Source organism: Panthera pardus, unplaced genomic scaffold (genome assembly GCF_024362965.1).
Source record: "Panthera pardus isolate Hobbes unplaced genomic scaffold, ASM2436296v1 HiC_scaffold_27, whole genome shotgun sequence".
NCBI lineage: Eukaryota > Metazoa > Chordata > Mammalia > Carnivora > Felidae > Panthera > Panthera pardus.
Genome location: NW_026526843.1, coordinates 119840278 through 119984456, shown reverse-complemented (window position 1 = coordinate 119984456; position 144179 = coordinate 119840278). Strand labels below are relative to the sequence as shown.

Below are 144179 nucleotides of genomic sequence, written 5' to 3'. Positions count from 1 at the left end.
GAAATTGATATTTCTTTAAATCGGCACCACGGACAAAATGAGCCACCTGTGAATGGCCTCTCACTGGATACCTGTGCACGAGAAGATGTCATTTGTGACATTATTTCATCCAAGTTAACCATAGTCATCGAATCCATTGATGCTATTAACCCTTTCCACAATGGTGCATACAATTTGGACTCCTGAGCAGTGTCTGGCTGGCTCCGTCAGTAGAGCGTGTGCCTCTTGATCTGGGGGTCGTGCGTTCGAGCCCCGTGCTGAGCACAGAGATCACTTTAAAAAATAATTCAAAAAATAAATCAATAATTGTTTTGACTTCTGAGCACTTGCTCAACGAGGAGATTGCCCTGAGACACACAAGCGAAAACGAGTGAAGGCACAAACAAATGAAAATCAAACATCCATGTGAAAGAAAAGGTCTAACCATCTTTGCTGGGTGTCTCCCGCGTGCCCTCATCATCCATGGGGACTCAGTTTGTCTGTCTCCACTCTGCTCCAACCTCCCGGACAGTTCCTTGGATCAAAGTGTTCCCTTAGCTCTCGTTTCCAGTCGGTCAGAAGGCTGGGAGACACCAGCAGAAGGCAGGAGCGAGAAAGAAGGGGGAAATTAGTCCCATCCCTCCCGGTAGAGTGTCCTTTCCCACCCACCCCACCCAAGCCTCAAGATTGTGGTCGGTCTTCTTCCCCCCTGCTCCTTTGTGACTCACTTTCCTGCACTCTTGCCTCGGGTTTCCCTACATCCTTCCCACACCCTTGCAACCGGTTCCTTTCATTTATTTTTATTTTTTATTTTTTAACGTTTATTTATTTTTGAGACAGAGAGAGACAGAGCATGAACGGGGGAAGGGCAGAGAGAGAGGGAGACACAGAACCCGAAGCAGTCTCCAGGCTCTGAGCCATCAGCCCAGAGCCCAACGCGAGGCTCAAACTCACGGACCGCGAGATGGTGACCTGAGCTGAAGTCGGATGCTTAACCGACTGAGCCACCCAGGCGCCCCGCAACCGGTTCCTTTTAAAACCCATCCTCAATCACAAAACTGGAGCATGTCATGTGTTCCTGACCAGGACCCAGTCTTAACTCTATGGCTCTTTTGGAAGGAAATGTGGAAGTCGATTCAACTTTGCAGACCCAGGCTCCTACTGTTACTTTGGTTCTTAAGACCAACAGGTCAAAGGTAGGGATGTGAAACTTGACCAGGTGCAAGAACACTTAGGAAGACCATCGTTGTGAGTAGGAAGAGACATATAGCACTGGACAAATTTGAACAAAGTTAAGGAACACAAGCGCTTAAATGTTCTATTGTCAGAGAAGGAGAGCTCCTACTTAAAGAAGCTTATTTAAGAAAATAAGCTTACGCAATGATGAAATAAATAGTTTCTCATTCCCTCATGCAACGAACACTAGCAGGACCCAGCCTTTAGTTGATGTCACAGCTGCCATCACTCCTCGCGTTGGCCCGTGGCATTATGAAGGCATCTCATTGCAGGCGTAAAGACATGGGTAGAAGGTATTGAAAAAAAAAAAGGTGCATTTGAGGACAAAATTCCTCCTACAATATGAACGTAGCATAAGCAAAGTGTGACGTGTTGGTGTGATACGACCAATTTCATGTTATATAGAAAATATATCGTTGAGTATTGTCAACATGGCTTGGGAATTTCCCAAATGGCCCAGATGTCGACTTAAAATACACATGAAATAATTGTCCTTCGGGTCCAGGATCACAATTTGAATTGAGGTAGGAAAAAAGAAATGAAAAAGCCTGCTCTACGACATGTTTCTGAAACTCAGCCTTACGCTTTTCCTGACACACAGCCGAACATTCTTATCTGGGGTCCTCACTTCTCCTCCAACATCCCAACATCAGCTGATTCAGGGCTGCTAACCTAAAGTCACCAACGGGAAAGGGAGACATAGCAGGGTTCGGAGACAACATTCTTCTGATTCTAAATGAAGCTAAAACTTACAGAAACCATCATGTTATTGGTTATTTTCAGACTCAGATTCGTTGCCTAACCAGGTTACTCAATCACTTCGTGAACCATCGAGATGTAATAAATCCCACTAAGAATTAGTGAAGGACTTTATTACAGTGGATGGACACATACGATCCTCTCCCTCCAGGTCCTCAGCTCTTGGCTTTCAAATTTCTCTTCGACCCCTTGGCGACTAAACCAGAGGGAATGTGGATGACTCGGCACCTGCTGGTGTGGGAGTTCAGGAGCCTCGGGGCATCTCTGCTGCCCACTGAGCTCTGGGAAACCAAGAGTGGGCAAGAGGGTACTAGAAATAAGGTGAGTAAAACAACTCCAGGCAAGCGACGCGAAACGCAGTGGGATGTACATGAATGCCGAATTTCATACAGATGGCGGTAGGAATCCCAGGTCAAAATGCAAATGGCAGAAAGAGCAAAGTGAACGTGGAAATGGGCAGATGGTAGAGAAAAAAAGTAGGCAAGAGTCAGCATCGGAAGCCAGACACCTGCTGGCAAGGAGGTGAGGAGGCCAGAAGTGTAGGACACACAGACAGACCATGGCCGGGGATCTTTCCAGAAAAATGGAATCTACTGGCTAATCAAAAATGAATTATCATTTTCAAAATATGTGAAGATGACACATAAAATTCTAGGCAAAGTGTTCAGCCAGGCTTTCTTAGAAAAAACACCAATTTAGGTGGAGTAAACCTGATATCAGCCAGAGAAAACAAAACACGTGGGCTCCCCAACATTTAAGTGACCTCTTGTTTTGTTTGTCTTTGTCACTTCAAAAACAATAATGATATATTCCAAGGAAAAATGAACAGTAGAAAGAAAACAAGTTTCAAGCTTTCCACATTAAAAGTGAAATTTTCCCAAGTGATGATTTTAAAGCTCTGAAGCCACGGGCACATGAGGAGTCTGTCAAAAAGGCAGCCAAGTTCACCAGATAGAGACAGTTTTGGCAAATGTCTTTTGAAGGGTCCAAAGAGTTCAATGCTTTGGACTCCATGAGCCACAGGATCTCGTTTGAAAATACTGACCTCTAGAAAAGAACAGGAAAGACTGAATTCTGTCATTGTAGCAAGAAAACACCATGGACAGTACCAACATGCAAATGAAGGCATACGGCTGTGTACCAATAAAAGTTTATTTATAAAAGCAGACCGTGGGCGAGATGTAGCCCTCAGTCCGTGAATGACTGACACCCGAAACAGAGCAATGCAGCCATTTCTAGAAGTCTATGTGGCAGTGCAATCTCATTTGAATCATCCCTTCCCCAAATTCTCGAAGCAGGTGTCTCTGCGTGCATGCCACACCTTCACCATAAAGCTACTTAAATTTTTAATGAGGAAGGTTCTGGAGACCCTCCCAGATGAGCTTTGGTGGCCTCCTTTGTTTCTGCATTAGTGACCACAGTTTTTACAATAGTCTTCTGGGACAACGCCCTGCTCATTACCAGAGATTCAAATTTCAGCTCTAAGTGTTTCGTATTGAGCAATTAAAGTAAGCCCCATCAAGGAAACCCCAGGCCTCTGCTTGTGCCCTGCTCATTCTCTGTCTCTGTCTCTCTCAAGTAAATAAATAAATAAACATTGGGGCACCTGGGTGGCTCAGTTGGTTGAGCGTCTGACTTCGACTCAGGTCATGATCTCATAGTCCGTGAGTTCGAGCCCCGCCTTGGGCTCTGTGCTGACAGCTCGGAGCCTGGAGCCTGCTTCAGATTCTGTGTCTCCCTCTCTCTCTGCCCCTCCCCTGCTCGCATTCTCTCTCTCTCTCTCTCTCTCTCTCTGTCTCTCAAAAAATAAATAAACATTAAAAAAAATTAAGAAAAAAAATTTTTGGATTCCCGACAAGACTTCAATGTCGCCAGAGGACAACCCGTTTTAACCCTGTTAAAGGGACCATCTGTGACAGAAGTCTCCCCAGCTTGTGCTGAAGCCAAGTCTGCCAGGCCAGCCCCCGTTTCCAGCCCTGGCAGCTGGTTCCCACCCTTGGGATGGAAGGACACCACCACGGATGGATGCGTGCTCCTCTCTGTGAGCCTCGCCCATCGGCAAATGGATGGCTCCCATCAGCATGGGTCTCGGGCTCTCATTACATTTCCTCCTTTCTAGAACCTTGGATCTTAAGTACCCAGGTTATCAGTGCGAAAGACACCACTTGACTGGTTCCCTTTGTATGACTATCGCCCCACATCGATGATCTTCCTCAAAGACTGTGTGGCATCCCACAACCACACCACATTCACAGCAACAATAGGGCAGACCAGAGTCGGCAGAAAACCGTTGATAACAGGACCCATGGATAGCAGTCTATACCACCCCCCACTGCCAAATCCCCTTTAAAGAAATAGTAGACACCCTGCATGTGTTAATTTTCTCATGCCAACAGAAATTATTGGAGTTGGGGCTGAGTGTCTAGGACTGCACCTGATGCGAAGAAATGTTAACAGAAACAGCTCAGTACTCCAGGAACAAAGTTCAGATAAAGAACCGACTTTTGTCCACTGCTTTTGTCTCTATCTGTGGCGTTTATCATCTTTTTCATAAACAAGAAACTGGACACTGTTTTCATATGAGCTCGAAGGACCAGCTATGCACAAACACATACAAGCACACACACATTGAGATATACATGAGATGTGTGTATATGTAACTTTTATTCTTTTTTTTTTTTGAAGGCTTTGCAGACCATTCTTTTTTTTTTTAACGTTTATTTATTTTTTCAAAGACACAGAGCGTGAGTGGAGAAGGGGCAGAAAGAGAGGCAGACACAGAAGCCAAAGCAGGCTTCAGGCTCTGAGCTGTCAGCACAGAGCCTGACGCGGGGCTGGAACCCACGAACCGCGAGATCATGACCTGAGCTGAAGTTGAATGCTCAACTGACTAAGCCACCCGGGCACAACAATATGTTCTTGTGCACACATTCTTTTATCTGTATATGTGTGTGATATATATGTGTAACTTGCATCCATGTGAAATACATATATACGGACAAAAGAGAGAGTGTTTGGGGACACCTGTCTGGCTCAGTCACTAGAGCATGTGGCTCTTGATCTCATGGTTGTGAGTTCAAGTTGAGTGTAGAGCTTATGAAAAAAAAAACATTGATTCAGATATAGATATAGATATATAGATATATATACACATTCATAATATATATATGTAGTACATATAAACATATAAAAGAATAGGTTTCTGTACATGTACATATGCACACATTCTTTTATATATTTATGAATATTATAATACACATAAAGTATTTATAAATGAATATATTAAATAAAAATCACATACATAAAAAGAAAGATGGTAGATAGATAGATAGATAGGTATGATGGATGGATCGATGGATGGATAGACAGACATGACGTATGGGTAGATGGATGGATGGAAGGATGGATGGAAGGATGGATGGATGGATGGATGGAAAGATGATAGATAGATAGATAGACAGACAGACATGACATATGGGTGGATGGATGGATGGATGGATGGATGGATGGATGGAAAGATAGATAGATAGATATGCATGGATAGATAGATAGATAGATAGATAGATAGGATGGATGGAAAGATGATAGATAGATAGATAGATAGATAGATAGATAGATAGATAGATATGATGGATGGATGGGTAGATGGATGGATAGATAGATAGATAGATAGATAGATAGATAGATAGACATGACATATGGGTGGATGGATGGATGGATGGATGAATGGATGGATGGAAAGATAGATAGATAGATAGATAGATAGATAGATAGATAGATATGATGGATGGATAGACAGACATAACGTATGGGTAGATGGATGGATGGAAGGATGATAGATAGATATATAGATAGATATGATAGATGTATAGACAGATATGATGGATGGATGGAGAGATAGATAGATAGATAGATAGATAGATAGATAGATAGATAGACATGACATATGGATAGATGGATGGATGGATGGATGGAAAGATAGATAACTAGATAGATAGATAGATAGATAGATAGATAGATAGATAGATAGATAGATATGATGGATGGATGGATGGATGGATGGATAGACAGACATGACATATGGGTAGATGGATGGATGGAAGGATGATAGATAGATAGATAGATAGATAGATAGATAGATAGATAGATAGACAGACATGACATATGGATGGATGGATGGATGGATGGATGGATGGATGGAAAGATAGATAGATAGATAGATAGATAGATAGATAGATAGATAGTCAGCTAAATAGAACCCCTCGTTGTAGGTGAGGCATTCTCAGCCTGAGCTGGGAGCTGGACGACAATGCCACGTGGGGCTTGCTGACCACTGTGGCATGTTTTGCAGCATCCCATGGTATCTCCCCACCCCATGCTGGTAACACACATCTAGATTTTGCTCTCAAACCAAGGAGTCTCTGGAACCCGCCCTGGTGTGTTCATGTTCTTCAGTGCCCAGCGTCCACCCTGCCATCAGCCATCAGTGCATTAACAACCACTGTCATCTCTGTGACAGTGACACCAGTACCCCGCTTTGCAGAGACAAGGAGACTGCGTCAGAAGGGGGCTGGGGTGCCTTCCAGGGGAACCTAAACTAGCCAGGATTGCTGTACAAATTCATTTGGTCTCTCTGCTTTGCTATTTTTTTTCCTCCAGGGTGAGATGTCATTCGCTCAGAGCTGCTCAGGCTCCTGTCAAGGCTGGCTCTGCAAAAGGGGAACAAGTGTCCCAAGTGGTGAGCGCCCTTGAAAGTGGCTATCGTTCCTCGGCTCCTGAGCAGAAACGCTGAGCTCTGAGCTCACTCCCAGCTCCCATCTGCCCTTGAACCATCAGGCTTCCTCGGCAGACAGAACACAGCTGTCCTGCTCCCGTCCCAGCCTCACTTTGGTCCTTCATGGTGCAGGGGGGCGGGGGAGGGGGCAAGCTGCAGGAAGAAGGTTGGGCCGGATGAGCCCAGAGCCAGCTCACGAGAGTGGACAGACCGCGCCAGGGCAGGGGACAAGATACCACAGCGACTCACCAGCAGGGCCATCTGTCCTCGGCCAGACCAGATCGTTCGCCAGCCGCTGACATCAGCCACGAGAGCCAGCGGCTGCCTGCAAGTCCTGGAACACCGACAGGCAGAGCTGAGGTGGCCGCAGACAGCACCCAGGAAGCTGCCCTCCGTGCCCCATTCTAGAAGCACCAAAGTCCCCTAGCAAAGCCCAGATGTCACTCGGGGATGGTGGGTTCCGTGACGGGATCGTGTCAACGCATACACTGGACTAAAGTAACCTCATTAGTGAAATTCTAATTCCCTTGTGCATTTAGGATGGGTCACCCAGTGGCACACATGTGTGCATGCATATACATGCACACCACACACTGCACACATGTGCGTGCACACACCTGCACACCATACAATGTGTGATGATGTGTGGATAAACAGATACACGTATAGATGATAGATAGATAGATACGATGGATAGATGGGTAGATGGATAGATAGAGGTAGATAGAGACAGAGACAGAGACAGAGACAGAGACAGAGACAGAGATAGATGGATGCATGGATGGATAGATGGATAATAGATGGATAGATAGATGCATACATAGATACATAGATACGTAGATAGACATGATGGATGGATGGGTAGATAGATATGATGGATGGATGGATGGATGGATGCAGGGATGGAAAGATGGATGGATGTATGGATGGATGGATGGATAGATGATACATAGATACATAGATAGATAGATAGATACATACATACATACATGCATGCATACATAGATACGTAGATAGACATGATGGATGGATGGGTAGATAGATATGATGGATGGATGGATGGATGCAGGGATGGAAAGATGGATGGATGTATGGATGGATGGATAGATGATAGATAGATACATACATACATACATACATAGACACAATGCGTGGATGGATAGATATGATGGATGGATGGGTAGATAGATATGATGGATGATGGATGGATGGATGCAGGGATGGAAAGATGGATGGATGCATGGATAGATGGATGGATGGATGGATGGATGGATGGATAGATGATAGACAGATACATACATACATACATACATACATACATACATAAATGCATGCACACACACACGCACACACGATCATGACACACCACTTGCACACACACCCACACAGGCACATGAGTGCATGAAAACACATGTGCCACACACATGTACAGAAATGCACACACATACACTGGCTCACCGCTTGTCCCTGGAAGGATCACATGATCTCATCTTGGCTACACATCTGAACACTCCTGAGCAAACACAATGACGGGGGATCTGTGAGTAACGCAGCCTGAGTCTTCCTTCCTCATGACACAGAAGGACGCTCTTCTGAGACGCTTCCCTCCTTGTGAAAATCGATGACCACGCTGCTATGCCTGCAGTTGTGAAGACATGACTATACCAACTAATGTCAAGCAGTCCTCAGTCTCATGTTAGCTTTTCTTTCTTCTATGTAATCCAAACGGAAGATTTCATGGAACGAAGCACATTACCCATCAAAAATCATCTTTGTGACTGTGCTCAATCCTAGAACCCTCGAAAGTACATCCTAACCTCGAAAGCACAGCCTAGAACCCTGAAAAGCACATCCTAGAACCCTTGAAAGCACAGCCTAGAACCTCAAAAATCGCATCCTAGAACCCTCGAAAGCACCTCGAAAGCACATCCTAGAACCCTCGAAAGCACATCCTAGAACCTCAAAATCCTAGAACCTCAAAAGCACAGCCTAGAACCTCGAAAGCACATCCTAGAACCCTTGAAAGCACATCTTAGAACCCTTGAAAGCACATCCTAGAACCTCGAAAGCACAGCCTAGAACCCTCAAATGCACATCCTAGAACCCTCAAACGCACATCCTAGAACCCTCGAAAGCACATCCAAGAACCTCGAAAGCACAGCCTAGAGCCTCGAAAGCACATCCTAGAACCCTCAAACGCACATCCTAGAATCCTCGAAAGCACATCCAAGAACCTCGAAAGCACAGCCTAGAACCTCGAAAGCACATCCTAGAACCTCGAAAGCACAGCCTAGAGCCTCGAAAGCACATCCTAGAACCTAGAACCTCGAAAGCACATCCTAGAACCTCGAAAGCACAGCCTAGAACCCTCAAAAGCATATCCAAGAACCTCAAAAGCACATCCTAAAACCCTTGAAAGCACAGCCTACCACCTTGAAAGCACATCCTAGAACCTAGAACCTCGAAAGCACATCCTAGAACCTCAAAAGCACATCCTAGGGGCGCCTGGGTGGCTCAGTTGGTTAAGCGTCCGACTTCAGCTCAGGTCACAATTTGAGCCCCATGATTTGAGCCCACGTTTGAGCCCCACGTCGGGCTCTGGGCTGATGGCTCAGAGCCTGGAGCCTGCTTCCGATTCTGTGTCTCCCTCTCTCTCTGCCCCTCCCCCGTTCATGCTCTGTCTCTCTCTGTCCCAAAAAAAATAAATAAACGTTAAAAAAAATTTTTTTTTAAAAGCACATCCTAGAACCCTCGAAAGCACATCCTAGAACCCTTGAAAGCACATCCTAGAACCTAGAACCTCTAAAGCACATCCTAGAACCCTCAAAAGCACATCCTCGAACCTCAAAGGCACAGCCTAGAACCTCGAAAGCACATCCTAGAACCTTGAAAGCACATCCTAGAACCCTCGAAAGCACGCATTCAATACACACCCAAGAACCATCGTTCACTAATACGTTACCTGTCCTCAAGGCTGTTTCTCCTGCTTGGCAAATAAAACACCTCTAAATGCAAGTTCTATATTTTTCCATACCCACATAACTCCTCTTGTGTTGTGGGTGCAACGTACAAATACATACAAAACCGTGAGTTACTTATTGTAAGGATGTCACCTGAATTAAAGCACACACACACACGCACACAACACACACACAGCATTTGAAAGTGCTGTCTCGTCCGGAGCTACAATGACAGCAAGCAGCCAGACACACAAAGCCACGCACGTTTTGCTTGGGCGTATTTATCCTGCCCGCGTTGGGGACTCAGGCCTGATCTCCATCTGCCACGAGCACCCGGCAGACCCAACAACAGACCCTCGCCCAGCAGGGCTGGTGCAAAGCCTTGCATTTCCATCTGCCGCGTGGGCACCAGTGTCAACAATGGGCAGAGAGCCCAAGGCCCGCCTCAGTGACAAGGCAGCGTCCCATCCCAACCAAGGCAGCGAAAGGCAGGGACACAGGCTGTGGCAGAGTCTGTGTGTGTTGTGTTCTCCCTCATCGGGCGTTGGGACGACACCCAATTACCGTGATGGGTCCAGATCACTCCATTCAACATCCGATAACACACTTCAACCTCATGGGCAATTTTGTATAGATTTAATCTGTTTAAAACCAAAGACAGTAAAAGATCTGTGCTTGCCAGGGATCCTGGGGACCGAAGGAAGAATTAAAAAAAAAATACAGAGCAGGTGATACCTGGTTGGCTCAGTCCGCGAAGCGTCCGACTCCTGCTTTCCGCTCGGGTCATGATCTCACGGTTCATGAGTTTGAGCCCCACGTCAGGCTCTGCACTAAAGAGCCTGCATGGGGTTCTCTCTCAGTGTCACTTTCCCCCATCATGCGCTCTCTCTCTGTCAAAAATAAACATTAAAAAATAATTTTAATAAATGGAGCACAGGAGAATTTCAGCACATTGGAACTATTCTGTACATACAATCATGGCGGACAGATATCAGCATCCATTGTTTGGTACCCATAGGGTATAGAAGACACAAGCGAGGGACCCTAGTTAATAATAGTGTAGTAATTGTACCACATGCACCGATGCAGATGTTAGAAACAGATAAAATTGGGCGTGTTTAGGAAGAAGCAGGACATATGTAAACTCTCCATACTTTCTGCTAATTGTTTCTATAAATCCGAGCTCTGTCAATAAATAATACCTATTATTTTAAAAGTCGAATAAAGCTTTAAAGTAAAAATAAGGGAGTCATCCTCTCAATCTCTTTATTTGCCCTCACAAAGCTTTGATGTTGAAAGGAACATATTGGATCAACACAAGAGAGAAGAAATTGGAACTCTGGGTGATGATGGACGTTCTCCGAAATTGGAACTCTGGGTGATGATGGACGTTCTCCGAAATTGGAACTCTGGGTGATGATGGACATTCTCCAGATTAACTGTGGTGATCCTTTCTCAAAATATACAAATATTGAGGGGCGCCTGGGTGGCTCAGTCGGTTGAGCATCCGACTTCAGCTGAGGTCCTGATCTCACAGTTCGCGGGTTCAAGCTCCACGTCGGGCTCTGCGCTGACGGCTCAGAGCCTGGAACCTGCTTCGGATTCTGTGTCTCCCTCTGTCTCTGCCCCTCCCCTGCTCACACTCTGTCTCGCTCTGTCTCTCAAAATTGAACAAACGTTAAAAATTTTTTTTAATTACATAAATATTGAATCATCATGTTATACAAATGTAACTCATATAATGTTATAGGTCGATTACAGCTTGATAAAGGGGCATCTCTTAGTTAGCAAATACATGAATTTTCTGCAAAAGCTGCTATTTCTAAATACTACCCAATTATTTTTTACATTCAAGTCTCCACGAACTTTAAAAGAAAATGTGCTCAGCACACAACATCCTTAAATTTCCTAAATGGTGTTCCTCGTACTTAAAAAAAAAAAAAAAAAAAAGATCTATTTTTTAAATTATCTTTTTCTATCCAGGAATGACAAAATGCTTAAAAAAGGAAAAACCTAAAGGATAATGATCTAAAATGATTACGCCCGCCTCCCCCAACCAGTCTCCTTTATTTCCACACATAAGTAGAATGTGGGTTTCAGGGACATTGAAGGGGCTCAGATATTGGGAAAAGAAAGTACAGCTTAATGAGGAATAGTGTTTGTAGTTCTGTAACGCAAAGTAATTTACCTACGCAGGTATTAATGTTTCTTAAGAAACAGGAAGGTTCCAAGCAGCTCCCAGTTGATCTGATCATATTTGGTATAATTAAAAAAAAATTTTTTTTAATGTTTATTTATTTTTGAGAGAGACGGAGTGCAAGCAGGGGAGGGGCAGAGAGAGAAAGGGAGACACAGAATCCAGGGCAGGCTCCAGGCTCCCAGTTGTCAGCACACAGCCCGACGCGGGGCTCGAACTCACGAACCGGGAGATCATGACCTGAGCCGATGTCGGATGCTTCACCAACTGAGCCCCCCAGGAGCCGCGGATCCTCACTTCTACATAACAAACAAACAAACAAACAAAAACAGACCACATTGCAGGAAGTTAGCAAGGCAAGGGTAGAAAGAGAGGCAGAGTCATGCCTGCCTAAATGACTGGCCCCAGGGAACTCAGGGTCAGGGTTGCACAGGCTTGTTCCAAAGTTGCTATCGGACGCGGATCTGTCTCTTAGGGCCACACGCCCCACACAGGCTCAGCTACAACCTTCATTGCATTGAAGAAAGCAATGTTTGTGTCCAACAGTGGCACAGGTCACGTCTTCAGGAGAAAGAACCCAGAGGAAACACTGAGGGGGGTCCCCGTGGGCTGGACTCCCATGTTACACGTGACTTATCATGCCGCAAATCCCTTCTGAGCTCACAGGTACATCAGGACTCATCTACCCCAACTCACAAGTACATGAGGTTTTTTAAACACAGCCTCCCGGGACCCTCCCACCTCCTGCTCTATCTGGCTTTGTGCTTTTTAAGATGCCCCACAGCTGTCTTCTTGGAACTTGCAAGTTCTAAGTGCCTGGGTCTGGGTCCCGGATGCCCCTTGGAAGACCTTGAACACACGACAGTCTCTCCGTGACTCGTTTCCTCTGGCTGGAAAATGGGCATCTACTAATACGTTATGGAATGACATTATTTGGCATTGTGTTGTGTGATCTATTATATTCCACGGGTCCCTGCCTTGCATGTGATCCCCTACTTTCCGAGCACCGGGACTCAGTTTTGCCGTCCTGAGAACCCCTCCCCCCCCCACCCGAGAAGCTTCTCACTGCTCTCGCCCGGCGGCCATCCTGCTCCCTGCATCCCTTGTCTCCCTCATGCTCCCTCTCTCTGTCTTCTCAGACTGCATCTTCCAGTATATTCCAAGCAATGGCGCAGGTGCAGGGGAGGTTCCACCCTGAGGCAGGCATCCTGCACCCGAGAGACCAGCCGCCTGTCTCCTGGGGAGCCCCTCCTGTGGCACCACCGGGCTGAGTGTGCCGTCCCGGTGTTTGCCCTGCAAAACGGTGACAGCATTGACTGTGGACTTTGGCTTTCCAGCGCCTCTGTCCCACAGTGCAATCCCCTGCTTCTTTCTGGACTCTTTGCACGAGTCTTTGTCTCTCACTGCCTATCATTCCAGGTTTCCTTCGGGCCCTGAAATGCCCTTCGCGTCTCCTGGCGATGCAGACCCCCGGGCGTTCTCCTCCATTGCAATACTTTCCAGACATTCTCCTGGGAATCATCTGCTTCCACTTCCATCACAGGTACAGGCAACCTCGTTGTACTTTGTCTAATCTTCTGGGCCGCAGGGCCAAGGGTAGGAGCCACAGTTGGACCTCTGCATGCTAATTAGGTCTGACGTTGACGGATGGCACCCATCCATCTAGGGAACACGTTCTGATGGCTGAGGTTGTGAGGCTCCGGGGGGGCAGGGCGTGGGGAACCTTGCAGGTGCCCTTGTCCCCCTCTTCGTCTGTGAGAAATTATGGGAAACGCAGGTTTATAACCAGAAAAATGGGGAGCTGCTGTATTAAATGCGGCTGCTTAATATTTATTCCCTCTCTCTCCGTCTTGCAAAACGTACATACGTTGGCATTAAAGAGGAAACTGAGGACAGACGGAAAGAATGTGTGAGGAGGTAGCAGATAATAGATGATCCCGGGAAAGCTATGGCACGAATTGGACCCAGGGCGGTTGTCAAGGTGCCGACCGAGGCTGGGCTGAGAACAAGGGAACTTGCTTGAACCTCCCCCCACCCACGCTCCTTGCAGCCAGGCGAACACGTCTTTCCAACTTTGGCAAACTACACACAACGTGTTCTTTGGAATCGAGGACAAATAGGCAAGGATATGGACAAGGAAAGAAAGCCCGCCCCTCCTAGGTAGATGCGTCCACAGCACCGAAAACAGGGTCTCTAGCAAGCACGCACATACACGCATATTCGGAGCAGTGGTACTCGTGAGACGCACAAGGTTGAACCAAGCCAAGTGTCCATCCATGGATGAATGGAAAAACTCAATGTGGTCCATCCGAGCTGTGGAATATGACTCAGCCATGAAAAAAGGAGAAAAGCCCTCACACCTGCTACCACACGCACGGACGGACCTTGTGGACGTGGTGCTCCGTGAGAGACACGGGACACACAAGGCAGCACGGTGCGTGACTCCATTTATATGAAACATCCAGAAAATTCGTACAGTGAGAAAGATTAATGGGTGGGCAGTGTCTGGGAAACAGGGCACAATTACCGAACAGATTCCTGGTTTGGGGTAGCGATACTCATTTTCTGGAACCAGATCAGTATGGTAGGTGCCCAACACTGTGATTGTACGAAATTGCTCACACAATTGCTCACTTTGTAATGCTTACTTGTACGTTATGAATTTCACCTCATGAAAGGAGGACAGAAAGAAAGGCTGCAGATTGCACGTTGAAATACCCTGTCCCCTCGTCCTCCTGGGCATTCAGAAAGCATTTCTGCTATGAGTTCCTGCTCGAGGAAGCGACTGACCCGTAGTGTTCACTACCAATTGGACAGCAGTAAAAGAAAAAAAAAATGGAGTATAAGAAAGAGGTCTTGGAACTTATAACGCATGGCAAAAACAAGTATTCGTACCATGTCTGCATGATAACAAACAAGCAAATCATCTAGAATAAAAGGAAAGAAATAACACACAGAGACACAGAAAGTGGGAAAGAAGAGAAATCGAGTTGGCCTCACATCTGAAAGATGGGAGTTTCAGGGAAAAAAATAACAAAAAGAAAGAAAGAAACAAACATAACAACAGAGGATTGGAATGATGAATTCGACAGTCCAATAAGATATTCCAGAATGGAAGGATTTGAGTGTGGACTCAAGGGGCCCATCGTGACAGAGAGGAAGTTAGGTGCGACCCAGAGCAGGTGGTAAAGAGAGGTCCAGGCGGCCCCCACCCAAGCCAGAGAGCCCGCATCACCTGCTCCACTGGGACAGAATCCCATTCGAATGCTTAGAAATTTGGTGCAGAAACAGCGTTCACTCTTTCCTGCTTCAAACGAAGGCAATTCAAGGTGGGAGACAGACAGTGAATATATCCCCTTTGGTGAGATCTTTGTTTTACCCAATTCAAGATATTTCAAATAAAAACAACCAAAAAAAAAACAAAAAAACAAAAAGGATGAGTTACTTGATTGCATAGGCGTCTCCATATTTTCAAAGATTAATGCAAATAGAGTCTATCCGTGCAGTGTGTGAAGAAGGTCGCTCACATACAGGCCTCCGTTCCCAGCAACATGGAGGCACCGACGTGTCTGTCATCGTTCTCGGAAATGTCACAGAATCCCTTGGAGACAAGTCTCTGCTGAAAGTTGCTTTGGTGTCTCTCGTTCGTCAGTAAGGTGTTTGTGTGATTTCATCAGTAATAATAATTGTGTTATCATGCAGCCATTGCACGGGCAGCGACCTTTGTAAATGAAGTGAGGGGACAGCTGCTCTATAGAACGTGGATCCCAACACAGATGCAACCCTCCAAAATACAAGTCCCTGCCCACACGTCAAGGTCTGCATGGGTTTCAGACTCAAAGACTCCATGGGGTGCCCAATCTGCCATGGGTGACTCAGCACCACGCACCCAGTGTGACCCAGCAGCGTTTGGGTCTTTGGAAAAGTACCAACCAGCCAACCAACCAACAGACCAAGTCTGTAACGACCGCCATGTCAGTTTCCAGCGTATGACTCACAAGTCTGACTGAAATGCAGACGTGTCTCCAGCTCAGGACAGAGCCTGTGACCAGGTTGAGCAACCTGTCCTCACGGAACCAGATGCTTTTGTGGGTTGTCACATGACCATATCCCCAAGATCTAAGAACAATAATGGTGTGAGCTATGGTCAGGGCGTGTTCCAGCCCAAGGAAAACACCAGGGGATGGCTGTGGTGAGCACAGGGGCATAAGCCCAATGTCGTCCTGCTTGGAAGATTGAGGGCAGAGATAAGGACAGAAAGGTTCAAATTTGAAAGATCTGATAAACACAAAGTCAACAGGATGTGGTAGTAACTGTGTTCTGAAAACTAGAAGACAGAGATCACTTCTGAGTTAGGACCCAAGAGGTTTAAACAGAAATGTGTGTTTTTTATTTGTTGTTCTGCTTTTTAACAATTGAGAAAGGGAACCAGATTGGTCAGGGGAAGATGGGAAGAAATGAATTCACTTTTTATTATTTTCTTACTCTATAAAATCAATTTTAGACCCTGAGCACGTGGAAAGAAATAAGAAGTAAGAAAATCTTGGAAGCACAGTCTTCTTGCTGTAATGTTCAAGAGTCAGGTTCCACCACGACCACATAATACGCTCCGTTTTGGGTATTAGCTGAATTTTAGGTTACCTTATTAACAGGTGGAAATGATGCAAATGTGCACTTATCAAATGAACAGTGAATTGTTTTTACTTTGGCAAAGCCAAAATACTTCTAGAAGAGCTCATGACATGAGGTCGGCTTGACTTCTTGCCTAGAGAAAGATCAAAGTCAACACACTTGACAGATGTCCAGTCGCATGTGGGATATGTTGAAAGATTTAGTCAGATTCCATTAATTTCATTTTTTAAATTTGTTCTTTAAGTTTCTTTCTCTCTCTTTTTTTTTTTTTTTTTTTTTGAGAGAGAAAGAGAGAGAGAGAGAGAGAGTGCCAGGAAGGGGCAGAGAGAGAGACAAAAAGAAATAATCCCAAGCAGGCTCCACGTTCTCAGCATAGAACCCAATGTGGGACTTGATCTCAGGAACCATGAGATCATAACCTGAGCCTAAATCAGACCCTTAACCGACTTTGCCAGCCAGGCGCCTCTTAATTTCTTCTTAATTTCACGAATTGTCTTTACTCTCTATTACTCCGTTGTGTGGGTATTACTCAATGACCATTTGGATGGTCTTTGATCTTTCGCTACTACGAACGTCGAGGCCGTGAGCGTATTCCTATATGCTTCTTGGCACACCTTTTAAGAGTTGTTAGGGATAAGTCATCAGCAGAATGGCTCGTCCTCACTAACGAATGCCACATGGTTTCCCCAAAGCGCCGTACCAACTGGCACATCTATAGGCAGATTCTGTGAGTTCCCTGCCTCCACGTGTGTGCCCTGCTTTGCTCCTCTCCAAACTGGCACTTGGGTTTCACTTTTCTATCCCCTGCCTACCACCACTCAGTGAGGCACGTCCATCTACTGGTGATTTCCACTTCCTCTTCTTTGAAATGCCAATTGGAGGCTCTCATCCTTCTGCAACTGGGCGGTCTTTTCACATCGACCTGGAGGAGTTCTTTATGTACGAGGAATACTAGCCTTCTACTAATCCTTTACAGCAAATATGTGCTCGCCGTCCAGGCCGTGGTTTCACTCTTTTCCTGGAGTCTTGAGGCAAACAAATTCTTAACTGTCACATAGTCAACCATATCACTCTTTCCAGTGGCTTCTCCTTGTTGGCCCTTGGTTGAAGAAAGCCTGCCTTAATGCAAGGTCAGAAATGTATTTGCCTGCTCTCCTCTACAAGGGTTTGACTTTAGCCTCTCCTACCTAACTGCTCAACCTGGATAGCTGAGAACTTTAAAGCTTGGTCCTGGTCCCTCTGGATAACCCATTGTCCAAACGCCATGCTGAACAGCCCATCATCTTCCCACCAAAACACCAAAATGCCTTCCAGTAATGGTCTTTAATCTCAGCCACCCATGCTACATCGCAGTCAAACGAAGACTTCTTGAATGGAAACGATACCGGCTGTGATAGTCTCCACCTGATTTTTTACGTATTTTAGCAGTGTTGGCTATTTAATTTAATTTAATTTAATTTAATTTTATTTTATTTTATTTTATTTTATTATTTTACTTTATTTTACTTTACTTTATTTTATTGTATTGTATTGTATTATTTTATTTTACTTTATGTTATTTTATTTTATTTTACTTTATTTTATTTTATTATTTTATTTTACTTTATTTTATTTTACTTTATTTTATTATTTTTTAAGAACTTTAAGTACTCTCTACACTCAACATAGGGCTTGTACTCATTACCCAGAGACAAACAGTCACACTCTCCACCCAGGGTGGAGCCAGCCAGGCTCCCCTGCATATAAATTTCAAGGTCAGATTCTCAAGCTTTGCAAAACAATACTGATGTAACTAGGATTAAAATGACACAAAGAGACAGACAGAGGGTGTCCCCATCTTTATGTGTCTTCATGCTACTCAATTTGTCAAACTTTGAATATGATATGTTTCAGCACATTAAGCAAAGAGGTTTGTAGTTTTCTTCATTTGTTCTTACATTTCTTTAGGTAGAATAATCCCATTATAGTTATTATACATTGCTTATTTTCTATTATAAAATATAATTATTATCATTTATATTATATACTATCATATATCGTATATAAAATAACATATAATTATATGTACTATATAGTAACATAATTATAATTATGTATAGTATATATCATATATTGTATATAATTCTAATTATGTTATATGTTATTGTATATTATATATTGCAATATATAATATAATATAGCATTATAATATAATATAATATATAATATATATAATAATATAATATAATATAATACTGTGGAGATATTATATAATATTATACTACATGTTGTAGTATATGATTATATATTATATAATATAATACATGTAGTATAGTATATGATGTATTTTAATTATATTGTATAATATAGAATATATTATAGTATAATTATATATAATCTAATATTATATTATACTAAGTATTCTTGTGTGGCTATATTAAACAGAAATTCACTTTATTTAATGATTTTATTTGATTTAATGATTTAATGACAGTTTGCTAAACTCTGATTAATTCTATGTTTTATCTAGAAGTTGATTTGGGGGGGTAATGGTTTCTACACATATAGAAAATACCTCGTGTAAACAGTGTCACCCTTCTTTCCAATGCTTGTATTTATTGTTTCTTGTTCGGTCTGACTGTACCGTCTACAGCCCCCAGGACAGCGTCAGGTTGATATGATGATAAGAGCTATCCTTGAACTGTTCCTTACTTTTAAGGAGATCACTTCCAAAATTTCACTATTTAATATATGTTGCACAATAAGTTCACTGGTAGAAAACGTTTCCCCAAGTTTTTTGGATTTTTGTGCGTGTGTGTGTGTGTGTGTGTGTGTTTACTGGGCTTTGGTGTAAAAGTATTTCCAGCCTCATAGAATACCGTGGAGATGTTATTTCTTTTTCTCTCGCCTGGAGGGGTTCAGATAATACTGGAATTTTCAGCAACCTGATGAAATCACCCAGGGCTAGCATTTTCTTGATGGGTAGCCTTTTAACCACTGATTCAATTTATGAAAATGCCATGATACTATTCTGGTCTTACATTTCTCCTTGAGTCAGTTTTGGTTGGGTCAAGTTTTTACATGTACCGGGACACTTACCCGTAACATTATCTCATTATCCTTGTAAACACGGCTGCCTCTCAAGTTATGTCTCCTTTTTATTCCTGGTATTATTCATCGGCACATTCTATTTTCTTTTTATTTTCAATATTGCCAGAATGTGGTTGCTTCCACTATGTCTAATTTATTTACTATATTTTAATTTTTATGACAAATTAAAATTTTATGTGAAAATAAAACCAATCTGTTAAAAGTAAAATGTAAAAAAAAAAAGAAATTTAAAAAAAACTTTTAAAAACGTTTTTATTATTTATTTTTGAGAGAGAGAGAGAGAGAGGGAGAGAGAGCATGCGAGCAGGGGAGGGTCAGAGAGAGAGGGAGACACAGAATTGGAAGCAGGCTCCAGGCTCTGAGCTGTCAGCACAGAGCCCCACGCGGGGCTCGAACCCACGAACCGTGAGATCATGACCTGAGCCGATGTCGGATGCTTCACCGACTGAGCCCCCCAGGCGCCCCCATGTTATTAAAATTTTGTTTAATTATCTTAAGTATCTTCTTGGGAAACCAAGCTTGTGTGCGTAAATACGGGGCACATGGGGTCTAAATGATAAACATTCGCCGGGTGCCACGGCCACTCCGTTCCACCTTCTTCGCGGTGCCTTTGGAAAGAAGGGACGCTTTCTCAGGCTTTCAGGAAAACATGCGGGCACAGTGGCTGGAGGCAGGGATAGGATGCCCTGAGTCCCTTAACTCACGGGCACTCCTGTCACTCAGCGAGAAACCAGCAGACAGATGGATCTCGGCGCCTTTGGCTTTGTGCTAAAAGTATCTGTCACCGTGTGGCTGAGGGACCCAAAATAGCACCAGCAAGACCCAAGTGGGAGAACGCTCCAGAAGAGAATTAGCCTTCGTTCCTGTGGGTTCCAGCGCTTGGAGGAGATGCTCCGTGCCCCCAGCTTCCTCCGGGTGGAGGACAGGGGTCCCTGCTGGCTTGCAAGGGGGACGGTGCGGGCAGAGTGCTGCAGGAAGGGGCCTGGGCACAGACCACTGCAGGGAAGCTGGGCTCAGTGTCCCCGGGAAGGTCCTGTCCATCTTCGGACTGCTGCAGCACCCCCCACCTGTGCTTCCCCAGCAGCACGAAGGCACAGAAGGAACCAGCCTGGCCCAGCATCCCGTGTGGGTACCGATCCTGACTTTGGATCCCCACGCTGGCTGGGGGCTCCTTCTGCATGGACTCATTGCTTTGCTGGCATCCATTCTGATTCTCTGTAAAAAACATCGCATTAAATACAACCTGCAGGGGGGCGCAAATCCTGGGGGGACGGGCAGGTGCACCTTCGGTGGGGAAAGACATCGCACCCGCGATGCTCATGCCCCTTGAGCCCAGCTTTGTGACGACACTCGACACGCGGTCCAAACAGAGGAATAAAGGACACCGAAACCAACCAAGAAAACGAAAACCAAACAGGCAAAGAAAAACAAAAAAACAAAAGCAAACCCCTCTCTTCCCCCCCGCCCCCCACCCCAGAAACCATTCTCACAACACTGATTGCTTTGTGAATGCCGGGGACACAGCTCGACTTCCTTTCCTCGCAGAGAACGTGCTCCCTTTATCTGGAAAACTTCTGATTATATACTCATTAGATTCGTAATGGCTCTTGCATTATGCGCTAGATTAGATGGTTCGGGTAATTATAGCAACCGCTGAAATCTGTATTAAAACCATGTAATTGCTTGGGAAGGGCCACGCGGAACCACAGCCGATTGTCTGGAAAACGTAGATACTGAAGTAAACCCTCCCCCACCCTCCAGGACGCCCGTCCCTGACACGATCCTTTCGACAACAGAGGAGGGGTCTCAGCAGTGACACAGTGCCCAGAGGAGCCTTTCCCAGTAACACATGAAGCAGGAAGAAAAAAATAAAAAATTGGCGGACAGCAGAGTTCTGTGTGAGCGTTTCGAGCGTTTGGCTGGTCGCAGAGAGTCAAGCAGGAGGCTGGGCTCTGAGTCTGTTTGAAGAAACCATCCGTGTATTTTACGCGTTAGTGGAAATGCACGCGGCAGAAACACGCCTCTGCTTCCTTGTTAGCAGCCACACCGAAGGCAGAGGGTGTGGCCAGTGGAACCGTTAGAGGCCCCATGTGGAGGGTTGAATGCGTGGCCCCCCAAATGTATGTCCACCCGGAACCTGGGAACGGAACCTTATTTGGAAACAGGGTCTTTGCAGATGGGAGTAAGTGAAGGATATGGGATGAGCCCATCCTGGATCAGGGGGGCCCTAAATCCAATGGCAGGTGCCGTAACGGACAGAAGGGGAGAGACAGAGACAAAGAAGCCATGTGAAGAGGGAGGCAGAGACTGGAGGGAGGCAGCCACAAGCCCAGGGACGCCTGGAGCCCCAGAAGAGGGAGAGGCAGGAAGGACCCTCCCCTGGAGCCTCAGGAGGGAGCACAGCCCTGACTGGACCTCAGTGGTCCTGTCCCTCCTGGATCTCAGTGGCCCTGCCCTGCCTGGATCTCAGTGGCCCTGCCCCTCCTGGATCTCAGAGGCCTTGCCCCTACTGGATCTCAGTGGCCCTGCCCTGCCTGGATCTCAGGGACCCTGACCTGCCTGGATCTCAGTGGCCCTGCCCTGCCTGGATCTCAGTGGCCCTGTCCTGCCTCCATCTCAGGGGTCCTGTTCTGCCTGGATGTCAGCGGCCCTGTCCCTCCTGGATCTCAGTGGCCCTGCCCTGCCTGGATCTAAGCGATCCTGCCCTGCCTGGATCTCAGTGGCCCTGCCCTGCCTGGATCTCAGCGGCCGTGTCCCTCCTAGACCTAAGACGTCTGGTCTCCAGAGCTGGGAGACGACCCATATGTGACTTACCCTCTTCCTTCTTTTCTCCTTCCCGTATACTTGTGTCTGCCTCCCAACAACGTTGTGCCAGAAGCATCACACAGCGGAAGGCACGCCAGCTGCCCTCTGTATCTTCCGCACCTTGGAGTCTCCCAAGTGGCCTTGTGTGGAGAATGCTATTCCCCCCAGTTCTAAACCCCAACCAAAACACAAATAATCTCTTTTGCTCTGTTGGGGATAAAACCCCCACAGACTGGGTGGTTTCAACACAGAAATTGACCGCCTCCGGGTAGAAATCCCAAATCAAGATGTAGCTTGCACGGCTCGTTCCTGCTGGAGGTTTTAGGACACAATCTGTCCCAAGCCTGTCCCCAGCTTCTGCTGGTTTGCAGACAAAGCCTGGCGATTTTCAGCTTGGACGTGCCTCCCCCCACAGACCACCCCCCCCGTCTCCTCCTGTGTCTTCACACGGGCTTCGCCCTCACCCTGTGTGTGTGCGCGTCCCTGTATCCAGGGCCCCCTGTTTAGAAGGACACCAGTCCCGTTGCTTTAAGGGATGCCCTGATGAACTCACTTGAACTTATTATACCTGCAACAGCCCTATTTCCAAATCACGTCACCATCTCATTAACTACAGGTAGGGGCTTCAACATACAAACATGTGGGGAAGCTGGGGGGCAGGGGTGAGATGCAATTAAGCTTATAACATACCCTTTGATAAAGAAACCCTGACGTTGACATAAACAGGCTGTCAGCGACCCAGGAGCGAACCCTCTTCCGGAAGCTCCTGCCATAGGGAAATATCCCCAAACCGAAACCCAGAGCAAGGCAGCAGATGGCCTCCTTTGGCCGTTTCTTCCAGCTTGTACATTCCAATCGCCCCGGGGGGCTTGTTAAGCACAGCAGCCTGGGCCTCACCCCTACTTCTTTGGAATTGGAAGGCCCTGGGGTGTGGCTATTTTAAACAAGCCCCCGGTGTTTGCCTGTGGCAGGGACTTCGGAAGGCCTGAGCCACCCCAGCCCTGTGCTGTGAGCTCCCAGGTCTGAGCAGCACCCCCTCTCCCACCCCCGGGTGGAGCGCCATTAGTTGGGTGAATGATCCAGGCCTGGAGACACCCGGGTCATTGCAGGAGGCGGGACACATGACGAGACGTACAGACCAGACGTGCCTCTTACCTGGGGCCTCTGGGTTGAATTAGCAGCTGCTTGATAGACAAGAAACAAACACCGTTGCCACATAAACCCAAATTTTCAATCGGCAAGGATTAAAAAGGCCTCATTTGCAGGATGCGGTGTTAGAACCTGTTTCTGTTCATTTCCTAGCGTTTGGAAGTCGGAAAGAGGTGACCCAGGCCGTCCACTGGGTCTGAGGTGGACGGGTGCTCTCGGCGTCCGATTCCCTGCTCGTCGATCACGTGAGAACCACAGTCCCTGGTTCAAGGGCTGGTGAGCCCACGGAAGAACAAAATGCCTGTAATGTGCTCGGGGCCGAGTCAACAGGGGTTTCCTCCTCAATCGTCGGCTTTTTCCTCAGTGGACCCTGCATCCCTTCTCCGTCTAAGAGAATCCCAGACAGAAAGAAGGCCACATCTGTTCCAACGGCAGCCTTTTTGTCCAGACAATCTGTTCTAGGCCATAATCACAAGGAAACGCAGAGTTGCCCTATGATGGATACCCACGTGCAGAAATGGAAACTCAGGGATATTGAAAGTTTGCCCAAATGGACAGCTTGTTGATTTCTCAGCAAATGCGTTGGCAAATGCCTTTGCCCGACGTCACTGCACCCACCCCTAGAAACCACACCTGGACCCACGCCTAGAACCACATCTAGAACTCACACTTGGACCCACACCTGGAACCAGATCTGGAACCCACACCTGGAACCAGGTTCTCCAGCACATCTCCCTCAGAAAGTCTCATGCCCAACCCCCCACCTTAGGCCTAAGAGCAGGTAAGAACACACTCCTTCCTGACTTAGAGTCAAGCTCTGTTGAGGGGCTGGTGCCCCGACCTATTCCTTTCACACGGTTCTTTGTACTTTGTCCTCATAGATGGCGCAGGTTTGCCCATGGCCCTGGTCCAGCTCTGCGTGCCTAATCTTCTAGACCCCGAGTGCCCTTCCTGCACTGCCTGTCTTATACCTTCTTTCCAGATCTCAGTGTCCACAAACTCAACACCTGCTTTTTTGTTCGTCCTCCCCCGATACACTGCCCGACACAAAAATGAAAGGGACCAGACATTTGATTAAAATGCCCCCAAGAACACCACCTCTCCCAGACGGGCGGCATTGGTTCTGTCCCTACAAAAGCTGTGGCTCAAAGCCGACAATCCCCAGTTGCCACAGAGATATATTTTACCCACATCACTTCTTGACATATACCTCTTCCAATTCCGCAAGCAACAAAGGGTCATAGAAACCCTCTGAAAACATCGTAGACAAGATTCCCAATCTACCAAAACCCGTGTGTTCTACCAAATCTATGCAACAGAAATGGAAACACGGGTTCATGCACAAATTCATCCATGCATGTCCATAGCAGTACAATGCCTAATAGCCAAAGTGTGGAAACCACCCCAGGGTCCATCAATAGACGCGTGGATAAGCAACACGTGCCCCATCCATACCCCGGAATATCATTCAGCCATAAGAAGGAATAAAGTTCTGTCACCTGCTACAATACGGATGAACCTGGAAACCACGATGGTCAGCGAAAAAAAAGCAAGTTCCAAAAATACCCCGTGATAGGTGTCTACTAATACGAAAGCCTGGAATACGAGAATATGGAGAAGCAGAACACAGAGTAACGGTGGCTTTGGGCTTGTGGGGATGGGAAGGTCGTAGCTGAAGTGCAGCATCGTTCCCGCACAATAAAAATGTCCCATATTGACGTTTATTTATTTTTGAGACAGAGAGAGACAGAGCATGAACAGGGGAGGGTCAGAGAGAGAGGGAGACAGAAGCAGAAGCAGGGTCCAGGCTCTGAGCCATCAGTACAGAGCCTGATGCAGGGCTCGAACTCACGGACTGCGAGATCATGACCCGAGCCGAAGTCGGCTGCCCAACCGACTGAGCCACCCAGGTGCCCCAAAAATGTCCCATTTTGGACTGTAGCAATGATTGCTCATATCTGTAAAAGTACTAAACACCAACCAGTTGTGCACTCTGAGCAGGTGTATTGTGCAGAATGTGAAATATAGCTCCTTAAAGCTGTGTTTTAAAGAAACCTTTAGGGGTGCCTAAAGTTGGCTCAGTCAGTTGAGCCTCCGACTTTGGCTCAGGTCACGATCTCACACTTCGTAGGTTCGAGGCCCGCGTCGGGCTCTATGCTGACGGCTCGGAGCCTGGAGCCTGTTTCCACTTCTTTGTCTCCCTCTCTCTCTCTGCCCCTCCCCCACTCACAGTTTCTGTCTCTCTCTCTCTCTCTCTCAAAAAGTGAATAAACACTGAAGAAAGAAAGAAAGAAAGAAAGAAAGAAAGAAAGAAAGAAAGAAAGAAAGAAAGAAAGAAGGCTTTAAAAAAGCTTAAAAGAAATATATACATTTTGGTCTTCATTTCTCCCCCCACCCTCCTCTGGCACAGAGCTCCTAAAACGCTTGGAATTTCTAAGTGATAAGATCGGAAGGTGTCTTTTGTTATGTGAATAAGGTGACTTTTGGAAAGGCCCCAGGGATGGGGGCTGGTTGCCAGGGGAACCAATTCTGGGATTAAAGGGATAGAACTTTCTGTCCCGCCTGGTGGGAGGGAGGGGCTGGAGGTCGAATCAATTACCTGAGGCCCATGAGTTAATCAATTCTACCTACACTGGATGAAGCCTCCAGAAAAATCCCAGAAGGACGGGGTTCGGAATCTTTCAGGTTGGGGAGCCAGAATGCTTCCACTCGTCTCTGTGACAGACCCCAAGCTCCATGAGGACAGAAGCTGCTTTGTTCTGGACCTCAGCCTGCGGGTCTCTGCATGGGGCAGCTGACTGTTACCCTAATAGCCTCTGTCCCTTTGTATTAAACCAGTAGATGACCTACTGGGTAAATGAGCTTCCCTGAGTCACTACAGAATTAATGCAACCCACAGAGGGGGTCTTGGGAAAGTCCCATCTAGAGCTCCAGGTAGACTGGGTCAGATCTGAGGTGCATCGAAGATCCCCAGCCGGTGTCTGAGAGCCCGTCATCTGGGGAAGCCGTCACCCCACACGTAGCAAGGATTCCTGTGGCAGGTGTAGTTGATGATGGGGTTTTGGGGTGATGGTTGGGGGATTCAGAGCCAAAGGCCAAGAAGGAATTCTTGAAGATGTCTTTGGTGCAAAATGTGATTTCATTAAAGCACGGGGACAGGACCTTGGTGCAAAATGTGATTTTATTGAAGCACGGGGACAGGACCTCGGTGCAAAATGTGATTTTATTGAAGCACGGGGACAGGACCTTGGTGCACAATGTGATTTTATTAAAGCACGGGGACAGGACCTTGGTGCACAATGTGATTTTATTGAAGCACGGGGACAGGACCTCGGTGCAAAATGTGATTTTATTGAAGCACGGGGACAGGACCTTGGTGCACAATGTGATTTTATTAAAGCACGGGGACAGGACCTTGGTGCACAATGTGATTTTATTGAAGCACGGGGACAGGACCTTGGTGCACAATGTGATTTTATTAAAGCGCGGGGACAGGACCTTGGTGCACAATGTGATTTTATTGAGGTTCTTGTAGGAACGAGGGTAGGGCGAGGGCGTCATTAGCAAATGGAAAGAAAGGCTTGTTCCGGACAAGGTCAACTTCTCCTAGGGGACGGGCAGGGGTTTTATTACCTGGATCACCTCACCTCTCTTTGGAGGGGAGCAGGACGGAGAGGGCCCAGGGGACAGACGCCCCCCTTGCTGTTTGATCAGAGAACGCATTCCCAAGGGACGAGTTAAGACTTCATTTCCAAGGGAGGTTGAAACTGGCATCCGGACAGGTATTGAGCCCCAGTTTGGTGACTTGGCTGAAATGGCTCCATGTGGGGCTTTAACAGAAGCGTGCCCCAAATATCAGCTACCCCGCAGCCACGGCCCCAGCAAGAAGACACAGGCGAGAGACAGGAACCCAACCAGAGAACCGGAAACCCGCCCCCTGCAACCCAGGTAGCTCACCTAGGATCAGAGGTGATGATTTTCAGATACTCTGAACATAGTGCTCACCTCTCCAGAGCAATTATTCACAACCGAGGCTCATTTTGCTCCCAGGGACACTGGCAAGGTCTGCAGGTATTTTCGTTGTCACAACTATGGGGGAAGGGCGTGTTCCTGGCTTATGGTGGGTGGAGACCAGAGACGCTGCTCAGCACCCTGGGATACACAGGATGTCCTACAGCAGAGAGCAACCCCCCCCCCCCCCCATAATCTTCACAACGCTGAGGTTAGCACTGACTCACACGCTGTGCTCACCTCCTTCTGCCAAGTGCAGTGTTTTAGACCTTCCTGTCCAGAGATAAAATGTCTGTGCAACTTTCTCTACCGCTCGCTACAGAACAAAGACAACACTGGGGTCAGAAGGCGCCTTCCACAAGGACCATACAAAAATACTTGAGGGGCGCCTGGGTGGCTCGGTCGGTCGAGCGTCCGACTTCGGCTCAGGTCACGATCTCACGGTCTGTGAGTTCGAGCCCCGCATCAGGCTCTGTGCTGCCAGCTCAGAGCCTGGAGCCTGCTTCTGATTCTGTGTCTCCCTCTCTCTCTGACCCTCCCCCGCTCATGCTCTGTCTCTCTCTGCCTCAGAAATAAATAAACATTAAAAAAAAAAATTAAAAAAAAAAAAACTTGAAATGTGTGACGCTTAAGCATGCACAATTTAGACTTTTTTTTTTTTTTTTGGTCCGTGCTCGATTTGTTGGAAACATTTGATTCCACTCGAACATCCAAACTGTGTTTTCGGAAATGCATTTGGGTTTGCAAATGAATTTTCGTAATAAGGAGAAGCGTGTCTGAGTAGAGCTCACGGATGTATTTGTCTATGCAAAAATAGACAGGCAAGCCACTTGGTGAGATCACACAATTTTTCCCTCACTAGTCTCGCGGCTATTAAATAATTTGGATGAGCTTTTGAAATTCCCAGAAATAAACCATTCGCTCCAGACAGTTTCGTAAACAACACCAAACACACTCTCGAGAAAAACAGACCGTTTCAATAGGTGCAGAATATTTTCACAAAAGCCAAAATTATTCTATGAGTATCATTCTTAGCATTTTACCCATCCATCCATCCCCACCCATCCATCCATCCGAGGGGGAAGGACCCTCTTCATCCAGTAATCTAGCGTTCTTTTTTTTAAAGCACTCATTTTCCTTAATGGGAGGGCCATTATTCAAATCGCTTCTAGGTAATCAATACCTAACTGGGGGGCCTGGCCGGAAGCCCATCCCTGTGCTATCTGGTGGCGTCCCCGTTACTTCAAGCACAGTCTCCACGGCGCAGTTGAGGTTTCTTCAAGTTAACGAAAAAAGAGAGAGTGTTTTAAGAACATTTGAATGAATACTGGAGTCCCAACAGTCTCAGACCCTTTGAGAGGATAAAGCCTCAAATCTGGGTTACAATGCCAGTATGCCTCAATTCTATCTTCGTCACTCAACAAATGAGTATTAATTGTAGCAGCGAATTCCATACTTACCACACCGTGTGCCTCAGTTGCCCCCATCGGAACTAAAGTCCACTTAAATAGCAGAGTCCAATCACACATTGTTCTATGAGTAGACGTGCTTTATTGCAACCATCGGCATAATAACCGCTGTTGAACACAGAACTACTAAGCCTTGTGTTTCTTCCTCTAAAAAAAAGCACGTTTCAACAAAATATTAAATTATGGTAGGCAGCAATGTCGCTTTGCACATAGAATTTGGGACTGCTTTTTCAATTTGTGGCATGTGCACATGTGGCAAGGATTTCCAGGTCAATAAAAGGCAGATGAATGAGAATGAATAAATGTTTCCACCTGCATCATGTTGGGACAAGCAATCCTGTTAGTAACTGTCAAGGCTGTGCACAAAACCATCGTGATGCCAGGATGTGGCCACTGGACACACGATCCCACTGGAATCTCGTTCTATAGACAAGATCAGAGATCCATGGATGAACTTGACTTAGCCTTTCAATGAAGTCGCTCTACCCATCCACCCATCTGTGTGTGCATCCATCCATCTGTGCATCCATCCATCCATCCACCCATCCACCCATCCATCCATCCATCCATCATATCTATCACCTCTCGTCTCCATTCATCCATCCACCCATCCCCATCCATCCATCCATCCATCCATCCATCCATCCATCCATCTATCATATCTATCACCTCTCGTCTCCATCCATCCATCCATCCATCCATCCATCCATCCATCCATCATAATCTATCACCTCTCATCTCCATCCATCTATCCATCCATCCATCCATCCATCCATGCATCCATCCATCATACCTATCACCTCTTGTCTCCCATCCATCCATCCATCCATCATATCTATCATCTATCATCTCCATCCATCATCCATCCATGATATCTCTAACCATCATTTATCTATCTATCTATCTATCTATCTATCTATCTATCTATCATCTATCTCAGCCTCAAAGTCTAAACACCTAAAGTGTACTCATTATCTTGCTTCCACTTAACGTTAAGGTGTTCATTCATACAAAGGCAGCATATATTTGCAGCAAATTGTTACTTTGGAAAGAGCACTTTCAAGGTTTTCCACCTGCTGTTCCTGGAGAAAAGCTGCATTTGGGGATTCCTTTCCAAGACATGTTCTTAGTTTCTGCATTAGTCTGCTGATGTTTTAAGAAACTGTTGCTATGAGCTTGAGAAAGCCGTCAAGGAACAAACCCCATAAGTTTCTCCAGCTTCTCTAAGAAACCAGACCAAGGCAAGGCATTGCATATGGTCTGGTTTATGCATATATATGCAACGCTATAATCATGCTACTCACATGGTTACAAACGAAAATAAGTTAAAATCAAAACAACTCCTTGAGCCTACAGAGCTTTTACGACTTAATACAAATGTGCCACAGTTTTTAATTTTTGTGTTGGTTTTTTGTTTTTTGTTTTGTTTTTTGTTTTTTGTGGTTTTTTTTGCCACTGTGATTTCTGTATTGGATTTCTCACTAGCCTATTTTCTGTACAAAAATAACCTCATCTTCCTGGAATGGAGTTTCTTTCATGGATTCACAAGGCAAAGGAGAGTTTCACAACTCATGGCCAGTCTGCATTGTCAACTAGGCACTGGAAAAATGGCTTCATTGGGTTTTTTTGTCACAGGACACATATGTGGCTACTTGCTCACTTTGTAAGATTATTATTTAAGATTAAATGGAAACCAACCCACATTAGGATGTGTTTTCTTCAAATGGAAATTGTAGCCAGATTCAAAAAGGTAAATTTGACCCTATCTAAGAAAATATGTCTGATATATAATCGGATTAGAATTTTCTATCTATCCATCATATCTATCTATCATCTATCTATCTATCATCTATCTATTATCTCTATCCATCCATCTACCCCACCCACCTATCATATCTATCTATCTATCTATCTATCTATCTATCTATCTATCTCCATCCATCCATCCATCCATCCACCCACCCACCCATCATATCTATCTATCTATCTATCTATCTATCTATCTATCTATCTAAGATATTTATGATTCCATCTATCCTTTCATCCATCAATGCATCATCTATCACTTATCTATGTGGGTATGTATGTATGTATCTATCTATCCATCCATCATCTATCCAAACACTTATATATACACACCCACACATATAAATTAGGTCTATGATCGGTGTTGGATGTAAATTATACATTGTACTAAGACAGTAGTTCTCCACCAGGGACGACATCCTTTCCCTCCAGGGGCCATTTGGAAATGTTGGGAGGCATCTGCTTGTCACAACTGGGGGTGGGAAGATGCTACCACCATCTACTGAGTGGACACCAGTCATTCTGCTCGACGCCCCACAATGCACCGAACAGCCCCCTGCAGCCAATATTTATCTGTTCCCAAATGTCAACAGTGTCAAGGTTCAGGGACACTGGGCTAAAGAGTAGGGAGGAAGAATTCAGCATGATGCATTAAACACACATGGAAACATAACCCCATCTACTCCCTATCCTACATGAGAAATAACAGGCCATCCTAAACAATTTTTAATGAATTTCTAAATAAACGAATGTTTTCTTTAAAACCGTTTTTTTTTTTAATTTTTTTTTTTAACGTTTATTTACTTTTGAGACAGAGAGAGACAGAGCATGAACGGGGGAGGGTCAGAGAGAGAGGGAGACACAGAATCTGAAACAGGCCCCAGGCTCTGAGCTGCCAGCACAGAGCCCGACGCGGGGCTTGAACTCACGGACCACGAGATCATGACCTGAGCCGGAGTCGGCTGCCCAACCGACTGAGCCACCCAGGCGCCCCTAAAACCGTTTTTTAATGCCTAAAAACAATGAAACCCATCCCGAACCCCCAAAACCTCAAACCACACCTTGTTTACACATCAAGAGATGGGTTTGTCTGCACACAGCAGCAGGAAGTGCTTGGGGTGGGGTTGGCTGTAGGTGGCAAAAGTCCCAGTGCGCGTGGCTTTGACAAGTCTAGGAGGTGACGTTCTGGAAGGTGGACGAGGGGAAGATTCTTCTGGCTTCACTCGTGCAGACTTCACACGTCTTCACTGATCGAATGCATTTTGAGGTAGTCTGAGTACTTCACGCAAACTATGACTTGCCAGTGTCCCCTGGGAAAGAGGCATGTGGAAGACAGCATCCCTGAGTGTCTTTCCCAGGGAGGACCTGACATGTCCCATGACACACGTTCTTCTCCTGCCCTCCCCAGTTAAGAAGTGGGGTCAATGTCCTTCCCCCCACCTTGAGACGGCCTCACCCTGGCCCCCATGGGTGATCTCATTTCAAGATCCCTATTGACATCTACAAAGACCCGTTTTCCAACTAAGGTCCTATTACCAGGTTCCAGGTTGGCACATCTTTTTTTGGGGGGGGTGGGGTGTGCAGGGTGGGCTAGGGAGGTATCCTCGTTCAGCCCAGAACATGGTCTATTAAACACAAGATTCAGAGCCCATGTCCATTGACCTTGCAACAACATGGCAGAAGGCCGACGTTTTGGCGAAGGATTGGTGAACCCCGTACTGGGGATTCACATTTATGCAGAAGCCTTCGGATTCCCTAATGACGACACTGACACCGTAGGCATTGTAGACCGCTCAGAAGCACTTTCAAATCCGATCTATACCCATCCCGCAGTCGAGATGGCTTCCTGATCTGCATTAAAATGCCCCCTGTCCTCTCATAGAAGGCTGGGTCCATTGACAGACCAGTTTCCCCCAAAGTGTGCGACTCAGTGCACTGAACACTGTTTTCAGTCTTGAGGAAATCGGAGTCTCTTTTCACGGTCTCTGGACAAACCCACAGATACCCTTCCCGTTTCATAGCGAAAGCCCTGCAGTACAGAGTTTTGTGAACTCCGGCCTACACAGCAGATAAATCCATTCCTAAACCTGTGTTTATGTCCGTATTCCTCAGCGATGTGACAGCACGGAAATTCCTTATCCCATGAAGGTCTGTTCTCTTCATATTTACCCAAGCTTCTCTGCAAAGCTTACATCATCTTTCTTCCAACGCCTTTGGCAAAATCCCAAACAAGATACACAGCCCTCCCCAGCACTCGTTTGTATAATGAGCTGCTGTTTGTTATGTAAATGCATCCTGCCCTTGGTGGTGGTGGTGGCCCCAATATATAGATATATACGCATGAGGCACAGACTTTGTTGTCCCATATCTGGGTTTGATTGCAGCCGTGAGCTACGGGCTGATGCGGGATCTCTCTCTCTGTTCTTGCGAACGATGGGGTGGGATGTTTTCAGGGCACATGTTGGAAACTTCCAGCATTATCTGCATTTATTGGGGACTATGCCCCTGTTGCCTAAGGCTGTCCTGAACTGGACTTCTCGGGGGTCATACCGACTGCCTAACTGTGGTGCACAGGGACACCTCAAAAGGAAAGAAAGCAAGTCCCTTCTGTATCTTCCTCCCAAGGACATTCTGCCCCCTTCTGCAGAGAACACTATTTCAGACACAGGGACGTCTTCCAAGATGCAGTCAGGGTCTCAGCCTTCCATGGGGGTGCGGGGTGGGGGGCTGAGTCTGGACCCTTGTGGTAACAGTGACCCCCAGAAGCGACCTCATCCCAAACAGGCTGTGTGCCGTCAGCAGGGTCTGTGTGCTGAGAATGCAGATGTCCACAGTCTCGCGGCCCTCGGCTGCTGGACCACGTCCTTCATCTTGGACACTGGGACTCTCCCCACGGTGCTGTTGACTCAGGAATACGTTCAAGGCGCTTCTTCCCTTCCCTCTTCCCAGACCCGTTTCTTGTGGGAACTTGACCCTGGACGGGGAGGGCTCCAGAGTTTCATTTCTGCAGTCCTGAGGAAGCTTAACGTTTTCGCAGCTCTATCATATACCAACAAACCCTCCCTGCATCCCAACACGCGGCTGAGCTCCGTGGGTCCCTGGCCTCGGCCCCCAGGTCCCACCCGGGACACACAGAGTTGATGTCTTTCGCACCCTTGCCCAAGAGCCCCCTTGGGCATCATCTTTGACCCCAGCCCGGTGCGTTCCTGAGGAATACGTTACCTGCAACGTCGTTTCGTCTAGTCCTTACGAATCTCAAGGCATCTTACAGTGACGACTGTCGTTCTAAATGCAAAAACAAAGCAACAGTAATTAGTGGCATCAGATATTCCCAGCCCAGCATCTGGAGCCCCACGTGGGTTGCTCTAATTATACCCAAGAAGCCATAAAAAATCGGAGTGGGCAGATCTTTCTCTCTGTCGAATGTGGGACCTATCGCGTTTGCTGCAGGGACCTTATTTTTTGTTTTATTATTTTACTTTATTTTATTTTATTTTACTTTATTTTATTATTTTATGTTATTTTATATTATTATTTTAGTTTATTTATTCTTTTATTATTTTGTTATACTATTATCTTGTTTTATTTTATCATTTTATTTTATTATTTTATTTTATATATTTTATTATTTTATTTTATATTATTATTTTATTTATTATTTTCTTATTTTAGTTTATTTATCGTTTTATTTTATTATTTTATGTTATGCTATTATTTTGCTTTATTTTATTATTTTATTTTATTATTTTATTTAATATTTTTTATTATCATTTTATTTTATTTTATATATTTATCATTTTATTGTATTTATTTTATTATTTTATGTTACTTTATATTATTATTTTAGTTTATTTATTGTTTTATTTTATTATTTTATGTTATACTATTATTTTGTTTTATTTTATTATTTTATTTTATTTTATTATTTTATTTTATTGTATTGTATATATTTATCATTTTATTTTATTATTATTTTATTTTATATATTTTATCATTTTATTTTATTTTATATATTTTATCATTTTATTTTATTATTTTATTTTAAATTAAAAAAAAATTTTTTTTAACATTTTATTTATTTTTGAGACAGGGAGAGACAGAGCATGAACGGGGGAGGGTCAGAGAGAGAGGGAGACACAGAATCTGAAGCAGGCTCCAGGCTCCGAGCTGTCAGCACAGAGCCCGACGCGGGGCTAGAACTCACGGACTGCGAGATCATGACCTGAGCTGAAGTCGGCCGCCTAACCGACTGAGCCACCCAGGCGCCCCATTATTATTTTATTTTAATTATTATTTTATTATTTTCTTATTTTAGTTTATTTATCATTTTATTTTATTATTTTATGTTATACTATTATTTTGTTTTATTTTGTTTTATTTTATTATTTTATATTAATATTTTGTTTTATTATTTTATTTTATTTTTTATTTTATTTTATTTTATTTATTTTGAAAGAGAGAGAGAGCAGGGGACAGGCAGACAGAGCTCGAGAGAGAGCATCCCAAGCTGGTTCCGAGCTCAGTGTAGACCCCCTGAGATCGTGACCTGAGCCAAAATTAAGAGTCGGATGCTCAACCGACTCAGCTGACCAGTCTCCCCTCAATTACTATATTTAAAAAACGATTACACAAGAACATCTTCTGTTCAGCAACTCCAACTGAACAGAAGGGGTTGAGTGTAATCCCTCCCACCACCCTGAACTGATTTACCCTCCTCAGAGCAAAGCCCTGTTTTTCAGGATCCATTCAGCGCTGTCTGCAAAAATCGTGTACGAACCCCAGAAACATATATGCTTTTACATCCTGCATTTTTAAAGGATTTTATGTTCTTTATTTTTTTAAGATTTTTATTTTTTTTTACGTAATGTCTACAGCGAAAGTGGGGCTCGAACCCACAACCCCGAGGTCAAGAGTCACACGTTCCACCAACCGAGCTGGCCGGGTGCTTCTCATGTTGTACTTTTGTTTGCTTCTAGGGACACACCTTTTGTGTGTCCCTGCTACCTGCCAAGGTCAGGCCACACTGTCCCTGTCACTCCCCAGACAGGTGCTCACGGACTCCCGCCCTCCTTCAGGTCCTTGTTCAAATCCCAGCATCTGAGATAGATACACACGTACGTCCCCCTCTCTATGTGGACATATTCCCGTGTCTCTGCACACACAGAAAACCGTATGATACATACGATTACCATACACTTACGTCCATGTAATTATATGTATCTAGGGCATCCAGGCAATTACTGACTTGCAAACCCTCCCCTCCCCCTGGCTCTCCGCCTTGCTATTTCTGGTTTTCCAGCCTCCGTGTCACATCCTCTAACCATCCACGGCTGGCCAGTGGAATCTGACCCCATGAGACGGGGATCTTGGCCGGCTCACCTCGGCTTCATCCAAGTGCCCACATCAGGAGTGCCATCTTTTTTTTTTTTAATTTATTTTATTTATGTCGAGAGAGCGCAGAGAGCGAGGGAGAGACAGAGAATTCCAAACGAGCTCTGTGCTGTCAGTACAGAGCCCAGCGCGGGGCTCGAACTCAGGAACCGTGAGATCTCCACCTGAGCCGAGATCAAGAGTCAGATGCTCAACTGACTGAGGCCCCCAGGCGTCCCCAGACTTTGGAACTGGAAACTCTGTTGCGGTGGCCCGTCTCCCCGAGACACCTCCACGCACCTGGGCGCATATCCCCACACACAGTCGGACGGAGCAGCATCTTATAGTCATACACAGTGCCCCGTGTAGGTCGCGTCTCTGGGGACCACCACACCTTCCAAGTCATAGTATGGGATTGAGGGCAGAAAGGGCAGAAAGGTACCTTTCACGTTAACATTTGCCTTCAAAATTGGCTTCTGTACTTTTAGGGGCACCTGGGTGACTCAGTCGGTCAAGCCTCCGCCTCTTGGTTTCGGCTCAGACGCTCTCATGATATGTGGGTTCGAGTCCCACATCGGGCTCTGCACTGACAGCGGGGAGCCTGCTTGGGATTCTCTCTCTCTCTACTCCTCCCCACCTCAAAACAGGCAAAGGAAGTTAAAAAAATAAGTGAAAGTAGGTTATATACTTTTAAATTATATATACTTCAAATGATTATAAATATAGGTGTAAATACATATATACCAACCTAAATATGTACAAAGATGTGTACTTGTGGCTTTATACATATTTAGGTTGGTATAGATTTATGTATGTATACCTATTTGTCTACTGTGCATACATATATGTATATAATATACATAATATACATATAATATATAACTATGTATAAACTATATATGTCTATAGTATGTATAAACTATACATATAAATTATATATAAAGTATATATATATACTATATATGTATAAAATATAACTATGTACAAACTGTATATGTATATACTATGTATAAACTATACATATAAATTATATATAAAGTGTATATATATATACTATATACATATAATATGTAACTGTATAAACTATATATGTATATACTATGTATAAACTATACATATAAATTATATATAAAGTATATATATATACTATATACATATAATACATAACTATGTATAAACTATATATGTATATACTATGTATAAACTATACATATAAATTATATATAAAGTATATATATATATACTATATACATATAATACATAACTATGTATAAACTATATATGTATATACTATGTATAAACTATACATATAAATTATATATAAAGTATATATATATACTATATACATATAATACGTAACTGTATAAACTATATATGTATATACTATGTATAAACTATACATATAAATTATATATAAAGTATATATATATACTATATACATATAATACATAACTATGTATAAACTATATATGTATATACTATGTATAAACTATACACATAAAGTATATATAAAGTATATATATATACTATATACATATAATACATAACTATGTATAAACTATATATGTATATACTATGTATAAACTATACATATAAGTTGTATATGAAGAATATATATACTATATACATACTATATATAATATATATACACTGTATATATACTACATACAAACTATATATAACATACATATACTATATATACATATACAGGGCTCCTCCTGTTTGAAGGCTTGAAATCCCCACGCCCTTGTCTGCATAACATCTACTGGGTATGCCAGTATCTTTTCAGCTGCAATACCAAACTATTTTTAAATTTTTTTAATGTTTTTTTATTTATTTTTGAGACAGAGACAGAGCATGAACGGGGGAGGGTCAGAGAGAGGGAGACACAGGATCCGAAACAGGCTCCAGGCTCTGAGCTGTCAGCACAGAGCCCGACGCGGGGCTCGAACTCCCGACCGTGAGATCATGACCTGAGCCGAAGTCGGACGCTCAACCGACTGAGCCACCCAGGTGCCCCACCAAACTATTTTTAAAGTCCCGGCTTTATCGGGACAAAACCTCATGCCCACGGCATGACAGTTCTCCGTTTCTCAGAAACCGAGAATCCTGGCTCTCACGCAGGTTCTTGCTCATAAACATTAACCTCTGTTTGCGGGTTGTGATGCACGCTTTGGGAGGACGATGCTGGCCCATTCCAGAGGCATTACACCACCAAATCTTTTTCCTCCAAGGCCCGGGACACGTGTTTCTCTTTACTCACACCTCTGGCACGGCCATCACCCCACTTCACAAGTTTTCGTCCTTATGAGTTTTGCCCTGATAAGTCCTGCAGACTGAGTGAAACCATCCGGTTTGCACATAAGCCCTGATGGCCCTCCTGGAAATGGTGATTAACTGTAAAACCACAGCTCCTCACCAAGGCCCAGGCTGACTACATGCACATCTACCACTTTGCAAAAACTGGTTTCCAAACCTCTCCAATTTCTTCTCTTAGTCCGCTTCCTCATTACAAGGAAATTTGGGAAACATTGAAAAAAATTATAGAGAAATTATAATCCAGACACAACCTTTTTGACATTTTCCTACCTTTTTTTTTTTTTTTCCAGGTCATTTTGTTTTATGATGAAGATCGGAGTATGTGATAGCATTTAGATTACCACCTAGATTACTTAAAATTACTTTTTTTTTTCTATTTATCAAGGGTGTGATGTTTTTCTCTATCGTTAAAAAACTGCCTTAAATAATGGATGTGTTAGATTGCCATAACAGAACACCACAGCCTGGGATTAACACAACACACATATTGTCTCGGGGTCCTGGAGGCTGGGAGTCTGAGATCCAGGTAGGGCTGGAGGCTGGAAGGTTGAGATCCAGGCAGGGCCGAGGCTGGGAGTCTGAGATCCAGGCAGGGCCAAGGCTGAGAGACTGAGATCCAGGCAGGGCCGAGGCTGGGTGTCTGAGGTCCAGGCAGGGCCGAGGCTGGGAGTCTGAGATCCAGGCAGGGCCGAGGCTGGGAGTCTGAGATCCAGGAAGGGCCGAGGCTGAGAGACTGAGATCCAGGCAGGGCCGAGGCTTGGGTGTCTGAGGTCCAGGCAGGGCCGAGGCTGGGAGACTGAGGTCCAGGCAGGGCCGAGCCTGGAAGTCTGAGGTCCAGAAGGGCCTGAGTCTGGGACTCTGACATCCAGGAAGGACTGAGCTTGGGGTCTGAGATCCAGGCAGGGCTGAGCCTGGGAGTCTGAGATCCAGGCAGGATCGAGGCTGGGGGTCGGAGATCCAGGCAGGACTGAGGCCGGGGGTCTGAGGTCCAGGAGGGGCTGAGGATGGGAGTCTGCGATCCAGGCAGGGCCGAGGCTGAGGGTCTGAGATGCAGGCAGGGCTGAGGCTGGGAGTCTGAGTTCCAGGCGGGGCTGGAGGCTGAGGGTCTGAGATGCAGGCAGGGCTGAGGCTGGGGGTCTGAGACCCAGGCAGGGCTGAGGCTGGGAGTCTGAGATCCAGGCAGGGCCGAGGCTGGGGGTCTGAGATCGAGGCATGGCTGAGGCTGGGGGTCTGAGATCCAGGCAGGGCCAGTGGGGGAGGCTGAGATTCAGGCGGGGCTGGAGGCTGGGAGAATGAGGTCCAGGCAGGGCCGAGTCTGGGGGTCCGAGATCCAGGCAGGGCCGAGGCTGGGGGTCCGAGGTCCAGGCAGGGACGCAGCTGGGAGTCTGAGATCTAGGCAGGGCTGAGGCTGGGAGGCTGAGATCCAGGCAGGGCCGAGGCTGGTTCCGACTGAGGCCCTCTAGGAGTGTATGTGTCCTAATGTTCTAAGGACCCAGTCCTATGGGAGCAGGACCCCCACCTGACCTCATTTACCTCAGTCCCTCTGTAAAGACCGCCACCCCAAATAGAACCACATGCCTGAGGTGGGCTTCAGTGTAGTGAATTTTGGGGGACGCTATTCAGCCCATAGCCACGGGTATCTTTGATCACAAAGCTTTCGACGTTCTCCAAAATTTAATTTTAAACATAAATTTGTAGACATAACATGACTGGGCCTAAATGTATGGTCATTTCTAACACAGTACGTCCTTCTGCTAATGGACATTACAGCTAAAAGTGTGTGAGAATTCTCTTGTGGGCAGGGAGTAACCCATGCTTCTAGTATTAGATGGATTTTCAAAATCAGCCGCCACGTTTGTTCTTTGATACATTTCTTCCATCCCTTTCTTTTTCTCCTTCTCTGAATGCCCCTCATCTATGCACTTCTTGGGGCTTAATTCTGCGTTAATACCCTTCGACCACATATCAGTCAGCATATACGTTTTTAATTTCATTTATATTTCCATAACTTTCTTACGTGTTTGGGTGGTCATGTCTTTTTTTTTTTTTTTAATTTTTTAATTTTTTTTTTAATGTTTGTTTTAAATGTTTCCATTTAGTTTTGAGACAGAGAGAGACAGAGCATGAGCAGGGGAGGGGCAGAGAGAGAGGGAGACACAGAATGCGAAGAATGGCTGGTGGAAAAGCGGGCTGTGTTTTGCAGGGGGCAGCAGGGCGGGCCGGGCACGCGGGCCAGTGCGGTGACCCGGGGGTTTTGTCGATGGTATTTTCAAGTTCACAGTTCTTGTCATGTTGCTTTGTCAGACTCTTTAGTTACTTCAAATCTTCGGCGACTAGCCCGGGAGCAAGGCGTCCAGGCAGAGCTATGTGACCCAAGTGATCAGAGCAGACCATTGGTTTGCATTTTGCCAAGCGTTATGCACCTGTGTGAGCTCAATAGCACGGCTTAGATTTTTCCAGAAACGTCTCCAGCATCTGAGGACCGAAACCTCTCACGCACATCTCGGGCGAAGAGTGAACTCAGCAAAGTCTAATTCCAGGCTGGTGCGGCCCAGACAGCGTTCCCCCTCTCTGTGCTTCCTCTACGGTTTCCTTTGAAATCACTTTCTAGAAGCCTCGGACTAAATAGGCACGTTCAGAAGCGTTATTTTTAGAAGTCCTCGCTCCATGCAAGAATAAGCCTGTCTGCTCAGATTTTTAAGCTTTACTTTGGAGAGACGGTGCCTTAGGGTTTGGCTTGACTTTAGTGATTGATGATTCATTGATTTTCCTTAAATGCCCAATTATCAGATTGCTCATGTTTCTACCCAGTGAGTTAATTGCTGTGAGCCCATTTGGAACTCGCGACCTTCCTGCCCAGGGAAGGGTTTGTGAGGTCTCCAGGGTGAAAGCTTCATTTCCATCACCAGCCTGGGTATTTATTTCTTTTTTCTTTTTTTTGTTTTTCATTTATCTTTAAAAAAAAAATTTTTTTTTTTAATGTTTATTCACTTTTGAGAGAGAGAGGGCAGGGGCACAGAGAGGGAGACACAGAATCGGAAGCAGGCTCCAGGCTCCGAGCTGTCGGCACAGAGCCCGACATGGGGCTCGAACCCACGAACCGTGAGATCATGACCTGAGCCGAAGCTGAACGCTTAAGTCACTGAGCCACCCAGGCGCCCCGAGAGTGGGCACTTCCAAGATCATTTGGTTTCAAGACATATGTTGGGCCAGGGCGGCATTTCTGATACAAGTGAGGGTGTAACACGGGGTCCCCCGACCCCCCGAGAGCCAGCTACCGAAATACAGCCCTGGGGTGTCTGTGCAGGCTGCTTGCGGAAGACGGTGACTCAGCGGGTCTTGCACTGGAGCAAGCCTCCATGACTGTGGCCACACATACAATTATAAAGCAAGTTTCATCATCTCTGATTAGTCACCAAGGGTCTGCCTCCATGCACAGAGGCCCAAGTCCCCGGGATGGTAAGAGAACATGGCCCACGAACCATGAATTCCCATGAATTCCCAACGCATTAAACCAACACAGACCCACCAGGGGCCGTCCAGTGACCGGGAAGAAACCAGAAGCAGAAGATTGCAAAGCTAAGAGCAGTAAATGCTGGCCAGTCCTGGAAACCCTCCTTGCTGGCCAAGGGGTCATCGGTGATCAGCGAAAACTCGCAAACCCCGATACATGGCTTTGCCACAGTTCATCTGAGAAAGTGGGGAGAGATGTACTGATGATAGAAAATGACCCTGTTATATTCTTAGTAAACACAGGACACCTGGTACAGGGCTTCACCTGAATTACAGGAAAATCTAGCTGCTGAAATCTGAAACCCTAATCCCGTAGCTAAACATCCATCAGAATTTTCTGCCTGCCCGCAAAGAGCAAAGCCTAAGTGGGCATATTTCCAGGCATCCAGCGATAGAAATATTTTCATCCCTGGCTGCGTCCACATTCAAAGCATTCCTACGTTGTTGAAAGGATTGCTTTCCAGAAGTCCTGGGAAGGCTTCTTCCAACCATGTATTGAAACCCACCTGTATATTTCCAAAATATGAGTTTACCTGAGTGAGAGACGCTATACAGACATGTATTTAACTCAAAAGTATATATATGTATTTTTTGCATATATAAATATGCAAATTTTGCATATAAATATGCAAAAAAGGCAGCTGAATGCTTGTTGTTTAGAATATATGTATTAGAATTTATAGTGAAATATATTAGAATATATATTATACAATATTAGAATACAATGTATAATATATCTAACATTATATATAACTTGTAACGTCTGAAGGCAGCTGAACATGTTTTTTTTTACTTGTTTAACTAATCAATTTATTTTTTATTTTATTTTATTTAAAAAAAATTTTTTTAACGTTTTTATTTATTTTTGAGACAGAGAGAGACAGAGCATGAACAGGGGAGGGGCAGAGAGAGAGGGAGACACAGAATCCGAAACACGCTCCAGGCTCTGAGCCGTCAGCACAGAGCCCGACGCGGGGCTCGAACTCACGGACCGCGAGATCATGACCTGAGCCGAAGTCGGACGCTTAACCGACCGAGCCACCCAGGTGCCCCTCAATTTACTTTTTAAAGTTTATTTATTTTCGAGACAGAGTGAGTGGGAGAGGGACACAGAGAGAGAGAGAGAGAGACAGAATCTCAAGCCGGTTCCAAGATGTCAGCACAGATCCCAATGCAGGGCTTGAACTCACGACCCATGAGATTATGACCTGAGTGGAAATCAAGAGTCAGATGGTTAATTGACTGAGGCACCCCAATGCCTCTGAATATGTTTCTTAGAATAGAAATGTTAGAATGTATAATAAAATATATTAAAATATACATAATAAAATATATTGGAATATATTACAGAATGTTAGAATATATATAATACTCAATATTATATATATATACATATATATATATATAATGTATATGTATGTACATACAAGTTGTAAAGTCTTTGAAGGGCCATAAGCATGTCTTTTAGAATATACATAGTAGATGGGGCGCCTGGGTGGCTCAGTCGGTTGAGCATCTGAGTTCGGCTCAGGTCATGTTCTTATGATTCATGAGTTTGAGCCCCGTGTCGGGTTCTGTGCTGACAGCTCAGGGCCTGGAGCCTGCATTGGATTCTGTGTCTCCTTCTCTCTCTGTCCCTTCCCCGTTCATGTTCTGTCTCCCTGTCTCTCAAATATAAAATAAAACACAAAAAACATTTAGAATATATATAGAATACATGTCATAAAACACATTAGAATACATATTATAGAATATATCCGAATATAACATACACAGTATGTAATATAATAAGTATAAAGCCTGCAAAGGTAACTATATACCTTTTAATTAAAAAAAATTTTTTTTAAGTTTGTGTATTATCTTTTGAGAGAGAAAGACAGTGAGAGCAGGGGAGGCACAGAGAGAGAGGGGGAGAGAGAATCCCAAGCAGGTTCTGTGCTGTCAGTGCAGAGCCTGATGCAGGGATCAAACCCACAAACCGTGAGATCACGACCTGAGCTGAAACCAAGAGTCGGACGCTTAACCGACTGAGCTACCCAGGCGCCCCTGTACTTTTTAATTTTAACTCACTGTCTCTACAGTCATACACACACACATCACACATACGTATACACACACATATGTACAAGTATATACCTAACTCTTCCAAAAGAAAAACACGTATACATACTCCCGCTGGCTTAGAAAAGTACACATTTATTCCTCTAGTATTGAACACCTGGACGGGTTGCTGCGTTAACCTCACGATTCACGGGACTAGAGCCAGGACCTCCTTCTTTGCACATGACAGAGTTCAGTGTGCCTTCCCTGCACCCAAACGTCATGTCGCAGCCCAGAGGCTGTACTGACCCCTTAATGCCTAGCTTACAGGGTTTTGTTTTGTTTTTTTCTGTTGTCTTTCCGAGTCATATGCTGTGGTTTCTGAAGAACTTTTATGATCGTCCCGGATGAAAGCTGCTTTTGTACAGCAAGGTGTTGCCGAAGCTGGCCAGGATATTTGTTGCCGAAGCTGGCCAGGATATTTATAGGAAGACGTAGGTATGTGGTCAGGCTCAGGGGTGGGAGAGGACTGAGTCACGTCAACTGGGCCACCTGGCCTTATAATGATCCTGAAAGTTTTTCTGGAACCCTTGCTGCCTGGGTGCAATAGGAAAGGAAAAAAGCATGTCCCTGATTGACCCAGACTTGACCACCAAGCTTAGTCCCCTAGCACCATCGCAGGGGCAAGTCCCCGGGGACCATCCTGAACCCCCCCACCCCCCCCAAACCCTCCGCAGGGCAGGGCCAGGCAGGACCTGGTGCCCAGAGCCCCTCCTAGTTCCAGCCCGGTGCCCTCGGCCTGCTCAGGGCGCGCATTTTTTTTTTTTTTTTTTTTTCCACCTCTCTGGCAATAAGCGACCAGACCCAGCGCTCTGCCTAATGCCCTGGGGAAAATGCCACCCACAAAGTGTAGACGAAGGGTGGGGCGAAGCTGGCAGCCCGGGGCCAGAACGCCACACCCAGAGCCGGGTTCTGGTTTCCTGTCGCCCCTCCCACTTGGCCAAGCCCGGCAGGCATGGCCTAGTCTCGGTGAAACGCTTCGCTTCTGACTTAGACGTGGCCTTGCCTTCTGGACCGGCCGCCCCTGCCCGCCCCGAGCGGACAGGGTGGCCAGACACAAAACAGGACGCGCCGTGACATTCCAAGTTCTCATACACACTAGTCGTTTATTCTGGAAGTGTGCCCACATGGGATCTCGGACACGCTTAAACGGGGGCGGGTGGGTGGGAGATGGAGCTGTAAATGCAAATGCCCTGGGGCGCCCTGCCTTCCTTCCCCACATTGTGCCCGGTGTCCTGAACACAGGGAGCCGTCAGAGTTGGGGGCACTGCCTTCGGGCGTCCGAGCTCTTAAGTCTGCCTCTGGTTGCTTTTGTTTCGGAAATAATCATGGGTTGTTAGCAAAGCTTGCGGGAAACTCACGGGGCGGGGGGGTCCTGCGCGCTCGCCCCGCCCCTGCCCACCCCTTCCCCTCCACTCCCGCCAGCATCTTGTACCAGTTTGGCTCCCCCTCCGCCCAGGAACCAGGAAGCCGACCTGGGCGGGGTCTTAGGATTCGCCAGACCCGGCAAGCGCCCCAGGGGCCGCGCGGGCCGCGCGCCCTGGGCGCACTCAGCTCCCGCTCCAGTTGGATCTTTTAAGTTTACTTTAGTGCCAGCCACGCCCTCCCGGTGCCCAGCCCGCCCCGCCTGCCGGCCTTCCGGGCGAGCTCGGCGGGGACCCCAGCCCCCGGGGGCGCGCGAGGGGGCGCGGCCACCACCCCAGCGCCGCCCGCCCGCGCGCCCCGGCCTGGCGGGGGCGGCTCCGGGGCGCGGCGGGGGCGGAGCGCGGCGGCGGCGGCGGCGGCGGGGACGCCCCGGTCCCCGGGCCGGGCGCGGGCGGGCGGGAGAGCGCGCGGCCCCGCCCAGGCCGCTTCCGCCCGCCCCCCCCCCCTCCCTCGGCGCGCACGCTGCGCCCGCGCGGGTGGCCGCGGACTCCGGCGGCGAGGGATGAACCGGGACCCCGCGTCGCCCCCGCCGGCCCGGGCCGCGCCCCCCGCCTCGGCCGCGCCGCCCCCGCCCCCGCCCCCGCCGCCGCCCGGACCCCCGGGCCCGCCCTCCGAGGCCGCCGGCTACTCCCACCAGCTGCTGCTGCCGCTGCTGCTTCAGTGAGCGCCGCCCCGCGCCCCGCCATTGTCCCCGCCGCTCCGCCGGGCCGCGGGGGACGCGCATGGGTGGACGCCGCTGATGCCGCCGCCGCCGCCGCGCCGCCCTCCGAGGCTGCGTCCCGCCGAGCCCGGCCCCGCGCGCTCCCCGGACTGGAGCGCGCCCCCATGGAGGCGCCCGGGCTGGCCAAGGCGGCCAAGGCGGCCAAGGCGACCGAGCCCGAGGCCCCGGGGGGCCGTGCCGACGCCCCCGACGGCGCGCCCGCGCTCTGCCCCAGCCCCGAGGCGCCCTCGCCGGAGCCCCCCGCCTACCGCCTGCAGGACTTCGACACGCTGGCCACCGTGGGTGAGTAGGGCGCGCGGGGCACCCGGCCCGGGGGGACGCTGGCGTCAGACAAAGGGCGCGCGTGTGCCGTCGCCCGGCCGTCCCCCTGACCGGCCCTGGCCGCTCGCGTCTGCGCGGGGGGTCCGGGTCGTGCGCCCCTGGCCCCTGTGGGCGCCCCGAGACCCGGAGCCAGTCCCCTTCCAGCCCCCCGCGAGCCTCCCCGCCTGCGGGGCGCCCGAGCCCCGCGCCCCAGAAACCCCTTTAGGTAGGACTCCCGTCCTCCCCGGCCGCCCCAGGTGTCCGTGGCCCCCGACGTCACGAAAGTTCCTGGGGGGGGGGGTGGGGTCACCTCACGTTGGGGTCGTCGCCCGCCCTCCCAGCCAGGGGCCCCGAGCGACCGAGGCGGCGGCCACACGCACCTGCACAGCTCTTTCTGGGCAGCGTCCCTGTGTCCAGCGGCAGGATGCTTCCGCGTAGACCTCACCGGGGGCTTGGCGGGGACAGGTGTCCCGGGGCGCCCGTCACGGGGCGGGCGGGGGGCGGCGAGGGACACGGACGCCTTGAGCGCCTGAAAGTTGGGGCTCCTTCCCGGACACTGATTTCCCTTTGTCTCGTCCCTTTGACTTGCACGTAATTTCCAGCGAGTTCCCTGGGCGCGCGGATCCCCAGACGCGCTGGCTTATGGGGCCGCCCCGAGTGGGGTCAGAAAACCCCGACCGCACGGCGGTGCCGGGTTCAGGTTGTGGACACCCACCATGGGCCTGTGGCTGCTTAGCACGTCTTTCCGGCCCACAGGGTCCGGGGATGTGCGCTTTGTCAGAAAGCGCGTGGGGAAGGGGCCGTGTCACCCTGGGACAGGGGAGTTCGGGGACTTTCCTGGGTCCCCTAAGCCTGTTTTGGAAAGGAGGAAGCTGGGCGGGGAATCATGAAGCCGTGAACTCGAGGTCCTGGCCTAGGGTCAGTCACCCCGGCAGACGCAGCCAGACCTTCTCTTTTCCCTCTGGGGTCCCCTGCTGCCCTCTGCACTCGGCTGTGAGGAAGGGTCTCCAGGAAACCTGATTTGGGGAGGACGGCCCGGGACGCACCTCCTCTACCTCTCCTTGCTTGCCTGTCGCTGTCTCCCTCATCCTTCCGTCTGTCTGTCTCTCTGTGCCCATCTCCTTCCCTCCCTCCCGGAAGCCGGCTGGTGGAAAAGCGGGCTGTGTTTTGCAGGGGGCAGCAGGGCGGGCCGAGAACGCGGGCCAGTGCGGTGACCCCGGGGGTACGTGGAAATCCGAGTGAACAATGGAAAGTTGCTGGGGGACCCGCCGAGCCTTGGCACGCAGAAACACCCATTGTATTGCTTCTGGGCACAGACATGGCTGTATTGTCAGACGGGCCCCGGGCCACGGGCCAGGACCCCGCGGCAGGGTGTGGGCGGGCTGTGGACCTGACCTCTCCTGCCGCCTGCAGTCACGCGGGGCCCCGTGGGCATAGGTGCCCAGCCGGTCGTCTTGTCCTTAAAAATAGAAGGTCGCCGCCTTTGGGGATGGAGAGGGGCGGCTGTGGGAGGGTGACTGCTTCCGTCCAGCTGCCTCTTGGCCTCTCCTACTGGGGACGAGGCTCCTTCCTCAAGGATAACTTCCTGCGGGCTCCAGGGGTGTGGACGGAGAGCTGGGGGCGCGAGTTCAGCTGTTCGGTTACAGAGCGTGGTCAGGGGCCCAGGGGTGTGTGTGTGTGAGAGAGAGAGAGAGACAGACAGACCCAAGTATGTGTATGTGAGAGACCCAGGGGGTTGTGAGTGACGGAGGTGTGTGTGCAGTTTCTGTGGTGTTGTATCTAACCTTGTGCTTCAATACTGAGGAACCTGAACCTGAGCCCTCTCGGCCCCGGAGACTAAGCCTGGAGGGATCCCCGGCCGTCCCGGCCCGGCCGTCCCGTCCCGCAGCCTGTGCGTGTCCCCTCCAGGTCCCGACATAAGGTGCAGTGGGTCCCAGGGGGACGAGCAGCCAGGCGACCTCACGGGGCCCCAGGCCACACGGGCACCCATAGACCACCTGTATGCGCTTTTCCTCATGAGAGTGCAGTCCTCCGTGACGGGAACCCACCCTACACGCGGAGGGAGCACTCCCCAGATGCCCCCAAGCCCTCCGCACCTCTGTTTTCCACCACCGTCCCCACGCCCCAGAACCTTCTGTGCAGGATGATTCGGGACGGAAGGGCACAGCCCGGCTCCACCCAGAGGACGTTTCCCTTCGTGGTCGCGGCACACAGTGTGGCTTCCCGTTGCCCGTCTCCCCTTGGGTGTGTGACTCACTCTTGTCCTCCCCCCGACCCTGCCGTGTTTTCACCCGTCACTTGTGCCTGCCAGCTGGGTGCTCCGGGGGGGCGGGGGCGCCCACAGGACAGGACTGACGAGTCCCCGTCGCAGGTCTGACTTCGGCTCAGGTCATGATCTCGCGGGTCATGAGTTCGAGCATCGGGGCTCCGTGGTGACAGCTCGGAGCCCGGAGCCTGATTTGGATTCTGGGTCTCCCTCCCTCTCTGCCTGTGTCCCGCTTGCCCTCTGTCTCTCTCGCTTGCTCAAAAATACACAAAACAATAAAAAAGTAAAAAATATACTATATGTTTTGAAATAATTATACACTCGCAGGGAATCCCCAAATCCGTCCCGTGCACCCTTGGCAAAGCTTCCGTGCGTCCTGATTCCTTCTTGGCCCAAGATCCCAACCAGGATGTTGCCTTTGGTTCAGTCGCAGAGACCGTGAACCGTGTGCAAGGCGTCCCAGTTTCTGCAGGCACGGCTTTCAGATTCTGCGGGGGATGCCTTTCTCTCCAGTTTTACCCTGTGCGTTTATTCCCCTATTTATTTATTTATTAAAAAAAATTTAATGCTATTTTTGAGAGAGAGCGAGAGCAGAGGAGGGGCAGAGAGAGAGGGAGACACAGAATCCGAAGCAGCTCCGGGCTCTGAGCCGTCAGCACAGAGCCCGACGCGGGGCTCGAACCCACGCACCGTGAGATGGTGACCTGAGCCGAAGTCGGGAGCTTAACCGACTGAGCCCCCCAGGCGCCCCCATCCTGTGCATTTCTATGGCGGCCAACACCCCCAAGCCGAGGCCAGAGCGAATTCCCTTCACACAGCCTGGGGGCTCATGGTCACCACCTGCTATTTGTTTAGTTCACATGTGGCACGATCACAAAGTTGTATTTCCTCAAGATCGAGGAGACCTTTGTCCGAGAATCACTGACTGTAGGCAGATCTGCCTAAAGTCCTGGCAATCATTTTGCTTCCCCACCAATAGGACTTTCTCCCGCGCTCTTGCTTCCCCCAACTTGGCCCTAATCCCGCTCCCACTGCCCTATAAGGGCAGCTCCTATAAGGGAGCTTGTATAAGGGAGCTCATCGCAGCCCCGGGGGGACCCCAGCGTCACAACCTCGCCTAATGTAAACACGTCCCGAAGGCCCAACAGCAAATGTGAATGCCATGATGCTGGGGGGCACGGCGGGGACACAAACATTGATCTGCGTCAGTGCGTAACTCCCTCCATCCCCCTCCCCCAGCCCCTGCCTCCGGACATGGGAGGTCATAGACGGACATGGGAGGTCATAGACGACTCAGCTCGAGTTTACGCTGCGCTGAGACGGGTGCACGGTGGGTACCATTGGCGGGAGGAGAGAGCGGCGCCGTGGGATCGGGGCCACGGCACGCGGAGGCGGGGGCGGGCCATGCTGGCACGTGGAGGGCACCGTGGGGTCCGCCGTTCCCAGGAGGAGATGTTTGATCGAATCCTGGAAGGTGAGGCAGGGGCTCCCTTGCGGACAAGACCGTGGGCACCGTGGCTGGTCTTCAGGCTTGGGCCGCGTCACCATCCCCTGCAGGGCCGATGCTGGCCCCGCCCTGGAGATTTTTCCTGGGTCCCCTCCCTTGAGCTGGAGCCTGTGACTCTGCATTCCTCACAAGTCCCCAGCGATGCTGCCCACCCATAATGTGCTCTGGAACCCCAGGGCCACCTCGGGGCCCCGTGCACGTGTTCCAGAAGCTCTAAGGAGGTCACTGTGGCCGGTGTGGGGCTGGGCAAGCCGGGACCGGAAGGCACAGAGCAGGGCTGGCCGGGTGTGAGCACTGGGGGAGGGGCTGCAGGATCTTGAGCTGTGACCACGTCTCCCGTGGGTTCAGAGGTTCTTGTTGGGGTTTGTCGGGGGCAGAGGCTTGGGAGCATGCACCCTTGAGGATGTGGTGGATGGTGGTGTTTAGAATCGGGGACATCTTACCGGGTGCTCGACTTCTGGGACCATTTGGAGGTTGAACTGAGACGATTTGCTGTGTGAAAGTGACCGTATTAGCCCAGTAGAGCCGCTGGGAGACATTGCCACAGAGTGGGCGGCTTAAACCGCAGACCTTGGTCTCTGGCAATTCTGGACCCTGAAGGTCTGCGGTCAGGATGCGGGCTGATTGGGTTTCTGGTGAGACTTTGCTTCCTGTTTCGCAGATGGCCATTTTCTCATCGTGTCCTCAGGTGGGCTTCACGTGCAAGCTGAACGGGTCGGGGTGGGGACAGGGTGCGTCCTCCCGGGTCTCTTCCTACAGGGACACTTACAAGGGGTTCTGTTGGATGAGGACCTCACCGTTAGGACCTCATTTCACGTTTGTTTCTTCCTTAGAAACTTCGTCTCCAAATACAGTCACACTGGGATTTAGGTCTCAAAGACGTGAATTTTGCAGGGGGGGAGGGGACACAGACATTCCGTCTGCAACAGTGACTTAGAGAACTAAGTTATGAGTAACTTCAACTCCAAGGTTTTTGGGTTAAATAATGGGAAAGCTGGTGCTGCATCAGGCAACGCAAGGTGGGCTGTGGATACATCCGTGTTTGAGAGAAGATCACCACATCGTCACCATTCACGTCACCATCACCTCTGTCTATGCTTGTCCCTGACACCTGCCCACATCCTACCTCCTCTATCATGTTAACCACTACCATCATCAACAACACCATCATCATCATGGCCATGGTGACCACCACCGCCAACCCTGTCGTCATCATGACCATCATCATCATGGCCATGGTGACCACCACCGCCAACCCTGTCGTCATCATGACCATCATCATCATGGCCATGGTGACCACCACCGCCAACCCTGTCGTCATCATGACCATCATCATCATGGCCATGGTGACCACCACCGCCAACCCTGTCGTCATCATGACCATCATCATCATGGCCATGGTGACCACCACCGCCAACCCTGTCGTCATCATGACCATCATCATCATGGCCATGGTGACCACCACCGCCAACCCTGTCGTCATCATGACCATCATCATCATGGCCATGGTGACCACCACTGCCAACCCTTTCGTCATCATGACCATCTCACCATGACTCACGACCACCACCACCAACCCGATCATCATCACCAACACCATCATCCCCACCTTCCCTTCAACACCTGCCTGCATCCTCCCTCTTTGTACCCTCTTTGTCATGATCACCATGGTCCTCGTCACTTCCGACACTCATGAAACTCTTTTTAATTGAAATTCACGTGACATAAGATAATTTTGCAGTGAACAAACCCGAGAGCATTCGGCACATTCCCAATATGCAACCCTCCCTTCTGTCTTGTTCTTAAACAGTTCCGTCGCCCCAGAAGGACACCTTCTATGCATTCAGCAATCATTCTTTGCTCTGCTTCGCCCTGCCCTTGGCAACCACCCGCCTACTTTCTGTCTTGATGGGTTTGTCTATTCTGGACGTTTCATGTAAATGGAATCATACAGGATGGGGCCTTTCTTAATTTGTTTCTTTCACTTGCATGATGTTTTTGAGTTTCGTATGTATAGGTAGTATATTTCAGTATTTCATTCTTGTTTATGATCAAGTAATATTTCATGGAATGGATAGACTACATTTTTTTTTTTTTTTTTTTTTTTACCCTGTCCTTTGAGTTTGCCTAGAGAAACAGCACTGCAGATGGGCAGCTTCAGCAACAGACATTTATTGCTTCACAGTCCCGGAGGTCCCGGAAGTCCAAGATCCAGGTGTGGGCGGGACCGGTTTGTTTTGAGGCCTCTCTCTTGGGCGTGTAGACACCATCTTCTCTCTGTGCCCTTACATGGCCTTCCCTCTGTGTGTGTCTACGTCCTAATCTTCTCTTCTCATGAGGACACCTGTCCTACGAGGTCAGGGCCCGCGATACTGACCTCCTTTTACCTGAATCCCCTGTTTTAAGACCCCATCTCCAAATACAGCCACCACAACCCATCAACCCTCAAGGTGCCTTGTGCATTCAGGTAGCACGTCTAGCAAAACTCTGCATGGGGTGTGGGCGTTCTTTCGTCCTTGGGAAGGGATGGCTGGTGAGAGGTGTTACTCGTTCCCGGGGACCCTGCGTGCCGCTCGTGGATCTGGGATGCCGTGCGTTCCAGGGGCTTTCCTGGGGCGCTCTGTGGATCTCCTTCACGCTCCACCGAGAAGGGTGAATGTCTGCCCCATCTGGTGGGATGTCTGTGGGACCTGGTGCATAAATCTGGGTCCCTCCATGTCTTGGGAAGTCACCTTCCGTGACTTCCATGCCATGTGGTCGGGCAGCCCAACTTTCTCATTCTTTTTTTTTTGGTTTTGGAAAACATTAAATTTTTTTTTTAATTTTTTTTTTAATTAAAAAAAATTTTTTTTAACGTTTATTTATTTTTGAGACAGAGACAGACAGAGCATGAATGGGGTAGGGTCAGAGAGAGAGGGAGACACAGAATCTGAAACAGGCTCCAGGCTCCGAGTTGTCAGCACAGAGCCCGATGCAGGGCTCGAACCCACGGACCGCGAGATCATGACCTGGGTCGAAATCGGACGCTCAACCAACTGAGCCACCCAGGCGCCCCTTTTTTTTATTTTTGAGAGAGAGAGACACAGAGAGAGGGAGACACAGAATCGGAAGCAGGCTCCTGGCTCTGAGCCGTCAGCACAGAGCCCGACGTGGGGCTCGAACTCACAAACTGTGAGATCATGACCTGAGGCCAAGTTGGACGCTCAACTGACTGAGCCACCCCGGGTGCCCCTCTAATTCTTTTTTTTTGAAACAATTTTTTTATTATAGTGATATAACATAAAATTCACCATTTTAACCAATTTTAAGCGTACAACTCAGTGGCATTAAATTATTCACAGTAGTATGTAACCATCACCACCCCCTACTTCCAACACTCCCGTCGCCCCCAAGCGAAACCCCACACCCATTAAGAAGTCACGCCCTCGTGTCTCCCTTCTTGAGACCCTGCTAACCTCTTAATCGTTTTCTGTCCCTATGAAACCCCTGTTCCAGGAACTTCCTATCAGTGGAGTCCTACGGGGTTAATCCTCATGTGGCTGGCTTCTTTCTCTCAGTGTAACGCCTTCAGGGGTCATCCACGTTGTAGCCTGTGGTAGTGCCTCATCCATGCTTTCGCCCTGCCTTTCTTCTTTCACTACTAGAGAGTGGTCAGTGCACTTATGAACCAACAGTGTGTTAGGGTTGGCGCTCAGGGTCCTGGGCTGAGTGACGGGGACAGAAACCATGCCTCCCCAGCACCGTATTCCCAGCTCCGTATTCACTAAATGGGGTATAGTTTCCTGATGCCTGTGGACCTGGCTCTCCATCTCCACATTTTGCCCACATGGTCCTCGAGCAGGGGTCAGTGAAGGGCTGGGACGCTCTGTGGTCGAGGCGGTCACTCGCCAGATGCACTTTTCACGTAGTGCGGTGGGTGTGTGTTGTGTTTTATTGTGTCCTTTGAGGAGGGCTGCGGGGCTTCAGCCATGAGCACGAGTGTCTGCTGTCCTTTGGCATCAGGTAGGAAGTAGGCACGCCTCACCAAGGCGAGCATCGCCATCATCATCGTGGCCATCATCATCCTCATCATCGCTTCCCAAGCGTGGTGCAGGCTCCTCATTTCAGGGACGGATGGTGATGGTATTTGTCTGGATTTGGAGCTTGTGCCATTCAGTAGATCTTGAATCTTCCGCATATGCTTCTCTTGAGGCCGCTGAAGAGTCTTCACCACCCCTGCCCCGCCTCTTTGTTCCATCTCCTGGTTTGGGAGTTGGGGTGCGGGGAGGGGTCCCAGAAAGCCCACCGCAAGGTCATCTCTGCTTACTCTCCCATTGTGATCACTCTCGGGGGCCTTGTCTCTACATGAGTCTTCCATGACTGCTCTAACAACTCACTCCACACTTAGTGACTTAAAATAACACGCATATTTTAAATCCCACAGCTGTGCAGGTTAGGAGTCTGAAGGCGGGTGCCCCTGGGTTCACATCAAGGGTGAGCGGGGCTGCGTTCCCTTCCGGAGGCTCCGGGGGAGAGTCCGGTTCCTTGCTTTCTACAGCTTCTAGATGCTGCCCGCCTTCTTTGGCTCATGACGCCTTCGTCATCTTCTAGTGCAGCATAGTTGGGTCAGGTCTCATGGTTCCGTGTCTCCGGTCCTTGCTTCCCTGCCTCCCTCTCCCACTTGTAAGGACTCACCCACTGCACCGAGGATCGTCTCCCTATTTCGAGTCAACGACTTAGCGTGTGTAATTAGCACCGGGAAACTCAGTTTACCCTCTGCCATGTAAACTAACATTCACACGTTCTGGGGATTTGGGTGACAGGTAGCACGTTGGTGGTGAAGGCATTACTCTGTCTCCGGCACCCGCTTAAGTCGCACCGCTTAGAGAGTGGAGTGGGGTGGGGCGGCTGTGCTCCTGCCTGGCCTTCCCCCTTCTCCAGCCGCACTGACTTCCCTAAATGGACAAACCGCATTAACAATAAAAACTCTTCCATTAGGAGGAGAAATGCTAGGTCTGATTAGCTATGCATGAAGTTCTAAGTGGGGTGTGTGTGAGTGAGAGACGGGGGCGGGGGGGGGGTGTGGAGAGACAAGGGATTCATTGAGTTAATTGACCATCTTACCTCTGTGCCCTCCTCTGCCTGGACTAATTGCCACCTCTGTGGGACCCGTCCCCTGCGCTGGGCAAGCAAAACCAGTTCTCCTGTTACAAGGGAGCCTTGGTGGTGGCGTTGCTCAAAGCGGAGGTGACACCACCTTCCCTTCTAGAAGCTTCAGTCCGGCCCTGGATGCACAGTCAAGACACGCAGCTCTGAACCGGACGGAAGGCTCGCCACATGGCATCCCCGAAGCAGAGCTGGTGTCCACCTGGAAGAGTGAGATCAGGAGGACAGACAGGATTGTTGGCGAGGAGTCTAGAGCTGCTTGACTGATTTGATAACACGGGCACTTCTTTTGGCTTAACTTGCCAGGCTCTGTTCTCCGAGTTAGCTCGTGAGACAGTAACACCACCAACACGAGGAAAGGCTGTAAGGAGCTAATTCCGGGAGCCTCTTCCCCTGCTTCCTGTGGGTAGGGGTCTCCGCGTCTGTGCCGGGTGGGATGGACCCCATGGGCCATTTCTGCCTCGGCGTTAGCGCACTTACGTGGAAGTCCAGTTGGCATTCGGATTCCATTTGAAGAGGAGACAACGCGGTCCTTAGCCGCCCGATGCATTTGAAGTTGGCCAGCGATTTGTCCTTTCAAGCCTCCCGAGCTCCCAGACGCACCCCAGCAGGGCAGCTGTATCAGGGCTGTAAGTGGTGCGCATTCCGGGGTGCAGAAGCCTCCCTGCTCCTCCTGCCCGGACGAGGCCGAGCAGAGATGTTCTTCAGGGTGGGGGGCTGCCTCCAGCCCCGCGGGTCAACCGTGTCCGGGTGTAGGAGTTTCCTGTAGGACCCCTCTGGGCGATCCTTCCAGCTCGGGTGTCCCGTGGGCTCCCCAAGACCTGCTTGGAGCTTCCCATGCCGCTCAGGGCGGGAAGCCTGCCGAGGCTGGACCTGGGGCGTCCCAGGACGCCTCCCACCTGGGTGGTTCCATGCTTGAGACAGACATCCACCTTGGGTGCAGCGTGTTCTGTGCCACAGTGCGTGGAACTTCAGGGACATGTGGAAATTCATACTGGCCTTTCCGCCAGTAGCCGAGGAAGGGCACCGTCCCCCAAGATCCCTGCCGAAATGGACGAGTTGCTGCCCGCCCGTCGCACCCGCTGCCCCATTGTCTTGCGCGGCTCTCGTGTGCGGAAATTACAGTCCTTGTCTTGAGGTGGTTCGTTTAGACATATTCTTGACGAGGCAGCTCATCAAAGAGGTTCGGAGGGCAACCCCCAGAGAGTTCTTTTAAAGTGGTTGACGATTAATTTGGTGGATGATTTCATCCCGCTGCATCATTATCTCGGGAGCCACTCCACGGAACAAAGGGCCCCGCACATGTGGGGCCGGGTGTGGCCGGCAAGAGCTGGGGCTCCGAGAAAGAGGGCCTTTGTCATGCTCGGGGGCCCCGGGATGGGACTGCGGAGGGCGGACAGAGGCAGGACTGTGTGTGTGCCCGGGCGTGCCTGCTGGGGGGCGTGTAGCTGGGCCGTCGGCCGGAGGATTCTGGGCCAGCTTATGTTTGGGGACAACCTCAAAGGAAATCATTCTGCAGAGTCGGAAAATCCAGCTGGGAGTGATTACTCCCGACCGAAAGGGCCTTAAGATGGTAACGTGTCCAGAATTTCCCCTTCCTGGGCCCCGGATCCCGTTATCCTTACACTTTCAAGAAAAAGCAAGTGTATGTACAAAAATAAAATCGGTAATGAATGGGGTGCCCGGGTGGAGGCGTTGGATAAGCATCTGACACTTGATTTCGGCTCAGGTCGTGCTCCCGCGGTTCATGGGTTCGAGCCCCCCTCCCCCCGCGTCGGGCTCTGCTCTGACAGCTCAGAGCCTGGAGCCTGCTTCGGATTCTGTGTCTCCTCTCTCTGCACCTCCTGTGCTCATGCTCTGTCTCTCTCTGTCTGTCAATAATAAATAAACTTAAAAAAAAAAAAAACACCTAAAATCAGTAATGACTCCCCAGTCCCCGAATAGTTGAGTTATATTGTCAGGTGATTTTACTTATGAAGGCTTTTCTGTCTTTGGTCGGAATCTTTTTTTTTTTTTTTTTTTTTTTTAATTTATGATTCTACTTATTTATTTATTTATTTTTTTTATTTTATTTTTTTGGTTTACATCCAAGTTAGTTAGCATGTAGTGCAACTCTGATTTCAGGAGTAGATTCCTTAATGCCCCTTCCCCATTTAGCCCATCCCCCTTCCCACAACCCCTCCAGCAGCCCTCTGTTTGTTCTCTATATTTAAGAGTTTCTTATGTTTGGTCCCCCTCCCTGTTTTTATATGATTTTGGTTTCCCTTCCCTTGTGTTCATCTGTTCTGTGTCTTAAAAGTCTTCCTATCGTGAAGTCATATGACGTTTGTCTTTCTCTGACTAATTTCACGTCGCATAATACCCTCCAGTTCCCTCCACGCGGTTGCCAACGGCCTTTGGTCGATATCCTTAAACAGTTCAGTCTTTTATTTTGGGAACAGAGCCCAATGTGTCCATTGTATTGATCTTTTCCAAGAACCAGCTTCTTTTTTCTTCGATTCCCCGCCCCCTGCAGTCGACTTCCTGTTTTTAATTTCATGGGTTTCTACTTTCTTCTTACTTCTTTGGTTTGCTTGTCTTGTCTTTCCTTTTCTATCTGTTGTTTTCTTTCTTCCTTCCAGATTCCTTGATGGCTCTCATTTTTCTGGCAGTACTGAGTTCATGTTCTCTCTGCTCACCCCAAGTGTCTTCTTTTGATCAAGATTCTGGGCTGCAAGAAGATTGCTGGGAAGATTGCTCAGAACTGCCCAGCCCTTCCTGGAATCACACCACCTTCCGGGCAGCCCCTTGGTACCCCGCCTCCTGTGGGGGGCTCAGAGTCTGCTTCTTTGGAAGCTCGTGGCCCGTTGGTTCTTTGAACGGGGCTGTGCGTTCTCGTGGGGCACAGGGTGTCCCTCCCAGCTTGGGCTGGCGTAGGCCTGGCTTCCTGCCACCACACAATCAACCACCCTCTGCTGCTTCCCCGTCGCACAAGCTGCGAAAGGGAGTGTGAGGAAAACAAGTCAGCGGCCACCTGCTCCAGAAACGTGTCCCCAAATGCGCTGCATCTCAGGACAGCTGCTCTGAGTCCCAGGGGGCTTATCTTCCTTCACAAGGAAAAGTAGAGGGGCGCCTGGGGGGGCTCACAGTTAGTTAAGCCTCTGATTTTGGCTCAGGGCATGATCTCACGGTCCGTGAGTTCGAGCCCCGCGTCGGGCTCTGCGCTGACAGCTCGGAGCCTGGAGCCTGCTTCGGATTCTGTGTCTCCCTCTCTCTCTGCCCCTCCTGCACTCTCTCTCTCTCTCTTTCTGTCTCTCAAAAATACATAAACATTAAAAAATTAAAATAAAAAAACAAAAGAGGAAACAGTTGAGTAACACTGCCATCCGGCTGGAGTGAGTCTAGGCGTGAACTTGAGAACACCGTTCAGAGCTTGCGATGTTCGTGACAAAGCCATCAATGGGAAGCTTTGACAGGTGGCTCTGTGGTCTGGATTCTTTACCTCTTGTATCAGCAGGTGGGGATTCCCTACCTTTAAAGGTGAAAACCTACCGTTTTTTGTTAAGTTGGGTTAGGTATTTTGTGGCGTGTTTTTCTTCTCACGTTCGTTAGCGCACGGGACGTGTGCACACGGTCTTGAGTAGAGGATACGCAGCTGGAAGGGGTTTGGCTGATTGGGTGACATCCCTTCGGGCACTCGGACATACTGTCCTTCTTTGGATTTTGGCGAACAGGGCGGCTCCACCGAGACCGGCTGCCACATTATATGGGGAAGCAGCGTCCGGCTCCAAAGCTGGGTGCCCGGGGTTCTTCCTCAGCAGAACAGGCGGCCCCCTGCTCCACCCCAAAAGGTGGCTTGGCAATTGTGCCTTTGGACGGTCCTTGTTCCCGAAGCGGTGTCCCATACCACGGCTGGGCATCCGGGCTTCTTCACTGGTAGCACAGGAAAGACGAATTCACTGTACTGAACGTCACACGCTGGTAGGAAAACATACAGCAGGAGTTTTATAAAATTCGCCATTCGGCGAAGGAATGAATAACTCCGTAGTGCGGAGAGCAGTCGCGTTCGATGCGTTTGCTTGACAGATGGCGCATGTCACGGGACGGGGGGAGGCGATAAGACAAGGTGAATGGGCATATCAAAACTCTTGAGGGAATTGGGATATTGTCTCTGAGAGACGGTTGTGAGGGGGACGTATTTGCATCACATTCTCCCAGGGGCACCTTTGGTCCCGGAGGAAAGGTTGTGCTTTGACGCGGGAAGCCTTGGGAACACTCTCCGTGGAAGGCATCCTGCATCCGGCTGTGATACGTCAGGGTGCGTGCCGTTTGCTCGAGACTTTCTGAATGCCCGGATTTAGTGCGTGGGGCCCTTTAACGATCGCCACGGACGTGTTACCGCAGGGTGACAAGGGCGCATCGTAAAACCTTACAAACGAAACGTTTGTGTCCTTTGCAGAGCAGAAACTAACTGATACCGAACATACACCTTCGTCGTGTTCGCGGAACTGTGCCGTGTGCAAAATACTCCCATTTAACGCCCCTTGGAGGACCTTGGTGGTTGCATGATGGGTTGCCATGGGGAGCTCATGGTTGAGACCGAGATAGTTTTCCAAGTGGGGCCCGGGGACCCGTGGGGCTCCCCTGAGAACGTCTCAGGGAAGTGCATGGGGTCACGCCTCTGTTCATCATAGCACGAAAATATCCTTTGACCTTTTCTCCCTCCCTCTTGCCGGGGACTGTCTGGTGGTTTCCGGAGGCTTTCTGAAGGGTGCTGATGTCATCTCTGGCCACCAGTGGGGTGCACTAGCTCGCTCTTGTGTTTTCTATATTTGTTTTCCTCGCTGATATGGTTACGCTCTGCAGATAGTGACACCCACTATCCACAGGCCAACAACGCAAGCATCGTTTAGAGTCCTTGATCTGTTGCCAGGGTGCCGGAGAACCCCGAGATCAGGGCGTTTGACGACTGCCGTTCCAAGCCAACGACCGGGTCTCAGCGGATCTTGAGTGGGCACCGGATGCAATGACCGATTCACGGCGATTTGCATATCTGGCGACTCTTCAGAACATGAAACGCCTCCTCGTGTCCAAAGAACGTGCGTTGAATTCGTGGCTTGCATCTTCCGCCAACCAGCCGACGCGGTCACTGGTGCTCACAGCTGGATCCTACCCGACTGTGTTGCTTCCTTCCAGCTCTGGATGTCCCCAACGCAACGTAGGTTTGGAGTTCGCTTCACAGAGGCGTTACTTAGAGAAAGCGGTTGTTAGCGCGTCCTGCGTGCAAGGAACCGTAACGCGTCATTGGGGGAGGCGAAAACACAGGATTTCAAGAATCGCACGAACGCAAATAGCTCTAAGAAAAGGTCAGTGTTGGAAGGATTATAATCAAGGTGCCAAGAAGGAGCTAGCGATTTGATAACACATGTTCAGTGCCGAGTAGGATCTGGGTAAACACGACCGCGGGGGGGACGCAGGGCTTCTGGGCTCTCCAAGATGATGCTTTCGCTCTGAGAGCCACCCCCGCTCCCCACACGCACTCCCTTGCGGAAACTTTCAGAGTCGCTCTCTCTGGTATCGTCTCATTCTTAAACGGGGCGGTGGAGTTGGGGGGAGACCGCAGACCTGATGTTTATCAGCAGGTTGCACTGTGCGAGGCATTAAGATAAGAAAAGACATGTGATCCCAGCAGAAGCTGATCATTCAGGGAACCCAGGAGAAGCTTGATTAAAACAAAACGAGGAACACGGGAGACGTTTGACACATGAGACTTACGTGGAGTCCCCCTTTTAGAGAAGTTGAAGATACTGTTCCCATCAGCGAAAATAGGATGTGACCGTAAAAGAGAAGCAGCTTTAAATAGGATTGCTGAAAATTTAAATGATTAAAGAAGAAAAGTCTCAAAGATCGAAGGCTGATCTTGGCCATGCTTGTGACTTCGGTCGGTGAGAGCCGTGGGCTCCCAAATGCACACCTGTAACCTAGACCTTTCTCTTGAGTGAGCACTGGACTGGAGAGCGTGTGTCCAAAGCAACGTCCATTGAGGGGTCCTTGTCTCCCGACATCCAGGAGTGTCTTCCTGTGGCTCTCCTAGCAAATCACTGCGAACACACAAATTTGTGTTCCCACGGTTGTGGAGACCAGAAGCCTGAGATCCAGGCAGGATAGGGTTGCGGTGATCCAGGCAGGGGGGCGGGGGTGGGGGGCGGAGCTGCTGAGGTCCAGGTGGGGCAGGGCTGTGCTCCCTCCAGAGGCTCCAGGGGAGGGTCCTTCCTGCCTCTTCCAGCCTCTGGGGCTCCAGGCGTCCCTGAGCTTGTGGCCGCGTCCTTCCCGTCTCTGCCTCCCTCTTCACGTGACTTCTCCTCTGTGTCTGTGTCTCTCCTCTTCTATCCTTTATAAGGACACAAATATTGGGTAAGTGCCCACCCTACCGGCTTCCTTTGATTCCATCTGCTCCTTCCCTTCCTCCCCTGCCTCCTTCACTGCCTCCCTCACCTCCTTCCCTTCCTCCCTCACCTCCTTCCCTTCCTCACCCCTTTCCTTTTCTCTGTCACTTCACTTTCTCCCTCACCCCCTTCCCTTCCTCCCTCACCTCCTTCCCTTCCTCATCCCCTTCCCTTTCTCCCTCACCCCCTTCCCTTCCTCCCTCACCCCCTTCCCTTCCTCCCTCACCCCCTTCCCTTCCTCCCTCACCTCCTTCCCTTCCTCCCTCGCCTCCTTCACTTCTTCCCTGTCCCCCTGCAAAGCAGCCTCCAGCCTGAGCCACCCTCCTCTTTCCATTTTGAAACTTGACTTCCTCGAAAGGGACAGCCTGAGCCACCCTCCTCTTTCCATTTTGAAACTTGACTTCCTCGAAAGGGAATGTCTTTTCTGACCCCTGACCCCAAGGTAAGTTCCATCCTTTTCTTCCTCCCACACCTGTCTGACACAGTCACAGAGCCTCCACAAGCTCAGGAAACCCCAGTAAGCTCATCAACGTTATTATTGCTAGTATAACGAATGTTTGCTGCCTGCCCGCCCGGCCTGGTTGTAACTAAACTAAGTGAAAGCAGGAACCGCCTTTATATTGTGCCTTCCTGCATCAGGGGCGTGTGAGCGTCTGACACACAGTGAAATACGAACCGCGGTGGAAACAACAGCTGGCCTCCTTGTATTGACTCTGTCTTTGTTCAGAGACCTAGGGTGTATTCATAACACGGGTGAGCTGAATGGTAGAACTTTATTATCCTTAAATATTTATTTTTGATACAGAAAGACAGAGTGTGAGCAGCAGAGGGGCAGAGAGGGAGGGAGACACAGAATCTGCGCTGATAGCTCAGAGCCTGGCGTGGGGCTTGATCTCATGAACCACGACATCATGACCCGTGCTGAAGTCAGATGCTTAACCCACTGAGCCACCCAGGCGCCTGTGAACGGTGGACCTTTAAAGCAGTCCAATATGGTAGCCACGAGCCACATGCAATACAATGGTCTCATCAGCTAGTCTCAATGGCCACATGTCAGATCCCCAGTAGCCCCTGTGAGCTTGTGCCTTCTGTGGTGGACGGCAGGTTGGGGAAGGTTCCTGCCCCACAGAAGGTCCTACCTCCAGTGCTTGCTGCATGGCAAGGGTTCGTAACTAGGGGCACTGCCGTTCCCCCTGGACACTTGGCAATGTCCGACCACTATTGGTTGTTACGAGCGGAGTTTGGAGGGGGTGTGGCACAAGCATCTGCTGGTTGCAAAAAAAGGGATGCTTCTCAACATTCTACAGTACTCAGGACTCCCCAGATGTCATTTATGGCAAGGTGGAGGAAACTGTGGCTTAGCGTGAGAGATTCTGTCTCTCATTTGTCTGCCTATGTATGTATGTATGTATCTATCCATCCATCCTATCTATCCGTCCTATCTCTATCTATCTATCTATCTATCTATCTATCTATCTATCTATCCATCCTATCTATCCGTCCTATCTGCATCTATCTATCTACCTATCTATCTATCCATCCATCCATCCTATCTATCCATCCTATTTATCTATATCTATTTATCCATCACTCCTATCTATATCTATCTGTCCATCCATCCATCCATCCATCCAATCTATCCATCCATCCTATCTATCCATCCTATCTATATCTATCTATCTATCTATCTATCTATCTATCTATCTATCTATCCATCTATCCATCCATCCATCCATCCATTCACCCATCCATTATATCTATCTATCTATCTATCTATCTATCCATCCATCTATCCATCCATCCTATCTATCCATCCTATCTATATCTATCTATCTATCTATCTATCTATCTATCTATCCATCCATCCATCCTATCTATCCATCCATCCATCCTATCTATCCATCCATCCCTATATCTATCTATCTATCTATCTATCTATATCTATCTATCCATCCTATCCATCATCCATCCATCCTGTCTATATCTATCTACCTATCTACCCTATCTATCCATCTTATCTATTTATCCATCCATCCCTATTTTGATCTATCCATCCATCCATCCATCCATCCATCCATCCATCCTATCTATCCATCCATCCATCCCTATATCTATCTACCTATCTATTTATTTATCTATCCATCCTATCCATCATCCATCCATTCTGTCTATATCTATATACCTATCTGTCCTGTCTATCCATCTTATGTATCTATCCATCCATCCCTATTTTGATCTATGTATCTATCTATCTATCTATCTATCTATCATTTATCTATCCATCATATCTATCCATCCATCCATCCATCCATCCATCCATCCATCCATCCAATCTATCCATCCATCCATCCCTATATCTATCTACCTATTTATCTGTCTATCCATCCTATCCATCATCCATCCATCCTGTCTATATCTATCATCCTATCTGTCCTATCTATCCATCTTATGTATCTATCCATCCATCCCTATTTTGATCTATCTATCTATCTATCTAAAATCTATCTATCCATCATATCTATCTATCTATCTATCTATCTATCTATCTATCTACCTACCTATCATCTATCCATCCATCCACCCATGTATCTATTCTCTATCATCGTAATCATGTATCATGTGTCTGTCTGTCATCTGTCCATCAGTGGTGGTTGTTTTCAACCATTGGTGCTTTCTGTTTTTCCACACACACTTGAGAATGTCTGGGGACATTTCTGGTTGTCACACCTGGGTATAAGGGTTGCTCCTGGCATCTGGTGGGTGGAGACCAGAGCCGCTGGTCAGCACCAAATGGAGCACAGGATGCCCCGCCCCAGAGAGTCGCCCAGCCCCAAATGCCGATAGTCCTGAGGCTGAGGAACCATGATCTATAGGGCTGTACATTTGGGGGCATTTGAGGGGTTTCTCTGACACACGCCCATCCCGTCCTGGATACAGGTTAGGGCTGCGCCTTTAACCTGGCCAGCTTGTATTGTGAACGTGTGAAGACCGACCTTTGTTCATCTTGGTACAGACTCAGCCGAGTGACATTAAAAGCTGCAGATCTCCTGCTTATAGGAGCACTGAAGCCGAGCCAGGAATTCAAAGCATTTCCCTTGTGGGACATTTGCTCCGGCTGGGGGCGTGCAGGAACTTCCTGTGTTTCTTTTTTCATTCGTGATTACCTATTTTGTGTCTTTGATGGGGGAGAGCATAATTTAGTAAACAATTTGTAAATAGGAGAATTGTGGTTCTAAAATGTCTGTTCTATTTTTATCTTTTAAAATAGAACGATGTGAAATTGAACGTGGCTTGACTCGGCAAAGTTTTGAGGGAGTTACTTGTTTAAAAACACAAAAAGCTGTCTAGACAAGCGATCTCGCAAAACAACCCCCTCCCGCTCAGTGCTGAGCTGAATTGGTCCAGTTTTTTTTTTTTTTCCAGCTGATCTTTGAAGTAAATATTCCAAGTTAAAACAAAGAACCTTCATGAGATTGTCCAAAGCACACCTTTTCTGTAAGTTTTGCATACTGAGAGATAGATAATTTACAGACCATAAGAGTCACCCTTTCAGAGTGTCCAGTTCTGTGTTTTTAAGTTAAATCGCAGAATTAGCAGACATTTTTTTAAGGGCTTTTTTCCCCCCCATAAAACAAAAGTCTGGCTGTACTTGTCTGCAACAGTAATTTTCACAATTGCCTTTTGAAAGGAGAATTGCATGCGTTAGACATTTATTATTTCATACATTGTAGCTTATAATCTTTTCTGATATTACCAAGAGGGGGACAATGCGAAAAGGAAAGGAAATGGGTTTTGTGATGATAAGTTCATATATTATGATGTAGTAATTACAGTAGACTCTCGAATAACATGAGTTTGAACTGCGTGGGGCGTCTTATACGTGATGTATATATACATACATATACACATATATATGTATGTATATATATTTACAATAAATTGAGTACAGTACTGTAAATGTATTTTCCTTAGGATTTTCTTTTTAAAAATTAAAAAAATATATATTTATATATTTCTGAGAGAGAGAGAGAGAGAGAGAGACAGAGTGTGAGCAGGGGAGGGGCAGAGAGAGAGGGAGACACAGTATCCAAAGCAGGCTCCAGGCTCCGAGCTGTTAGCACAGAGCCCGACGTGGGGCTTGAACCCACGAACCATGAGATTATGACCTGAGCCGAGTTGGATGCTTAACCAACTGAGCCACCCAGGCACCCCTTCCTTAGAATTTTCTTAATCACGGTTTCTTTTCTCTAGCTTACTTTATTGTAACAATATAGTACATGGAACATACATGGAACATACAAACCGTGTGTGAATCAACTGTGTACGTTATTGGGAAGGCTTCCAGTCAGCGCTAGGCTATTAGTAGTTAATGTTTTGGGGGAGTCAAAAGTTGCACGTGGATTTTCAACTGCATGGGGGGCGGTCCAGTACCCCTAGCCCCCGGGGTTATTCAAGGGTCAGCTGTATTTTGAAATAATTACTTAATGCATCAATTTCATGTAATTGATCCGTTTCACTCAAATGTTGCTATTATGTAGATAAAACGTTTCTATACTTTGAGAATAAAAAAAAAAAACTAAGAAAATTAAACTGTGAAATGCACCTCTGTTTTTGTCCCCGGTCTGTCCTCTCCCGTGACCCCCTGGTCCCCATCTTAGCGTCCTGTATCTTTTCACAGACATCTTTTCAACACATAGAAGCCACCAACACTATAAAGCGGGGACAGATATTTTAATGACCAACAGGCTGAATGCTTTTGGCCTCCTTAGCAGTTGTATGCTTTTCAGTTGCTTTACACATTCCCCAAGCTGATTTCAACAGGTCCAAATAGAGTTCAGCACTTCCCGGTACAGGAGGACGCTGCTAACTGGCTCGTGTGGTGTCCCCTGGTGGGAAGAGACCCTCCCCAGATTTCTCAGGATGTCCAGTGACTCAGCTGAGTCCGAGATCCTTCCCACTGTGTACCAGCCTCACGTTAGGAGTCTGCTTATTCCTTCAGGCCACGTGGCATGCCGGGTGAATTAAGGGTGTGTCATGTTCTGCCACGTCCCCGTCATGCACACTGGCTGCATCTGGGGGACACAGGGCCTTGAGGACAGGGGTGTCCGATCCTCAGGCAGTCTTGGGTGTGAAGCATAGTCCAGACCCTCCTGTAGCTGCTTATGGTGGGGTGGGGGTCACCCAAGGAGGTTTCTGGTTGCTGCTCCTCAGTACATACCCCCCTGTATCATCCCATGTACCTTAATGTGCCACGTGGACGGATGAGGAAGGAACGTGTTCCCTCCCAACCCAGTGTGTGCCATAACTGTGTGGAGTAGTTTGGACTGTCCCAGCATTGTGTGGGCTGTTAGGAAATCAAGTTGGATGTTATGGGTTATTGCCAGGTGGGTTTTGACAAGGTTTTATTTTCTATTTGGGAAATAAGCTTACAAAGTAAATAAATGGCTAAAGTTAATTAGTGTCTATCTGTCCATCTTTCTATCTATTTATCTACAAAGCTAGTATCTTTCTGTCCATCCGCCAGTCCATCCGTCTTATCTACTCGTTTATCTTCTCTATCCTCTATCAATGTATGTATCAGTAATCTATTTATTATTGGTCTGTGTCTGTGTCTATTTATTTATGTGCTAGCTATCCTCTATCTCATCTGTCTTATTAGATCACTCATGTGTCTACCTATCAGTTGTCTGTGTATCATCTTTGTGTCTGTTTATATCTATCTGTCCATCCATCCATCCATCCTTCCATCCATCCATCATACCTATCTATCCATCCATCCATCCACCCATCCATCCATCCATCCATCCGTTGATCTATGAATCCTGTCTGTCAATCTATCCATCCATTTGTCCGTCTGTCCGTCCATCCATCCATCCATCCATCCATCCATCCATCCATCATACCTATCTATCCATCCATCCATCCATCCATCCATCCATTGATCTATGAATCCTGTCTGTCAATCTATCCATCCATTTGTCTTTCCATCTGTCCATCCATCCATCCATCCATCCATCCATCCATCCATGTATGCATCCTGTCTATCTATCTATCTATCTATCTATCTATCTATCTATCTATCTATCTATCATCCATCCATCTATGCTATCTATCTATCTATCTATCCATCCATCCACTTACCCACCTATCCAGTCATGTATCCATCTATCTATCATCTACCCATGGATCTGTCTACCTATCATTTACTGTGCATCTATTCATCTTTAACTCCTTTTGTGACTCTTCTTGCCTTGGGATCAGGGAACACATATCCGTGTTACCCAGTCAGAGTCTATTTCATGGCACAAAATAAAACTGTATTCTCATATCCAAAGTAAATAAATGAAATGGGATTTTATATTTTGGGTGTACCTTTGGGGAGGAGGCGGGAGACCCGAATACAGACACATTCACATCAAACCCAATGTCCATGTCTGTCTTTGTCTTTGTTTCAAAGGAAACGCCTTCATGCAATTATTTGTTTGAGTGTGAATACTTTTATACAATTGCAATTGGTACTGTTTCACTCTTACCTGTGTGGGCTGGCTTGTGGGTTTGTTAGTTCCTCTTGGGACCTATTATTACCTTCTCCTTGTTCTTTTCCACAACGTTTAAACGGTGAGGTCGTGGCTTAGGTATTTGACATTCTGTGCCAGGTCTGAATGTGCTTACGGACCTGTAGCGTTTTGTGGTTCCTGTGTGTCTGTTTGATTTTGAACTCCTTAAGAACTGAGAAAACCTCCTGTTTGTAGTTAGTTGTATGTTTGTAGCAGAAAACACCATGGGGTGCCCATTAGTGAGGAAACTTTGTGTAAAGGGAGGCTGGAGAGAACACAGTTCTGTCTCCAGGAGCGTGCGTTGCGGTTGGGAACGGAATTTCATTTCCCTCTGTTTTCTTCATTTTTGCGATCACCAGCAGTCAGTCAAGTTTAGTGGCACCAGGTACGATGGACCCGTCAGTGGCATTGGCTTAAAAACTTACAGGGTCAGTATCAAGGACATCGTTAAGAGTCTTTTAGAGGAAACTACAAGAAATGCCTCCTTTCAGTGCTGTCAAAAAACAGTCAAAAACCAAAGCAGAACAAAACAAAAAACAAGTAAAGCAAAACTTAGAAGAAATAAAGTAACCGAAAGGAAACTATGCAGGAAGGAAAGACTCACAGCAGCTGGCCCAGTCACCTCTGACAATCACTGGACTTCTAAGGAAGCAGACTGAACGGATGACTTTCGAGGAAGAGACGTTTTTACCAAAATATCTGCGGTCGAATCCTGAACCTGTGCACTTAGGGTATAGGCCTTCTTGAAGATGGTCACACAGGCTACTCAACTTGGGTTTAAGGTAGACATGATTTTTCCTAAAATTTCTTACAGGAAATAGTTTGACTCTCCATAACGTAAGACTCTTCAGAAGTTGTGAAATAGTGGACAGGAGACTCCCCATGTGCCCTCACCCCCAGGGATAATATCTTCCATAATCAAAGGACATCCATAAAACCAGGAACTGGCTTCTCTGTGATCCCATTAACAACTGTGTGGACCTTCTTTGCGTTATTGTGGATGGACTTCCTCAATTTTTTTTTTTTTTTTTGGCAAATATAGGTACTTTATTTTTTATTTATTTATTTTTTTAATTTTTTTTTTTTTAACATTTATTTTTGAGACAGGGAGAGACAGAGCATGAACTGGGGAGGGTCAGAGAGAGGGAGACACAGAATCCGAAGCAGGCTCCAGGCTCGGAGCTGTCAGCACAGAGCCCGACACGGGGCTAGAACTCACGGACCGCGAGATCATGACCTGAGCTGAAGTCGGCCTCTTAACTGACTGAGCTACCCAGGCGCCCCTATATGGAGGTACTTTAAATATTCCTTGTTGCATTCCCTGTGGAATTGGAGCTATTTAGGGCCAAAGGTGTTAGTACCATACACAGGCCTGAGATGCCACCCTGGGTTGTCACCTTCTCCTCATTCCTGCTTCTCAGTCTGGGCAAGCTTCTCTAACTTTGTCCACATTTATCAAAGGACCTTCTAGTCTTCTGTCTTCCTGTAGCAATAGATTTGTTCCCAGTTCCCATGCCCTGTGTGGGATCCTTTCCCCACGAGATATATTCTACCTTTCAGTTGAGGGTTGACGGATGTCTGTATCCAGGGCCCCAAAGAATAATGGGTGGAAACAAATTCCACCTCTGTTTCATGGAGCTTACTTAAAAAAAAAACTCTCAGCCCAAATTTTTTGGTGTGGGGGTCAGTGTTCTTGAGGTATAATTTACAACAAAATTCACCCATTTTAAGTGTTTGCATTGATGAAGCGCTCTCTCTGTCTCTCTCTTTTTTTACACAGATGGAAAATTCATTTATTACATTGGTTGAGATGCTGTGTCGTGTGCCCTGTGTGTGTTATTTTATTTAAACCCTGTTGGGGTAGAGTTTTGTTTTGTTTTGTTTTTTTCAGTTTTATTGAGGTGTTATTCACAACACTCTATTAGTTTAAGGTGGATAGCATTATGACTTGAGAAATACGCATGTGTCGAAATAATTACCACTAACTAGTTAACGTGCGTCTTCTCATACAGTTAACCAAAATTCTTGTTCTTGTTATGAGAGCTTTTGGGATTTACTCTCTTAGCAACTAGTACCCAGCAATTGTTACGTTGACCGCCTTCAATGCACAGAGCACAACGACAACGTGAGTGGTGTTGGCTATAACTCATAAGGCCGTCCTTACGTACAACAAAGCTAAAAACTGGAAGTTTTACTTTCTTCTTTAAAAATTTTGTTCTTGTTTAACATTTATTTATTTATTTTTGAGAGAGGGAGACAGAGCAGGAGCGGGGGCAGGGGCAGGGAGAGAGGGAGAGAATCTGAAGCAGGCTCCAGGCTCTGAGCTGTCAGCACAGAGCCCCACGCGGGGCTCGAACTCACAGCCTGTGAGATCATGCATGACCTGAGCTGAAGTTGGATGCTCAAGGGACTGAGCCAGCCAGGCGCCCCTGGACTTTTGTGTTTCCTACAGACAGACACTGAGAGCTGGCGGTGGATGTTGGTGAGCTTCCCAGCACCAAGTGGGAAAAGCCCTGTTTGCCCATTTCTTCCCACCACCTTGATGAGTTACAGCCAACACCACTCACGTGGTCGTGTGTTCTGTGCATTGAAGCCGGTCAAGGAGACAATTGCACTGTACTGGTTTCGTCCCCCTTGAACAAGACTTTACTTGTGTGGTCCTGGAATCCGATGGCGTCCAGGGACTGCCCGCGTCCAACAGGGTGGCACGGGCTTTGACTGTCACTCAGAAGTCCCCCGTTTTGAGTTCTGTGTGTTTACGGCTGACACTGCTCAGAGGGAGCTTAACGCAAGTGGCCGGGAGAGACACAGAAAAATCTGGGTCATAGCTGGTGTGTTTCACGTACGTGCATAGGCACTGACAATGTCCAGGTGCAGATCCGACTCAGGTGCTGAGAAGCCAAAGTATCATCTAGTAAATGCAGTCCAGGGACGAGTCGGGTTCTTCTCGGGGGCAGTGGAGACGCATGGGCAGAAAGCACGGTAGCAGAGTGTAAGATCTAGGCACGCAGCCTTCTTTCCATCATGGGCATCTACCCAGTGGTGTGGCTGTCCTTTTATGTTCCCCTGAGGGCTACCTGCCCTGTAGGGGAGGTGAACAACAGAGGCCAAAAAGGATTAAATGTGTTTGCGCCAGTTCACGGATCACATACACGGCAAACCTTGCATCTGACCCAGTGGAAACATCAGCGTCGTCCTAAAAACGAGTCAGCATTGCCAGTTCACTCTCTGTACAGCCTTCCTCCCCACACGCTTCGTGCTTTTGTCTTGATGGTGCAGAATTTCAGCAACACGCTCCTGCCTTAGCCTCTTTACAGTCCTGTGTTTGCTTCCAAATTCTTCTGATGAGCAAATCTACTTTGAAAGTGGATCAGCCCCTCGTCATTTCCTTCTTCTTACACAGCACTTTCTTTTCTTGGCTTTTGTTGATCACTTTCTGTTTCTCCCGTGGTCAAATATTCATGATCGGAAAGTGCATCTAAAGGCCAAGGTTCCTACTCACTGTGCCTTCTCCGACCCCCACGAGCCCCCGCCCGGGGAGGCGAGGAGATTTATTTCACAGCTCGGCAATTCTAATGTGTAGAAAATGCTAAAACCAAATGTCTTGCCTCACTGGGACTTTGTTCTCTTTTTCACGTCACCGTGTGCGATTCCAAACTCTGTAGGGCAAAAAAGGAAATCTGTGGCTGTGTGGTTATGTTGGCGGAGGGGCTCCCTTTTCTTCTCAGCTCGCCTTGAATTTCTTTCTCCCTCTTACCACGTTAATTGGCATTATTCCAACCAGAGAGCCCCAACTGTTGACCTTCTTCCCCGGGAAGACCCCTTCCTCCTCATTATTGCCTAGACAGACATTGATGGAAAACACAGCCGCCATTGATAAGCTCCGTGGGCGCCAGGTACCTGGAGGCTCACAGGTACAGATTTCCATTTTGCTCTCCCATCTTTATATCTTTTCTGGCTGTCGATAAAATTCCCTTGGATCTTTGACCTCATATTTGCATTAAGTGGTTGCCAGCCTGGGTGAGGGCTCCAAGGTGGCCACCATGCCCCCCTAGGAATAGAAGGGTCTGGGAGGGCCGGTGGAGGTTGCATTTGGGTTGGGAAGGTCCTGCCAGGGTATAAAAGGTTGGATTTCCTTGCATATTAGTAGGGATTGCAATTTTTAAATTTCAACCCCCTCTCAGACTCTATTCCTTTATATCCTACCTGAATACGTATGTATTCCCATATCCTATTGGTATCTGTCCCATATTCCAATCCTCTGCATATTTTAACGTAAAGACCCAGCTGATGAGTGTCGTGTGCCCGATCCTTTGTCTTTATTCAGAAAGTCTTGAAGAGGAAAAAAACACGTTGAAGAAATGCCTTTACTGAAACTTTCCTTTTTTTTTTCTATTTCATTTTATTTTATTATTTTTTTTAACTTTGTAATTTAACTTTATTTTTTTATTTTTTAAAATTTACATCCAAAGTAGTTAGGATATTGAAACTTTCCTTTCTGTCTGTCCCCGTCCGTGTGCGTGCGTGTGCGTGCGGTCTGTGGGATGACTCATCTACAGAAACGATGGCCGGCTTCCCCACTCCCCCTCCCCACCCCACACTGTCCCCCTGAATTACAGAACATTTCAGAGGCAGGTGACTGACTGTACGCACATCACATGTGCCCTCCCTTGAAGCTTCCAGAAGGCAGCTTGTCCTAGATTCTCAGCCCTCCTGCTGTATCCTCGGGTCATGAGCTTTGAAGCTGCTGGAATTTCCTCAAGGTCCTGATGCAGCCTTGTGCGCTGTCCCCCCTCCTCCAGGCACAGGGACGTTCGGGCGGGTACAGCTGGTCAAGGAGAAGACGGCCAAGCACTTCTTCGCCCTGAAGGTCATGAGCATCCCCGACGTCATCCGGCTGAAGCAGGAACAGCACGTGCACAACGAGAAGTCGGTGCTGAAGGAAGTCAGCCACCCGTTCCTGGTCAAGCTGTGAGTCCCTCCCCACCGCCCCCTGCTGGTCCCCACCCTGTCTCAGATCCCAGGTGCTGGGCGGTGAGGTCACAGCTGGCCCTCAGTCACCTGCTCAGCCTCATTCGTGCAGGCCACTCGTTGGGTTTCTAGTGGACGATTCTGTATCTCCATTTAGATGCACCACAGACCCGTCTAGTTGAGCGTGCCCAGCACTGAACAAATACATCTCTCTCCTCTGATGCTCTTTGCTAGCAGAGGGTAAGACCATTCTGCAGCCAGGTGTCAGAGGTGGGATGCCCAGACGTGGCTGTCTTTCCGTGCGGCACCCATGGGTGTGGGTACCTTGCAACCAGTGTCTACGTCTTCCCTTCTGCCGTCTTCCTCTTGCTCCTCCTTATTCCCACCCCCCGCCCCTGCCTGATCCAGGCCCCCGTCTCTTCCCTGAGTTTTGACACGGACCTCGCAGCGGGTTTTGCCCTGCAAGGCCTCCTTCCCGCCAAGGCGGTCTCCATCTCACAGCTGCGGAGATCGTCCCGAGAGACCTCTCTGGTGACCTTCATTGGCACCTGCAGATCCTCAGGGAATCCTGCGGTCCCCAGAATATGGCCCCAGTGGCTTAGTGTCCCTAAAAGGCTCCTTGTGGATGCACCTCTGGCTTTCCCTTCTGCTCGCTGTCTCTTTCCTACACCCTGTCATCCGCTGCCCGATCTCAGAGCGCCGCCTGCAGGAGAAGGGGTCCACGCTGTCCCTCCCCCGCGTCCCTCGGGCCACCCCTCCCCTGCAGTGCCTCCTTCCTGTGCATCTCCCCTCTGGACACCCCTGCACCTGACCAACTCCTGCCCTTCTCTGATACACCTGTCTGCACACAGACACAGGAGCCGTTCGCCACGGCTCCGAAGCATCTCGCATGCATCCCGACTTAGGGACGGACGCCTCCAAGCACAAGGCCGCCGGGGCCCCATCCTCCAAGCCCAAAGTGGCACCTTACCCAGAACAGGGCCATGTTGCATGTTTAACGAGGAGGAGAATGGAACCGGTTGATTTTTTTTTTTTTTTTTTTTTTTTTTTTTGGTTTTACTTTCCTTTTCTGGAGGTGCAGGTGATTCTGTGCCGATGCGGAGGGCTCACTACCATATCGTGGTTTCAAGTCAGAAAAGTCACCGGTGATTCAGGGCACTCAGTGCTGCCCATTCAGTCAGCGGTGAGCCTCCCGTTTGGTCCTCGGGGCCAGAGTGGTTAGAAACACGAACGCACGTCGATCTTCCTCTAGGATTAAGGGAAGCTTCTAGTTCTGTCCCTTGCATAAACGAAAATAGCGATTCCCGGGAAGAAAGTTTATTTATTTTTGAGAGAGAGAGAGAGAGAGAGAAAACACAAGCAAGGGAGGGGCAGAGAGCGACAAAGGGAGAGAGAAAGAGAGAGCATCCCAAACAGGCTCTGCGCTGACAGTCCAGAGCCTGATGCAGGGCTGGATCTCAGGAACCACGAGATCACGACCTGAGCCGAAATCAAGAGCCCGATGCTTCACCAACGGAGTCACCCAGACACCCCTAAACAAATATTAGGGACCTGCACTCCTTTATCTTATTCCTGGACTGTTCTCCCGTGTCTTGGGCTTCCTTCCAAAGGTAGGGAGTTTCCAACCAATCTTGCGGTTCACGGGATGCAGGGACCATGTGGGGACACGGGGAGCAGCAGGGAGCAGCCTAGATACTCTGGGGTCTGGACTGGCTTTGCGATTCGAGAATCTAGGTCAGGGGACTTCCCAAGATGGAATCTTCAAACTTGCGGAAATTGAACACGCACGCGGAAAGACGGGAGCTCGCACGACATAGCTGTCTTGAGTTCTTTCTGCCTCCTTCTTTCACCCCTGGCTTGTTTCCATCACACATTCTAGAAGCCTAGATTTCGGTGCAATACAGGCTGATCCTGGGTTATCCAAATAGGCTTCTTTTGCTTTTTATAGAGTGTGATTTCTCAACAGCACAGGAACAGGACACACAGTCAAATGTCGTCTTTTTATTTTTATTTATTTATCTTTAAACATTTTATTCTTTAAGTAATTTCTACACCCATTATGGGGCTTGAACTCACAACCCCGAGATCAACAGTCGAATGCTCTATGCACTGAGCCAGCCGGGCACCCCCAGGTGTAGTCTGTTTATATGTCAAGTTCAATGTCGGGTGTGGCTGAGAAGAAGGGAGTTTTTCCTCATCTTTAAATCTACGTGGAATTTAAGGAACATTTAGATATTCGTCTTGGAGGGCTTAAACTCACAGGTTTGGGGAAAAGGTGGCAGGGCCTCATTTAAAAATCTCTCTACTGGTTTCAGTCAGTTTTGGGGTTTTCCCCACAGTCCTGAGATGCACAAGACGACGCCCGTTGGCATGTGGGCTCTCCTGGAATGCTCAGGATCTAGAGAAACGATCATTAGCAATGGATCCCCTGGACACGTAATAGCGATCCAGATTTGCAGGTGACCCTTATCAAGAATTCTGGAGAATAAGTGTGTGCATTTCGGCTGCCATGACGTTATCACAGGCAGGGTGGCTTCATCAAGGGACATTTATTCCCTCCCGGACCTGGAGGCTGGGAGTCTGACGTCCAGGTAGGGTTGAGGCTGGGAGACCGAGATCCGGGTTGGGCTTAGGCTGGTTCCTCCCGAGTCCTCTCTCCTTGGTGTGTAGATGCCATGTTATCCCTGTGTCCTCACGTGGCCGTCCGTCTGTGCGTGTCTGTGTCCTCATGTTCTAAGGACCCTAGTCCTGTGGGATCAGGACCCATCCTTCTGACCTCATTTTACCTTAGTCCCCTCTTTAAAGGCCCATCTCCAAATACAGTCCCATTCTGAAGTCCTGAAGGCTTCAACATGTGAATTTTATGGGGACATCATTCAGCTGTAACACCTACTTGGTGAGTTGCCAAGAGTAGGTCTTTAAGAGCATAGCACAGAGGGCACGCTGTGTCTGGATGGGAGCCACAGGGTGTCCGAGGGCCACGTGATGAAGGACGTATCTTCCTGGGACAGACCATTAGTGAAGAACGCACTGAAGCCCTCCAGCTGGGCACTTTCTCTTGTGAATGAGTGTCGCGCCACCCAACATCTGCTTCCCATACTGTCCGGAAACACGGAGGGGGTTTTGCTTGCATGTCTGGAGGCCGCGTGGAGCACCGCTGGCTCCAGATATCGGGCCGCACAGCGACCGTCTGGAGTCTGATGTTCCAGCCGAGTGGTTTGGCAGCCTTGCCCGTGGCGTTGTCCAAGTTCAGTATGTGAACTGCTCCTTCGGTGTGTTTGAGAAGAGGCCAGGGCGTTCATTAAATGCACATTAGAGAACACGTTCTATTTGGGGATAAAGCCCTTCCGAAGGCCAGCTCAGCCCGTGGAGATAATTCTACAAGAGCTAAATAGCTCTCTGTCCGGGGTGCAAAGTCAAGATTTCCCTGGGACCAAGGCTGGGGGTGTGCCCAAACACCGGCGTCCTGTGTCCGCTTCTCATCCTTTTGGGCATATAGGAGTCGCTGGTGGTCTAGAGTTGTTTGACCCCAGAACAGGGGTCCTCAGTCTCGGCACTGTTGACATTGGGGAACCAGGTCATGCTGTGTGGTGGGGCTGCTGGTGTGTGTGGTGTCGCATCCCTGCCATCCTTCCTCTCGCTGCCCCTAGTACCCTGTCCCCAGTGGTGACAACCAAAAATGTCCCGAGACATTGACAGAAAACCTCCTGTGGGGTGAAATAGTCCTCCATTGCAGACCAGCGCCATAGAGCTATAGACAGATACTAGATAGCGATGTATAGATTTGATGGATGGATGGATGGATGGGGGAAGGAAGGAAGGAACAGAGGAAGGAAGGCAGACAGGATGGATATATAGGATAAATGATAGATAAATGATGTGCACATAGATAGGTATTTGATATAGAAAGATTGGTGATATAGATAAATACATGGACAGATAAACAGATGATAGATAGGTGATAGATACATAGGTGTGTAGGTAGGTAGATGATAGGTAGATAGATGATAGATAGGAATTTGATAGGTAGGTGATTGATAGATAGGTAGATGGTAGGTAGATAGGTGGATAGGTAGATCAAAGAATGATAGATAATAGATACATCAATCGATAGAATGATAGATAGATACATGATAGATGATAGATAGCTATTTGATAGGTAGGTGATAGATAGGTAGATGGCAGGTAGATAGGTGGGTAGGTAGATAGATCTAAGAATGATAGATAGATGATAGGTAGATCAATCGATGGAATGATAGATTATACAGAGATACATCATAGGGACATAGGTGGGGAGGGAGGGAGGTAGATAGAGAATGTCCCATGCTAAGGAAGACTTCTCAGCTTCAGCACTGCTGACATTTGGGGCCGGTTGACTCTCTCATGTGGGGTGTCCTGCATGCTCTAGGGTCACGAGCGGCGTCCCTGGTCTCTCCACCCTCCACATGCCAGTAGAACTCATTGTGACACCCAAAAACGTCTCCACGTTGCTGAGCGTCCCCTGTGGAGAACCTCTGCCCTTGGGAGATTGACTGCTACGAACCCGGTCACCACGAGGCGATGGGTTAACCGGAAGGCCACTTGGTCAGGGTCCAGGAAGACAGAAATCTGGGGAGGGTTGACTTCCCTGCACAAAGAGTGGGTGCCAGCAGATTAAGGAGGGCTCTACTTGCCTGTGGTGACCGGCTCGGTGAGACAGGACTCGGGGACATCGTCGTGACACCAACCGGCTGAAGCTGCCATGCCTGCTCTGGGAGACACCTCGTGAGGGACGCCCAGTGAGGCCAAGCTGTCCTGAGGCTGCCCCCCGGTCATGCACCTGCAGGGGACGTGAGTTGTCCACTCCTGCACTGAATCCCCGAGGCCCCCCGGGTGTCCCTCCTCCCCCCTGGTTCAGGATGTACCTCATCCTGCGGTTGAAGTCGATCAACTTGAGGTTGGTCAACTCGCTTCCCACATGGAGTCTCTAAGTTCTCTTTCGGAAGTGCTGTGCAACGGATCCAGAATTAAGACATGATGGCATGTCGTAGCCAGAAGCTCTTCCCTGACACCTGTTGACCAGCTGAAGCAGGTCGGGGACCACAGGACACTTGTCTCCTGCCAGCTGCCTGCCCCTTTCTCTGGCCAATGCTGGTGCTTGCTTCTAGGTTCTCAAGTCTACTCCGTCCCAGGACAGGGTCCTCCCTTCCTTCTGGCTCAGATGCTTGCTCTGCAAAGAAGCTTCCAGCCAGACCGGGCCTGGGATGACCCCACTGGATGCCTCCCATGTGCCTATTGTGTGCCACCTCCAGTGATCGCCACAATCTGCTTCAGTACTTGTACGTCAGATACAATTCCAGTGAAGGCATTAATTCTGAGAAATCAAGTCAAACCAAGGAGTAGCTGGCTTTTTAAAAACATTGACTTGATGGAAGTCAGTGAACATACAAGAAATTCAGGACAGGGGTACCTGTGGGCTCAGTCAGTTGACCGTCTGGCTCCTGGTTTCAGCTCAGGTCATGAACTCACAGCTTCGTGAGTTTGAGTCCCACATCAGGGTCTGTATTGGCAGCATGGACACTGGGATTCTCTCTCTCTCTCTCTCTCTCTCTCTCTTTGTCTCCACCTCTCCCCCACTTGCACTGCCTCTGTTTCTCTCAAAATAAATAAATTAAAAAAAAAGGGAGGCCCCTGGATGGCTCAGTTGGTTAAGCATCCAACTTTGGGTCAGGTCATCATCTCCTGCTTCGTGGATTCGAGCCCCACGTCAGGCTCCATGCTGACAGCTCGGAGCCTGGAGCCCGCTTGGGATCCTGTGTCTCCCTCCCTCTCTCTGTCCCTACCCCGCTCACGCTCTGTCTCTCTCAAAAATGCATAAACATTTTAAAAAGTTTTTTTAAAAAATTCAGGGGGAAATCGCATGTTACCTTTGGGTGCCGAGCAGTCTCTCTCTCTCTTTTTTTTTTTTTTAATTTTTTTTTTTTTAACGTTTATTTATTTTTGAGACAGAGAGACAGAGCATGAACGGGGGAGGGGCAGAGAGAGAGGGAGACACAGAATCGGAAACAGGCTCCAGGCTCCGAGCCATCAGCCCAGAGCCTGACGCGGGGCTCGAACTCACGGACCGCAAGATCGTGACCTGAGCCGAAGTCGGACGCTTAACCGACTGAGCCACCCAGGCGCCCCCGAGCAGTCTCTCTTTATACACATGTGATCGCACAGAGAATTCAGCATTATTAAGTAGTTGGCGGAAAGGTACCTACCTCCCGCCAGCCTGCATCTTGCTGGGATGTGATGCTGCTAAGGTCTGACCCTCCTAAAGCTATGTAGGGAGCAGATGTCCATGCCAACTGCAGTAACTAATGTAGCTCCCATAGGGGGCAGCGTGTAGGGGCTCTGGAGGGAGACTTGGTCACGCTCCTCCCAAGGAACCCCGAGAGACACCGCAGGCAGACGCGGGGAAGGGAGCCTTCCCTGGACCCTCACTGCCCATCTCTCCTGCCCGCCTGTCTCCTGCTAGCTCACCAACCCTCAGAAGTAGGAGCTCACTCTCTTTGTGCCTGGAAAGGCGCGTGGCCCATGGCAGTGTTCAGACTCAGGGATGTTGAGTACGAGGACGGAGTTGGTGGTGGGGGGCGGCATCCTGGGTACGTGAGACAGCACGATCCCGACGACCAGAACAGAGAGGCAGATTTGAAGGGATAGACTCTCTGAAGTGTCTGACTGAAAGCTGGCGACTCAGGCAGGGTTTTTATATGGTAGTCAAATCCACAGGCAAAAATTCCCTCTTCCTTGGAAACCTCATGTTTTTTTTTTGGGGGGGGGGTTGGTGGCTCCTAAGGCCATCGACTGATTAGACGAGGCCCACCCATATGAGAGAGAGTCATGTGCTTCTCCTAAAGTCAATTGACACTAGATGTTAATCACGTCAAAAATAAAAAAAAAAAAAAGAATCTTCATAGCAATATCGAGGCTCGTGCTTAATCAAATGTCAGTTTTGTCCTGTTCCGTTCCCCGCCCTCGGCTGGTCCTCCCGTGTTCCCTCCCCGGTCAGCGTCTTTCAGGCTGCGTTCTATCCACGCCTGAGCCACAAGGGCTCATTCTCTCGCTGCCTTCTCTCGGACGCCTCGTGCTCACGAACGTGGTTCGGATCTGCTTACGCCTCCTCGTGGGGCAACGTGGGGAACCGTGGGACAACGGTGAGCGGTCAGCGAGCAGGGATATTTGGGACGGTGCCTTCTGCCCAGCTACAGAAGCTGCCGTGCTGTCTGCCATTGCACGGAGTCAGGCTTGCAGGCGGTCACGGTCACGGGGGGGGGGGGGGGGGGGGCTGATTCCGCCCTTTAGGGGCATTATTCCGGAAGCCTCCTTCTGATGCTTGCGTCCTGTCTGCTGGAATGGGAAAGAGTGCATGGCACGGCTCGAGGGCTCCGTCCGTCTTTACCTCTTCTTTTTAAATGTTCCCTTATTTTAGAGAGAGAGAGAGTGTGTGAGCAGAGTAGGGGCTGAGCGAAAGGGAGAGAGAGAATCCCAAGCAGGCTTCGTGCTGTAGAGCACAGAGCCCGACACGGGGCTCGAACTCATGATCCGTGAGATCACGACCTGCCCCGAAATCAACAATGGATGCTTCACTGACTGAGCCCCCCAGGCACCCTGTCTCTACCTCTTCTTCCTAGTGGTCCCGGGACTCGGGCTTTGTCCCCATGACGTTGCTGCTTCGGGATTTCTCCGCCTGGGCACTGCTCACATCCGGGGGCGGATGGCCGTCTGACCTGGGGCTTCCTGTGCCCTGTGGGTGCTGACTGACATCCCCGGTCTGCACCCACTGATGGCAGTATCCCCTCCTTTCCCAGTCGTGACCATCACAGTAGCCCTGGGCGTTTGCAGGGGATGCTGTGGGCCCCCTGTGCCCTTGCCAGGGACTGGCTTCCAGGAAACCCCAGGAGGCGGTCACCCCGTCTCCAGCTGGCAGAGTGGTGTATTTGGGGTGGGCACACGCCGAGCAGGGTGGGCGGGTGATGCTGTAGATGCCACTTTGCTGACGAACAGGACGCAGCTGTCTCTGCACGGAGGAGGCGCTCAGCCCCCTTCAAGGTGCCAGCGAGGGCGGGTAGGGGACCCTTGGGGAACACAGCTGGAGGACACCCTAGGCTGGGGGATGAAGCAAGGTAAGGGTGCCTCGGGGCAGGGCTGGTTGCCATGGAGCCTGGGTGGAAAGTGGAAGGAACTTTCCAGAGCCTCAGGTTGCACAGAGACATGAGTCCAAAGGGCTAGGGTGACGCCCAGGGATGGTGTCTGCTTTTCTTGTTTTCATGGCAGAAGCCCAGCTTTATACCTCGGCATCGGGAGACAGGACGACAGCCGTTGTTAAATGAAGGAGGCTGACTTTCGAATCGGCTACGACGGCCACACGCTTTGCAAGGGAAAGACGGCGGGGTGGTCGGTGTCAGAGGTCGAAGGTGTTGCTGGGGGTTGTGGTCAGGGTCAAGCTCGTTTGCTTTTCGTAGATTCCCACGTTCTCTGGAATGCATTTCAAAACGATGATTTCTTCATTGTGCTAAAATGCACCTGAACCGAAAATTGGCCATTTTACCTGTTTTTCAGTGCACAGCTCAGTGGCATCGAGCACATTCACGCTGTTGTGGAAGCATCCCCACCAGCATCTCCAGAACCTTCCATCTCCCCAAACTGAGACTCTGCCCTCTTAAACACTGGCTCCCTTCCTTATCCCCAGCCCCTGGTCCTACCATCTACTCTCATCTCTATGGATGCGATGCCTTCAGGGACCCCGTATACGTGGAATCATGCAGATTTGTCCTTCTGTGTCTGGCTTATGTCACTGAGCATCAGTTCCTCAATGTTCATCCTTGTGGCAGATGCAGAACATCCTTTTTCAAGACTGAGTCATGTTCTACTGTGTGCATGAACCACATGGTGTTTATGCATCTGTCCACCCATCCATCCATCCACCCATTTTCTATCCATCCATCCATCCATCCATCCGTCCACCCACCCATCCACCTATTCATCCATCCATCCATCTATCCATCCATCCATCCATCATCCATCCATCCATCCATCCACCCATGATCCATCTGCCCACTATTATCCATCCATCCACCCATGATCTATCTGTCCACCCACCATCCATCCACCCATCCATCATCCATCCATCATCCATCCATCCATCATCCATCCATCCATCCATCCATCCATCCATCCATCCATCCACCCACCCATGCATCTACCCATATATCTTGTCTGTCTATCTATCTATCTATCTATCTATCTATCTATCTATCTATCTATCTATCTATTCATCCATCCATCCATCCATCCACCCATGCATCTACCCATATATCTTGTCTGTCTATCTATCTATCTATCTATCTATCTATCTATCTATCTATCTATCTATCCATCCATCCATCCATCCACCCACCCATGCATCTATCCATATATCTTGTCTATCTATCTATCTATCTATCTATCTATCTATCTATCTATCCATCCATTGACCCATGCACCTACCCATATATCTTGTCTGTCTATCTATCTATCTATCTATCTATCTATCTATCTATCTATCTATCTATCTATCTATCTATCCATCCACCCATACATCATATCTATCTATCTATCTATCTATCTATCTATCTATCTATCTATCTATCCATCCATCGACCCATGCACCTACCCATATATCTTGTCTATCTATCTATCTATCTATCTATCTATCTATCTATCTATCTATGTATCCATCCATCCACCCACCCACCCACCCATGATCCATCTGTCTACCCACCATCCATCCACCCATCCATCATCCATTATCCATCCCCCATCCATCCATCCCCCATCCATCCACCATCCATCCATCCATCCATCCACCATCCATCCATCCATCCATCCATCCACCATCCATCCATCCCCCATCCATCCATCCCCCATCCATCCATCCATCCATCCATCCATCCATCCATCCACCATCCATCCATCCATCCACCATCCATCCATCCCCCATCCATCCATCCATCCATCATCTATCCATCCTTCTATCTGTCCATCCATCCATCCATCTACCCATTCATACATCCATCCATCCATCCATCCACCGTCCATCCATCCCCCATCCATCCATCCATCCATCCATCCATCCATCCATCCATCGACACTTGTGTTGTTTCCACGTTCTGGCTCTCGTACTTCGTGTTAATGCCAAGTACCTGTTCGTGTACCTGCTTTAACTGCTTGCTGCATTTTCTGTGTCGAATTATATCTCCTTCCTGTTTGTGGAGGAGCTGAAGCATTTTCTGTTGTTGGTTTTCTTTTCTTTTTCTGCTCCCCTTGCGTAGGGCTTTCCTTTGTCTCTTCTTCCCACCCTCCTTCAGTGCCAGGTAATCACACGGACAGTCTGATACAGATCTTTGTGTCCTTAAAGCGCGCGCACAAACACACACACACACACACACACACACACACACACACACACACACACGACTCAGGCTCTGCGCTGTCAGGGCAGAGCCCCACACGGGGCTTGAATTCAGGAGCCATGAGATCATGACCTGAGCCGAGGTCAAGAATTGGACACTCAACCGACTGAGCCACCCAGATGCCCCTACATACTGAATTTTCGACCCAGGAATGCCTCCTTTTCTCATCCCACTCGTGATAAACCCACTTCTTTTTGCCCTTGCGTTTTCATTGTTTTTTAGCCTCTACGCGAGGGGCGGAGCCCCGCAATGAACCGGTATTAGTTAACAACCGGATTGGCCGACATGATTCATCCTGTTTCTCCCTCTCTAGGCTCAGATTTTAAGTCGTTTGTGGCCACCTGGACCCCTCGTCTCTGCCCGCAAGCCCCAAGGGATGACTAAATACTTGTACATTGTGTCTTTGAATATTGTGGCTCTTATCAGTAACCCCCCACGCGTTGCCCATTCTCTCCATACGAGAAAAGCCTTAGTAGTGGAGATTTGAAGGAAAGATGAGCCAGGGGCACCAGGGCCCTCAGGATTTTTTTTTTTTTTTTTTTTGTAGCCTTGTTTTTCGACTCCTTGGGGAGTACTCCACAGCGCACTTGATATATAGTGACTTTCGTAGGATTGTTATTGATGCTTTGTTGGATCTTATTGAGAGATTTGTGGGACAGATGTGTCTCCATATATCCATACACACCGCTGTCCTGCGCCCCACTCAGTCGTTAGTGTGTGACATTTGTCCCTGTGATGTTGGGATTTTTGGCAAGAAATAGATGTTTGCTCTTTGTCCCTGGCACCGAGGCCCTAAAACCCTTGGAATTTCCTAAGTGAGCAGAGTGACAAAGGTGGCTTTTGTTATGTGAATGAGGTGACTTTTGGAGAACCTCCCTCCCCCCACCCAGGGCAGAGGGCTGGTTGCTGGGGAAACTAATCCTGTAATTGGAGGCTTGGGCTGCTCAGACCCACCCCACATCTCCGGGGAGGGGAGAGGGGCTGGAGTTTGCGTTAATCCCCAAAGGCCAATGATTTCATCAACCTCGCCTACTGGATGAAGCCTCTATGAAATCCCAGAAAGACGGGGCTTGGGAGTTTCCAAGTTGGTTGGCGAACTTGGGGAGATTTGGAGGAGACTGCTCACCTGGAGAGAGCACGGACGGTTCCCCACACCTTGACCCCCCGCTTCTCTTCCATCTCGGCCATTCCTGGCTTCTGTCTCTTTATCTGAAGCCGGTGATTTACCTCGTTATGTGTTTCCCCTGAGCTCTGTGAACCGCTCTAGCAGATTAATGGAACCCAAGGAGGGGTCTTGGGAACCTCTCGTCTCTAGCGGGTCAGTCACAAGCACAGGTGACAAGCCGGACTTGGAATTGGCGTCTGAAGTGTCTGTTGGGCCATTGTTGTAGGACTGCGCCCTTCTCCTGCGGGATCTCTGTGGTCTCCAGGTCGACCGTGTCGGAATTGAGTTGAATTGTAGGGTGCCGGGTTGGTGTCCCAGAATCGCTTCATGGTGTGGGGGAAAGAACAGCGATGCGTGTTGAAATTGGGAGCAGAAGGGTAGACACTAAGCCCTATCTTTGCCCAGATATATCTATATCTCAACCCACTCGTGCCCCAAATTGCAGTTCAGCTGGAACGCAGGTGACAGACTGCTCTCGTCGACCCACTCCTTCTGCCTGGATCTCCTGGTCTCCACCCATACAGTCCTTGGGTCTATGCACCTTCCACTTGGCTGATTAATCCCCAAAGCTCCCTTTCATTCCTTACTACTGGCTGTCTCTTGGCCCTGTTCTAATCTCCCCCATTGTGAATTCTCTCCTGTGCCTTTGAAGGGTGAAATCAGGTTGCATGAAAACATGGCGGTGCATTGTTCTCTAGAGCTGAGAAAGGCTCTGCGTGGATTATGATCCTGGCTGTGAATCCGTAGGAGCGACAATAGGATATATCCACAGAATGGGTGCATCCTAATTGGTGAAGAGACTGTGTGCGCGTGTGCGTGCACACGCACGCACGTACTTAAGCATTTGAGAGGTGGGAAGGTAGGGTTCTGCGTATTTTTTCAGCTTTTCAACCAAATTCACAGCTGTAGAACACGCTAGTGCCGTGACCTGCGTAGTTTTGGCCACTTGGGGACTTTTCAAGGGCTGAGCGCCATGCCCAAACTCCGGAACACCATGCTTTTTCCGATGGGTTCTATCCAAATTTACCACCCGTCCTGTTCCAGAGAAATCCAGAACGTCAGGGGCTTACATACAGCTTTCATTCTACACGTGTACCACCCAGGTGCTATCTGGAGCCTAGACCATATTTGCTCACCAGAACGGTGGATTCATTGTCGGATCCCCACGACAGCAGAGTGTGCCTGCCATATGCATTTGTGACACCGAGCCTTGGTAGTGAAGCCTCCCCGGAAGGAATGTTCTTGCTGTACTAATCAAGAAGTCAGTCAGTGGCCCAGTCGGTTAAGGGTCCGACGTCGGCTGGGGTCACGGTCTCGAGCCCCGCGTCGGGCTCTGTGCTGACAGCTCGGAGCCTGGATCCTGTTTCAGATTCTGGGTCTCTCCATCTCTCTGCCCCTCCCCTGCTCATGCTCTGTGTCTCTCTGTCTCTCAATAATAAATAATCCTTAAAAAAAAAATGAAAAAAAAGAAGTCAAGGGCGTGTGGCCGCAAGGAAATACTCCTCTGGACTTTCAATGCTAGAGAGAACGTGGCCGTCTGGTCAATCTGTGTCACTGCAAAATGATTTCTCCAGAAAGTCTGAAGAGCAGCAGAACAGGACCCCCGCCCCTGCCAACACCGTTCGTGCTCCCCATATGCCTTCATGCCTCAATCCCGCACATCATGGGCCCTCCCAGCGGCAGGAAGCGAGAAGGGGAAGCAGGAGACCCGGGCTCGGCTCTCAATAAGTGAAACAGGGACTTCCTGCATGTCCTCACGTCCGCACTCCCTGTACCGGCTTGGAGAGAACACGGCATCCGTGCAGAGGCCGCGAGCGAACAGGTGCCGTCCCGAAAGGCATCCTCACCCCGAAGGCGCTGTGCATTTGCACACGCATTTCACGGACGCCTTTTGTGTATACGACCGTGGCTTGGTAGCACGTGTACCCGTCAGTGGTCGGCAAAAGGAACATGCGTTTTAATTTTGATTTCATTTCTTATTTTTCTAACGTTCGTTTATTGTTGAGAGAGACAGACAATGAGCAGGGGACGGGCAGAGAGAGGGGGAGACACAATCCGAAACAGGCTCCAGGCTCCGAGCTGTCAGCACAGAGCCCGACGCGGGGCTCGAACTCACAAGGTCACGAGATCACGTGACCTGAGCTAAAATCGGACGCTTAAACGACTGAGCCCCCCGGGCGCCCCTAAACATGTGTTTTAAATGCTTCCCTTTGGCACAGCAGGGCTTCCCCTTTCCGGGATGGGGAAGGTTTCCTCCCTTCTGCCTCGGGTTTGTGTTTCTCTGCGTGACCTCCTCTCCCGACCCCTGTGCACGCTTCTTCCTTTATGATTTTCTCTCGAGTGCATCTTTCCGGTCCTGGCGAGCTGTCCCCCCGCGTGTGGCTTCGTCTTTATCTTGTTGGCACGGCCTGTCCCAGCAGGCAGGACCCTCTGCTGGAGGTGGACGCCCTGAGCCCGCTTCTCCAAGCAGGGGGGGTTCTCGGTGCATAATTGCACTTTTTCTCGTTTGGTCATGAGGCTGCTTCCTCCTGTCACCTGTTACAAGGGTCCCCAGTCCTGTGGGATCAGAGCCCACCCTGGTGAGCTCATTTTACCTTAATCTCCTCTTTAAGGACCTTATCCCCTAATACGATCACATTTTGAGGTCCTGGGCATAGGGCTTCTGCATATAATTTTGGGTGACAGAATTCAGCCTGGGGGACACTTTGTTATCACAACATGCTCTTGGGGCTCAGTTGGTGAACTGGCTGACTTCAGCTCAGGTCATGATCTCACAGTTTGTGAGTCCGAGCCCCTCATTGGACTCTCCGCTTAGCACAGAACCCGCTTCGGATTCTGTGTATCCCTCTGCCTCTGTCCCTCCCCCGTGCGCGCGCTCTGTGTCTCAGAAGTAAAATAAACAGCAAAAAACAAACAAACAAAAAACATGGTAGCAGATTACATCTACATACGCATATTCAAGCATCTGTTCCCGTATATGAATATCTCAATAACTATACAGCATCTTTCTTTTTTTTAGGTTTATTTATTTATTTACAGAGAGAGAGTGGGGAAGGGGCAGAGAGCAAGAGAGAGAGAGAGAAAGAATCTGAAACAGGCTGTTTACTGCCAGTGCAGAGCCTGATGCAGGGGTCAAACCCATGAACCATGAGATCGTGAGTTGAGCCGAAATGAAGAGCTAGATCCTTAACCGACTGAGCCCGCCCCGCGCTCCTGTCCATATGGCATCTTACTGTCCGTTCACGCCCGCGCCCTAACGTCTGTGTGTCCCTGGCGCGGCTCTGACTCCCATGTGCCGTCCCGCAGGTTCTGGACGTGCCACGATGAGCGCTTCCTGTACATGCTCATGGAGTTCGTGCCCGGCGGCGAGCTTTTCAGCTACCTGCGGAAGCGAGGCCGCTTCTCCAGCAGCACCGGGCTGTTCTACTCCGCGGAGATCGTCTGCGCCATTGAGTACCTGCACTCAAAGGAGATCGTCTACAGGGACTTGAAGCCGGAAAACATACTGCTGGACAGGGATGGCCACATCAAGCTCACCGACTTTGGGTTCGCCAAGAAACTGGTAGACAAGTAAGTGACCGTTTTCACCCATTTCAGCCCACTCGCCCGGTGCCGCGTCCAGATTTTCTTGAATGCTTATGATTTTTGAGCGACGGTGAGAGTAAGAGCACAGATGCTGGATGGGGCTGAGTTGAGTTCCAGGAGCAAACAATAATTCTATAAGGTGAAATCTTACGCAGTTGGGCATACGATGCCTTTTTTTGGGTGCGCTTCGCCCCATGATCTGCCGTGCTCCATTTAGCTGAGGACATGTTCGGACCTAGTGTGTACGATTATAGAATATACAACGTATAAACGTCCAGCCTTTAGCTTAAGGGAGGGTAATGCACCTGTAATGCCCGTGTGTGTTGATTTCCACGGGTCTTTAGGTGCCGCGAATCACAGAGACCATATTCTCTCTCCGTGAGGAGTAATTCAGCCTTTATAGATACAATTCAGGGCAGACAGTACCGTAAATCCCATGCATTTAAGCCCGGCGCATTCGTAGCATATTTCATCAAAAATACCTCATCAGATATTTCATCAAAAATATTTCATCCAAATAACCTGAAAACAAAAGAAACAAAAAAACCTACAAAACTGATGTGCGATGTGATGGGAGTGTCTACACAGCGTGAAAGAAAATTTTCCACACCCGTCTCTATATCCTTCCGCCTTTCTTGCCTCTTTGGACTCAGAATCTAAAATTCTATCCAAAACCAAACCTTTAGACCCCGACAAGCCCCACATACTGAGTCACCCAGGTGCCCCAAGAAGCCTTGTTTTAAAAAGTAAAATTTTAATAAGATAGCATACTTAACCCACTGCATCTCAAATATGATTATTCCAACACATAACCCCTGCAAACAGTTGGGCGTGTTTACGTGAATTTTTGGTGCGTCTCAGGGTACTACATTTTCATCAGAGACACTTACTCTGTGCTTTAACCCATAAAATTTACAGTTGGGAAGATAGACACACATGGCCAGGCTTTCCAAAAATACTGGAAACTTTCTCAGCAACTGTAGTGAGTATTGGGTTTTAAATTTAAGTGTAGGGGCGCCTGGGTGGCTCAGTCGATTGGGCGTCTGACTTCGGCTCAGGTCATGATCTCGCAGTTCGTGAGTTCGAGCCCCGCGTCGGGCTCTGTGCTGACAGCTCAGAGCCTGGAGCCTGCTTTGGATTCTGTGTCTCCCTCTCTGTCTACCCCCTCCCCGGCTCGCACTCTGTCTCTCTCAAAAATGAATAAACATTAAACAAGTTTTAAGTTTAAATTCATTAAAAGTGGATTAAAATTTCAATTCCATAGTCATTCCAGGTCATGATCTCAGGGTTGTGAGTTTGAACCCCATGTTGGGTGTAGAGATTACTTACAAATAAAATCTTAAAAAAAAAAAAGAAAAGAAAGAAAGAAAAGAAAAATCTCCCCATATTTTTCCATTTCTTGATGACGTGGGGATGGCTAAGGTGATAATTCTATTCCTCATGTTATGGAAACGTCTGCATTTATGAGAACGTTGATTTTGGTCGGAAGCAGTTTTGCACGTTGTGATGCGGTCAACTTCCATCTGATTATCCCCTGTGGAATTTCCCGTATTCCCTTTGTAAGAATAAGGCCCATAAAAGCAAACTGGTCTTCCATACCCCTGTGAACGGAGACCCTATTAACACATCGTAGCTGGTTTAGAATATTGGGGCCGTCCCCCGTTGGCATCACGTCGTAGAAAGTCCTTACACCCCCTTCTCCGCTTTTTGTTTTCTTTAAGTCCTTTTATTTGGAAGTCTGATTCCAGCCATCCCGCCTTAAAATGTTTCACGCATTCGCTTGCTTCTAAGTTTGGCGAGCGGTGTTCCTCTGCAGTTACCCCATCGTGTCCATTTAAGACTAAATGGATGACGGTGGTGGTGTAGATAACATCACGCAGTTAATTTACTTAAGACGTTGAGTTCGGGGAAAGAAGGCCTCATTACCATCTCGATCTATTGCTTTTACAAACAACTTCATTTTCCAGGCATGGGCTGTGTAGACCACAAAAACACTCCCCCCGGCCCCCCCTTCTTCCTCATTGTTCTTGATTTGCTTGGTGAAGTCTCTCCCTTCTGGGCCAGCTCTGGACCCGTGGTGCCCGTGGGCACATAGTCACGTCCTCTCTTCTGGTTCAGGATTCGATAACAGACCTGATTTTTGCATAAAGGTGGAAGGAAACGTCCACAGGGATCAGCCCAGAAGACGTGGAACCAACCACAGACTCATCTGCAGTAATGTTTTTTGTTTTTTATTAAAATTTTTTAAATGTTTTTATTTATTTTTGAGAGAGAGAGAGTATGAGTGTAAGAGACCCAGAGAGAGAGGGAGACACAGAATCCGAAGCAGGCTCCAGGCTCCGAGCTGTCAGCGTAGAGCCCGATGCCGGGCTAGAACCCACGAGCCGCGAGATTACGGCCTGAGCCGAAGTCGGACGCTTAACCGACTGAGCCACCCAGGTGCTCCTGCAAGAATGGTTTTGAACACATAATGTGGAAAAGTGTGTTTCTCCTGTCTTTTTAATAACATCGCGTGCAATGTGGTTGAGCACGTAATTCGGTAGTCCACCTCCTTCTTTCGTAGTGACTTAATTTTTTAAGCTTTCCCTCGGTTCTCAATAGCAGGTGTATTTTTTCCCTCCTGTGTCTTAATTTTACAGAACTCTTATTTTCTTAGAGTGAGTTCTTTTTACACTGGTGTTTCTTATTGTTGCGTGAAACTATTTATCACACACTTTCTATTCTGCACGTAGCTTTCCTAGCAGATGAAGGGGCACGCTAGAATTATTTTTCATTTTCTGAAGTGATCAAAAGAAAATACTGACACATTTACTTCAGTTATTCTCTTGTAGTTTAAAAAAATTTTATTGTGTTTATTTTTGAGAGACATTGAGAGAGAGAGTGAGTGAGGGAGGGGCAGAGAGAGAGGGAGACACTGAGCCTGAAGCAGGCTCCAGGCTCTGAGGTGTCAGCACAGAGCCCGATGCGGAGCTCGAACTCATGAACCGCGAGATCACGACCTGAGCCGAAGTCGGATGCCTAACCGACTGAGCTACCCAGGCGCCTCTGTAGTTTTTAAAATTCACATGTTTCATTGAGTGCCAGCCTTTGGATTTTTGTGCCTGACATCTTGCTAGTAATAAGTAACATTGTTCCCAGTCTTTAACAATAGTTCCTTAACGTTCTCAAACACCCACCAGAGGGGAGAGAATTGTTGACCTTGAATCCTGTATGCCTCTCACCCAGATTCAGTGGGCATCAAACCTTTGCCACCTGATTTGAGGGTTTGTTTTTTTTTTTTTGGCTTTATTTATTTATTTTTTTTATTATGAAATTTATTGTCAAATTGGTTTCCATACAGCACCCAGTGCTCAACCTGATTTGAGTTTTTACCTCTCCCACATTTTTGTTTCTTACATTATTTATTTTTTATTTTTTCAAACTTTTTTTTAAGTTTATTTATTTTGAGACAGACAGAGCAAGTGGGGGAGGAGTAGAGAGAAGGAGAGAGAGAATCCCAAGCAGGCTCTGCTCTGTCAGCACAGAGCTTGACTTGGGGCTTGAGCTCATGAACGGTGAGATCCTGATCTGAGCCAAAACCAAGAGTCAGACGCTCAACTGACTGAGCCACCCAGGCGCCACTGTTTGGTACATTTTAAAGTAATTACTCACCATGCTATCTCTAATGGAGAATGATTTAAAAAAATAACATCAATACTTTATCACATTTTTTTTGATGTTTATTTTTGAGAGAGAGAGATAGAGAGCAGGTGAGGGGCAGAGGGAGAGGGAGACACAGAATCCGAAGCAGGCTTCAGGCTCCGAGCTGTCAGCACAGAGCCCGATGCAGGGCTTGAACCCATGAGCTGTGAGATCATGACCTGAGCCGAAGTCCCACGCTCAACCGACTGAACCTCCCAGGCACCCCAATGCCCTGAGGATATTTGCCATCCACTGCTTTGCTCATCGGTGAAGTGAAAATTATTCCTACTCCTTAGGATTGTTGGTAAGAATGGATGGATCTGCTAATTGGAAAGTACATACTTAGGACAGTTCCAGGCACATAGTAAGCACTGAGCATACATATGTTGCTTCTGACTTTATCATCCCTGCCATCAGTATCACCATCATTACCACTATGACCATCCATTGTCATCACCTTCATCACCATCACCACCATTATCATCATCACCTTGACCATCATGACCACCATGATCACCAAGATCACCACCATCACCATCACCACCATGACCACCATCACTATGACCACCATCATCATCACCTTGACCATCATCACTGTGACCATCGTCACCACCTTGACCATCATGACCACCATGATTGCCGAGATCACCACCATGACCATCATCACTATGACTGTCATCATCACCATGACCATCATCATCACCTTGACCATCATCACTGTGACCATCATCATTATCACCTTGACCATCATCACTATGACCGTCATCATCACCTTGACCATCATCATCACCTTGACCATCATCACTGTGACCATCATCATCACCTTGACCATCATCACTGTGACCATCATCATCATCACCTTGACCATCATCATCATCACCTTGACCATCATCACTATGACCGTCATCATCACCTTGACCATCATCACTGTGACCATCATCACCTTGACCATCATCACTGTGACCATCATCACTATGACCGTCATCATCACCTTGACCATCATCACTGTGACCGTCATCACTGTGACCATCATCATCATCACCATGACCATCATCACTATGACCGTCATCATCACCTTGACCATCGTCATCACCTTGACCATCATCACTGTGACCATCATCATCATCACCTTGACCATCATCACTGTGACCATCATCATCATCACCTTGACCATCATCATCACCTTGACCATCATCACTATGACCGTCATCATCACCTTGACCGTCATCACTGTGACCATCATCATCACCTTGACCGTCATCACTATGACCATCATCATCACCCTGACCATCATCACTATGACTGTCATCATCACCTTGACCATCATCATCACCATGACCATCATCATCACTATGATCACCATGATCGCCGAGATCACCACCACGACCATCACTGCCATGACCATCACCACCATGACCATCATCACTATGACAGTCATCATCACCATCACCATCATCATCAATATCCTCACCATCATCATCACCGTCATCACCATCACAACCATCTCCATCACCACCATTACTGTGGACTGAATTGTGTCTCTCCAGAATTCATATGTTGAAACTTTAACCCCCCGAAGTGACTGCGTTTGGATATACTGCTTTTAGGAGGTACTTGAGGTTAAATGAGGTCAGGAGAGTGAGATCCTAGTATGATAGGATTGATGGCTGCCTCCTCACCGTGTCCTCACACGGTAGAAAGAGATGTCTTGTGTCTGTCCCCCTCCTTATAAGGACACCAGTTACTGAGTTAGTCTATCTTCATCCAATATTACCTCGTCTTAACTTGATTCCATCAGCAAGATCCTATTTCCAAATAAGATCACATCCACAGGCTCTGGGGTTTAGGACTTTTGGGGGGAGACCGTTCACCTCCATATAGGTGTCATGACGAGCGATTCGAGGTGCGCTTTGCAGAGTCGTGTTTTTCTTCCGTTAACACGCCCACGGCAGTGGAAGTGATAGCCGTGCGCAAACGGAGAACCTCGGGTGTCCCCTTGCCTTCTCTCCAAGAGCCGAGTGAGCTGAGAGACACGAGACCAGGTGCATAGACAATTCACAGCCTGCACCGGCGGTGTCTGCGTAACATCCAGGGCTGTCTGTCTGTCTTTACCTACTTACTGAGGTCCGAAGCTCTCTGTTGCAATTTACGCCTCTCTGTGCAACCAAGAAGCACCAGACGCTTTTGCCAGAGGCTCTTCCTCTAGAGAGGCGTCCGCCTACCCCAGGCCACTTAGAAATTCCCTCTGTGCCCCTTACGCTAGGACAGAGCCAGAAAGATACTCCCCTTTCCAAGTGGAAGTGGAGACGCTGTACCTAATGTATATATAATGCGGCCACCTGTGCATTTAGGAGCTCAGAGCCCGATTGCCAGCTGGCTTCAGGCAGCCTTGGGAGCCCGTAAGTTGGCAAGGTGGGCAGAGGTGTTCTGGAGATGGGCTCAGGGTCTCACGTGTCAGAGTCTTAGTGGGCGAGGGGTCGTCAGCCATCCCGCGAGACCACGTGGGAGTCAGTATGACCATCTTCTGGACCTCCAAACTTGGGTTTTCAGAGGTTTTCTGTTCCCTGCCTTCAGTTGGCTTATGTTCCCTTAGACGACACACCGTGTCCCGTAGAACGTGTGGGTCCAGCCCGCACGTGCTTCAGAAGGAAGGTTCTGCGTGTGAGTGGCCGGCTTGGGGAGTGCGTGCCTTTCCCACGGCTGCCATAACAAAGCACCGTGACCGGGGGGCCTCGGATGATGACATTCTGCGGTTCCCTCACTTGCAGCCCACGGTCCTCTGCGTGGGGCTAGAAGCTACATTTTTGGCAAGTCTCACCTCCTCTGTGGAGAAAATCCTTCCCAAAGCCCCCCCCTTGCTGCATTTCAACCCCAAATATCCCAGGGTCCCTTAACCTCAGGATTTCTAGAAGCCACTGGGGAGACTAACGTGACCTTGAACCCACAGACACCTTGAAAACGCGTCAGATCTTTTCGGGAACAGGTGGAAAGTTCACAGCACTTCCTCCCCGAGGACAGAAGTACTTTGTTGCTGGGGGCTCTTGATGGGACCCCCAAGACAGGAAGTTATGAACAAATTCTTGCATTTGTTTTCCGTATCATTTCCTAGGAAAACCAGTACTGTGGCTTTTTTGCGTTTCGAGTAATAATGGTGAAGCGACAGCCAACGGCGGGTGGTGGTCAAACCGAGCATGTATTTTTGCTTGTATCGGGGTAGATGAGTGTTGGTAAGGGAACCAATCCTGGTCCACAATGCCAGTATCTCTGTCCAGCGCGGTGTGTCTGCGGGATGGGGAGGGACATGGCTGTGCTGGCCGAAGCCATTGTCACGCGCGGTCCTCCTGAGACGCACGCATTCGCCGAGCCCAGCTAACTCTTCTGTGCGTGCTGTTCTCTGTCCCCAGGACGTGGACGCTTTGTGGCACGCCCGAGTACCTGGCCCCCGAAGTCATCCAGAGCAAGGGCCACGGGAGAGCTGTGGACTGGTGGGCGCTTGGCATCCTGATATTTGAGATGCATTCGGGGTGAGTAGGGCTCCCGTGGAGAAAAAGGAAGTCCACTTGCTGACGGGGTACCTCCCTTTCCTGCTTCTAGAACCGTGCTCTCCGCTGGCAAATACCTGTGCCAGTTTCCCAGTCGGTGCCACCATGGCCACGGGGACCCACAGGTAAGTGCGCTTTCGTAAGAGCAAAAGCGCCCACCACAAGCACCGGCCGTTGGGACCTCTACCCTGTGTCTAAGTGTTCCTGCCTCCCGTGAATATAATATTCAGTCTTCCGCTTGGACCCTTTTGGAGCAGTGGACAGAGCTAAGCAATTACAGCACGTTTCGGATGAAAGTAAATAAATCCGCATGGAGTTCAGGACGTTATGAAGGAGCAGTGAGCCAGTAAGCAGAGAGCGTGCCCATGGTCGCTTTGCGTGAGGTTTGCAAAGTCACCCTGTCCCGTCGTCCGGATGCCAGAGGCGTTTCACGTGTTATCAAGGCATCGTCATGGTGAAAAACTCCAGTCTGGCTTAGGATGCTGTTTTACCAGAAGCATAAAGCAAGCATCCCATGCTTAGCAACTGTGGACGTGGGGACTCCTCCTGGTCCCATGGAGGAAGAGCTCTTGTCTGATGGTGCGGACGTCGGGCGTCCGGTGTGTCAGGTGCCAGGAGACTGGCCGGGGGCTCCTGGATGTGCGGGCCTCGCTCCCTGTCCTTTGTCCTCTGTCTTTAGCTTCCTTGTTTCCTTCTGGGGAGGTCAGCAGACGCTTGGCCAAACCTGGACCCCATTCCACATCTGATATCCCTGTAGGGCAAGACCAGAGATTTTTGCCTGGAAACCTTCCCCTTCGGTTTGAAAAAAAATGATGGAAACGGGTGTATTTCTGCACGGAGGGTGTGGCCAGCGTGGAATCTGTGAAAGCCTGAATTTCTTTGTGTGTCTATTGATTATCTCAGTATTTAGCAACTGTTTACCTATATATTTATCATGTTTTAGCTATCATGTGTCTGTCGTCTGTGATCACCTCTCTACCAGTCTGTCTATGCATTCTGTGTATCTATCCTGTTTGTGTATCTAATCCACTTGTCTCTATATACCTGTCTGTCTGTCTATCCATCCATCCATCTATCCAGCTCTCCATCTATATTTATCTATCTCTGTATCTATCATCTATCAACGTGTCTATCTGCCTACCTATCTGTCTTTCTGCCTATCTACCTACCTACCTGTCTATGTATCTATCCGATCTTTCTGTCCATCTGTCTGTTTACCTGTCTATCATCTGTGTATGTATCTATCTATCCATCTATCTCTCCCATCTCTCCGTCCATCCATCCACCCATCCATCCATCCATCCATCCATTACCCATCACCTATCTGTCATCTATCTGGTCTTCTGTATTTTCCATTAACTCTTTGCTCAGATGTCTCTAGCAAATCACACAGAAACAAATTTCTTAATAGACACCCAGCCTGTGAAGTGCCAGGCAGACCAGAAGGTTAATATGAATCACACACAGGGTTCATCCATCAAGAAGATAAAACGGTTGTGAATATTTATACGTCCAAATTCATCAGATTCCCCTCAGACGGCCTGCAGCATATATCCCTTCCTTCATATTATTGACCGCTAGAGGTCACCATTGCTTAACAATAAATGAACCTTGGCGTCCAGGGCTTTAATAGACGAGGTTACGAGCAAGGTTTTCTTTGTATTACTAGGTACGTTCTGTTAGGATACATTCTACTTACAGAATATAATAATGGGAAATATTGTTAGTAAGTACAGTTTTGGAACATATTGTTAGACTATAAGGAAACTATTGGAATTAAATAGAATAAAATAAAATTAGATTATAATAGGACATGTTCGAATGAATATATTAGGATAATTATGTAAATAATTATTGGGATGATTAAAATACTATTAGGATATATATAATCCATTCAAACATTAGAAAACACTGTATTAGAATATTAGAAAATGGAATGTTTCTCTTTTTAATGGAATATCATCGATTTCTAATATATTTCTAATATAATATTAGGAGTAGAATAGAAAATAGTGCAGGTACCTGTGCGTTTACACTAACGTATTTCTGTTTTACACATCTCCAGTTGGAGTGAGTCTGGGTTTTCTGGAGGGATTTCTTTTACTTTTCTTTTTTTTTAAATATTTATTTATTTATTTATTTTGCTTATTTAATTTTGAGAGACAGAGAGAGACAGAGCATGAACAGGGGAGGGGCAGAGAGAGAGGGGAGACATAGAATCGGAAGCAGGCTCCAGGCTCTGAGCTGTCAGCACAGAGCCCCACGCGGGGCTCGAACTCACAAACCGCGAGATCATGACCTGAGTCGAAGTCGGACGCTGAAGCCACTGAGCCCCCCAGGCGCCCCTGGAGGGATTTCTTGACAGTGATGACTGTCTATGCCGCAAGCCTGGCTGATCCCTCCTGGGCATTCTTTGGCTCCTGCAGTTGTACGAGACTCTGCCCTCACCTGGACCCGTTCTGAATTTCCTCCTTGCCCCCTCCAGCTGCTCCCTGTGTTGGCCAGGGGACATTTCCCTGGCAGGAGCTGGAGTTGTCCCCCACACACACCAACGAGGCCACCATTGCTGGAGTTGGATGGGGAAAACAAAAACAAAAACGTATCCACATTCAGCTCTGCCGTTAGAAAAAAAAGGCCATCGCAAAACTCCTCAAAGACGCTTCAGGAACCCTAGGGTTCCCTGGGACCCCGTATTGAGAATCGTGGCCAGCCGGCTTCACCGAGTGCCCCTCAGACTCTTTCTTACCCTACACTCGGCCCCTCACCCCCTCGCACAGCCCAGCTCGTTGTCTTTGCCCCTTTTTCTACAGGATGCACGTTTTACGTTTTCTACGCAAGTCCCAGGTCTTTGAGGAAAAGCAGCGAAAAGAATGGTGAACGGGTCGCACCTGCCCTTTCTGTTTTCTCTGCAGAAAAGTTCTTTCTTCTTGACAAACTCTTCCCTCGAACCCATGTCCCCCAGGCTCGCCCCCCGTGTGGTTTTCTAAGAGGGTGATGGGGAACGTGACGGCACGATGTCGTGCCTCTTTCTGGACGATCCATTCTACTGGAAGGTGTAGGTGGCTGGGTCGGATCTGGAAAAGGCATCATGTAGCGATGATCTTCTTTTTCCGCTTGTTAAACTCCTGCTGACATAGCTTCCCGGTGACGCGGTCCTGTAATGCCTGCTTCCTGAGAACACTTTGTTTCACGCCGTCCGTAACGGTCGTTAGGTACGTATGACACATTTTCTCCTGGTGTCGGACGAGCGCGTTTCCCCGATGAAATCATACGGCCCGGTGTCCTCAGATGGGCTCGCCACCCAAGAACGGACGACGACGACTCTCCCAACCCTGGTTACACAAAGCATCTGGCAGATGAGGGAAGGTTGACTCGGGAGCTGTTAACTTGATAGGCGTAGTCGGATGGTGAGGACCGGCTGAGAATCTGCGTGCGTGTAGACCTTTCCTCCCGAGCCTGGTCTGGCCGGGTTCGCAGTACGAGGCAGCTCGTAGCTCTGGAAGCAACGGTGGTCGGAAGAGTTGGAGTCACCAAACCCTAATCACCGGCCGCTCCGAGACACGGCGCTTGTCTGCACGACGCTGAGTCTCTGTTTATGGATCTGGAACGTCACTTCAGAAAAAAAACACGATTTCATGCCTGCATCACCCACGGCCACACGTTCACCTTTATGCAGCGTTTTCCACGTCTCCTTCTCACCTGCCTCCTCTCCCTCAACGTGCCCATTAATTTCCTTTTTTTGTACGTTCCGTTCTGTTCTTTGTTTTTTCCATTTTCCACTTCTCTGTAATATACGTGCAGAGGTAATGGGTCTATTCTGTGTATCAGTAGCTGGCAAGACAGATGGCTAAAACCATGGTGGCTTCGGATAGGAATTTATCGTTTTTCCGTTCTGGAGACCCGAAGGTTGAGATCCAGGCACGGGCAGGGCTGCTGAGATCCAGCAGGCTCCAGGGGACGGTCCTTCCTGCCTCTTCCAGCTTCTGGAGCTCCAGGCGTCCCTGGGCTCGTGGCCGTGTCCCTCCCGTCTCTGCCTCCCCCTTCACGCGGCTTCTCCTCTGTGTCCTTGTGTCTCTTTTGTCTCTTACAAGGACATCTGCCATTGGATTCAGGGCCATCCTCAATCAGGATCGGCTCATCTCATATCCTTCACTTACCCACATTTTCAAAGAGTCTCCAAATAAGCTCCTATTCACAGATTGGCAGGGTAAGAAGGTGAAAAAAATTGAAAAAAATAAAAACAACTGTACTCTTTTGTTTTCTGTCATTTGTTTTTATTTTTTTCAATTTTTTTTTTTTAATGTTTATTTTTGACCGAGAGAGAGAGAGAGAGAGAGAAACCATGAGTGAGGGAGGGATAGAGAGAGGGAGACACAGAATCAGAATCAGGCTCCAGGCTCTGAGCTGTCAGCCCAGGGCCCGACACGGGGCTCGAACCCACGAACCGCGAGATCATGACTTGAGCCAAAGTTGGGCGCTCAACCAACTGAGTCACCCAGGCACCTCTCTGTTGTTTTTTTTTAATGTCAGAAATTAATTTGGAGTATTGAAAGTTGCCATCTTCCATCAGGATACCATTTGCAAGTTGCATTTTATAAGTTATTTTCACTGCGTGTTTCACTTAATTAGAAGTTCCACTTCTAAAGAATCCAATTAACGGTTATACTTTTGAGTTGAGGGTATTACCCTTGGGAAGGAACTATGAGCCCATATCCAAAGTACAGCCTGTGCCTCGGGGCATGTAGGTAGGGATATGGGATTTATTTCTTGATTCACTTCTGGATTTTCTTGGATTTTTTTTCCTCCTTGCGGTTTTAACTATATTTCTTACTTGTTTCAGATTTTTTTTCTATTTCAAGATATTAGAGAAGATACATATGTTGCTTTCTCTTTTTATAAATTAAAGAAGGTTTTTTATGTTTATTTTTGAGAGAGAGACAGAGAGATAGAGTGTGAGCAGGGGAGGGCCAGAGAGAGAGGGAGACACAGAATCCGAACCAGGCTCCAGGCTCCGAGCTTTCAGCACAGAGCCCGACGTGGGGCTCGAACCCACGAACCATGAGCTCGTGACCTGAGCCGCAGTCAGACAGACGCTCAACCAACTGAGCCACCCAGGCACCCTGTGATGGGGTGACATTTTTAATGCCAGAGACCGACCCCCACAGGCGATCACGTGCTCTAATGGTCATTGCCTTGTCTACGCTGGCCATTCCTCTGCTGCATTCTTTTCCTCCTGGAACCAGCCGTGCTCCGTGTGTCCCAAGATTCTGGCGTCCCCAGCGTGCAAGAAAGGAGTCCATGTGCAACAAATTGTGCCCTGCATGTGTGTTGAGTGGAAATCGTTAGGAAGCAGGATTTTTTCCGTGCTTGCTCTCTGCTAAAAATAGATGTTTATTTTTCTTACAGGTTTCCTCCGTTTTTTGATGACAACCCATTTGGCATTTATCAAAAAATTCTCGCGGGCAAAATAGATTTCCCCAGACATTTGGATTTCAGTGTAAAGTAAGTAAACCGTTTTCCCTCCTCATGGTGGGGGTGGTGGGGGCGTGTTGATTTAGAAAGGACATCAGATTTCCCAGACACGGCATCTGCCCAGCAGGATAGCATCTTGCATTATGAATGTGTCGTGACAGAACTCTTTGGGTCATTCTCTTTTCCCCTGGAAGGGAAAACGTTGTCATTATTTTCATATAATGATGCTTCCCCTTTTCACGACTCTTGGCCAGATTTTATGGCTTTTGAAAGAAATGACATTTACAAGTAGCCAGTGAAGGCATTTGTTAATTGCATTTACTAAGAGAGCCCTTCGGGTATTTGACGAGAAGGGTCCCCCCTCCCTGTCCGCCCCCCCCCCCCCCCGGCCTCCTCCTTTAGCTAGTTTTACGGTTGGCAGAAACATGGCTGGCTTTAGCAACGTTTCTTTTTTTCTCCAGCTTCAATTATTTTCCTTCCTAAATTCTTTCTTTCACGCTGAAATTTAGACTGATGGACATCTGCTGCAAGAACTTTTCTGTGGGTTCAGTGTTAGTAACTTTGGGAATGCATTTCATGAAATCTGTGGCAGGAGGGTGCGGAAAACTAAGTTTTTAAAAACACAAGAATGATTTCTTTTTAAATTTATTTTTCACGTTTATTTATTTTTGAGAGACAGAGACAGACAGAGCGTGAGCAGGGGAGGGGCAGAGAGAGGGAGAGACACGGAATCCGAAGGAGGTTCCAGGCTCCGAGCTGTCAGCACAGAGCCCGACATGGGGCTCGAACCCATGAACCGTGAGATCGTGACCTGAGCCGAAGTCGGACGCTCAATCAACTGAGCCTCCCAGGCGCCCCTCCAGGCAGGCTTTAAAAGACTAGCAAGAAGAGGAGGTTCCATTTAAAAGTAACCATCCAGAAGGGGGACACACTGTGCCGTGAATACTAAGACACTGAGATGCCAGGACAGATACAGCACGCAAAAAGGTTTCTTTTCTCTCGAAAGAAATGAAAAATATTGTATAGAATTTCCGTCCCATGGTCCAACCAGGGACCCTGGGACCCTGGACCATTACATAGATCACCACGGGTCTTGGGATCTCAGCCTTCCCAGCTGGTCATGGAGCCCTGGGCGCGGTGTGAGTCTGGCTATGTGCTCCTGAGCCCGGGACATAAGGCACATCAGGAAAGCTTAGTCACTGAAAGCTGCGTCATGGAGTTTTTGAATCTGGGCTGTGGGTCTTTCGATTGGCCTGGGGGGTTTCGATATCTATTGTTTTGCATGTTATATTAAAAGGCTCATTTTCTGCACAACGATTTTTTTTAATGTTTTTAATGTTTTCTTTATTTTTTTTCATAATTTAAATCCAAGCTAGTTAACATAGAGTAATAGTGATTTCAGGAATAGAATTTGGCGATTCATCACTTAACGACACTCAGTGCTCGCCCCAGTAAGTGTCCTCCTTAAGGCCCATCATCCATTTAGCCCATCCCCCACCTACCTCCCCTCCAGCAGCCCTCAGTTTGTTCTCTGTATTTAAGAGTCTCTTATGGTTTGCCTCCCTCTCTCTTTTTATCTTAATTTTCCTTCCCTTCCCCATGTTCATCTGTTGAGTTTCTCAAATTCCACATGTAAGTGAAATCTTATGATACTTGTCTTTCTCTGACTAATTTTGCTTAGCATAATTCCCTCCAGTTCCATCCATGTAGTGGCAAATGGCAAGATTTCATTCTTTTTGATGGCCGAGTAATACTCCAGTGTGTGTGTGTGTGTGTGTTTGTGTGTGTGTGTGTGTGTGTGTGTGTGTATACACCACATCTTTTTTTTTTTTTTAATTTTTTTAATGTTTATTTATTTTTGAGAGAGACAGAGACAGAATGCGAGTGGGTTGGGGCAGAGAGAAAGGGAGGTACCGAATCCGAAGCAGGCTTCAGGCTCCGAGCTGTCAGCACAGAGCCCGACGCGGGGCTCGAACTCACGAGTGGTGAGATCACGACCTGAGCCGAAGTCGGACGCTCAACAGACTGAGCCACCCAGGCGCCCCCCACATCTTCTTTATCCATTCATCCATCGATGGACATTTGGGCTCTTTCCATACTCTGGCTATTGTCGATAGTGCTGCTGTAAACACTGGGGGCATGTGTCCCTTCAAAACGGCACGCCTGTATCCCTTGGATAAATGCCTAGTAGTGCAATTGCTGGGTCGTAGGGTCGTTCTATTTTTAGTTTTTTGAGGAACCTCCATTCTGCTTTCCAGAGCGGCCGCACCAGTTTGCATTCTCACCAGCAGCCTGCACAATGATTTCATCCACGTTTCCTCAGCCCTGTGATCTCTGTGTAGCCCACCCAGCTTTGCATACGTTACTTAGAAACTGATAATCGGTTAAGAAACAAGGGCTAGAAAAGGTTGAGGCCAAAGGAAAGTTGATCCTGTCTCCAAATGCCGACCGTGTGGCTGTGGCCATCCTGTGCTTGCCCGGTTCCATATCAAGATGTGTATACTTTCTGTCTCTTTCCCCCCAATAGGGACCTCATTAAGAAACTGCTGGTCGTTGACAGAACGAGACGGCTCGGAAACATGAAGGTCAGTGTTTGTTTTCGTACGTATCACCACTCTTTGCCCCTGTCACTTCTCACCACACGTCCCTGTGTATGGAAACAAAGGCACGGTATTGATGTTTGATGATTGGACAGATTTCAAATCTGGGTGTCTGGGTGTGCCCCGTCCGGCTGGGTCTACACCCCATCCCATTTCTCTCCCAACGAGGAAATGACTCAACCGTGATCTCGCAGCTCTCGGTATTTTGCTGGTTTGTTTCTGCTTTTCGAATAGCTTTACTGACCGACAAGTCACATAATGTATGACCAACCGATTGAAAGTGGACAGTCCGGTAGCTTTTAATACTTCTACAGCGTTATGCAGCCGTCACCACAGTCAATGTTAAAGAAATTTCCTTCATCTCAGAAAGAAACCCCATACCCTTCTGCTGTCGTTACGCTATCCTTCTGTCCCTCTTGCCCTGAGTAACCACTAATCTACTTTTGTCTCTGTGGATTCCCCCATTCTGGGCTTTCCTGTAAATGAATCACACCATCAGTGACCTTTTGTGTCTGGCTTCTCTCCCTGAGCATCATGTTCTCAGGGCCCATCCGTGGGGTAGCAGGTGCTTTATTCCGTTTTATGACTGAGTCATACCCTGGTCATGGATGGACCCCGTTGTGTTTCCCTATTCGCCTGTTGATGGACATTTGGGTTGTTTGCACCTTTGGGCTGTTGTGAATGGCGAGATAAACATGGGTTTGCACATTTGCGTGCGAATTAATCATTTGAGGTGGACATCGTGTATGATTTTCACACGCTTTTCATGTGGAGGGCAATGTATTTAAGGGATTGTTGCATAAAGGGTATGGTATCTTCTATGCATGTTGTGGTTGTGTTATGGGATCTCCGAGCCTAAGTCCGTGAACATCTTCTTAGCTATTTCTAGTTCTGGACGTCCACGGAGGAGCTTAAACTTGGGCCAGTGCATTGGCCTTGTCTGCTCTAATCTTGGAGGACACAGACCCGTGTGTGAGGCTCGGTCTCCAGCGAGCTCTCAGGACGCTCTGTGTATGTGGGTGTATTTGTGTCACTGTGCCTGCTGCAACAAAGGACCAGAAGTTTGAGATCCAGGCGGGGCAGGACCACTCAGATCCGGGCAGAGCAGGGCTGGGCCCCCTCCTGAGGCTCCAAGGAAGGGTCCTTCCTGCTTCTTCCAGCTTCTGGGGCTCCAGGCGTCCCTGGGCTTCTGGCCACGCCCCTCCCATCTCTGCCTCTGCCTTCACTTGGCTTTTCCTCTGTGTCCGTGTCTCTCCTCTTCTGTCTCTTATAAGGACACCTGTCACTGGATTTCGGGCCACCCTGATGACCTCGTCTTAACTTGTTTACATCTGCAAAGACCCTATTTCCACACACTTACACTGACAGGTACCAGGGCTAGGACTTCGATGTATCCCTTTTGTGTAGGGCACAATTCAACCCATAACAGTGGTCTCATTTGTCCTTCACATCATTCACGGACACTGGCTCCTATGTCCCCGTCTCCAAGGAGGGTCTTCGGTGTTAATTTATGGGATGTTACTGGTGCAGGGAACACAGCCACGAAACAGATTAGTTCTCCGTTCGATCTTCCCGCCGTTTTATGACAAGTCGTATGAAAATTGCCTGATGGATTCACAGCTAAGCTCCAAGACCATGGCTTGCTCGAATTGCTTGCCATGTGATTCCTTTACGTTGCCCGATCAGAAATGGTGTGATGGGCTTGTGAGGGGTGTCATCCATGAGAGGCTAGCGCCTAGGACTCTGACTTGAACAACCACGAACCCGGCCACTGCACGTGGTAGTCCGGTGCCACAGCCACGGAGTAGTAGTGAGGGGAACCCTCCGGGATCAGAAGCTCTCCCTACTGTTCCTCAACCTGATGTTTTAAAAATAAATGTTGCTGTTTCAGAAGAGTTTGGGATGTGGAGAAAAACTAAAAAGATAGTACAGAGAGCTCCCGAATACTCACACCCAGTTTCCCTCATTCCGAACATCCTACTCCAGCGCGCCATGTCTGACATGACTGGCTAAAGTCCAACTCTGTTCGATGTTGTTCAGTTTCCCCCAATGTCTTCTTTGTGTTCAGGAGTCACATCGGTGTCCCATACTGCATTTCGTCATTGTGTCTCCTTTGGTTTTTTTCTGTCTTTTTTTTTTTTTTAATGTTTATTTATTTTTGAGAGAGAGAAACAGAGCGTTGGTGGGGGAGGGGCAGAGAGAGAGGGAGACACAGAATCCGAAACGGGCTCCAGGCTCCGAACTGTCAGCCCAGAGCCCAATGCGGGGCTCGAACCCACGAACCGTGAGATCGTGATGGGAGCTGAAGTCAGTTGCCCAACCGACTGAACCACCCGGGCACCCCTCCTTTGGTTTTTCTTGACCGTGGCACCTTCTCAGGCTTTCTGTGTTTCTGAGGATCTTGAGAGTTTGAAGACTTACGAGTTATTTTGTAGAATTCAGCTCTATTGGGATTTGTCACATGTTCCTGTCAGGATTAGCCCAGGATTATGGGATTTGGGGAAGATTTCCCCCACCCAACTAAAGACCCCCAAACCCACAAAGATAAATTGGATTTTCTCTGTTCCTTTCAGTTCCTATAATTTCATGTCATCACTTTGGTCTGTCACATGCGTTTTGGAGGCGGGGGGGAGGACGGAATATTGCCTGTGTTTGTGTTTTCAAGGAGGCTCCTCCCATGTGAGGTGTAATTGACATAACATTGTGTTGGTTTCAGGCGTGCCTCATAAGGACATGATATTTGTGTTTGTTTCCTGTAAGGAGCAAAGATAATTCTTTCACGTGGACATCTCGCTAAAAACGTAGGGGCGGCGTGTTGTGTGTCCCAGAAAGTCTTCGGGACCTGCTTCTGTGTGTTGACTTCCAATCAAACACAGCTCTGGTGACGGTTAAAACGTACGATGCGTTTGTCACTCGTGTCCCTGGTGCGCCGCATCCAAATAGAGGTAGAGGAGGCTGGCCTGCTGCGCTTGTCTAGGTACCTTGGCCCCTGGGGAGGTGAGCCGGCCCGCCTGGAGCAGTTTGGGTTTGCAGAGAAGGAGGCACAGAGCTAGGCCATGGGTGCTCCGGGCTTTCATCTGAGCCCCTCCGTCCAGGAGTGTGGTCTGGACGTGTCCTCTTCTTACGAGTGGACAACTGCCGCGGTAATGCCACAAACACGCAGCCAGGAGCAGGGTCCTTGGCCACGACTTCAAGGACGACGCAGATGCCCCATCGGTAGAACGTGACGGGAGGAGCTCAGTGACCACGCCAGGCCTCCTGGGATGTTCCGACCTAGGGAATCTGGAAAAGGCACACACAGACCTCCAAGCTAGGACTTACAGTCTGGGTGGGGTTTCGCCACGTGGACACTGGCTGCAAGAGGCTACAGAGACTGCCTCATCAAAATGAAAATATGTTCCCGAGTAGCAAGCGGTCTAGCGCAGGTTGCGTGTAGATGGACGTGTGTGCTTTCGCCAGGCTGCCCGTCTCTCCATTCTGCGCGGTGTCGTTGTCCTTGTCAGGGTGTGTGTCCCTGCCTTCCGGGGTGGTGGTTGTAGCTTCCCGCTGCACGTGTGCCCATTGTAGGCTTTCTCCATCCACGCACTCATTTGTCTATGGAAAAGGACGTGTGTTCCCAGTGTAGAGCCCAAGGGCCTTAGCTTGGCGTTCACCGGCCTCCTGGTTCCTCCCCAGCTCAGCTTAGGGTGCACTGATCTTCATGGTGCGGCCTCAGGCCAGCCGTGGTGGGCTAATCACCCCTCCACACACCCTTCTCTGTGTTCACTGCCCACCTTGCTGGTTTTCTCCTGTTAATGCCCTTTATGTGCACTCTTTCTTCCTTGTGTTCTACCTGTCTCCCTGTCTGCCTATTTGTCTGTCATCCACCTATCCATCTATCCACCCTGTATATCTATCTATCTATCAGTCTATTATCTGTCCATCCATCCATCCATCCATCCATCGTCTATCAATCAGTCATCTATTTATCTATCCATCATCTATCCTTCCATCTGTCTATCCATCCATCCATCCATCCATGCGTCCATCCATCCATCATCTATCAATCAATAATCTATTGATGTATCATCCATCTATCCATCCATCCATCCATCCATCATCTATTTATCCATTATCTGTGTATGCATCCATCATATCTATTACCACCTATCTGTCCATCACCTGTCATCTATATCATCTATCCATCATCATATCTATCTATCTATCCATCCTATCTAACTACCTACCTCTTTACCTATCTCTATCTATATAGTATAATCCGTCACCACCCATAGTAGAGTTTCACTTACTTGAGAGTAAACTTCCAATCTTACTTGCCTTCTCTCCATATCACTCACAGTAACACTCAACAGGTATTTGCTGTTTGACTTAGAAGGGAAGGGAGAGTATTTTTTTCCCAATAGGGAAAGAGGAATGGTTGTCAAAATAATACGATTAGGAAAAAAGTGGAAACAATTCACATCACCATGTCTTTCCTTTTGTAGATACAGTAACTGAGAGCTTTGCTGTTTGAGGATGAAAAATTGAAAAGGTTAAAAATATGAGCTCTGCACTGTAAAACATTTCACAAGCGAAATGTTACATTCAGATCCACTGGCTTCTTCCCATGTCACAGAATTCGTGTATTTCTCTCTCCGCAGTTTCCAACATTTAATCGATTAAAAAAGTTGCTCCGAGGACCATAAAAAGGGAGAATAAAGGGAGGGTCGAAGGCCGGACACTTGGGAGGGGTTTTCAGAGGCCATGCTGCCGTTGGTGTCTGCAACGTGGCCATCGGATCACACTTGAGAAACACACAGGCGTTAGCACACCATTTCTAGTCCACAAACACACTAAGACTCTAATTGGAAGGTACTGCTGAGTGGGTGGCTGTTCAAGATCTCTGAAGTTGGACATCGTGGGTTTGAGTCCTAGTCCTGTGACTTAATAGCTTCCCAATACCGAGCCAATTACATCCTTCAGTGAACCTTGGTTCCTATGTCTGTATGATGAGGATACTAAATACCAAAGAAAATCACCAAGATGAACACAGGTGACAGATTCAGAAATGACTCTGTGTCTCTCTCTTTATCTCGGGAGCCTGAGCTGGCATCACACGTTCATGTGTGGTCCAGAGGTTTCTGCTATGAAGTAAAGTGAACAAAACACAAAGGGCTTCATTGACGGGTGTCCCCCTCATAGCGTATGGTCCAGGGACAGTTACTCAAAACAGCAAACTTTGTGTGTGCGTGCATGTGTGTGCCCGCACGCGCTAACCTAAGTACAGTAGACCTTCTCTGGAATATTTTCTTTCCTGTCCTGTCAAAATTCTGTCTGCTGATGGTGCCTGTTTCTTCTGAAGAACGGAGCGGAGGACGTGAAAAGACACCGGTGGTTCCGAACTGTGGATTGGGAGGCGGTCCCACAAAGGAAACTGAAGGTACAACATACGTAAGCGGGTGGGTCTCAGCTTGGCGTCTTTTACTTGTCGTCAACAAGGGGCACAGAGTGACCCTGTGACTCGTTTGTTTATGGCTGACACCTTGTTTAATTTGTGTAACAGAGCAGAGCATCTCAAATCGTTAATCCAACAACATCCCAGTTCGGTGTTGAGTCTTAGCGATAAAGAGACACCTGGAGGTAACGGGTTGAGACCCCTGGCAGTAGATTAGATGAGGAATATTCTCTAGATCATTCTTTGAACTGAATATATATATTTATATGCATATATAAAAATATATATAATTATAAATAATTAAATAAAATGAAAATTAATAATAATAATAAATAAAGTTAAGTAATTACTTACGTTTTTAATGTTTGTTTATTTCCGAGAGAGAGGGAGAGAGCAAGACAGGGAAGGGCAGAGAGGGAGGGGGGCAGACAACCTGAAGGAGGCTCTGAGCCGACAGCAGAAAACCTGATGCAGCCCTTGAACTCATGAACTGTGAGATCATGAACTGTGACTTCAATGCCTTGAACTCATGAACTGTGCAGCCCATGAACTCATGAACCGAAGTCAGATGCTTCACTGACTGAACCACTCAAGCTCCCCTAAACTGAATGTAGTTTTGAAAAACATTTTTTAAGTTTATTTATTTATTTTTGAGGGAGAGACAGAGAGAGTGACTGGGGAAGGGGCAGAGAGCAAGGGAGAGAGAGAGTCCCAAGGAGGCTCTACGCTGTCAGCATGGAGCCTGATGTGGGGTTCGAACCCACAAACTGCGAGATCATGACCTGAGCCGAAACCAAGAGTCGGACGCTTTACCCACTGAACCACCCAGGAGCCTCCCTAAACTGAATGTACTTTTGACACGACTCCTTAACAGTGACATTCTCAACCTTATACTTCTTGGACTCGATGGAGAGACCTAAAAAATGCTAATGCTTGGCCCCCCAACCCAAAAGCTAACATTCAGCCCAGACCACCAATGTCTCAATGAGCTGCATTTAACTTTTAAGTACTTTATTGTCTTAACTGACTTATTTTTTCCAATTCAACAAGTAACATATTTTCGTTGTTCAAAAACCAAATAGAGGGCGCCTGGGTGGCTCAGTCAGTTAGGCGTTCCGACTTTGCTCAGGTCATGATCTCATGGTTCGCGATTTCGAGCCCCACGTCAGGCTCTGTGCTGACAGCTCGGAGCCTGGAACCTGCTTCCGATTCTGTGTCTCCTTCTCTTTCTGCCCCTCCTCCGCTCATGTTGTCTCTGTCTCAAAAATAAACACTAAAAAAAAAAAAAAAATGAAAAACCCCAGACCAAATAGATATTAGAAGGTATGCATTGCCATAGCTGAGTGTTAGTCTCTTACTCTATTTCCTCCTGAGCCCCTTCCTTATTTTTTTTAAATACTTTTCATGCTTATTTAGGTATTTTGGTAGAGACAGAGACAAAAAGCTCACATGCGCGCACATGGGGGAGGGGCAGAGGGAGAGAGACAGAAAAATCCCAAGCAGGCTCCCGCCCTGCGTGGGGCTTGAACCCACGAACCATGAGATCGTGACTTCAGCTGAAATCAAGAGTCAGACACTTGGGGCGCCTGGGTGGCGCAGTCGGTTAAGCGTCCGACTTCAGCCAGGTCACGATCTCGCGGTCTGTGAGTTCGAGCCCCGCGTCAGGCTCTGGGCTGATGGCTCGGAGCCTGGAGCCTGTTTCCGATTCTGTGTCTCCCTCTCTCTCTGCCCCTCCCCCGTTCATGCTCTGTCTCTCTCTGTCCCAAAAAATAAATTAAAAAAAAAAAAAAAAAAAAAAAAAGAGTCAGACACTTAACCTACTGAGGCACCCAGGCACCCTTGCCCCTTGCTTATTTTTATAAATAAAGTTTTATTAGTGCACGGCCACATCCCTTCATTCACATTTTGTCTGAGGCTGCCTGACCCTGGAGTGCCAGAGCTGAGCAGTCACAACAGAAATTCTACAGCCGGCAAAACCAAAAATATTTACTCAGTGGCCCTCTACGGGAAACCTTGGCCGACCTCTTATCCAATGCCGATCACCTCATTTTACCAACGCAGGACTGAGGCTTGACATCTTTCTGGGATTTTCCCAAACTCTGGCCACTGGACCAGCTACCTCAGAATCCCTGAGACCGCGGCTGGCCTGGGAATCTGCATTTAACAAGCGATCTGGGTGGTTCTCCCTCTAGACTTCAAGGAGCAACTGCTGGGTAGCGTGTTTCCTCTCTTCGTGCCTCAAACTGGCACCGTTTCAGATTCGAAACTTCCCATGTTCGTAAGCAAAAGAAAGACGGCTTGGGTTCTCTGTGCTTTTTATTCTTGTTTTTCAATTCCTCTCCATTTTTACGTAAAGCCGTAGACGCTGCGACGCACGTCCCTTCCCGGTGCGCGGTGTTCCTTCCTAACCGTGCCTTTGTGTCTTGCCCGGGCCCCACAGCCACCCATCGTGCCCAAGCTGTGTGGCGAGGGCGATACCTCCAACTTCGAAGCCTATCCCGACAATGACTGGAACGCGGCCCCTCCCGTCTCGCCGAAGGATTTGGAAGTCTTCAAGAATTTCTGAGGACGCGAATCCACACGTGGAAGGTATATCTTCTTCTCCGTAATTGCACTCCAGTGAGGTTGACACGTCCCCTCATCAAGGGGATGTTGCGTCGACCAAGACGGGGGCTTCCCTCATCCAGTGGGACACGAGCGGGGGAGCAGAACTTGACCTGGTCCTTCCAAGCATCAGCTTGTTTAAGAAGCACTCCCCCACCCCCGGCCCCCCGGGGCATGTTACTCAAGGTTACTCAAGGTGTCACTCAAGGTGGCCCAGAGACAGTATTGCGTCCCACACCCTCCTCCCCAGACAGACCTGAGGGACACAATCCGTACGTCTGAGTAAGAGCCCTGCAAGGTGTGTGTGTGCCCGAATATAGAGACGCATGCCTCCTTTCGTAAAACTCCCTGCGTTCTCGACTTTTCTGGAAGCCCTGAGCTCCACACCACCTTCCCCGTAACACTTATCACGTATTTCCAAAAAGGTATTTTTTTTTTAGGTCCCTTTTCACCAAAAAGTGATCATACCAGCTTACCCCTCGTAGGAAATTGGCTAAGCTCAGTGTGACATTTAGAAGGATGGGTTTTGAGTCTGTCATGTCTTGGAACCTGCGAAGGTCTCTGATTCTGTGTCTGTGGAATGTCTGAGTTTATGGCTTTGCTTCTCATGTCAAGGCAAGAAAAATGATGTGAAGGGAGAGAGGTGACATATTGCCAGCGATATGCCTATGTGGTGACTTTGATTTTCGTATTTTTTTTAAAGTTTATTTATTCTGAGACAGAGAGAGAGACAGAGAGAGAGAGAGAGAACTTAAGCAGAGGCAGAGAGCAGTAGAATCCCAGGTAGAGTGCGAGCTGCCAGTGTAGAGCCCGACGTGGGGCTTGATCCCTGAGATCGTGACCTGAGCCGAAATCAACAGTCGGACACTTGACTGACTGAGCCATTCGGGTGCCCCAACGTTTTAATCTGTCTCCGTCATTTTGCACACGGGGCGGAACAGAGATCCGGCATTTTCCGTGCTCAGTCATCAGGGGTGAGTCTCCGTGCAGGAAGGTATTTCTTCAAGAAACGAAATGGTCTGCCACGGATGAGAGGCAGGCTCAGGGTGAATACTGCCCTCCAGAGCTGACTGATAACTGTATGTCTTAACTGTTCATCTTTGCGAGTGCCTTCTCCATGTGTTTTAGCCCAAGGAAGATGATGTTAGGACAGCTGGAAGGGAGATAGCTCACACTTGAGCTTTTATTTGACCTCAGAATAAAATGTGTTCTGTCTAACTGGAAGGTTCTATGGTGAAGCCCATCGAGACAGGATCGAGATTTGCTTGTGAAATCCATGCGATCTATATTCATGACACCATCCTATCACATTTGAGACCCACCTTTAGAAGAATGCTTAGTTTGGGGGCGCCCGGGGGGCTCAGTCGGTTCAGCATCTGACTTTAGCTCAGGTCATGATCTCACCGCTTGTGGGTTCAAGCCCCGCGTCGGGCTCTATGCTGACAGCTCGGAGCCTGGAGCCTGCTTCGGATTCTGTGTCTCTCTCTCTCTCTGTCCCTCCTTCTCTCACACTCTCTCTCTCTGTCTCAAAAATAAATAAACAGTAAAAATTTTTTTTGTAAAAAGACTGCTTAGTTTTGTTGTGTTTTGTTTTATTAAGCATCTCACACCCCTTACGATCCCTGCTTGTGGATGTTTGGAATAAGAATTTCATTGAAAAAGTTTCCTCCTGTGTGTGCGTATCGTTGAGTTCCTTTTGAGTTATTGCTGTTATTACAAAATTGACCCCGTTATTTTGCAAACTAACCAAATCCTTTATCTTGTCTCCTGGGAGAAACAGGACCATTTGAACCTGCCGGGGACACTGATTGCTCAGAAGAGGGGTCGTCTACGCGGGATAAGGACGTTTCCGTATTTCTATATATCTGGATGTATATAAAGAGCCTGGAGACCCGTAGAAAGTCATGGACCTGGCCTTATTTAAACAACTGGAAATCTACTGCACAGTAGGAACTTTTGGAAAATTGTTTGGTTGTAGATTTTGTCTTCTCTCTTAGTGCGATGAACCTACTGTGATATCTCGGTTTTCCTCCCAGACTTCACTTTATAAGTTTGAACTCAACGTGTTCCGCCGTCACCACAGATGGTGTGCGTGTGCGTGTGTAAAAAGACTGTATGAGTGGCGTGCAAATCGTGCGTTGATGTCCATGTTCGTACTTGGCACAGCCTGTGATTTTTATTTTTCGAGTCGCTCTTTCAAGAATCTGTTTCCTTGGGGACAAAACCTAAAACGGATACGGTGTGTGCATTTTGTGTCGTCTTCTGTGCATTTCGTAGGCGGTGAAGAAAATTTCGTGTGGTGGGTCCGCGTCTCTTGTCTTTAGTGCGTCATACCTGGTGACGTTAGCTCTTGAAACAGAAGGGCAGAGACACATCTCGCAACACGGTGAAAAGGCAGATGCGGAGTGGTCCACACTGAGCGTGTTGCTAGATGTGGTTCTTCCCAGGACACGGGATGCGCAAAGACGTCCTCGGGGTCCGTGCTGTCCGTGATCCATGACCTTCTGCCCTGTGTTTCCGCTTCCTGATTCTGAACTTTGCTGTACGGACCTCACGGGATTGCCCATTCCCCCCTGGCTGTGAGTGCTCTGGAAACGCAGAGCTCCTCACCTCTGTCCGTGTGACTGGTCGTAGGGCTCAACCAGGACCTTCTGCTGCAGGGATGTCTGTGCACTTAACTAGTAGGTTCCAGAGCCCAGGGCGACGCCAGGAGGACACCTCCACAGACGTCCAAGACCCCTCTGTACCCTTCCTTTCTTCCCATGCTCGCCTGGAAACATCCGTGTCCTCGGGCAGCCAGGAGGGGAGCTGCGCATACCCTGGGAGGTGTGTTGGAGAATGTGGGTGTGGGGCAAGGGTCGCCTGAGGACCCTCTCAAGCTTTCTGCAGCTCAGGTGTTCTTGAGTCACCTGCTGGGTCTGCACCTTCGGAGACACTTTTCCAGTGCTGCGCTTGCAAAAGCCTTTTCTGTGCATGGAACCACTCTTCTCATTTTTTTTTAATGTTTATTTATTTTTGAGAGATCAAGTGTGAGCGGGGTAGGGGCAGAGAGGGGGAGACAGAATCGAAGGAGGCTCCAGGCTCTGAGCTGTCAGCACAGAGCCCGAGGTGGGGCTCGAACTCACGAACCGTGAGATCATGACCTGAACCGAATTGGGACGCTTAGCTGACTGAGCCACCCAGGCGCCCCCTCCGACCCCTTCTGCAGCTACATCTACGGGTGTAATGACCTGCCCTGTGGGGAAGTCAGGCATTTTTCTGAAGCAGCAAAGTGTCAGAGGCCATGCAGTGGTCTGTCAGGTCCGGCCAGATGCCATTCACACGCCCAGGAGGCCGGGGCTGTTGGTACTTGAATGTAGAGTGAACAGCACATAAAAAAGCTTTTAAAAGACCGTGAAATTCAAGGCGTCCAGCGTATCCCCCTTTCCCGTAAATGACCTGCTCTTCAGGTGGACCTCCGATGAGAAGGTCAGAGTGAGTACAAGATTTAGCAAAATAAACTCTTTATAATGACGAACTCGACAATTCTTTTCAAAGGGTGTTCCAGCAGAGTGGTGCTTTCAGTCTGTGCTGAGCGATCCCCGTCCTATTTGGACAAAGGAGAGGGTCCAGAACGGGCCACACATCCAGCGGATTCTAAACTATTTCACCATTGAAGGTTCCAAAACGGAATCAACAAAGTCACTTTGTACGCTCCGATATAAACCCACAAGGGAGAGCAGGGATCTCGCCTTCTCTGACGTATAAAAATAAATTATTATTATTATTATTATTATTTTGGAGCTTTGTGCTTAAGAAAAATAAAAATAAATGAAACACCTTTCTTGAACACGATGAAACATTGTGCGGAGATACATGGACCCAAACGCCTATTTTTGGGTTTCGTGCTCACCGTCCCGGATTTAATATCTGGCATGAAAATTGCATCAAGATAGCACGGAACGCATTGCCTTAATTTTGGACAGATATGCACACACACAAAAACAACCCCACGTTGCAACGCTTGGATCACACGGTTCTTTAAAAACATCGTCATCCGCCATCAGCCATGCAGCACAAATTAAAAATTAAAAGGAATTCCAAGAATACCAGATGGTGTTAAGCTCACTCTTGCCATTTCAATATTCCAAGTGGCACAAGCCATGTGTTAACTGCCCGTGGCTGGGCTGTAAATGAAGCAGGGTGATGTCATACAAACACTGGCTTAATCAAAATGAGTCCCAAACCCCCGGGACCGTCACTATATATAACTGAAAAATAGTTTACTTGGTGGGGGGCACTCTCAAATCTTCAGGGATCTGATCAAATATCCGTGTGCAAAAAAAAAAAAAAAAAAAGCCGTGAAAAAACGTCATGGAAATGTTCGCAAAATTCGCACCAGAAACAAAACTGTACAGTCCTTTTGTCCTATGCAATTTTATGACTTGGCAATATTTTCTGAAATACAAATACCGTTAAAAAAGCATCCTCAGGAAATGAATGTTTCGCAAAGAAGTATGTAGGGGTGGGTGTCGTTGTTTGTTTTTTTTTTTTTTTTTTTTTTTTTACTAAGGGGATGGGCACCAGCCCGCCTGGATACACATCTTCAAAACTCAGAAGGTGATAAAGTCGCAACTGGCCGTAACCGCATATCCTACATTTTGTTGGACGACATCCAGCCCCTTCTTGCACAACACAGGTGGGAACCCTCTGTGTCGTGCACAGATCTGTTGAGGCAAGGGGCACATCGTGGTTTCTGAGGCTGGAGTCAAGACGCGTCGAAAGAGAGCCCAGCTCAACGTGTCAGCCGCGTGCCCCGCTCACACCATCGTGAGGCTCTCACATCGCTCTCCCCACCCCTGCCCAGCCACCTGTGAGTAAGCATCTGCTGCCCTGCTGTGTTTCACTCTCTCTGCTCTACTCAAAGGCTCCCGTGGGTGTTCCCACCCCCAGAATCCCCAGTACCCCAGTCGCGTCATGTGGGACGCATTGGCCCTTTCCTGTATGACCTGAGTTGCCTCTGGATTTTGGACCACTTTAACTGTGAAAATATGAATCCGTGCCCTCACCTAAAGACCCCAGCGCCCCACCCCGTGGGTCCCCAGGGCTGCCCCCGCCCCGGGAGCGCATCACGCCGAGTCCCGTCCCACGATGACTTCAAAATTGTCATCCCACGTACGTGGTTATCGTAGTGTGGGAGAAATACTCGGTTGGATTTTGTTTTTCCAGCCAGTTGATTTTACATCCGGAAACAAATAGGTTCACAGAAGTCCCTGATGGCTCCCACGGCTGGGATCCCGGCATGGGAGGCTTGGGTTGTTCTTTTCCCGGAGGTCCGTCCACCGAGTGTGGGTTTCGTCGGCGTGGGGCCAGTCCTGTGTGCCGTGTGTCCCATTTTCTCACGGAGGTGAGAAGATCCTTCTCATGATGCCGCCTTCAGGGGGCGACATCCACCTACCAAAACCAAGAAGACAAGCACACGACCGCTGGTGTTAATGACGCGTGTGGGCAGTTTGGGGTGTGTGTGTTTGCGTGTCTGTGTGTGTGCGTGTCTCAGTGGCGGTGGAGGGCAGGACATGAGTTGTCAGCAAGCGTTGCGTGTTCCTATGGAGTCTGCTTTTCGCATCCCAGGGAACAGACCTTCAGAGTAGAAGGCAAGTCCTGTGTCACAGTTCCCTATAAATTACTGTGTTGTAACCCGTTCTGTTGCACTTCCATGGGACCTTCCGTGGTTGGCACCTGTGTTTAGAGTAACGGAGAGAAAGTGTCGTTCCGTGGGTGCTTTAGCGGATGGGAGCTGTGGCCTTCTGACGCTCAGCGCGCCTTGCGCTCTGAGATGGCTTTTCAGCTCTGGGTGACGACTGTAGCTTCCTTCTCTCTTGCGCTGCGCTTCACGGGGCCACCTGGCTGGGTCGCCCGCGCATCGTAGGGTCCCCGTGGCGGTCCAGTGGGGTGGCCGCAGACGCGAGACGGAGTGCCTTTGCGGGTGCGGTGCGCCCCGGCGAGCCAGCACGGGGATTCCTGGGTGGGGATGGGGAGGGTCATCGCAGCTTCCCACGTGGAGAAAGAAAATAGCCTGTCGCTAATCCTTTCAAATCTTGCACAATGAAAATCACTGTGATTTGTATATATACCCTAGGAAAATTTTACTGCTGCCTAATTTATGTAATAATACTCTTCATTCCAGGATTGTTTAATAAAACTTTGTATCTTTTAAGGAGCCTGCTTCTGCTCTGCTTTTTCCATTTACAGAATAAGCTTTTCTATATTCGTCTAGTTCAGGGGCCAGCCCTGGCTCTTTTTCAATTCAACTTTTAATTTTTTTATTGAGGTATAATTGACAGAGGACACTATTCAGTTTCGGGTATACGACATAAAGATTGGGTGCCCACATATATTGCAGAAATGATCACCACAGTACGGGTAGCCAACATCCATCACCACACATACTTACAAACTTATTTTTCTTGTGAGGACAACTTTTAAATTCTGTTTTCTTAGCAACTTGCAAATACACGATACAGTATTATTGTATCATTTTTTTTTGCAAAGGACCAGATGCTAAATGTTTTCAGCATTACAGGGCACACTGTGTCTGTGAGAGAGCGCGAAAGCTTCCCTAGACAATATGTGTTCCGATAAAGTTTTATTAAAACAAAGCACTGTTCAGGGGCCGGGTCTGTTGTTCAGGCCACGCTTTGCCAGATTCTTACCTGGTGCCTGAGAGTGACCGTGCACGTTACCTTTGCTGCTTGTTAAAAATGTGCTTCCGTCATCGTTATCAACAAATACGTTATTTGATTGCACGTTCCCTCTACTCACATGGCTTGACCCTTGCCGCTTGGTAAAAACATCCTGCCTTCATCACTGAAGCCCAGTCGTGTATAGCTGATAACACTGATGTCACTTGCAGCCGGGGAGCAGAATGTCGCGACCAACTGAGGGTCACACAGAAGCCTGTTTACCGGGTGACCAAGCTCGTGCACCCCTCTCGTGGAGAGCCCTTGGAAGAGGGAATCTTTCAGGGACAGGCAGGCCGACGTAGGCTCTGGTTCCACATCTTCCGGGCAGGGACTGTTCCAGAATTTCTGTAGAGTCACTGCACACTCTGTTCATGCAAGTCTCTTACCGTCCTTTTGCATTTTTGTGAGAAGGATCCGATAACCTTGTCCCCAGAACGCTAAGGAAAACTTAGGTGCTTCTGTGTCACATCTCTTTTTTCCATTCATTCATCGTTTCCGTATCTTGGTTCTTTGAGATGCCGATCGAAACTACAGTGAGTTATCACGTCCCCTTGTTAGAATGGCTCATCAAAAAGACAAGACGTAACCAGCGTTGGTGAGGGTATCGAGAAGTTGGAACCCTGGTGCGCTGCGGGTCAGAATGCCAACTGGTGTAGCCACTCTGGAAAATAGTAGGAAGGCTCCTTTAAACGTTAAAGCATAGCCAGCAATCCCACTTCCGGGCACACATTATCATCTGGGACTTAAATACTGTGAACGGTAGGATATGTGTCCACTTGAAAGGTAGCAGAATTGAGCCTGAGAAAGACTAAGTCATTTGTTTGAGATCTCGCAGTTAATACGTCACGGAGCTCAGATTTATGCTACATCTGGTTCCTGCTCATTCCAGTGAACCATGTGACGCTTCCATAATAAAACTAACGAGACGTTCATTAAAGAGGCTAAGAACCAGATTCTCTGTGTTCCTTCTCCCGAAAACACTGGACGCTGGATAAAACTGTCAAATGCTCAAGACCTACAGTGACTGTGTTTATGCGAGAATTTGGCATTTGATGCTTTGTTTTGTTTTACACAGAAAACTACCATCTCCTTAAACCCCCACTCAGTCTGCCCGTCCCAGGGTTTATTTGAACAGGCACGTTTCCTTCCAGAAGTGCATGAGAGAAACGGTCTTGTAAACCCTGTGAACTTGGAAGCTGAGATAAGCTTTTTTTTTTTTTTTCGATGGTGGTAAAAAACACATAATAGGAGATCGACCGTCAACAAAATGTTCGGTCCACTTTACTGGGTTGCTAGGTCTATGCACGGTGTGGGACACTACATCTCCGAAAAATGTTCGTCTTGTGTAACCCAGACCTCATACCCACCAAACAGCGACTCCCCGTTTCCCTGTCTCTTCCCTAGCCAAAGACCAGCCGAGGTGGAGACCTGCCGGCCTTCAGTTTCATCCGAAACGATCTTCATTCTCAAGGACATCACGGAGAAAAGACTCAGGCTTTCATATCTCGTTATACACATCTGGCTTCCAGCCCGGTGCAGAGTCAGCTCTTACAGTCCCCTCGGGAGCAATGTCTCGGAAAGCCACTGGCCAAAGAACGAGTCTTAATAATGAATCAGAATTTGTGTGCAGGAGGCTTAAAACCAGCGCCTTGGGAAAAGGGGGGAACCCCACAACGGGCAAGGTTTACAAAGTGGTATCAGTCCAGTAAGTGGGAAATGAACAAAGGTCCGAGATCTGAGCTCTTGGCGTTATAATGCCCTGGAAATACCCGTTTTGCCGTGGACAGAGTTCGGCACGTGACAGAGTTTCTACACGTGACACTGTGCTCATCACATGTGTAGCCACCATGGGCCATCATACTGCCGCTTTGTTCTCTGCATTTATGGGTCTGTTTCTGCTTTTTGGTGGCTTGTTTATTCATACGTGTGGCTTTTCAGATTCCACGTAGGAGTGAAATCATAGTATTTGTCCTCCTAAGTCTGACTTACTTCACTTAACGTGATACCCTCTAGATCCATGTCTCAAATGGCAAGGTTTCATCCTTTTTGATGGCCGAGTAATGCTCCATCGTATATATAGACCACATCTTCTTTATCCGTTCATCCATCGATGGACATTTGGGTTGCTTCTGTATCTTGGCTGTTGTAAATATTATGCTGCTGTAAACGTAGGCGTGCGTGTGTGTCTTTTTGAATTCGCGCTTTTGTTTTCTTTCTTGAATTAATGCTTTTGTTTTCTTTGGTTAAGTACTCAGTAGGGTAACTACTGGATCGTAGCGTAGTTCTATTTCTCACTTTCTGAGGAACCTCCGTACTGTTTTCCAGAGCAGATGCACCAGTTTGCATTCCCACCAACAGTGCACGAGGGGGCCTTTTTGTACACATCCTTGCCAACACTGGGTATTTCTTGTCTTTTTTTAAGTTTTAGCTACGGAATATAATCTTACACAGCCTTGGGGCTTAAGAGGAGATCCCATAAGCTGTGATTTTTCAGACCCTCACTGTGGCGTGTTTGGCAGAACTATCTGGAACCCAAACCTGAAACCAAAGGTGAGCAAATGTGGCTTTATTAATGTGTAAATAGAACACTCCTTCATTTCAAATTTATTATTATTTATTTTTATTATTGTTGTAATTATTATTTATTTTGAGAGAGAGAGAAAGACAGAGAGAGACAATGCAAATAGGGGAGAGGGGCGTTGTGGGAAAGAGACAGAATCGCAAGCAGGCTCTACGTTCAGCATGGAGCCCGACCTCAGGGCTCAATCCCATGACCCTGGGATCGTGACCTGAGCCGAAAACAAAACTAGGACGCTCAGTGGACTGAACCACCCAGGCGCCCCTTTTTAGTACTAGTGGGGACCCAGCGAATTGAATGCATGACCCACGCTTCTGTCTTGGTCCGTGTTAGAAAAAAAACACTGACACTCTCTACTTTTTCGTGTTAAATCAGAGCTCGGTATTGGCGATTGAAGGCAGGATTGAAAGCCAGCTGGGGTCGAGAAGAAACCATTATCCCACATGGCACACACCCACCTTCTGGCCGATATAGGAGCATTTTACAAGGCAGTTATTAATGGTCCGTCATTATGTAATATTTTCTTTTCCACAGCTCTGATTCTCAATCTCTATAAATTTATACTTTGACAGAAAACGGGTCCAACTTTTTTTTTTTTCCTTTTTGGTTGTTTCTGTTTTACAACTTTGGGTCAAAATTCCCATGGTCGTTGGATATTGCCGTTACATTTTACAGTCTGCTTTGGGAATCCAGTTGGATGGACCTCCCTTCCTAATGGAGGTGGAATATCTTTGTCAGCTGTTGGCAGCTGGCGACGAGGCAGCCGGACCCTGCACGAACCTTTCCTAATTCTTGTGCACGATCTGCACAGGCGTTGGGAGTTCTCGATACACTGGAGTGTTCTCTTTTCCAAGGAAAAGAGGTACTGGGGATTTCCAGGCATTTCTCTTGACTACTTCAGATCAGAGGTGTGGCTTCTGAGACTTAAGAATCCAGCTTGTGCTGGGCGCCTGGGTGGCTCAGTCAGTTAAGCATCTGACTTTGGCTCAGGTCATGATCTCACGGTTCATGAGTTCGAGCCCCATGTTGGGCTCTGTGCTCACAGCTCGGAGCCTGGAGCCTGCTTCGGATTCTATGTCTCCCTCTGTCTTTGCCCCTTCCCCTGCTCAAGCTGTCTCTCTCAAAAATAAATAATCATTAAAAGCATTAAAAAAAAAAAAAAAAGAATCCAGCTTGTCCTTGCCAGCAATGGAAGCCCCTCAAATACTTAACCATGTACCCTCTCTCAACCCCAGACTTTTATTTTCTTTCCTTGATCTATTTTCATTATTCCTGTTTTCTGTGCATGGGTCTTCTGAAAGTCTGCTTCTGCACCTTGAAGAACATTCTTTAAGTAATGATGAAGCACACTCATTGTAGGGTTTTGGTACAGTAGCAGATTTTGTGGATAACCCACTTTTAAAAATCTTTGTTTTTTTGAGGTGTGCGTTGGCCCCCTCACCTTTGTAATATTGAATATTTAAAACTAATTGCGGTAAAACCTTGGTTTGTGAGCGTAATTCGTTCCAGAAACATGCTTGTAATCCAAAGTGCTTGTAGATCAAAGCGAATTTCTTCATAATGGTGGAAACTCAGATGATTCGTTCCACAACCCAAAAATAGTCGTATAAAAATGATTGCAATACTGTAATGTAATACCAAATAATAAAGAAAATACAAAATGAAAACAATAAGTTAACCTGCACTTTCCTTTGAACACCTTCGGGGCTGGTGTGAAGGAGACAAGAGAGAGGAGGGTTATTGTGTAGGACGACTTTCACGATCACTAATGGAGCCACTGGTATCTATTGGCTCAATGGAATGTTTTTCTTTATGTGCAGCTTTAACAAGGAACCTATCCAGGGACACTTACCTTTGCGTCCTTTTGAGGATTTCTCAAAAATGTGACACTGCATTGACGATCGCCCACAATCCTGCAGTGACAGGGAGAGAGAGAGAGCGAGAATACCCATTGGCTCAGTTCTGATCATATGACATTCCGCATCAGGTACCGCTTGTATTGTAAGACATAACTCGTTTATCAGGTGAAAATTTATTAGAAATTTTTGCTTGTCTTGCGGAACACTCACTGAACAAGTTACTCGCAATCCAAGATTTTACCATCTTTGAACACTTTGAAGTATACTAATACGTAGATAGCGTGATATTTAGTTAATATGGTAAATATCCTATGTCTTAAACATAGCACAGGAATAAAACCTACTTAGCCATGCATAAGTTCACACGACTGTCAGTGTCTACTTTGGTCATGGTTACATCGACTTTACAGTTGTATTAAACTATACAAAAGTATAACTGCTCTTTCTCTATTGTTTTTACTCAGACTCTCTATTTATAAAATATTCTTGGCTAGTGAGACAAGGCTATGGTATTCTCATAAAGAAACCCTAGGGCTTCCTGATTTTAGTCTTACCTTTTCCTAGTTTTACCTCCAGATCTACCAACAACACCCCTTGTAACGCCGGCCGCTGACTACACGGTTCATTCTTGGGCTTTTGGGGCCAGATCACTCTCTGGGGTGGGGCGTCCTATACACCATAAGGTGTTGGACGGTGTCCCTAAGTTTCCACCCACCACTTGCCAGTAACATCCCCCTCCTTTCCAGTAGTGACCACCCAAAATGTCCTCAGATGTTGTCAAATGTCCCCTGGAGGTAAAATCACCCCGGGTTTGAAACCACGGTCTTGAGGAGTATTTTGATGTCAGGGACCATTGAAGGGTTGCTAACAAAGAAAGCAAAGAGGGAAACAGGACCTCAGTGACCAGCTTCATTTAAACGCTTACAACATGCTTGATCCTGGTGCCCAAGCAAGAGCCTGAATCACCACACTTGGAAAGCTCGGATGCGTCTCACCAACGCATCAAACCAGGAGTGTGAGCTCGCCTTGTGCAGTCTTCCAGTTGGATCCAAACCAGGTCACGCAACCAGAGGCCCGCCCGCCGAGACAGACAGAAAGAACCTAACAAAGGGAGGAAGGAGCTGTTGAAGATGCCCGTGTGGGGTGTGCATTTTGCTGTGGGGCGTGCAAAGGCATTTTTTCATGGATCCTATTTCCTACTTCTGACTCCATCTTGGAGTTTCTCTTGAACGTCACCGACGTTTGATCCCCTGCAAAGACAAAAATATTTAAACGAGCAGTGTGGGGAATCGTAAGCAGACGAAGACGTGCTGGGTGGTTGGAGGAACCCTGGACGCTGATTCAGAGACCTGGGTTCGAGTGCAGTTGTGTGTCTACCTGGACCCAAGATGGCGGCCAACCTAGATGCACTGTGCTCCCATTTACTCATTAGTGATGCTCGTTCTTCTCCTGCATCTCTGTCTGCACAACACCACGCGGTGGCTCCCCGTTGCACCGCGAGCAAAGACAGCATCCTCACAATGTGTGCAAAGCCGCCCGTGCTCTGCCGTCCGGCATGGGTGACTCTGTTTCTTCTCTGCTCACTCGGTTCTGGATGCCCTGGCCCCTTTGCTGATTTAGGACGTCCCTACAGCAACGCCTGCCACAGGACTTTTGCCTGGCCCCATTTCTGTCTTTCCCGAGTCTGTCTTCTCCCTGTGTATACAAGAGTCCCCTTGTTGGACGTTCCCGCTTCCCGGGATACCCGAGTCTGACTCGAGACTCTGTGTTTGCTTCCGTGAGTCTGTCTTCAACCCGATAGATAGCTTCTCTTTTCCAGCATGACGTGCTCTCCCGTGGAGTCACGATGTGGAACACACGTTATAAAGAAATCGTTACACATCACTCTACACCATCCATTCACCTTGTGAACTTAGCCCCTGATCCCCTAGGGAAGGTCTTGCCTGTTATTTTAGGTTATGAATGCCAAATAAAACTCTCATTAATTTCATGTTTCACCGGCGGCCACTTTATATTGTGAGTACGGTGTGTGTGTTAACGTTGGGAGGCGCGGTAGCCAATGTGGGCCCACCGTATTTCTACAATATTTGAAAATACACGAGCACAATTTCTAAAGTATGTTATTGTCCACTTGCTGTGAACAGCCAGGAGGTTATAGTGGACGGTAATTCTTGCGTCCAAGTAGAAGCCGATGGTAGCATATTATTATAGTAGTTTATTAATTTATTATAATCATGATAGTATCTTAATTTATGACCTATAGCATTAGAATGCTGATAGTATATTAATGTGTTTACAAGGTCTTGGGCAGTGGTGTTGCCCGAGTCACTTCCCCGGGGAAAACAATGCTGAGGGGGGCCTGGGTGGCTCAGTCCATGAAGCATCTGACGTCAGCTCAGGTCATGATCTCGTGGTTCCGTGGGTTCGAGCCCCGCGTCGGGCTCTGTGCTGACAGCACGGATCCTGCGTGGGATTTAAAACAATTTTTTTGCCAATTTTGTAGGCAAAAAGTACTATTTCACCTTGATGTGTGACTTTTTAAAAACTTTCTGGGATTTTAGTTTATTTTCATTAAAAGTTTTTTTCAACGTTTATTTTTGAGAGAGAGAGAGTGACAGAGCAGGGGAGGGGCAGAATGAGAGGGAAACACAGAATCTGAAGCAGGCTCCAGGCTCTGAGCTGTCAGCACAGAGCCTGACACGGAGCTCGAACTCACAAACCGTGAGATCATGACCTAAGCCAGCTCAGTCTGACGCTTAACCGACTGAGCCACCCAGGTGCCCCTGATTTGTGGCATTTTTTAAGTGAACCATATTGACCGTCTCTTGTATGTTACTTTCTACATGCTGCTTTTCAGTGGGTGAGATATTTATTTATGTTTTCTGCCCCTTCTGTTACGTTTTCTTAATGATTTACATCTGCGAGACACGTACGAACAGGATATGACATCGGTACTCTTGAATTTTCTTGCCGGGGACGCACCTCGCTTACCGAAACAAAGGGCAACAAAAATTTCTCTGCAGTGGGATTATCAGACCGTTTGTTTTGTTTTCAGTGTTCTCAATGCAAAGTACTAAGAAACTAACCAAAATAAGAGAAAAGTGGCTTCGGACATAACCATCAATTAAATCTTGAAAGGGAGAAAAATCGCAAAAGATAAACAAAATGGATAAACGTCTCTTTTGCGTCAGGAGAAGATTTCTAAGACCTACCGACATGTAAAAAGTGATTTGCCAAATTCGGAGTACGGCATGACTGCTTCTGGGTAAAAAGGGACACCCCCTGGGGGAATTATATACATCTGTCAGTGTGCATTTGTGGGACCTGCATCCAAAAGAAAGTTCTGGAAGCCTAGCCAGGAAGCACGTGGCAATGGTGGGAAATGGAGGCAGATTGTCGAGAACAACTTGGAATGGGTCCTCCGCCATTGCCCTGTAGTTTGGGTTTCGACAACAAAGCTCATGTTTAAATACCGCCACTGTGTTGTGGGCGAGTGCGGCCCCCTGGGCAGACAGACCCCTTCTCTCTGGGGCATTTCCAGAGGCAGCCTCGGTGGGCCGTGTCACAGCAGAGGCACAGACTTGTGTTAGGCATGACAGGCACGCACAAGAAAGCAAATCCTCAGGAGACCATACGTCACAGTTCTTAGAAACAGGTAAACGATGCCCTTTCAGAGTAATTGGAAAATTACCGTTATGCAAACACTCAGTCTAAATAATGGGGCATTCCCGGTATACACTGCACAGTATCCCCCTTCCCCCATCAGCTAGGTAACTACAGGTTATCAGGAACAACGTACTTTTTAATTTTTGGGTCATTAGAGGGAGAACGGTGATTATTTTTGTACGTTTTCATGGTTTCTGTCTTTTTTTTTTTTAAATAGGGCTAGCTGATCTAACGCCTGCTCGTTAGTTTCGTACAAGCCTCAAACCAGATCATTTCAGAGTCTATTTTGGGGTTATAGTGTGGTGCCTGCGGCATCGGAAAAACGCAGATGTTTTAATGTATTGCAGGAAGTTGCCAAAAGTCGAAAGCACCTTTCCTTTGTAAAATATATTTCGGTGCGGGCAGCCTTGGCTGGCTCAGTCAATACAGCATGTGTGTATGAATCTCAGGGTCGTGAGTTCAAGCCCCAAGTTGGGCATGGAGCCTACTTAAAATGAAAAATAAATAATAAACCAATACAATAAATTCAAAGAAATCTGTTTCAGTACCACAGCAAGTCTTCATGCGTTAAGAGATGGGTTGTTATTTTTGTCGTATTTGGGCCACCCAACAGAGACCGGAGGGAAAAATCAACTCTGGTTCTGGCTTTGATGTGTTATGCCTGGTATACCTCCTCCAAATAAGGGTAAGGACTGTGTTCAAGTGTAGAAAACAACAGACAAGGAAAGGTAAAACCCCATTGTGAGTTTATGTTACGTGACATGAGAATATCAGGCTTTCACGGGGCCACTGTGTAGCAAGAGGGAGGTGTCAACATTTCTATTTTTTTTTTTTTTAACGTTTATTTATTTTTGAAACAGAGAGAGACAGAGCATGAACAGGGGAGGGGCAGAGAGAGAGGGAGACACAGAATCTGAAACAGGCTCCAGGCTCTGAGCTGTCAGCACAGAGCCCGACGCGGGGCTCGAACTCACGAACCGTGACATCATGACCTGAGCCGAAGTCGGACACATAACCGACTGAGCCACCCAGGCGCCCCTCAACATTTCTATTTTTATTAGTCCAGTTGAAGTATTTAACAGTGCGGAACACCATTAGCACAGCTTGAAATGGACATTTAGCAGCACACAGAATGGGCTGAGCCTCATGCAGGACAGTCCATGAGAGCATCTGTGATTTGTCATTTAAAACAATTTTTTTTAATGTTTATTTTTGAGAGAGAGACACACACACAGAGCACGAGCAGGGGAGGGGCAGAGAGAGGGAGACACAGAATCGGAAGCAGGCTCCAGGCTCCAAGCTGTCAGCACAGAGCCAGACGCGGGGCTGGAACTCACGAAGAACTTTGGGCTCGTGACCTGAGCCGAAGTCGGACGCTTAACCGACCGAGCCACCCAGGTGCCTCTGTGCTTTGTCATTTTTCACGAGGGACAACACCTTCGTTACTGGAATTCTCTTCTTCCCCATTCATTCATCAAGACCAAAGGTCAGGCACAGTGACCACCACCATGATTATGGGAAGAACACAGGATGCGTGTGGCCCCGTAGACGATTCTGCTCTTACGAGTTTTCTGTAGCTAAGTGTGAAAGTGTTTGCTCTTGCCAGGAGTTGGTAGAGCGAACTTCCCCATCCCGGCTGCTAGTAAAACATGATGTAAATAAATAATGTCGACATCAACAGTAGATCCTATAATGATTTATAATGTCTGTTCAATGTCGGCTCTCCAGCGAAGGCAAGAACCATATTTCTTGCATTAATGATGATGTACTTAGCGAGTCGCATGCACACACACTGCAGAACTACACTGAAAGTAATTCCATTTCTGTTTGGACCCAAGAAGGACATTGGGAACGACTGATCTAGCTCTGATTTTCTCCTGCCTGGGGTCAGGCTGACCTCTGGCCGCGTTTGTTCCTCAGATACGTCTCCTCTGTGAATGGGCGGCCATATGGCAGCCAGGTTCCGTGGGGACGAGGTGCTCTCCAAATTCCTCTCTCTCACATCATCCTGCAGGAACCTCTCTAGTAGGGACAGTTGTCGGCCATGTTTTTGCCAGATCGCATGGGTCTCTAGCTCAAGTGCTCCAGACTAGCCAGAATCCAGAATAGCCCCCCAGCGTCCAGAGCATCTGTAATAACCAGAGCCCCAAGAGGGCTCCTTGCCTACTTACCCCTCCCCAGTAACCGGCCCCCGCTCTGCAAAAAAGCAGGGGCTTTGGACATTCATGAGGAGGGCAAGCTTTCTAGAACTTGATTCAAGGAAAAACCATTGATTCTTGAATATTCTAGGAGACGCTGCTTTGTATTTTTTCATAACAATGCGTACTTGCAACCTCTTCGTGTTCACCCTCTCTGTAATGTCTCAAGGCCCATGATGGTGCTGGGAACCAGGGGAACCCCCTTTATCCCCTCACAGAGAAAGAAAAGCCAAGGGAACAGAAAGCAGGGATGAGTTAAGAAAGGAGGTCTCAGGTCTCCCTGGGTGGCTCAGTTGGTTAAGCGTCCGACTACTGATTTCAGCTCAGGTCATGATCTCATGGTTCATGAGTTCAAATTAAAAAAAATTTTTTCAATGCTTATTTATTTTTGAGAGTGAGAGACAGAGTGAGTAGGGGAGGGGCAGAGAGGGAGGGAGACACACAATCCAAAGCAGGCTCCAGGAACTGTCAGCACAGAGCCTGACATGGGGCTCAAACTCACAAACCGTGAGATCATGACCTGAACCAAAGTCGGACGCTCAACCAACTGAGCCAGCCAGGTGCCCTTCACAGTTTATGAGTTCAAACCTTGCATCAGGCTCTGTGCTGACAGCATGGAACCTGCTTGGGATTCTCTCTCTCTCTCTCTCTCTCTCTCTCTCTCTCTCTCGCCCTCACCCTCTCTGCCCCTCCCTTGCTCTCTCTCTCTCTCTCTCTAAAATAAATAAATTAACTAAAAAAGTAGGTATCATGAGTACAGGGCTTGACTTAGGTACAAACACATAGGACAACCATTTGCCGCCTTAGGAGATTTTTCTTTTGTTTTGCCCCTTTTGCCTTTGTGGGCTTTATCCCAGACAGTTTCCATGGCTGAGCGTCAAATTGCACAATGAGAGGGTCACACGTTTGGTGACTGGTGCGGACTTCTAATCCTGCAGAGACGTCTGGAGCAAATTGCCCCTGGTGGACAGTCACATAGACTTAAGACAACATAAGATCTGATTTGCAAAAGTGGCTTCAGAAGGACCATGTTTAAATGTTCCTCCTACACCAAGATGGTATTATTATACTAACATCTGCTACTTAAAAACAAAAGCACTAGTTTATGCTCGTAATGGTAGCTTTGCCAGATAAAATATAGGAGGCTCGGTTAAACTTGAGTTTGGGGTAAATGATGAATAATTTTATTTATTTATATTTTTATTTTTATTTTTAACGTTTATTTATTTTTGAGACAGAGAGAGACAGAGCATGAACCGGGGAGGGGCAGAGAGAGAGGGAGACAGAATCTGAAACGGGCTGTGCTGTCAGCACAGAGCCCGACGCAGGGCTCGAACTCACTGACCATGAGATCATGACCTGAGCCGGAGTTGGACGCTTAACCAACTGAGCCAATGATGAATAATGTTAAAGTACCAGGCGCCCCAATGATGGATAGTTTTAAAGTACCAGCATGTCCCACATTTGCATGGGACATACTTATCCTTTAAAAGTTACTCATTTAAGACAACTTATTAACTTAGACTTAACATAAGCAACTTTTAAGTATAAGTATGTCCCAAATTTCCGTGCAGCATACTTACTCTGTAGAAATAGCTCGTTTTTCTTTCCAATGTGCTTACTTATTCTTACAAATCATTCATTTTTGCCCCCTCCGTTGAAATGCAACTGGTTGATGTGTTAGTGGTAAGGGTAAGTGTGCATCCCGTATCCTCGTGCGCTAAACCATCAGCCATCGTCAAAGGACGATGTTACAAATTGTTTGTGACCGATGAAAAATCGTCCTGTGATCTCCACATGCTTTCACTCAAAAAGCAGTCTAAATAGGATTGACTTAAAGAAAACAAATCTTAACAAATAAGAGAATGAGAGTCAGTCATTCCACCCAAGATAGTTCTTTTGTTAACAACGTAGAACTCTTCAGGTTGGCTTTTGTCCCAGAGTTGGCAAAGCTGTTCACGTTACGGGCAATAAATTCAAGTGGGCTCGCATTTCTGCGACGGGGGGGCATTGTCTGCAAGCATATCCTGCTGTCCACCGGGAGCACTGAACGATTCTGACGCTGTGTGCGGTAACTACGGACAACATACTCTGTGCAATTTAGTAAATGTTTTGTCATATTCCTATCAATTCAGGTTCTCACACTCATCCTGATGTTGCCGGGGACTTCAGTACTAATTTGTGTAGAAAAAATAAACACGAGACTCACTTCCTACTGTCTTTAAGGCTTTACAACAATAAGTAAACAGTTCGTTCCTGGCCATCCCATATTTATACAGGTGGGCTTTATGTCCCTAGGCAAAGGAAAGCATTTTGAATTAATAAATTCGCTGGCTTGCCATGTGCTGTGACATTTTGTTTTGGTAAAACAATGACCTAGAAGGCAGAAGTCTATTGAATCCAAGTGTGGCCGACATGAGAGAGACGTACTGGCTTTAAATGAAGTTGTTTTTCCTGGAGACAAACTCAGTGTGTGCGAAATGTGCTTTGCACATGAACTGGTTGCAACAAATAACAATGTGTGCATCCACAGGGCAGTCATGACAAGTGGGTTTTTCCTGAGATTTCTAGAAAAGGGAAAAGACAAGCCAGAGAATGTCTCTTCCGATGGTCACCACAAGACATCTGGATTGCATGGCTCCAAAACACAGAAGTGGTTTTAATGAACAAAAAGGAAAGTTTGGACCAGTAGTAATCTAAGGTACAGATCCTCCATTGGATTACCTTAGATTTATGCTATTTTTGGACCAGAGACCTGGGTTTTTAGAGTAATCACTTATAATACTTTATTGACATGTTGGGCCATGAACTCTAGAACAGAAGTGAGTTATCGGAAGGCTCATTAACGTGTGTCATGGTGGGAAAAGGAGGGAAGGAGAGAAGGAAGGAAGGAGGGAAGGAAGGAAGGAGAGAAGGAGGGAAGGAGGTAGAGTGGGAAGGAAGGAGAAAAGGATGGGACGAAGGAAAGAGTGAAGGAAGGAGGAAATGAAGAAAGGAGGTAAGGTGGGAAGGAAGGAGGGAAGGAGACAAGGATGGGAGGAAGGAAAGAGTGAAGGAAGGAAGAAAAGAGGGAAGGAAGGAAGGAAGGAGGGGAGGAAGGAAGGAGGTAAGGTGGGAAGGAAGGAGGGAAGGAGAGGAAGGAGGGAAGGAGGTAGGGTGGGAAGGAAGGAGAGAATGATGGGAGGAAGGAAAGAGTGAAGGAAGGAAGGAAGGAAGGAGGGAAGGAAGGAAGGAAGGAAGGAAGGAAGGAAGGAAGGAAGGAAGGAGGGAAGGAGAGAAGGAAGGAGGAAGGGAGATGAGAGGGACACTAACAGGTGACCAGATGGTTTAGTGCGCTAGAGACAGAGTTTTGTGTTGGTGACAGGTGTATACACAAGAGAGAAGAGACAATCAGTGAGTCTTACTGAGGACTTGTGAGGTGTAGACGTGGGAAGAGTCACCTGCCCTAATTCAGTGGATTTTACCTTCTTCTCTGGCCTTTCGTTTACTGTCCATTGTTTTTCTGGTTGTAGACGATGCCATTGTGGCCAAGGCCATGCTTAAAAAAAACAAGCCACCCTCAAAACCTCTGTTGCGGGAGGAAGGTAATAATATTACATCTCTCTGTTTTTTTGGAAACAGTGTAAGAGAGAGAACACAAAGATTGGAGGTAGACGTGCTATGATCTCAGAATGATTTAAAAAAAAAACTAAACAAGTCACGAGTTAATGGCTATTTTAGTAACAGTATACGTGTTGTGTATTTCGTGTGTGTGGTTCTCCAGTACACGAGTATGAAGGGCTCCTCTCTGTATGAGAACACAACAATTGAGGTCCAGCGGAATCGCATTTCCACAACCTCAGTGTCCGTACAGAGGTGCTTGGTGATTGGGGGTGAGGGGTTTGTGGGAGGAAGCTTTGGAGGAGTTAACCCGATAGTGCATCCTGATGCTGGCCCTTTGTCCTTTGCTTTGCCCCTTCCGTTCTTCATGTCTGCCTACTGAGACCACATCCCGCAACATTGTACCTACACATGGCTTATGCCTCATGCCCTGCTTTTGGGGGACCCCATGGCTGTCATGAAGAAGACCATTGTTTCCCAAATTAATGTCTAATCTAAATATAATGCCAAAAAGAAGGCTGATTGTTGAGCAATTGTGAAACTAATGTAAAAGACCCATGAAAAGAACACATCTGAGACAAGCCAGGGCCATCGTGGGGGAAAATGGAAAGAGAGGATTTGTCCCACAGATAGGGTGTTCTTAAACGCCAAAGCTGCAAGAACACGTAGGCACTGGGGGTGAGGGCAGCCCAAAGAAAAATGGGATACAGGGGAGTTCCCCCAAATTAATGCCTTCTCGATACGGCCCTTAAAAAAAATTTTTTTTTAATGTTTGTTTATTTTTGAGAGAGAGAGAACATGAGCAAGGGAGGGGCAGAGACAGGGAGTCACAGAATCTGAAGCAGGCTCCAGGCTCTGAGCTGTCAGTGTAGAGCCGGACACGGGGCTCGAACTCACAAACCGTGAGATCATGGCCTGAGCTGAAGTTGGACGCTCAACCAACTGAGCCACCCAGGTGCCCAAGAAACGTGTATTGGGGAAACTGGTTCACTATATGAAAGAAGACAAAACTGGGTCCCCACTGTCTCAGCATCTACAAAGATGGATTACACACTTACATCTTGATGATCAAATAAAGTAAAAGGAAATAAAAAAGAGTATCTTTTTGGCCTAGGAGCGAGCAAAGATATCTTGAACCGGATCCTGGAAGCAAAGATCATAAGTAAAAACAGGAATTTTACTCCACTGAAATGAAGGCGTTGCATCAAAGGCATCATGATCAAGTTTAATTGATGGTTGAAAGGATGGAAACAGTTACTTGCAATATCCAAATATTAAAAAAGGTAATTTTTTTTTGAGAGAGTGTGCAAGTAAGAGAGCAGTGGCAGAGAGAGAGAATCTCACAAGGGGCAGAGAGAGAGAGACAGAGGTGGAGAGAGGGAGAGAGAGAAAGAGAGAGAGAAGTGGGGGTTCATCCGGGGCTCATGTTTTTACCTGAAGTGGGGCTCCAGCTCACCTGAAGCAGGGCTTGTGCTCACCCGACGTGGGACTCGAACTCACCAGCTGTGAGATCATGACCTGAACCGATGTCAGATGCTTAATGACTGAGTCACCCAGATGCCCCCCAAAAAGGCATTCTTATCTAGAATATAGGCAGTACTCTTGCAAATGAATCCGATAAAAACCTGGAAACCCTATAGAAACAAAGAGGCAAAGTACAAGAACGAGCAATGCAGAGAAAAAATGAGTAAACCCTGTTACCAAATGACTATTCATGATCAGGGAATTGCAAACTAAAGCAGCAGTGAGGGGCAGTTTCGTATGCATTTGGGATTACACACTACATAAAACAAGAACACACCTAGTTGTCTCCAGAGCGTGAGAAAACGGCAGCTTTCCTGCCCTGATGGTGATGATCAATATTGCGGTTGCCATTCAGAGGAGCATTCTGGCCAGGCTTTAGATTTTTTGCCAAATAAAGTAGACAGCTCATCACCCAGCGATATCCCTTGTTAGGTTGACAGCCTGGAGGAATTCATACCCAAGTGCGTAAGTGACACGTCCAGCATATTCCACGTGGCTTAGGAAATCAAGAGCAGCTTAGGTAGCCATGAGCACGTGAAGATCATAAAATGTGGTAGTCGCATGCCACGTGCAGATATACAACAGAATAGTCGGATATTTGGCAACATGATGGGGTCTTAAAAACATTCTGTTGAGTGTTTCAGAAACAGGATGAGATTTATAGCACTGCGCTATTTATATAAATGGAAAACACATCCTTGCAAGGCGGTGCAGCACGATGTCCTTTACAAGCCTCAGGCATAGTTAAGGGCAGATGTTAGACAGATTGCACGGGCAATGGAGTATGTGCACTGCTGGGCTGAGAGCAGGGACACGGGCGAAGGGGAAGACACACATTCACAAGGGGAGATCTTGCCTCTGGTGCTGGCGGCTGTAAGACCAATGATTAACTCACCTCTTGGTACAGAGGTCTAAGTAAGAATATCAACAACAAACAGATAAATAACTAGAACCTTGGCAGGAAAACACATAAGAGTGAGGAATCATGGAAAAACCAAGCAGATGTTGGAGGTTGAGACGCCATGATAGTTTAGGGTTTCCCCATCTTGGCACAACACTGGGGACTGGATCATTCTTTATGGCAGGACGTCCTAGGCACTGAAGGCTGTTGAGCAGCGTGTCTGGTCTCCCCCAGGAGACACCAGTAGCATCCCCAGTTGTGCCATTTAAAAAACATCTCTTAAGCCTTGCCCCCATCCTCTGGAAGAGGGGCCACCGCCACTCCCATTGAAGATGGTTTATGGAAGGGAAAGCAAGATGGCACACTAGAAGAGGTTGTGGAAGAGGAAAGTAGGGTCGTGAGTAGCTTACAAAATACCCGGGATCATGTTGAAGAGCCCAAGAAGGGAGTCCATCAGACAGGTCTTGGGAAGTCTCCTGTAGATGCTTCGAGCTCTGTAGACGTTTGAGGTCACCCTTCCCTTGGAAACCCCCCATAAGAAAGGAACTTGAGTAATCTCATTACAGCAGCATTCTTGGTGTTCATCCCTGTATTTCTGAGGATATCTGGAGGTGCAGGTTGGTGGCAGTGGTGGTTATGTGTTCCAAGTTGTGTCTTCTCAAGATTCCTCGACGGGGTGCCTTTCTGCTTCATAATAGCAGGGGAGAGAGCCTCCACATCGTCGTTTCTCTTGTTCCTCATCATGCCTCCCGCGTCTGACCTGTGTGTGTTCTAGGCATCGCCCTTGTTGGTGCCAGAAGGAGACGAGGAGACAACTCAACTCCCACCATTGGACTCGCAGTAACCATCCTTAGGCACGTGTGACAAAAGGAACTTCTCCCTACCTCTTCCTCCTTAACGCCTGGCATATTGTGGGTTTCCCAGTCTCCCCATTGACGCTTTTTCCCTTTTCACCCATCCCCTTTCCAGGACCCTTACCACCTCATGTAGCTGGGCGACAGTGCCCCAATTCTGCAGAGCCTTTATTGGGCAGAGTCTCTGAGCATCTTCCCTTTGCATTTGCTAACGTAGACACCGCGATACAAATCCCAGGTTGATCTCTGTTCCCTTCCGTCCTTCCTCCAGGGCCCTGGGCTTACGAACTCAGGTGGTAGAGGGGATCTAAATGGAAGAAGCCAACTGGAGAGAGAAAAGGTAGGACACCCAAAAAATGGAAGAGTAAAGGCAAGGTGAGGGGTGCGGTTAGGGGTGGGGAGTGAGCATCCGTGAAATTTGGGGACACGGGTGGGTAGATTGGAGCTTATAATCCGGTCGTTATGTGGGAGAAACGGGACTTTGCGGGCTGTATACGTGGGCTCTGGAGTGTTTAACTTTGAATTTACTAACGGATTTTAGATTATAGACATTACCGTTATGCATTATAATTCTCATTGTATTATTTTATATTATATGATTAGTATGTTATAAATTATAATATAACATACATTGTAAATTATAACATGGCACCTCTGTCTGAACACAAACTCCCATTTGGAACCTCTTCAGTGTGACTTAGCAGACAGCTCAAAGTCTTAACCTGTGTTCCCATACCACCACCTGGCTCAGTCACCAACCTACCCCGCTGGACCCAGCAGGCATTCCAGTGTGCATTTTGCTGATACAAGTTGTACATTAATCTGAGCTTATTATTTTATAATTTTATTTTGTTTACTTTATTATTTTAAGTATATGTTGTCTGTCGCCTTTTCATTGTGGTTGTCTTTGTCATGTGGATTCAGATTCGTGATGAACAGACTATCCGTTCATTTCTTTGAATTCGGCGGGCTTCTTTTCATCTGTTGATCTGCGTCTTCTGCGCCAACCCAGAAAAGTTGTGTTTTTTTTTTTTTTCTCTCTGAGTTTTCCTTTTGGGATTTCTTTTTGTTGGATAGGCTTGTCTTCTTGGATACGAGGCATCTTCTTTTATGGCTCTGCTGGATCGCTTGTCTGTATTAGAACAAAACAGCACACATTGTTCAGTGTTCTGGTAAAGTTCTTGCATTTTGCCCAATGCAACCCTTTAAGGATCTGCAGACTTACAAACCCAATGTCACGTCTCCAGTTGAGCTGGACGTTGGTCGATCTTTCCTTCCGAATGTCTCCTTGTACATGTTATAAGTGACGTGACGTTGTGTCCTTATGCTTATTGCACGCTGTGTCCGACGTGTGGTAAGCCTTCCCTGATTATTTGTCTCTGAATGCAATTTAGGAAAGGTAACTTTTCCTCAGTAATGATAAACGACAGAGAAAACAAACAGGAAAATATTCCCCTTTATCCTTGGACTCGAGAGAAACACACGGCATGGTTTTGATGAGATCCTTCTGGGTAAAAGTTGCTGATGCTAACAAAACCAAGGGGGAAAATTTCTTCGGCAGAGACAGTTTGCTAAAGGCAGAGGGGAGCCAAAAATAATTTTTTTTTTTGAAAGGGTGTTCTTTTTTTCTTCCTCCAGATTGATCCAATATAAATGTACATTTGGAGGTCTCATTTGGTGACCTCTGTGGGCTGGGGCATTAAAATAAAGCCTGGCCTGTAACCTTGAGAAAATCGCTTGCAGGGGAGGATCCCTTGGAAAATGATTACGGACGTGTAAATGTGGTGTCGTAACCACAAACAGCTGCGTCTCGCAAATCGCTGGACCGTGGTCATCGCCCTGCGGATGTTAGGTGCGGTTCGTCCAGGAAAGGCCAGCGTGCTGACTTCACCGTAAACTGGTCTCGGGAAAGAACGAAGGCCATACAGAGATAGAAAGACCCCGTATCTGATGCCGATTTCAAGTATTTCCCCGACTCTGCTCTGTGTGCCGTGCAGCTATTTTCTTTCCACAGACACCACGAAGGATCCAGCGCTCTGGGACACGCGGATGCCCCAAAGCAGTTCAAGAGGCGGTCGGTAGTGGGGTCCGATGAGCCCGTGATCAATGACGCTTGTTACGGAGGCAAGACCTCGATGACTTTCCAGTGATAGTGCGTTTTCTCAGTTCTTCCAAGAAGGGAACACTGGGGGAAGACTTGGAATTATTAAATATTTTCAACATCAAAAAGGTATTTTAAAAAGCCAAGAGTAAGGGGGTCTTTGCCCGTCTAATCTGTGGGGCATGCCTTTGGGGCTGATGGTCACGCGCTCAGTCTACCCAAACAAACAGGTAGGGTGTGGGTTTCCAGAAGGACCCACGAGCTCGACTTACGTAGGTACAAGGCTTTACATGCGGCTCTCTCCAGCTGTAAGGTGGAGACTTGTTTCAAATGACATTGCTTTCCATTAGCATTTCCTTTATGGCCCAGTTTTGGCGTGTGCTGTGTAAACGCCCCTGGTCCAGCACTTGTTGTCGTGACATGCTAATTTACATAAAAGGCCAGTGGAGATCCGAGCCACAGGGGCACAGCCGGGCCGAGAGCACGCGTCCCCAGCCCACGGAAAACAGGCACCACCGTTTCCGCACAAATCACCACATGCAGCACCCGTCTGTCACGGGGGAGGCGATGTCCCGTCTCCAGCTAAGCAGGCAATGACTCAAAACCCCACAAAACTGGAAAGCAAGTGAACAAACATAGGGCCGAGCCTCTTGCGAGGGTTATGGGAGCAACTTTCTCTGCCGTTGGCATGGCTCCTTGTGGTTGGCTTTGCCCTAAAACGATAGAATCGAGAGTATTCGAGTAACTTTGGAGAACCAGCAACAGAACCCAGAAGAATCTTGGCAAGAGGAGTCGTCTCGCTAAGTCTGGCTCGGAACGTGAGCACGGATCCTAAGATGCTTGGAACTTCACAGCGTCATAATGATGAGATTTACCTACAACTTTCCATGTGGACCTGTGGTACGGTCACCCCATACTTCCTTCAGACGGTACCTCGTGCAGCGGGGATGATCCAGCAGCAGTCAAAACACAACAAAGCAAAACCCTGCCTACTATGTGTTAACATCCAGAGTAGAATTAATATTTAAAAACAGGGTAGGTGGGAACATCTGGGTGGCTCAGTCGGTTGAGCATCCGACTTCGGCTCAGGTCATGATCTTGTGGTTTGTGAGTTCGAGCCCCGTGTCGGGCTCTGTGCCGACACTCGGAGCCTGGAGCCTGCTTCGGATTCTGTGTCTCGCTCTCTCTCTGCCCCTCCCCCGCTCATGCTCTGTCTCTCTCTCTCTGTCAAAAATAAATAAACATTAAAAAATTTTTTTAAAAAATGAGTAAAGTGTTAGTGACAAAGGTCTTGCAAATGAGTCCCTTCCTATAGTATATATTTATAACTGTTTTTAACATATTTTTAATGTTTGTTTAATTTGAGAGAGAGAGAGAGCACAAGCAGGGGAGGGGTGGAGAGAGAGAGAGAGAGACAAGGGGAGAGAGAATCCCAAGCAGACATCGCACTGTCCGTGCAGAGCCCAACAGGGGGCTCGAACTCAGGAACCGCGAGATCATGACCTGAGCCGAGATCAAGAGTTGGGCGCTCAACCGACTGAGCCACCCAGACGCCCATTATCATTATTGATTTATTGTTCCAGTAACCTACCCTCCAGAACACCCAAAATTAAGTGGTTTGCTTTTCCATTCACGTGCCTCATGCTCTCCTTGGTTCGCAACATGAATTTATGCATACTATTCATTCTCCGTGTCCTTATGGACAAATAAAACCCGTTTTTCAACACTGGGCATCACTGGGTGCTCCTCTAAAGACATTTCTTGGGTTCTCTTTCCAGGAAACCCTCTCTTTAGCCGCCATTGTGGTCCCGCGTATCACCTGCTGGCTTGGAGCCACCCTCCTGCTTCTTTCCCTGTAGACTGTGAACCCCACATGTGCTCAAGTACCAGCATAGCCCTGCACGTGACACTGAGCATAGCCATTAATGACATAACCCATATCTAAGAACATCCTTCGTGACACGTGGTGCCCAGATGCAACCACTCCTTGAACTTCCATTTTTAAAATTTGCTTCCAGTGCAGAAATTAACTTTCGTATAACGGAAGCTTACGGGGAGGCTGTTTATAGCTCGCAACATGGGTTCAGCTACAGAGAGGGATGACCTAATCCATTAAACATACACATGTTCCCCCCACACAATGAGCATAGACGGGGAATATTGTGAACAGGGGCCGCGAGATCCCACTCTTTCCTGGTCAGCCTCGCCTCTGGCTTCCTGTAGAGCAATCCCTGTTTATATCGACAAAATACAAAATAGTCCTTCTTTTTTCTCTTCCAAGAGCCCTGCGGGTTTTTGTGAGGTTTCATTGTGGGATTTTCCTCCCTGTTTGTGGTATAATGTGCGTGAGAGTCAAGAAAAAGGTTTACCGACGAATACTAACATCTAGGCGAGAATATGTGTGTGTGTGAGTCTTGAGCAAAACCGAATTCTTCGTGGCGAGCCACCCCGCCTTCGGACTCACGACAATTACAAATTTAATAGAGTTGGCGTGATTCGAGCTGTCTGAATTTTAATGGAAAAACCACGAGGCTTGGTCTTCACTTCAATGTGACTTCTTCCACAGAACTTCCCAGGCAGGGCTGGGAGCCTCCCTTGGTTATTTATTTATTTAGTTATTATTATTATTTTTTTTTAGCAACTCCTGCCTTTCTGATAAAACCTTCCCCCCCCCCCCCGCCCCCACCCCACAGCACTCTGTTGTTCTCTTCTTGTTGTATCCTGGGCTACGTGTTCTTTCCCTTTGCTTTTTTGTTGTAGGTGCAATGTTGGTTTCCCCAGTGAAGGTGTCCATGTCCTAAATCCAAGGACCTATGAATATTTTTGGTTATAGGGCAAAAGGCAGATTAAAATTACAGATGGGGTTAAGGTTGTGAATCCGCTGGCCCTTCCCATCGGGAGGGGATCCTGGATTATCCGGGTGGGTCCAACACGACCACAGGGGTTTTTAAACATTGAACAAGGCAGCAGAGATCAGACTAACTCTATGTGACAATGATGCAATCCACCCTTGCTGGCTTTGAGGATGGACAGAGGGGGAGACAGCCTTCGGGAGCAAGGGAATGGATCCTATGTTGGAGCCTCTGAGATAAATGCAACCCCGCACACATGTTGATTTTACCAGTGAGATCTTTGTCGGACTTCTGACTTCCACTGTTGAAAGAGAGTAAGTGATTATGCAGCCCTAAGAAATTACGACAGCTTCCTCTCTTGGTGACGGTGGGCCAGTTACCTGAATCTGCAGAACACCAGCTTGCTCACGGAGGGGCAGTGTATTCTACACTCATGGCCCCCTGAGACAGTTCCCGCTGGACTTAGTCTACTGGGCAGAAACAAGTCATGGTGCTAGAAACCCTCTGATGCACCTGACAGCCCATGACAATTCTCTGACCCCAGATGTCAAGAGTGCTGCGGTTGAAAAGCCCTACCTTGTTCAAAGCTGGGATTATGAGGCACATCTTTATCATCAAAGTTACTGCATGCTAGTTTTGGTCTTTCTTCACAACATACCACAGGTGATCGTTTTTTGGTCTAGCTTCCAGGAGCCATTTCATTTTTAGTTTTCCAACCTCTGTTCACCACTCAGTTTCAAAGCCAATACAGGATGGTGTAAGCTCTTGTTACAGGAACAGCCTCCCCCAGGCAACACTTTTCTGTACCTGTTACTAATTGCTGTGGGTAAAATCAACTCTAAGTTTGTTGCTTCAATATAACAACCACTATATTTGTTCCTAATTCTATGATGAGCAACTTGGGCTGGTCTCCACTGGGGAGTTCTTTGGTTGGTCTCGTGTGGGGTCACTGATACAGCCACCATCATCAGGGTGGTTTGGATGAGACTGGTCTTAAGCCAGTTCACTCCCATGCCCTACTGGGTGGTCCTGGTCATCAACCTAGAGTCCTGAGACCTCATGTGAAGAAGCCAAGATAGCTTCTTTGAGATGAGCAACCACGAGAGAGGAACCCGGGAAACAGCAACACCAATAGCCAAGCATGGGAGTGCGCCCCCACTGGGGTCATCCATCCATTCTCGGTTAACCAGCCAGCCGACTGCTGCCACACTGACAAATCCTAGATAAGACCAGCAGAAGGGCCACCCAGGGGAGCCCAGGCTCAATTGCTGACCCCCGGAAATGTGAACAAAGAAGATGGTGGTCGTTTTTAGCTACTAAGTATTGGGGCTGTTTGTTTTGCACCAATAAATAACTGATACGTGTCCTTAGCAAACAAACAGCTCATTTCATGGAAATGTGGAAGCTTTCATGTCTATTTCATAAGGAATTCTAACATGGCGGAGAAAGAAGTTCATCGTTGGTTCTGTGTGGCTAGAAGTGACGTGATGTAACGGGGAGCCTGTGGGCAGGTGGTAGCTGGGTTTAGCTGCCTGGGAGGGCACATTCGTTGTATGTGGCTTATATCATGGCTCCAGGCCGAGGTCAGCTTGGGTTTCTAAGGGAAATTCTCTTAAAATAGGAGAAGTTAGACACAGTGAAAGCAAGTTACCGGTTTTAGACAGGATTTTGCTTTTGATTACTTGACTTGTATATACTACAATGTCTTTACTGTGGTCACCCCTACATTGGAATGTCCAACAAAGCCCACGGTGAAGATTCCACGTTGTGTGAGGACATGATGTTATTTGTTTGCACAGAACAGTTTGACTCGGGAGTGTTAGTAGCAACTCTGAACTGTAATTGAGATCTTTAAATGTTTCTCTTTGGGTAATTGATGTATTTTTTTCATTGATGTACTTTTTAGCCCTCATCTTCTTAATGCTCAAATGCTTGTGTAATCTAGGGCAGAATCAGGCTATCTGTTTCTGATTTATTTTATATTAACTCAGTGAATATTTTTTATATGTACAAGAAGTCTTCTGAGAGTATTTAATATACTATTTTGATCTTTCTGTGCTAAAAGCATGAAGCCATATTTTTCCCCCCAAGGGTAGAAATCTGGAAGAGATTTAAATTATGATCAAAACAGCAAACTCATGAAGTTTGAATGGTTTCTAAACTTGGAAGAAAGAATTTCTCCAACCTCCTTCCTTTTAGGAGAAAATCAGATTTCAACTCCCTGGCATCACATAGAATGCCCTGTATTTTTTTTTCGTCAGTGTATGTAAAATTCAATTTTATGTGATGCATTGATTTTCCTACCGATCCTGTTATCATATTTAACTTCATTAAAAGGTTTCATAAACCGCTAACTAGTCAACTGATAACGTTAACCTTTATCTTGCTGGTGTAAGGAGGTACTTGGGAGTTGGATAGGATTTAAACCTGGTGCTGATTTTTTCAGGAACATTCACCCACGTCCGTTTCAGTAAGAAGAGAGGAAGCAAACAGATTAAGGAGAACACAGTGGGGAGATGAACTGTAGGTTCACACACACGTCAGTGTGGGGGCTGCTGCTGGACGGGAGACACAGAACTGTTCGCCCCCACCGCCCGCAAGTATCAGCAAACTCTGCCTGGGCGCCCGGGTGTCCGCAGATGTGTGCCACACTGCATCATGTTGAAGTGCATTTAAGTCCCTTTGCCCTGAAGTAGAACCAGATGCATTGGAACCGCGGGTGGAGAAAGTCTGGCTGCAATAACTCTCCAGGATGTGAGTTTTATTGCACCTAACGCCCAAGCAGATTTGAGGAACAACGCGCCTCTCACCGTCTTCTTGCAGATGCTTTCTGGAGCTGTAAACCCCCCACCGAATGTGTCTTGGATCTCTGGAGTCAAAAATCTGCACTCAGATTTTTAGAATTCCTTCCGCCACCTCTGTTAAGAGAAACTGAGTCATCCATTCAGTTACTGGCTTAAGTGGACAGCTGGGTCCTGGTTCCGGCACCAGGTCAAGGGTGGGGAGAAACGTGGTGCATGATGAACCTTAGGACCCGCCCAGGGCATGGACAGGGGCTCTGCAGTGCTGGGGATGCACAAGTGGGCAGAGCGCGCGAGGCAGGCCGTCCGCACAAGTGACCCCTACGTGTACTTCGGTATGAGGACCCAATACAAAGGGAATCAGGCCAATCGCTGACGGCTGATTCCGGGAAGAACAATTTCTGTATTTACAAAGGTACCCATTTTATCCCCCAAAAGTGTTTCATTTTGAATACTTGTGTATTTACAAATATCTGTCC

General features: G+C 47.9%; 1 protein-coding gene across 2 annotated transcripts; it reads left to right on the top strand.

Annotated features, from left to right (window-relative positions):
• Nucleotides 1-46145: 46145 nt before the first annotated feature.
• Nucleotides 46146-118240, top strand: PRKX (protein kinase cAMP-dependent X-linked catalytic subunit). Of its 2 annotated transcripts, none has more exons than XM_053891884.1 (9): nucleotides 46146-46597; nucleotides 73318-73486; nucleotides 88433-88696; nucleotides 95797-95916; nucleotides 101341-101436; nucleotides 103934-103991; nucleotides 109348-109425; nucleotides 111881-112029; nucleotides 113819-118240. In XM_053891884.1, the coding sequence occupies exons 1-8, from the start codon at nucleotides 46420-46422 to the stop codon at nucleotides 112004-112006; spliced, it is 1089 nt and encodes a 362-aa protein (XP_053747859.1). In that variant the 5' UTR covers nucleotides 46146-46419; the 3' UTR covers nucleotides 112007-112029; nucleotides 113819-118240. The 2 variants fall into 2 exon arrangements, with proteins under 2 accessions (XP_053747859.1, XP_053747858.1); XM_053891883.1 differs by having other exon boundaries at nucleotides 46147-46597; nucleotides 113825-118240.
• Nucleotides 118241-144179: the final 25939 nt, after the last annotated feature.

Excerpts from the sequence above, each read along its gene's own strand:
- PRKX (XM_053891884.1), top strand. The coding sequence starts at position 46,420 with ATGGAGGCGCCCGGGCTGGCCAAGGCGGCCAAGGCGGCCAAGGCGACC. Across the intron at positions 73,487-88,432 it reads CACCCGTTCCTGGTCAAGCT|GTTCTGGACGTGCCACGATG; the intron begins GTGAGTCCCTCC and ends GCCGTCCCGCAG. Across the intron at positions 95,917-101,340 it reads ATATTTGAGATGCATTCGGG|GTTTCCTCCGTTTTTTGATG; the intron begins GTGAGTAGGGCT and ends TTTTTCTTACAG.